This window comes from Oncorhynchus tshawytscha, linkage group LG25 (assembly GCF_018296145.1).
Source record: "Oncorhynchus tshawytscha isolate Ot180627B linkage group LG25, Otsh_v2.0, whole genome shotgun sequence".
In the NCBI taxonomy this organism is placed as follows: Eukaryota; Metazoa; Chordata; class Actinopteri; order Salmoniformes; family Salmonidae; genus Oncorhynchus; species Oncorhynchus tshawytscha.
The window spans coordinates 23,265,979-23,386,277 of record NC_056453.1 but is presented as its reverse complement, the minus strand read 5'-3'; the positions used below and the strand labels follow the sequence as shown (position 1 = coordinate 23,386,277).

Genomic DNA, 120,299 nt, shown 5'->3' with positions numbered 1-120,299 from the left:
TTGGCAGTTGAATCTGAATAAAGGACTACATTGAGTTTAGTTTAGTTTACTTTTATGTTAATTCTTTTTTGCTGATATACAGCCAAAACAGTAGGTGGAGGCATGCACCTATAGCATTTGTTTGCAGACCACATTAATATCAAAGAAGAAGAACCCATACAGTAGGAGGCGGCAATACACCAATAGGTGTAGTATGACATAAAACTTTAAAGAAGAATAGATGTTCTTTGCTTCAGATTCTTTGCTTCAGTTTTGTGTATTTCTTCCAAATGTTACAGTTATGACTGGGGGAAAGGAAGATGATCCTATAGGCTAGATCTTTGGTTAGGGTAACTTCCCTGAGCCCTAGTGGTTATTGTGTCATCTGACCAGGCAGGTGTGGGACCAGAGCACTTTACCCCAGTAAGGGCTCTGGGGAAGGGGGATTTGACAGGCAGGGATCCGATGGAGCTTTCGGTGGTGGGAGAGGGAAGGGGAAAGAGTGTGTGTGTGTGGGTGCATGCGCAAGTGTGTGTGCGTCACGGAGGTATGGGGAGGTTAAGACACGAAAAGCCTGGCCATTGTGCTCCAGTGACCCCTCAAAATCAATGTGACAGACTGGTTGATTGGCTGGAGGGTCCTGGCTGTCCACACCTAATCCCTCAAGGTAGGCCCAAGGCCTCGGTTGGGATACGGCTGGGGTCTGAGGGAGTGTGTGTGTGTGCTTGCGTGCAATGAGGCCGGCAGGAGATGGGTACATGAAGGTATGGAAGGCAGTTGCCTTGCTAAGACTGGCAGGGGCAGGACCAGGTACATGGCCAGCAGTTGTAGTTAGGGGCATTTTTCTGGGGACACATTTCAGGGCAGATTTGGGAGGATAATCCAGTCGGGGTGAAATTAGACACAGGCATCTGGATTTGACCTACTGACCTCTGTAGGTGACCCCAGGTCGCGGTGGGGTCGCGGGACACAAAGCAGAGTGCTGACCCCTGAGAGGTCAAGCATGCGGACTGCTGAATGGAGGCCTTTCTGGGGCCAGGCATGCACACGATTTCCCATGAGCACCGGGGGCTTGAGGTCCTAGGTCTGCCCAGGAAACCAGTGGAGGGAGGGAGGGAGGGAGCGAGGGAGAGGGAGAGGGAGAGAGAGCCCTCTGCTCCAGTAATCACAGTTAATTACAACGCAGCATTAGCCCTGGCCATGAATGGGGTTTTCAACCAGCCTTCTATACAGAGAGAGAGACTGCATGGCCCTGCCTATCCAACTGAACATTGCCTACCTTTGTGCCTCTGGCCCCTCAACATTCTATTAACCCCCTGTCATTTGACCATCAGTAATACACTGGGGGCTAGAGGCTCTAATGACCACTCTGCTAATAGGCTACTAGACTACAGATAGAATGAAGGAATGGACAAAAGATGTCTTCTGGGCTGGATGGTTAGGTCTGGTGTTGTTGTTGTTAAATGGGGAGGCCATGTAGAATCGGAATGAAGCTTTAAAATGCAACTTCAGTTCATTTTAGTTGATTCTATCTTTGAAAAATGTTCTAAGTATTTGGGTCATGAGAAAGCTAGTTATGGGCATTTCCATCTAAAAGGACACATGAGCACCAACATGTGAAATTTATAGGAGCATATCAAATTGGGTGTCAAATAAGAGTCCATCTTTTTTTTCAATTAAGGCATAGAATACATTTTCAACCATTTTTCAGCTTAATAATTAGGTAGTACTGTAAGTGCTTTGATTTTTGGATAAACAGATGTTGGTATGGAAAACACATAGCAGAAAAAGTCTTAAAAGTGATCAGAAATACATCAAAATACAATAATGTTGACGTGAAGACCCCTGCCAACGATACTGAACAAATATATAAACGTGACATGCATCAATTTCAAAGATTTTACAGAGCCACAGGAAATTAGTCAATAGAAATGAATTCCTTAGGCCCTAATCTATAGATTTCACACGACTGGGAATACAGATATGCATCTGTGGTTCACAGATCAGATACCTTTAAAAAAAGGTGTGGGTGTGGATATGAAAACCAGTCAGTGTCTGGTGTGACCACCATTTGCTTCATGCAGCGTGACAGATCTCCTTCATGTAGAGTTGACCAGGTTGTTGATTGTGGCCTGTGGAATGTTGTCCCACTCCTCTTCAATGGCTGTGCGAAGTTGCTGGATATTGGCAGAAACTGGAACACACTGTCATACACGTCGATCCAGAGCATCGCAAACATTCTCAATTGGTGACATGTCTGGTGAGTATGCAGGCCATGGAAGAACTGGGAAATTTTCAGCATCCAGGAAAAGTGTACAGATCCTTGCAACATGAGGCCGTGCATTATGAACATTAAATTATCTGGCAACAGCTCTGGTGGAAGTTCCTGCATTGTCCCCAGCACAAGGTGCACCTGTGTAATGATCATGCTGTTGAATCAGCTTCTTGATATGTCCCACCTGTCAGGTGGATGGATTATCTTGGTAAAGGAGAAATCCTCACTAACAGAGATGTTACACATTTGTGCACAAGATTTGAGAGAAATAATCTTTTTGTGCGTATTGAACATTTCTGGAAACTTTTATTTCAGCTAAATGAAACGTGGGACCAACACTTTACATGTTACTTTTATATTTTTGTTCAGTGTAATATCAACACTTATATTTAGTTTTGGAGAAATGTTTTAGCTTCTGTAAGTTTAAGAAATATTGCCTTGTAATTCCGTTACCAAACCCCACATATCTTGAAGATATTTTCTAATTTTTCTCCCTCAAGAGGAGGGAGGGTAATGAAAGTTCACAGAAGTAACAAGTAATGGTAGGCATACCAATTAGTTATAGTGATTATTTTTTATATTTATTTTGGTTAAGAATTGTTAACTTATTCAGAAGCGTAACTCCATTACCAAATTAACAGAATTACCCCAAAATCAATAATGGAGTTACTGCAACTGAATTGGCTACAATGGGAAATCATAATATTCACAAATCACAGTTTGGCCACCTGCCATTGTCCTCCCTTCTACTGACATACTGTTATGTTCAGCTCATAACTGTTTTCTTTGTCTCTGTTTTCTGGTGGTCAAACCAAGAGTGTGAGTCTGGACAACCCGTCCTACTCTCTCTCCCTCTCTGCCTCTCACTCTCCAGTTAATGTAACCTCTCCCAGCTCTTACTGACACCTACCGATGGGCTCCCTCTTTTCCCATGTACTGTAACCAGAACCAACTGAGCACCTATCGACACCGGACGTCACGGACATTGGAAAGTAGTTGACATTCGGTCAGTCCACCCTGGCCTTGATGTTAACGCCCACAGACTTTCATTTCATTTGATAGGTTTAGATTTGGTCAAATCAAATCAATCATAGATGTATGTTTCATAAGTTTGGATAGTATAGTGAGTAAAGCACAGTAGAGTACAATACAGTACCAGTACATTGAGTAGAGCACAGTAGAGTACAATACAGTACCAGTACATTGAGTAGAGCACAGTAAAGTACAATAGAGTACCAGTACAGTGAGTAGAGCACAGTAGAGTACAATACAGTGAGTAGAGCACAGTAGAGTACAATACAGTACCAGTACAGTGAGTAGAGCACAGTAAAGTACAATACAGTACCAGTACAGTGAGTAGAGCACAGTAGAGTACAGTCCAATACAGCAGTACAGTACAGTAAAGAAAGGTAGTGTACAGTACAGTAGAATAAGATAATTTTACTGTAATTTTTTTTTAGCATTGCACAGTTCTTCCACTAAATTAGTTTTTGTAATTTTTCAATTGAAATTGTTAAAAATAGTCCTTGTGCATAGAGTTATATGGTTTGTTAAACTTTGAAGTCAATGGTTTTTGTTTGGCAATGTATTTTAAAGTGGGAAAAAACTGACTGAAAGCATAATTCCGTTACCGTGGAATCCTTAATCCTTTTCTTAATGTTGGCAGGTTTAATGCATTATGATGCAGTTATTATGTCAAATATATACAGACACTCTTATAATGTCTTAATGAAGTTCCGTTATGGTCCTGTCTAAATAACATCTATTTCCAGTGTGTGGAGCGGGGGCTTGGGACAGTAAAAGTGTCAGTGTAACATTTTTGGTAAGGAGGACAGCTCAATCCTCCCTTTAACACTCTTCTCGTATACGAATGGTGCCTCTTTCTAACCGTCACCTATTTTAGGCCTGGACACACACACACACACACACACACACTTTCTATGAAATACCGCCTAAACTGACCATAAATCCAGTGTGTTTTTAAAAGGCCAGACTCATAAAGAGGAGAGGTGGAAACGCTGCACTGATGGCCCCTCTACACTGTCTACATCAGCTCAAACACACACACACACGCACACAGATACACACACACACAGACACACACAGAAACACACACAGATACACACTTATGGGGACATACATATAGGGATGCACACACGTACAGATACATACACACAGTCACACACACACACGCACAGAAGGTATATTACCCTCCGGGGACAGCATGCAGTGTGAATGGCGGAGACTGTTACCTGTGTGAGTGAATGGAACAGAGCGTCTGTGTGGATTCATGCTGGGTCTCCTCTATTAAACCAGGCTATAAGGTACAGTGTGTGTTTGAGTGCTGACACTCCTGCCCACACCTATGATCTACAGCCCGTGTGTGTCAGTGTGTGTGTGTGGTGATGAGTGTAGTTCAGTGTAGGGGGGAAATTCCTTCACATTTAAATGGAGATATAAGTCTCTTTGGTGGAGTTCGAAATGTAGAAAATCAGGGATCTAGGGATGATCATTTACACAGGCTTTTCACTTTCACACTGACTGGCCGGGGTAAAACTGAAATCAATCAGTGATTGGCGGAAATGAACCCTGCCATATTTCTTCTTAATTGACACCACCCCTACTCCCTCCCTTCATCCCTTCTTCCATCCTTCACTCCATCCTTCCATTTCTCTCTTTCATAACTGGGGCTACCAACACTCTGTGATTAGACTTTACTGCCTTTACTGGGTTGAAGTGGATCTCAACTCTTACTGAGCTAAGAGAAGTCGATGCCATCTTGGTCCTGTTGTTGAACCCTCACCTCCGCTGGTTTCCAGTTAAGCCCATTGACTGTATAGACAATATTCATCAACCATGAGTTACCGGTAGATTAACTGGATCCATTAGTTAGTTTAACTCGCACACCTATCCTCCTTTCTCTCCTTTTTTTCCCTCCTCTGTCTCACTATTCTGCATCATCCCGCAACCCCTCATACTTTCTTTCTTTCTTTCTCTCTCTCTCTCTCCTCTATATGTCTTCCTCCTTGCTCTCTCATTCTCCAAACTCTCCTTCTCTCGCTCTCTCCTTCCTCTTCCCCCTTTCCTCTGTCACTCAACAATGCATGTGGATGGCCCCACAGCAGCTGGTGGCTGAGAAGCAGTTGCTTCTGGGAAGAAAAAAAACATTAAGGTTCTCATAAACAGGAAATATCTCTTTAATACCAGTAAATAGAACACAGACGCAGCCATTCATTATCCCAGGCGAACCCTGACCTCATAACATGGCTGCGTGTCCTACTTCATGACAAAAATGTGAAGCAGCAGTGAACATTATGTACAGCAATGTAAACAGATCATGATGGAGACTGTGGATCTTCATTATAAGGGAATGTGTAATGTATTAGAAATTGTGCAATGGGGTCTAAATCATTAAGGTCTGAATCATAACTTGTGATGTGTACACTTAACACTGAATGTGTGTTCCTGGTTCCCTCCCAGATCCTATTTGTGTTTTGTCTGTGTACTCCGCACTCCATAAATATTTGTCGCCTACAACCCTGACCACACTAAACACTTTACAGTCCAGATGACCCACACACATCACCCCCTCCCCTCTTCTCCCATACTTAGTTCTAGTCTCCTTCCTTTCTTCTTCTCTCATCAAAATTCAGCTGTTTAATTCACTGTCGGTGGACCTGATTGATCTGCTTCCTACATATTTGAAAAACATCAACTTAAAGGGTTATTTTAGATCAGAGAGAGAAATGAGAAAGAGGAGAAAGGGAGCGAGAGGGGGAGAAAAGGAGAGTAGTACCGCTGTGGTTTAAGAAGAAAAGACACGGGTTCCCTTTGTGATTACATGTTCTGCCCCTCTTTTTGAATAGAAGAGAAACAAGGGAGCAGCTAGCTATTGTAGGCCCACATAATGGGGACTTTTATTTACTTTCCTGAATGCAGCCTCTGCCAGGGACTCTTGTCTCCCTGTGTCTCTCTCTCTCTCTGTCTCTATCTCTACGTCCGTCTTTCTCTTCTCAGACTCTTTGTCGGATCCCTCTGTGTTGGAGTATGGAGTCATGCGTACATGCATGCCTCTGATATTCAACCCCCCAATCACCCACCCACAAGGAAAACCCCTATAGGGAAGAGAGATGTGTATCCCCCTGCAACATGTGGGTGCATTTATATATGACCTGTACCTCCTCCATCCCCTTTTGCCCGGGAAACAAACACACACACCTAGATCACCTTTACTCTACACAGAAACGCATACAAGGCTCTCCCTCGCCCTCCCTTTGGCAAATCTGACCAAAGCTCTATCCTCCTCAATCCTGCTTACAAGCAAAAAATTCAAACAGGAAGTACCAGTGATGCACTCAATACGGAAATGGTCCGATGAAGCGGATGCTAAGCTACAGGAGTGCTTCGCTAGCACAGAGTGGAATATGTTCCGGGACTCATCCAATGACATTGAGGAGTTTACCACATCAGTCACCACCTTCATTAATAAAGTGCATTGACAACATCGTCCCCACAGTGACTGTAAATACATATCCCAACCAAAAGCCATGGATTACAGGCAACATCCACACTGAGCTAAAGGCTAGAGCTGCCGCTTCCAAGGAGCGGGACACTAATCTGGACGCTTATAAGAAATCCCGCTACGACCTCCGACGAGACATCAAACAGGAGAAAACAGGAAAAACGGCAATACAGGACTAAGTTCAGATCCTACTATGCTGGTTCTGGCGCTCGTCAGATGTGGCAGGGCTTGCAAACTATCACAGATTACAAAGGGAAAACCAGCTGCGAGCTGCCCAGTGACAGCCTATCAAACAAGCTAAATACCTTCTATGCTTGCTTCAAGGCAAGCAACTCTGAACCATGCATGAGAGAACCAGCTGTTCCGGACAACTGTGTGATCACGCTCTCCGTAGCCGATGTGAGTAAAACCTTTAAACAGGTTAACATTCACAAGGCCGTGGGGACAGACGGATTACCAGGATGCGTACTCTGAGCATGCGCTGACCAGCTGGCGGGTGTCTTCACTGACATTTTCAACCTCTCCCTGACCCAGTCTGTAATGCCTACATGTTTCAAGCAGACCACCATAGTGCCTGTGTCCAAGACCGTGAAGGGAACCTGTCTAATTGACTTTCGCCCCGTAGCACTCACATCTGTAGCCATTAAATGCTTTGAAAGGCTGGTCATGGCTCACTTCAACACCATCATCCCAGACACCCTGGCCCCACTCCAATTTGCATACCACCCCAACAGATCCACATATTACACAATCTCTATTGCACTCCACACTGCCCTTCCACCTGGACAAGAGGAACACCTATATGAGAAAGTGGGTCATTGACTACAGCTCAGTGTTCAACGCCATAATGCCCTCCAAGCTCATCACTAAGCTCAGGACCCTGGAACTGAACACCTCCCTCTGCAACTGGATCCTGGACTTCCAGTAAGCAACAACACATCTGCCACACTGACCCTCAACACGGGGGTCCCTCAGGGGTTCATTCTTAGTCCCCTATTGTATTCTCTGTTTACCCATGACTGCGTGGCCGTGCACGACTCCAACACCATCATTAAGTTTGCTGACGACAGGATGGTGGTAGGCCTGGTCACCAACAATGATGAGACCGCCTATAGAGACTCCTGCCACCCAAGTCACAGACTGTTCTCTCTGCTACCGCACAGCAAGCGGTACTGATGCACCAAGTCTGGATCTAACAGGACCCTGAACAGCTTCTACCGCTAAGCAATAATGCTACTAAATAGTTAACCAAATAGCTACCCGAACTATCTCCATTGACCCTCTTTGCACAAACTCTTTTGACTCATCACGTACTGCTGCTACTGTTTATTATCTAACCTGTTGCCTAGTAACTTTAACCCTACCTATATATACATATCTACCTCAATTACTTCGTGCCCCTGCACATCGACTCAGTACTGGTATTGCGTGTATATATATATTGTTACTTGTGTATTTATTCAGTGTGGTATTATTTGTTTCTATATTTTTCTCTATGTGTTGTTGGGAAGGGCCTGTATTGTAAGCATTTCACGGTTGTTTTTGAAGCATGTGACTAATACAATTTGATTTGATTTGACCCCTCTCCCTAAATCCTTAGCTGCTATCCAGCCGCTGATCAGTGTCTCCTCCTGTCCAGAGGCCACATAGTTAGTAGTTAGGCCATGCAGGGTTTTTGCCAATCCTGCTGTGTGTGTGTGTGTGTGTGTGTGTGTGTGTGTGTGTGTGTGTGTGTGTGTGTGTGTGTGTGTGTGTGTGTGTGTGTGTGTGTGTGTGTGTGTGTGTGTGTGTGTGTGTGTGTGTGTGTGTGTGTGTGTGTGTGCGTGTGCGTGCGTGTGTCTATCCAATACATAATATTATATAGCTATGTGTTATTCTATGCAACTCTCTGTGACGTTATGTAGCCCTATTTAGTTCTGTATGCCTGCCCTTCCCTCTGGTAGTAACATGCTGTATTTGGAGCCCTCTCCCCTGGGCCTCAGAGTTACCTGCATTCAAATACAAGTAAACTACCACATAAAGATCATCCTTCATTTCTCTTGAAGTCACTCACTGACACACACGCACACACACACACACACACCTCTGACCCTGTTTGAGGTCACACAGAGGGGGACCAAAATGAGTTTCAAATGTTGGCATTATTTATTATTGGGTGTCATCTCACTGTACAAATCCCTTACAGATGTTTGCCTCCTGTGCATGCCTGTGTGTGTGTCCCTGTGTCTGTTTGTGTGTGCGCCCATGTATGTGTGTGTGCATGCCACATGTGCTTGCACGTGCGCCTCTTTGCACGCGTGTGTGTGTACGTGCCTCTTTCTGAGTGTGTGCACATGTCTGTGTTATGACCAATCATATGCTGTATATCCTACAGGTGTTACAGTTTACTAATATGAACCTCCCCCATTTCCCTCCTCCACAAACTGAAGAGAAACAGTCCTGTTATTCTACAGCTGGCTGCCAGACATCCCAATGCAGACTCACAGACCTCCATGCAGATTGATCAACAGTTTTGGTAGTAATTGTAGTAGATCTGTATGTTGATCAGCTGGTAGACCAATGATAGTCATTAAATATTTTACAAATATCTGTTTGCCACCATTAGAACATTATATTGTTCACACACTATTCATACTCCTCTGCTGCCTCCTTCCTGCATCAACATGTAGTTTTGTGTATTTACCAGTAGGGGGAGCCCCAAAGCATCCTTTCAGTCTCACATCCAGAGAGTGATATCATTGAAGTATAGAGTGAGGTTGCTCATAGATCCTGTTCTAAGGTCAGTTTTGTGCTTTCACGTTAATTAATGTTTAAGTTTAGGATTGGGGGAGGGGAAGCTGTGGGGGAAACTGACCTAAGATCAGTATCTAGAGGCACCTTCATCTACCTACTCCTCCCTCCATGTCTGTTTCTCATCCCATTCCAGCCTGTTGCATAATCTTCTGTTTGTCATGGCAACGCAGAATTGTTTGAGATTCCAACCAAGTCATTTGTTATGTCACCTGATCTCACCCTGAACTCTCTCTGACACGCAGACACATACACACACTCTTTCAGGCTGATGTCATTGCAAACACAGAGTCAGTTCCTGGAGAGGGCTGTGGCTGCAACAGTGTGATCTTCTGCCATGATGTCATATTGATGTGTGTGTGTGTGTGTGTGTGTGTGTGTGTGTGTGTGTGTGTGTGTGTGTGTGTGTGTGTGTGTGTGTGTGTGTGTGTGTGTGTGTGTGTGTGTGTATTTGAGAGAGAGGGAGAAGTAATGGTTGGGTTGAGGTTGCTGTACATAGGTTCCGTAAACAACTACGTGTGTGACAGTGTTTTATTGTCATTCATTTCATCGGCAGGTAGGGAAGGGGAGGGGAAAGACACACAACCCCCCCCATCTGGTTTGGCAACCGTTCCCTCTACTGATGTACCCCCTCCCCTTTCTCCTAATCCCTTTCTCCTCACCCCTCACAAACACTAACTGTAAAGTTACAAATATTAATACTAAATAGGACTTATTAAGTGTCCGGTTTCATAGAGAAGATCCATCTTAAACCCCCCACGACCGCAAACTGCACACATTGTTGGAGGTAAAAGAACACTGTTAAACGGTTAAAGGCAGCACTGTTTCTATTATAGAATTAGAAGTCTTGCTGTATAGGTTATAATGAAGCCATGAATGATACATAAACTGTTGCATCAGCTATTGAAGCTAGTCATTACAAAAAAACGTTCAAGTATAATGACAACCTTAACCTTTGCACAATAATTTTGGTTGATGTCAAACTAGGGAAAAATACTGGATATAGAGATAATAACCAATGCCCAAATGTCAACACTAAACTTTTCAGTGCTAACGTTTTCAATGCCAAATGCCATGAAATGTTTTCAGCTGTGCCATAAGATTCAAACGGCCTGAATAAAGCTGAGAAAAGTCTGAAGAAAAAAAACGGAAATGTAGAAGGGCAGAGCTTTTAAAAAAGTGACAACAGACAGGAGGGAGGAATTTGTATTTCTTGTCATTGTCTGCGTATTAAAAAAACATCCCATGGTGAAGCACTCAGCATACAGAGACAGAAGGCTAGCAACAAGCAACCTGTTTCCACCCCGACAATGCAGTTGTGCGCCTAGCCGTTAGGCAGGCAAGGGGGGGGGGGGTTCGTTTTGGTAGGGAGGGAGGGATGTGGTCCAAGAGAGCTAGAAACACTGACTGCACCCCTGTACAAAAGAAGACGCAACTCGAACTTGAATGTCTGTGTCTCTGTTCGAGGGGGCCCAGACCATACCCCTCCCCCCTCTACATACACACACACATTAATTCTCCCCGTAGTGTTCTGGTCTCTCCACTCTCGATCATTGGCAAAGTAAACCCCCAGCACGTGAGGGTAATAAATGGACTATCCCACACCGGATACACACGTTAGGAAAGACCCCCTACCATTCCCTCACTCTCTCCTATCTTTTTCTTATTTTCTCTCCCTCTCTCTCTCCCTGTTCTCTTCACCTCTTCTCTCTCCCCTCGTTTATTCTTCCCCAGCCATCTCCCTCCTCTCTTCCTCTGCTGACCCTGCTGACCTCCCCTGTCTCCTTCCTTCCTCTGAAAGCAGAACACCTGCCCCCTTCGTCTGCCCCAGTGGTCCTCTGGCCTGTCAGTCTCAGCCATGGGCCCTGGCTTGCATTGCTGCTGGCTGGGGTCTGGTTATCCCTGCCTGGGGTCTGGTGCCTGGGATAGGTAGGTGTGTGTGGTTCCACTGGACTCCCCCATGACCTTAACATCTGACACTGCCCCCTGGTGGTGTGTGTGTGTGTGTGTGTGTGTGTGTGTGTGTGGTCTTGTTCTTCTATCCTCCTGCGGACCTGAAATCTGCAAAAGTCCCCACAAGGATAGTAAAACAAGGACATGTCTCGCTTGTGGGGACATTTCCCACATCCCCATGAGGACATAGAATATTTTAAGTTCAGGGATTAGGGATAAAATTAGGTTTTGGGTTAGGTTTAGGGTTAGGGTTAAGGTTAGGGAAAATTGTAGGTCCCCACTAGGATAGAACATGTTTGTGTCTGCTTGTCTGTTTGTGTGTGTATGTGTCAGTGCAAAAAAATGTGAGTTCATCTCTTTATTATTGGATATTATGATAACATTGTACATTACATTGTAACACAACAACATAAAATGACATGGGACTTTGGCACATTTCAATGCAAACCATACATTATAATAGATCAGCATAGAATAGTTGATCATTGGATCATTCATTGGAAATACTGAAACTCTGGGAGGTCCACAACTAATTAAATAAGCACCACTGCTCTTCTCCCTACAACCCCACACCCGACTCTCCTACACCCCGGAGAAAGAGAGAGGGAGGGAGGAGGGGAGAGAGACGGGAGAGCAGGATAGAGACAGGGAGCTAAAGGTTCAGCAACAGAGGATTTGCGTGTGCTGATCTTTTAAAAATAATTTTTATTGCTGTCAAAACATTTGTAGTGGGATTTAATACAGGATGGAGGGTGGAGGAGAGGAGCGGTATAAACGCCTCTCATCCATGGCCCATGCGGCTGAGGAGGAGATTGAGAGAAAGAAAGAGGGAATGCAAAGAAAGAGATCGGGAAGAAGAGGCATGTCCATAGGTACAAGTCTTACAAAACATTGGTCATAGCCTAAATAAATTCAATCCCATTTACAGTTTACATGGGAAATCCTGAAATTATTTAGCTACTATATAAATGTCCAGACTATCATTCAATTACTTTCTGTCCCCATCATATTTTAGTAAAAGATTTGATGAATTGTATTATGTGAATTGAAAACATCATAAAATCAAGAATTCATATTTCATATTTATTCATATATTACAGATTTAAAAATCATACAAAAAAAAAAAACATGAAAGGCATTGACACTGACAGGGGAATCAATTTGTACATACCAACATCAACATTGTTAATTTAAGGAGTGTAAATTATAGAAAAGGTGGCAGGCTATTGCTGTGAGTTTAGATTGTTTAATCTAAATTCACTTTTTAAAAAATCTTGAACTATATATCGACATTTTTATCTCCAAATACACGATTAAAACAGACATTTGACCCATTGAAATTGAATCATAAAACAGTCCTACTTTTAAAATAGAAGGTAAAATCACTTGACCAGGCATGGACTTCACGTGCCAAGATCCACGATGGAGATATGCTTCTGAAGCACGTGCGCAATTGTCCTATATTCTAGCTACCTCAATAAATGTACCTTGATAATATTTCTTCACAGTTCCCAACACGCCTCGTCTCGCCCTGTTAACATGAATGTGTCTGCGAAATGAAAGGCTGAAGGAGGGAAACATTGAATCGATGTTGTTGTTTTATCACATTTTTCTACACCGACGAGGTAATTGGGTAAGGCTTGTACGTGAACATATCATGGTACATCTGCAAATGAAAAGCCTTATAGTTGTCTAGTATGTATACGCACATAGAAGAAACGGCTATTGAATGTGCATGGTTGGATCCATGGAAGCCTACTTGCAACAACAGCTTGTGAAATCCATAGTTTACTAGATTGAAAACAGAATGATGAAACCATGTCATTCTGTTCCATTATCGAAGTTATTTCATTAAATAAGTACGAGTTTATATCGTATGTAGGTCTACTTCTAAAATACCTGAGGTCTAGAAGGTAGACCCCGCTTGCTTCTCTTTCAGCCCTATGGGCCTGCAGACCTGGGATTGAAGCCCTGCGTGTCGTCTGTCTGTCAAGCCACGTCCTCCCCCTTCTGTTTGTAATTATTGTTTACACTGTTTACCGCTAAACCATATTTTCCCTGTTCTCATTTCACGGTCGACAGCAACGAAATTATTTTGTTATTCGCAAATGTGTACATTTTTATTTTCCAACGTCTGGTAAAAAAGGATAACTAGCAATCTAGCAATAAAACAATTTGACCTTAAACACTGACGCCTTGAAACAAACCTGGTTATTTAGACTGGAATTTGCAACAAAAGCGAGAGATGGTTTACCAGCGAGACTAAATGTGGTAAAATGTATGCATATTTTACATAACGATTTTGCCTATTATTGCAATTTGAAAGATCCTAGTATGTGAGAAAGACTACCAATTTATAATTCATTGCAGTAAATCGCAGCGGAGACTGCATTTAATTGACGTTGTATTGTATTTCTTAGCTGGGCGCAGTATGCCTAGGGTGAGGATTCGCTCTCTGCCCGTCCCAACTCAGCGGGGTGGCGAGAGAAGCCCCCGTCGCGATGGAGGCCCCTTCCCCCGCTGCAGGCAGGCAGCTACTCTGCCTTGCTGGCCACCAAACAATCAACTGGTAGCGAAGGAAGGCATCTTGTATCTTTGACCACTGGTAGTTCTGGCCTGTCTTGCCTAAGAAAACTGTACAGGCCTATCATCTACGTCGAGAAAAATAAGAAATCAATTCTGATGCAGCCAAGTCCCCAAGGCAAAGTAGGCCTACTGGAAGTATTGTAGACTATCAGAGACAGTAGCCTAATGATTTATCTATGCAAATAAGGCAACTTAATGATCTGAACTGAAATCGGTTGACTACTTCGACGTGGCTGCTGCTATCCTCTACTATGGACCACACTATCTCCACTATTGTTTAAAATCACATAACCTCTAGTCAAAAGTTTGAGCGTGATACAAAACATGGTGCAGTTGTATGAGGCGAGATGGTAGCCAGCTGGTATAACGCCCATATAAGCAGCTCATAGGCCTATTTGTGGAGAAATCCCCAAGCTGTGTAAAATAAGGCTCTCTTGGCCTATCCCCTGATGAACAAATAATGTTTCAGGAGGCTGGTGGGTTTCTTTAATATTTAAGACGCGTTCCGCTTACAAAACATCGTGCGTAAAGGGCCAGAGTACAAAATGGGGGTTTGGAACGCAAGCCATCAAAGGACAGCCTACATCTACGGAGACTGAATAGTCCTTGCTTTCTGATTTGAAGTGTTTTCTTCACACCGGTGCTTCTCGTGAAACAAATGCAGTTGTTTAGAAACATATTCTATTTGCCTTTGTAGTAAATGATTGCAAGTTAAATGCAGGGGCTTATAGGCTATAGCTTCCTGCCCATGTCCAAGTTGTTGATCAGTAGCCCTACCTCATTACATGATTCTGCAGGTCTCAACGCTATAATTGCCCCTTCCCCTCACATATTAGATGTATGTATTTTTTTAAATTCTACAACGAATTCGAGATAATGTTTTATCTTTACGCACAACAACATATGTTCACAGTGTAACATTTTGGAAGTATTTGAAGACTCGAAATACAAATAAGGACATTGTAGGCTACATTTCTCTAAACTGGGTGGTGTTCTTGCAGCCATATCTAAATGTGTGATATACTATATTTACTGTAGGCCTACGTTTTATATAAATATTTACATTTATACTTATTTTTATTTATTATTAATATTACACTGAATGTGGGCCTACTGGAATTTTGATAATATTTTTTTCTTTCAACAAATAAGCCATTGTTACTGACAATCTTATCTAAGGGGACTGAATTGTTTGTTAGGCTAGCTAAACTCTACGGAAAGTTCCCCCATCCAAAAGTAAAACATGCGACATCGAAGCACCCGTATGCTGCACCCAGTTTTCTTCTGTGCATTTATGCTCCTAAAGAGTCATGCAATAACCATCTAACAACAATATATGTTTTAAGATACTCAGGGTTTGTCCTATAGCCTATATTGAAATTCTGAAGACATTGCCTTGTAGTTATCTTTTCTTCAAGTGATTTTTTTATTCATTTACGTAATTTAGCAGACGCTGTTATCCAGGGCGATTTACAGTATTAAGTGCATACACTTTCGTGCTGGTCCCCTGTTGGAATCGAACCCACATCCCTGGCGTTGCAAATTCCATGCTCCACCAACTGAGCCACACGGGACAATGTTAATTCAAAAGAGATCAATGTCGTGAAAATGTTGATATTCTCTTCCTAATATATTTAAGGTTAGGCCCTGTGTTCAGACTGGCGGTGTTATTATTATTGCTATTATCACCGTCATCATGTTCATAGTCAAAAGCTCTCCCTCCCGCCGCAGTCACTTCGAATTAACTTCACTAGAGCTGTGCACAGGTCCCTGCTTGAGCCTCCATAGGCTCCATTCCATTCCTCAAAAACGTTACGTTCAAACGTTCTGACAAAAAAAGAGCTAGAGTTATTTCTAATTTGTCTCAATGCCCACTTGTTGTTGATCAAAAGCACACCACATAATGCAGACTTGTGTGTGTAGGCTATATGTCGTTCATAATCGACAATAAATAAACACGTATTTTATTCTATGTGAATGGTAGTATGCATGGTGGAATTTTGTTTAGGCCAAGATTAAACCAAGCAGTCAAACTGTGTTAAAGGCCTGTATGTGGGAACACGATATGGGAGAAGATAGTGCAGCAAGACGTTCCAAAATAACGTTTTTTTGTTATAGCCTTATTATTATTATAATCATTCTAATAATAATACTTGTATAATAAGGAGTTGTATACATTTTGAGAAGTCTCTTTAAACTCTAACTCATTAAGGTTTCTTTGTTTTTGCTAAATGTGTTCACATTAAGTCATGTTTATAAACACTAACATGGTCATTTAGGATTTTATTTAAAAACAAACTATCATTCAACACTAACCTTTTGTAGCTAACTTTTTATTTTGCAGACTCTACTTTAGGATGGAATTTTCCAGTGGCCTTGACAACAATAACTTATTTTTAAACACATTTAAAAATGAAGGAATAATATTACTAAAATGGATTATTCTTAGATCATATATAGGCTTAATTGTAATGCAAAATAAATTGTGGCATTATCAAATAATGCAGTGTCAACGACTAGATATTAATCAATTAACATACTAATGTGCACACAAAATTGGCAAACTTAGTCATGGTTTTTAATTATACTGTATCACACTCACACATTGAAAATAAATGATCAGAAAGGAGTTTAAAGTGGAATTGAAGTAGTCTTATCTATAAACACATTGTAAAATCAAGTCAAATGAGTTGATTTTGAAATCAAATCTTCTAAACCTATTATCCTCAAAAACAATTCAGGGTCACACTATGCTTAATGTTTAACCAGATATAGTTGATTGTATTGAAGTTTTTAAAAAAAAGTTTATGGTTAACAACAGTCTTTATCTACATAGGCTACACAAAGGATTTCAACATGGCGAAAGAGGCGCGCTCACCCCGCCCGTTTGATCGATTTTAAGGTTTTATTGCTGTGGATTTGATGCCTTCAATGCACCAATGGCTCCTACAGGAGTGAAAGGGCACTTTCACAACAATTCTGGAGATATATATATTATTAGTATATCTGGTTAGTTTTCTACTACGTTTGATATTTAAAATAAATGATAATTAAATGTACATAGTGAAATAAATCGAATTATTTCAAATTGAATAGAAACGCGTCCTAAACAACATACGTTGTTATGTGTATGGTAAATAATTTTATTACTAACATGCACACAATTTACAAATGCTGGATAATAATCTTTCTCAAATTGTCCATATTATAGAAATAGCCTACATTTTCAAACTAACTATAGAAGTTATATTAGCTTTTTCATAATGCTACATTAAATTGTTGCAGATAATTTCATGCATTTTATGTTCCGCAAAGACTATCCAAATGATCGAATACAAAATAAATTAGCTCTACAATCTGCATCACAACTATGAATGAATAATATAATAGAGGGGAAACACATTTAGAACATTGCCCACCTTTTCTTGTTAAAAATAAATCCTTTGCAGCTCCGATTACTATTTTACAAAATATTTTCCATAAAGCGTTGCAATTGATTTGGAACTCCTCTATATATGTTAACGCAAAGTGGATGAAAACGCAATTGTTCGATTTTCCAGGATTTAAACTCATTCAGAGCTGGCAGATTGCATGTAACATGAGAAGTGAGCACGGATGCAGTTTAGCTCAAGAATACAAAATATACCACATTATGCAAAAATTTGAATCTCGCGCCCTGGAGCTGACACCTCCTTGTCATGGGGGGGCGTTCCAAACGGCGTTGTGTCGCGCGCATAGGCTGCGTTCCTATGTTGTTGTAGAATTCGAATATGAAACCAATCCCTGGTATTTGCCGGTAGTCGAGCATGTTCCTTACGAAAACACACCTTTCCAGACTAATTGTTTTGGCATTCTTGCGTTTTTCTAAGTGAAAAGGGATTGATTTGGGGTATAGATGGTGCCGTGTCCAATGTCCCCATCCCCCCTCTCTGAAAAGCGAACAGTTTTTCCGCAAGACGACTTTCCTTTGCCCAAAATTCTCCCATATCGAAGACCCAGATGCCCTCTTCAGATAAATATCCTCCCGCGTTGCCCTGGTCCATCCAGTCCTGGTCCAGTCGTGCGCTTTACCTCTCTCATTGCCGTGTAGCCCTATCCATATCCAAACAACGCCATTACCTCTGTTCAAGTGTTCTTGCAGACTGCACGGCAGCTGGGCTGCCAGGGGAGAGACGCGAAGAAGCGATCTCCCCCTCCCCTTCTCTTCTCTCAGCCGAGCGGGGTGGGGGGGTAGTTGGAGGGAGCCCCGGTGCGCTGAGCTGTGTAGCGTTCTGTAATCGTTGCCTCGAAATCCCGCATGAGGGCACGTGGGTTAAAGGGGGATCTGCATATTCACGCGAGGAGAGGAGATGAAGAGTTGGATTGGCAGCTGGTTTGATGGGGGAAATTCTACTGTGTTGTTGTTATTATCCATCTATAGATTATAGTATAAATATTACATCTAATTGAAAATCCATGAACCATTATGAATTCAGATGTTTTCCTCATGATTCAGCATCTGCCTTTAGGTCAGACAATCCCTCTAGCTATTATTGGGTGAAGTGGATCAGTCAAAAACCATACATTACCATAGCTAATACATACCCATACAAATGTATGGAGTCACAGAATTTACAACATTTATCCTCTGTCAAAGTATAGCTCCCCCCTCTTCACACTCCCATGCTGTCAGAGCATTAGCGGCTGTTCTGTGTTCTGCTGCAGCTTTCAGTTAGACAGAGTTGTTGTGGACGTGAACAGAATCTTTGACATTTATTGTGCAATGCTTTACAACATGACTGGAGCTATAATTGTATCACCAGCTAAGTCTTGCTCTCTTGAAGTAGTGGATATACGCTGGGTGTACAAGACATTAAGAACACCTGCTCTTCCCATGACATACACTGACCAGGTGAATCCAGGTGAAAGCTATGATCCCTTACTTATGTCACCTATTAAATCCACTTCAATAAGTGTAAATAGAGGGGAGGAGGCAGGTTAAATAATATTTTTTAAGCCTTGAGACAATTGAGACATGAATTGTGTGTGTGCCATTCAGGGGGTGAATGGGCAAGACAAAAGATGGAAGTGTCCTTGAACGGGATATGGTAGTAGGTGCCAGGCGCATCGGTTTGAGTGTGTCAAGAACTGTTACGCTGCTGGGTTTTTCACGCTCGACAGTTTCCCGTGTGTATCAAGAATGGTCCACCACCCAAAGGACATCCAACCAACTTGACACAACTGTGGTAAACATTGGAGTCAACATGGGCCAGCATCCCTGTGGAAAGCTTTTGACACTTTGTAGTCCATGCCCGACAAATTGAGACTGTTCTGAGGGCAAAAGGGGTTGCAACTCAGTAGTGGGAAGGTGTTCTTAATGTTTTGTACACTCAGTGTGTAGGTGATTAGTTGACATCTGTGTGTCTCGTCTGTGTGTGCACAGCAAATTCTCCAGTGTTAAATCAACACTGAGTGTTAAATTAACTCTGAAAGTGTGGACTCATGTAGACACTGGAAAGTGTTAAATTAACACACTGCTTGGTGTAAAGCCTTATTTCCCAGAATGCCTTGCCTTTTCAAGTGAATTGTAGAGTTACCACCCATGACTCTTTTTTTTGTGAAAATACATTTGACATTTTCAGTCCTTAGGACATCACCAACTGAGATATTGAGCGAATGTACAAATGTAAATTATTATTAAACACAATACAACACATATTTCATAAGACCTTATTTTGAGGGCCTACACTCTAAACATAACATTTAACTCTGTAAGTGTTGAATTAACACTCATGGGTGTAAAATAACCACAATTTTGTTGTTAATAACCAGAGTTGAACCAAAACAATGGCCATTATTATCTTATTTCCCAGCATGCTCTATTGCATGTTAATTTTAAGAATTGTTTGTTTCAATATCTATGTTTTAGCATTTAGTACATTGATTTATTAATGAATGTTATGCTTCTCAAATATTTCGAAACTACACTGAACAAAACTATAAATGCAACATGTAATGTATTGGTCCCATGTTTCATGAGCTGAAATTTTCCATACGCACAAAAAGCTTATTTCACTCAAATTTGGTGCACACATTTGTTTACATCCCTGTTAGTGAGCATTTCTCCTTTGCCAATATAATCCATCAACCTGACAGGTGTGGCATATCAAGAAGCTGATGAAACGACAGTATCATTACACAGATGCACCTTGTGCTGGGACAATAAAAGGTAAAATGTGCAGTTTTATCACACAATACAATGCCACAGATGTCTCAAGTTTTGTGGGAGTGTGCAATTGGCATGTTGCCTGCAGGAATGTCCACCAGAGCTGTTTCCAAAGAATTTAATGCTAATTTCTCTACCTTAAGTTGGGGGGTGGTGCTGAGGAGTATTTCTGTCTTCCCCCATTTTGTGGGGAAAACTCATTCTGATTGGCTGGGCCTGGCTCCCCAGTGGGTGCACTCCTGCCCAGTCATGTGAAATCAGTAGATTTGGGCCTAATAAATGTATTTAAATTGACTGATTTTCTTATATGAACTGTAACTCAGTAAAAAAAATGAAATTGTTGCATATTGCGTTTATATATTTTTTCAGTATAATCCAACATGTTACTTGGATTTATTGCACCCGTTACTGAAATGGTTGTTCCAGTTTAGATTCTTTAGGTAGTCTCATATTTCAATGCAGGATGCGGGTGATAAGAAATTCACAAAGTTCGATATCCCCACGCTGGCCTGCGTAATGTAACAGGTTGCGTTAGTTGTGTTTCTATAAAAAAAAAATAGTTGAAGACTTCAGTTACCCAAGTCATAGACTGTTCCCTCTGCTACCACACTGCAAGCGGTACCGGAGTACCAAGTGTAGGACCAAAAGGCTGGTGCAAATCCAGGCTGTGATTGGGAGTCCCATAGGATGTCATGAAGGTTTGGGGTAGTCCATCATTGTAAATAAGAATTTGTTCTTAACTGATTTGCCTCGTTAAATAAAGGTAACATTAAAATAATAAGACTGCTGAACAATTATTCAAATGCCCACCCATAGTAGTTGATCTGCTGGGTCATATCTCAATAACCCAGCATCAACAAACCAACCTTGCTCTTTTTAAAACAACCCAACTAAGTGGCCCAATCCAAACAACCCAGTATTTTTTTGGTGTAAACCCTCAAAATAAGTCCTTATGAAATACATATTGTATTGTAAAAATAGTGACAACTTGGTGAAGTCCATGGGACTGAAAATGGATGTATGCAACAAGCATGTCTCTGTCACAAACATTTTTTATTCATGGGTGGAAACTCAAAAGGCAAAGCATTCTGTGAAATATGCAAATAAAGCTTTACACTAAACAGTGTTAATTCAACACTGTTCAGTTTCTATATGGGCCAACACTTTCAGTGCCAATATAGCACTGGGGAATTTGCTGTCTGTGTGTGCTCACTTATATGGAATGTGCCTACCTGGGTGAGAGTTTATACACACATTCTCTCTCTCTCTCTCTGGTCAGGGGATGGTCCTGGAGGCCGGGGGTAGGTGGTCGGGGGACGGGGCTGGAGGCCGGGGGTAGGTGGTCGGGGGACGGGGCTGGAGGTCGAGGGACAGGGCTGGAGGCCGGGGGACGGGGGTAGGTGGTGGTATTTCAGATAAATCACTCTAGGGTTGCTGAACAGTCAGTCCTCACCTATGTAAACGCACCCCTGAGGGCAACAGATTCATCTGCAAGAGGACTATTCAACCTCCCCAGCCCACACACCGTCCCCATACACACTCACACATACAACACATTTCCCCCTCCCCATATCACACTCACACACACATACGCTCACACACACTGTGACACTCCCTCCCCCCACAAACACACACACATCATCCCCATACACACACTCCCCCCTCCCCTTTTTCCCCATGTCCCTTTTGTCTGGATGCAAATGGACTTTAACCCTGAATTAATGGATAACTCTCTAGAAGGAGGTAACAATGTGATGCTAGCCTGCCACTAATCCACTCACATGTATAATATAGAGTAAACTCACTGACAGTCACATCACTGCTGAGGATTTAGATGGCATTTTGGTGTATGTTTACATTTTAGTAATTTAGCAGACACTCTTATCCAGAGCAATTGCTTACAGGAGTAATTGGGGCTAAGTGCCTTGCTCAAGGGCACATCAACAGATATTTAACCTAGTCTGTTCAGGGATTTGATCCAGAGACCTTTCAGTTACTTTCCTAACGCTCTTAACCATGAGGCTACCTGCCACCCTATAAATGTCAGAGGAAGATAGCAGCAGGATTAACGTTTCCATAAACAGTTGTTGCTGTTGTGGAGGCAGATCTATAAATGTGCAATGTTCTATGATACAATGCTTCTCCTTACTCTTAAACCTCAGTGGGTATTGTGGAATGAACCAAGTCTTTCATTTGGGGCACATTCTCACAAAACACACACACACACACACACTGCTGCATATTCAGTCTCTTGTACAATGGAAAGCCAGCAGGAACAGTGAAAGGATGGGGTCAGGGGTACGGAGCACTAGGGGTTAAGGGGGTAAGGGGAACCTGTGGGGAGCGTAGGGGGTAGGTAGCCAGTAGGGGACCATATGGGGGTTCGGTGGGGGTAGTAGTAGTAGGGGGGTTCAGTACCATTACCCTAGGACAAGGCATAACTGCAACACAAAAATTGAACTCAAGTAAGGTTGTTCAGAGGACGTGTGTTCTGACCGTTCCTCTGTGTGTGGGTGTGTGTGTTCTGACCGTTCCTCTGTGTGGGTGTGTGTTCTGACCGTTCCTCTGTGGGTGTGTTCTGGTTCCTCTGTGTGGGTGTGTGTTCTGACCGTTCATCTGTGTGGGTGTGTGTTCTGAACGTTCCTCTGTGTGGGTGTGTGTTCTGACCGTTCCTCTGTGTGTGGGTGTGTGTTCTAAACGTTCCTCTGTGTGGGTGTGTGTTCTGACCGTTCCTCTGTGTGGGTGTGCGTGTTCTGACCGTTCCTCTGTGTGGGTGTGTGTGTTCTGACCGTTCCTCTGTGTGTGGGTGTGTGTTCTGACCGTTCCTCTGTGTGTGGGTGTGTGTTCTAAACGTTCCTCTGTGTGGGTGTGTGTTCTGACCGTTCATCTGTGTATGTGTGTGTGTGTGTGTTTCTGCTTATTCCTCCTACCCCCTCGTCTTCTAGTGCACTTGCTCGCTGTCCCATATAACTCAATGTTCCTGGAGGCCCATAAGCCCAATCTATGAAATATCACCCCTCTGTTTCACGTCAGGAACACACTCCCCTACGATACTACCAATGTAAAAATTAATCTGAGGAAGAGGCCACCTGTTGCCAGGGACGACAGAGGAATAGCAAAGTAGGAGAGGAGGAAGGGAGCAGTGGGATGGAATTATGGAATGAATGTTTTTAATGCAACAGCTCATGTAAAATCAAAATACATGTCATATAAACGTATGTAGGTACAGCTTTATGGAAAGCCTATGCTGATGTTCAGGGTTATAAAAAGGTTAGGAGGCACCTATATGAAGTAGAAACTGGTGGTGGGTAGGTAACCCTTTTAGCGGAGCAGGGGGATAAAAGAGAGAATGATTAGTAGTGTATCAGTTCCTTCTCCCTTCTTCCAAATGCCCTGAATTGTTCCTCTTCAAACTGTTTTATATGACGTTCTAAGAACACTAAATTGCCCGAGTCTCGGGACCATGTTGTGGCAGTGATGCCTGGGTCAGCTGGCGCTATCTTGAGATCTGCCTCGGGCCTAGAGAGACGGAGATGGATCAGACGGGGAAGAAATCAAATAGGAAAGGAACGTTGGCAAAGAAGCAAGAGGGAGAGAGTTGGCTCTTTGTCGGGACGAACCTATTGGATCAGTGTTTGCATTGACCTTTCAACCCACTGCTGGGTCTGAAAAAGGTTTCGGACACAAACTTTATTTTCTTCTCTCGGCGGGCAGCTGCTGTGGGGTGACCATCGCTATCGATCACATTACTTACCTCGGCCACGCCACTCCTTGTGATGCTGTTGAAGATATGAGGAGAGAGGGAAATAAAACTTGTGTTTTTTAATGATGGAACGGAGAGGAAGAGAAAGAGAGAGAGAGAGAGAGAGAGAGAGAGAGAGAGAGAGAGAGAGAGAGAGAGAGTGAGAGCGAGAGGGACAGATGAAGGGTATAGGCAACAACCAACTGCGTCAGCAGAGAGAGGGAGGGTGACAAGGCAGCCCTTGTCTCTGTCCCGGAGGCTGCACCAGCAGCTGCGATAAAAAGACTTTAGACTGAAACCCTGGAGAGGAATGATGGATGGATGGAGGGATGAAGGGAATGGTAAAGAGGGCAGAGAGGGCAGAATGCCTAGCCTGGCGTTTAAGAGACGACTCTGTTCGCAGCCTCGGCATCCTGTACTATAAGACTCTTTTATGGGGTACATGCATAATGTGAGGACGTCAAAGGGGAAAATACCTATATCCTCAATAATGGGAAGATTGCAGCTTGACCATCCTCGACTACTGTGCTGTACTGGAATTGTATGTATCATACAGTACATGCATATTAGCATGTCAAAGACCCATAAAAGGGGGTTCTGTAATTTGGGCCTTTGCTCTGGCCTGCTTCTTAACTATGGCACTATAAGACTCTCCTATGCCCTCTGTCTGTCTGACTACCCACCCAGGCAGCCACACATCATGGGCTCACATGTTCTGATCGCGGGCGGCCCAATGTCCATTCCTTGCTGTGGTTAAACCGTTTCTGCGTGCGTTCTATACCCACCTGACGAATCATGAGGACTCTAAAAACAAGGGGGAGTGAAGTTTGTGGTTAAACTGAACTGAGTGTGAGTGTGTTTGCATATGGCCTTTTCCGGAGCAGGCTCTCTTCAACTCCAGTTCTCACGTGACCATGTATTTATTTTACGAGGCCGATGCCAAGGAACCATCTTAAGTTACCCATAGACACTGATCTGAGGTCCGTTTTTCCATTTCACCCCTAATGTTTAAGGTTAAGATTCAGGCAGGGTTAAGCTGATCCTAGATTTGTGCCTGAGGGTAACTTGTACCCAGAGTGTCCGTGGCACCTTGAAGTGTTTTCTGTTTACCAGAGAGCAGTCTGTTGGCCCAAATTGGAAGCAGAAACAGGTTGAGTGCCTGATTCTTAACCCGCTCCAGCTGTGGTCCTGCCTGCCGCACCGCCCCCGCAACGCTCCACCCACGCTCGCAGTCAGGCTTTCATGGCCCTGTTAGGAACCTGCAACTGAATTATATACCCCATACACACGCACACACACACATGCATGCAATCACACACATATGCGCGCGCATGCACGCACAAACACACACGTTCAGCAATACCCGGAGCATTCACACTTCACCAGCAAATGTGAACCAAGTTTGGTTCTGTCTGTGGACAAACTGCCCACTAAATCAAATCAAATGTTATTTGTCACGTGCGCCGAATACAACAGGTGTATGTATACCTTACCGTACACCTTGTGTTTTCTTACAGCTCTTAACCAACAATGCAGTTTTAAGAAAATAGAATTAAGAAAATATTTACAAAATTAACTAAAGTTTAAAAAAAATACACAATAAAATAACAATAAGGACGCTATATACAGGGGTACCGAGTTAATGTGCGGGGGTACAGGTTAGTCGAGGTAATTTGTACATGTAGGTAGGGGTAAAGTGACTATGGATAGATAATAACCAGCGATAGCAGCAGTGTAAAAACAAAGGTGGGTGTGGTCAATGCAAATAGTTTATTATTGTGAGAACACATTTTTGTTACTTTATTTAGTTTGCATTTGTAATTGTTATTGGATTGCATGCTAATATGGCCTGTGTGGTATAGGACACTATTTATAAGGGGTTTATTTTTATGTTGTATTACAGAACACACAGTGCATCAGGGTTTAGTCGCTAGAGCGGGCTAGAGGTCAACTTCCTGAGTGAGGCCCTGGTCAACCTGACCATCCCACTTCCCTTCCCCATAAATCCTACCAAACATTTGTATTCCAAAAGCATGACAAAACCCTGGTGTGTGTTTCAAGTACAGTGAAATGCCTTTCTTGCAAGTTAAAAACCCAACAATGCAGTAATCAATATCAATGTTACACTAAAATAACAAGGTAGAACAAAAACACCTCAATAAATAAAAATTAGAAATAAGAGCACAAGAAAGTAAGAAGCTATAGACAGGGTCAGTTCCGATACCATATTTACAATGTGGAGGGATACTGGAGAGATAGAGGTAGATATGTGTATGGGTAATGTGACTAGGCATCAGGATATATGATAACACAGAGTAGCAGCAGTGTAACATTGTATGATGTGTAGTGTGTGTGTGTGTGTGTGTGTGTGTGTGTGTGTGTGTGTGTGTGTGTGTGTGTGTGTGTGTGTGTGTGTGTGTGTGTGTGTGTGTGTGTGTTGTGTGCGTGTGTAGAGTCATTATGAATGTGTGTGTAGGTTATGTGTTGAAGTGTCAGTGCTTGTGAGTGTTTGAGTCCTGTGACTGTGCGTAGAGACAGTGCAAAAATGTAAATTAAATACAAGGGTCAACTCAGATAGTCCGTGTAACCATTGTATTAGCTATTTAGCAGTCTTATGGCTTGGGGATAGAAGATTTTCAGGAGCCTGTTGGTGTCAGACTTGATGCACCGGTACCGATTGCTGTAAGGAAGCAGAAAGAACAGTCTATGGCTTGGGTGGCTGGAATCCTTAACGATTTTCCAGGCCTTCCTTGGTGTGTGTGTGCATGTGTGTTTTTAGATTTTCCGGGCTTTCCTTTGTGTGTGTGTATTTGTGTGTGTGTTTAGATGTCATTGATTACCTGAAATTATTTAAGCCTATTGTATGTATGTTTTGAGATTTATTTCATATGAGCTTCAGTTTATTGCCAGGCACCACATTAGAGATATAGAGATATTATCTTTATCTCTCTCTCTCACACACACACACACACATGGTCCCGAGACAGAGCAAGCTCTTTCCCTCCAACCGGTAGTGTAGAGGTTAACCTCGTGACGTCATGATTCCTGGGGCGGTGACCTATGTAGGGGGCAGTTTAGGCTGGAGGAAGGACAGGGAAAGAAAGTCTGACTATCAAGTCTCACGTCCTACTTTAGACTACACGTTTCTCATTTATTTTCGAGACGCACATTTTGAAAGTTTTTTGTATATTTTATTTTCTATTTAGTACTGAATTGCTTTTTTTATGCAAAAGTAAACTTATTAGTAAACGGCTCAGGACTGTGTGTTTGTGTCCTCTTTGCTTTTACATTTATTTGCGTGGTGAATCCAGATGGGTAATATGTGGGTTGTATTCTCTCCATGGCGAACAGTTGATAATCAGTATTTTTTACTTTAGCGCGCCAAATCGCACCTTTTATGCACAAGCTCGTCGAAACCGTTTAAACCTGATCAAAGGTCTTCGACGGGCGCAAGTAAACGCCATGGACATTTACGCGTGTGCTAAATAGTTAGAGGTTCCTTATAACTCAGACCGTGTGTTTGTGTCCGTTCGTCATCTTTGAAATGGCACAACAGTGTGCTTCTGAAAGTCTGAGAACCGTGAAATTCTTGTGGTAGGACGCGAGCTGGGAGAGAGGGGGTGTGCCGAAACTTGTTTTTCTGCTGCCAGTAGCCTAGTTTGATAGATGTAGGGTCTTTTTTTAGAGGAAAGAAAATGTGAAAATTCTGACTGGAGGCTCCGATGGGACTCGATGTTAACCAGCTAACGTTATATCTCTCCAAGATGGGGACGTCTTCGCTCTCAATCTCTCTGTCTCAGACTCCTCCATAGATCCGGTCCACGACTACAATCAGCAATGCAAACAAAACAGTAATGGCACGGGGAAGGTGTGTGTTTGTGTTTTCGGTAGGCTATGTGTGGGAGGGAGGGAGGGGGGCATACATGTTATCGGTCGGTGTGTGCATGTGCCCCCACCCCTAATTAAAAACGGCAAGAAAGCTTTGTCCTGGACAAGGAGAGGGAGAGATGGGGATTGCGTTACGTTCGTCTTTCCATCAATTTTCTGTTTAATGTCAACGCTCGAGCTCCATTGTGGGAAGAGAGACGCGTCATCCAGCCATAAATGTGCGATTATACAGTCTCAGGGAGACTGTTCGGACGGATTCCGTCTCGCGCGCTCACAGGCACAGGATCCGGTGTTTCTAAAACACTATGTGCAGAGTTCGAGCGAACGGAACCCCCCCAAAAGATGATTACTGAAGTTATTTCTTTGGAATAAACAGTACCAGGAAAGGAAGTGGAGAGGCATTCGAACGTTATGTATATTAATGCGGATAACCTTAAATAAATCACTGATTTGATTAGATAGACTAGTTAGATTACACTTGCAGGGATTAAGACTGTTTGAAGATTTACATTTTAAAGAGGGTAAGGTTTTACACCTTATCTATATTTTTGTTTTATTCTCCCTTCTGCGTAAATCAATAGCGATACCGTGTGTTATAAATGGGCTACAGTTTTGTGCGGGACCAACTGTCGTTTTTATAGGTAGGTGTTTTCTACTTTCCACATTTTTATTTATCATTTGTCACTGTGAATTACAGAATACAAACAAACTGCTGTATTTTGCACGGATGACGTTTTTAAACGTTGATAAACTCTCACATAACGGCTTGAATAGACTGGCGTGTTATAAACTGGTTTAGATGTTTTTATTTTGTCATAGGCTTTGCGTTTCTAGTTGCGTCTTGTTTAGATGGATTGCAAACGCTGCAAGGACACACGCATGAATTTAAATCACAACGCATTTCTTTATTTATTTAGTCAATACGGAAATATTTTGTATGTTTTCCATTTATCAAATAAATTACTGCTCTTTGTATCCGATTTAAATATGCACTTTTGGCGATTATAACACTGCAATAATGATTGTAGCATGCATTTATTTTCCCACAGTCTCTAGCAGCTGAAATATAACATTCGTAGTAATAACCTTGTGTCAATTGTTCTAGAGTTGCTATTTTTTTCACCTCTTATAGCACAACCTTTATGGTTAATTTTGACTGCGTAGCACTGCCCTTTTCCGAGACAACACCATTTTTCCTGTAGCCTATTTGCACATTGAAACATTTGACATTCTGACCACCTTTGTTGTACACTACCTAAATTACTCAGGGTGACTTTAGAGTAGACTATAAGTAGGACTACATACACCGATCATGTTGCCTGTGTTCATCTGTAGACAACTTTTAGGTTTGGATATGACTGTGAGTGAGCCTCTTACGTCGGCCACATTTAAAAAGTAGAATAATGACAATCTTTACTGATTCGGCATGGTTTTGTCGGGTAGCACATCGCTTTAATGTAATATATGGTTATAAACAAGGGACTTTTTTAAAATCCATAAAACATTTCATATGGATTGATTATTATTAAGGTATTGGTGACACACACACGCACACACTCCCACACTCCTATTCGAGGAAGGACAGGATGAGGCCTGTAGAGATTTTGATGCCTGACCATCGAACTATGTGAAGACAGTTTGTCGCTTTCTTCGTGCAATTGGGTAGGCTACTTAAAATAGTGTTATATGGTAATGCGATAAGTTGATGCGTATCTGATTGTTAACAGTGCTTCATGTGCGAAAAGAACACTTCGTTGATTCCTGAATCACCACCACACACGCACGAGCCGAAACGTACACACGTACACACACACTTGAGGGAACAACACACACACTTGAGGGAACAAACGTCACATGATTATTTAAAATATCAATGGTTGAAGAAATGTTCAGTTGTTATTGTTGTTTATTTCCTGATGTTTGGAGAGATTTAACCCAGAGATGGTAAACAACAACATGTCGACATTTTGTGACCATTTTGTGACTCTCTTGTCTTAGCACATTGAGGTTTCGTGCAGTCACTGTTTTATTTATGTTCTCTGTCAGAGGATTTGGAGTAGGCTACGTAATTTGACAATTATTGATTAGTTAATACAACAAGCAATACATTTGTGGCATAAGGCCTTATGTTTTATAGTAGCCTATGTTTTGTAGTTTCACTTCCAGAACAACTAAAACGTATTTTAAATTTTAAAGTATGATTTCAATATAAAATTATCCATAATCAATAACTTCTTCGATTAGGGCCTACATTAATTACGCCAATTATTACCAATGAATGAATTATGACATTTAATAATGATTGCATTTTGAAATAAACCCACAGCAAGCTTCAACGATTAACATGTTTCATTATCTAAATTATGTAATTTTATAATGAACCACACATGATCCAGTAGGCTCCACTGGTTTATACCTTCACCTTAAATCGATTAAATAATAGTTTGCGCCAAACCAAAACTTTTAGCATGTTCAGGTTGCTATAGTAGTTTTTTATTTTGCGTAGTTTAACGTTTAGCCTCTTCTATAAAACAGGTCGTAATGAAGGAGGCATGTGCCATTTATAGGAGCTGGGCATATACTTCCACTAATGAGGTGCAGGTTTGCTTCTATCGATAACCCGGGACCAGGGACTCAGACCCGGTTTTAAAATTACAAATGATGGTCTTGGCAGCTTGGCGGCTTCCTGCTCAACGATGTTTATCTGATAGGCCTAACCAATGTTGATGCTCTGGTCTATGTAACATGTAGACGTATGCTTAGTAATACTAACTTACAATCTAATAACTCGTACTTCCTATCCAGTCATGCACTTCTTGTATTCTTTTGCACTATTTCAATTGCACATAGAACGTTTAGATGGGAAATATTCAGTGTATTCCTGAATTGCAATCGAGAACCTAGAGACAGCGAAAAACCTCAATGTTATAAGGCCTTGACTATTGACTTCACGTTCAACATAGGCCTACACTTTAGTCACCTGTCCACACAAGAACGAGCCTCTTCTTTAGCCGCTTCTTCCTCCTCCTCCTGCAACCGAAAATCAGGGCATATCATATCTCACATCTCTGAACGCAGGCCTAAGCAAATCGTGTCCAATCATGTTGTGTGTGTTGAGAGTGTGTAGGTGTGAAGCCAGGGGTGTCATACTTTTCACTCGGTCATATTTTATATGAAGCAAGTTTTCATAGACCCCATGGCCATTCCCCGGCTTGTTCTCTGTTGAGAAGGGAACGCCAATTTGCTTCCCCTGGTCGAATGATGCCAGTAAAACTGCTCGAACCCTAATTAGCGAAAATGGTAGCTTTGCTGCGAGTCTCCGAGGTGTACAGATGAATGCACGTTAACTTGGACGTATAGGTCTTCATTCCAGGTTGGAACTCTCGTCACTAGTCAGCCACACGCATGTCTCCTGTATATTTAATCCCATTCTGTGTCCATATCTACTGACGGTGCTACAGTTTTGTTCAGGCCTAAACTGCGTTTCCACTATCTGTGTTGCGATCCAAAGGCTTAAGGTAGAGTCAGGCCTAAGCTGGCAACTCTTTTGGGGGACTTGATGGAACGTCCAGGTAATAGGCTCTATATTGAGGCTTTAGAAGGCTGCTTTATGTATGTTCAAATGCTGATAATGAGAACATGTTAGCCTACATGATGGCGACCTCGGTAATGGATGGCATACTGTCCCAGTGTATTGCCCAAGCCCATTGTAACATTCTTGTTTTTTGGCAAGCTGTTCAAAAGCTGAAACATGCTGGCATTCTGCAGGTTTGTGAGGAAAATTAGGCTGTTGTCCTTGACATTACCAATTTATTTATACTCCTTTGTGGTTAATTTCACTTTGTCGATTTGTAATATAATTCACTCACTGTTATAAATGTAGACTTTGGCTATTTTGTAGACTTTGGCTATTTTGCGTGGTCACCAAAATATGTTGATGTGAGAGAAGCATTCAGCCATTCTGAAATTATAGACCTAAAATGAAGTTGAAGAAAAATATCTTGTATCTTTAAAAAAAAACGATGTTTATACAAATATGTGCTCAATGCTGCTAACATTGGAGATATTTGGTTTACAGCCATACCTGCTGTAGCTTGTAGTGTTTTATAACATATCGGCGATGGCCTGTTGTGAAGTAGCTATCTATCATGATGACCAGAAATAGCAGCTTCTCATGCACACACTGAGCTTAAAAGGTCACGTTGCTTTTAGGCTGAAGTTCTAGTCCATCATGTCGTGTTTTGGGGACGATGTCCTCACCAGGGTCTTAGGACCTGCACATTCTGTCTGGGTGCATGTGGTTATACCAAAGTTGAATTTATTGATATAGATGTATAGGCCTAAAAACACACAAACTGAAGAGTTGCTGAGTTGCAGTCTCCACACACCCTTGTTGACCAATCAGCCATCAAAATATAGGGCTTACCGTTTATATGTTACTCCTAGAGCCCCAGACATAGACTACACCTACATTTAAGAACGTGTTTTCAGTAAATGTTATTTTAGTAATAACCGCAGAGATATTTCAATAAACCTATTTTATTTTGCCATATTTCAGTCGGTCAGTAATTTCATCAATGTCTCGGGGGATCAGCCTATACCTTCGACTTATTAAGGCGTTTCCCTGGTGAAAAGCCCTGTTTGGAATTCGTCATCATTAGTGGACATCAGAAATATTTTCGTAAGAATAGAATTGTTGCCTGCTGTAGAGGCCCTCCCGTAGAGATCTTCAGTTGGCCCTCATTTACCTCGCCCTGTCTGTCAGTGTTTCCCATTGACTGCGAATTGCACTGGGAATATGTAGCTATACCCTTCCTAAGTTAATTCAGCTTTACCTTAGGACCATTGCATCTATACGTGACACCCCTTATTTATTTAGAATACCGAGTCGTTTTACGCACACACTTGCGCACACGCTAGAAGCAGCAGGCTCCCTTTGCCTACAGACATTGCCTCGAGCGCGGAGGCGAGTGAACTGTGCTGTGCGGACGTCCTTTGGATCTAGAATGGTCACGGTGAAAACACAGGTCAAACAGAAAGACGCTCGTCTCTCCAGCGGAAATGAAAACTCCAGCCTGGCTTTTTGGAAGTGGGCCTTTGCTGGCAAAAAACGCCCCGCTCTAGTAGTTTGGGTGTCAGAGGGGACGGGAAGGGAAGGGGGGAAAGTGTCAGTCAAGAACGCTTTATTGCTCGATGACAATCCCTCGCGCAGGACCGGTCTGTTTCAAGAGTAATCAGTCAATCCGCATTAATTATCCGTGCGTCCCCTCCTTATAGTGTAGCTCGCGCTGGCACACAGACGAGAGAGAAGAGAAACGTGTGTGTGTGTTATGCTTTCTACACACACCGAGCAGACGAGCACCCACCCAACCCCCCACCTTTTAAGTGAAAAAGAACCAATAAAAATCAGGCAGTAAAGGGCTTTTTCTTGTCACTAAATAAATTAAATGCAGATTTCTGTTTTAAGTGCGGGACCCCTTTTGTGCAGGCGAGGAACATACTTCTTTATTGTCCCGATGTCATTAGTTTTAAAGACAACGGTGCTGGAGAATGGAATGGGAGAGAGAGGTTGGAAGGTGATTTCTTCTATATAAAAAAATCACAACGAAATGAATGAAAATGATATATGTTTTATCTAGAGGGAGGCGATTCTGTTTATCACTGAGTATGCATGCACCACCTAACTCGATGTAAGCATGTGAAATGTAGGTTGAATAGAAAACTGCCTGTCTTACATTAGAGTGATTTTACTAATGTAGTATTTCACACTTAGGCTATAGGTCTGTGTGTATCAGCCTAATGGGCACTAATGCATACATTACAATACTGAAATGTATATTTGGAACATTTGGGGCTGGACAGTGAATCCTCAATTTTGAGGAATGGAGTAAGTCGGTGCTCACAATATCGATGATCAGATTGTGTGTGTGTGGACAAGTGGAGGCTCCAACCCATCGACAGGCCAATGGGGTCAGGACCCATGGAATGCGTGGTGCATATGTAGATTGCTATGCGATTAGATTATTGAATTAAAACGTACAAGTCTAGGCTCCTCGTTTTACATTATTTGATTTTAATTATATTTATTAGTTCACGTCATTGCCATTGTCCACGGGGGATGATGTTGGATCATGTTTGATGCCGCTGGTCAGATGTTGGGATTTTGGTGTTTGTTGTAGTTCTACCAAAAGGAGATTGATTGAATAATGCCGATATATAGAGTGCATATCTAATGTTTCCTCTGATGTTTGACTGCTCATTAGATCTACCCCAGAGATGCAGAGTGATCATTTTTGTAGTCTGGGATTTTTTTTGGCCTAAATTATGGTTTTGCAGTCAATTAGAAATTCTAACATTTGTAAAAAATGTATGAAAACTAAAACACTAACATCTTGATTAGATAAGTATTCAACCCCCTGAGTCAATAAGTAAGAATCACCTTTGGCAACAATTACAGCTGTCTTTCCGGAAAAGTCTCTGAGAGCTTTCCACACCCAGATTGTGCAATATTTGCCCATTAGGCCTATTCTTTTCAAAATGATTCAAGCTCTGTCAAATTGATCCTTGATCATTGGTAGACAACCATTTTTAGATCTTGCTATTGATTTTCAAGTAGATTTTAAGTCAAAACTGCAACTCGGCCACTCAGGAACATTCACTATCTTCTTGGTAAGCGACTCCAGTTTAGAATTGGCCTTGTGTTTTAGGTTATTGTCATGCTGAAAGGTGAATTCATCTCTTCTAGGATATTGTCTGTGCATAGTTCCATTCCATTTATTTTTCATTCTGAAAAAGTCCCCAGTCCTTAACGATTACAAGAAAACCCATAACATGATACAGCCACCACTATGCTTGAAAATATAGAGAGTGGTACTCAGTAATGTGTTGGATTTTTCCCAAATACTTTATATTCAGGACAAAATGTTAATTGGTTTGCCACACTTTTTGCGGTATTACTTTATTTCCTTGCAAACATGTTTTGGAATATTTGTATTTGGTACGGACTTCCTTCTTTTCACTCTGTCAATTGGGTTCGTATTGTGTAGTAACTACAATGTTGTTGATCCATCCTCAGTTTTCTCCTATCACAGCCATTAAACTCCGTAACTGTTTAAAAGTCATAATTGGCCTCATGGTGAAATCCCTGAGTGGTTTCCTTCTTCTCAGGCAACTGAGTTAGGAAGGCCTCCTGTATCTTTGTAGTGACTGGGTGTATTGATACACCATCCAAGGTGATATTAATAACTTCACCATGCTCAGAGGGATATTCAACGTCTGCTTTTTTTTATTATTGATTTTTTTACCCATCTGCCAATAGGTGCCCTTCTTTGGAGGCATTGGAAACCTCCCTGGTCTCTGTGTTTGAAACTCACTTCTAGACTGAGGGACCTTACAGTGGGGTACAGAGATTATGTAGTTATTGAAAAATCATGTTAAACATTTCATTTGTTCATTTATTATTAATTTGTGCAAATTTCGAAAAACATAACTCCACTTTGACATGATGTGGTATTGTGTGTAGGCCAGTGACAACCAAATCTCAATTTCATCCATTTTAAATGCAGGCTGTAACACAACATCATTTGGAAAAAGTCAAGGGATGTGAATACTTTCTGAAGGCGCTGTATGTCAGCATTGTTGTAGCATTGCGTCATAAACTAATATCTTATATTCATTTTCATTATTATTACCATTAGGCTATTATTATTAGCTCTGTTCAGTTAGTGAATTAATTATGAAATCCTCCACCATTAAAGCAATGGGACCATGCTGGTCCATTCTGAATCATGCGAGATTGGATTTAGCCTATTCTTTAGAGATGGAACATTTAAAACAAATTATTCTCTCCTTATTTTCAGCCCTTCTTGAGATATTGTTGTTTTCTTGTAGCAAGCAATGTATGTAGCTAAGCCCAATTCATGGTAACAAGTAAAACAACACCCATGTGAGGTATCCTTGAACAGTTATGGTAATACTCCAATTTGCGATTGTAACGTATCCTACTTACTGCGTAAAGTCGGAAATATCCACTTACTTAAGCATGGTTATTGAATAGCTGGCAATAAAAACGTACGCTAACGTTTTAGAAACACCGATGAAATGACACGAGTCCAAGGTTTTCTACCACCGAATCCGAATCGACCTCGCTCTCGCTCTTTATCTCTTTTGCAAACTAATCGTTTTTGTGGTTCGTATCTTGGAAAAACAGCATTCCCATTTCAAATAAGAGCTAAATAGTTGTTTCCTGTCATTGTAGCCGTTTTACCTTCCATTTTCTTTATGCAACGTTGTTATTCCATCGCATTAATCCGCAAATCTAGCCTCTACATTTAATACAACATGTAATTTCCCCCTTTTTAACGTATTCCCTTTGATTTAGTCACTCTTGACTCTCCTTTTGCGCTGGGGCCAACGGGGTTCGCCGTGGGGGCGCCTTGAAACAGCCTCTCCTTATCTCCTTTCATCGTTCAACCCGGGGCCGCCTTGAAACCGCAGGGCCAGTAATTGCTTTTTTCAGGCAGCCCAGTGCGGACTGGCCAGCAGCCAATCAGAACCTTGTTTACACTCTGTGATTGACAGCACCCTGGCAACATGCCAACCAATCAGACACTTTACACAGACCGAACGCTCGAGTTTTAACCCTTTACTTCCATTAAAAACAAACTGGGAATGGACTGGGAATATTAGCCTATAGCTCATAGATTTTTAACATGGAAACACACAAGGCCATATCCTTCCTTTTTTAATTGACTAAATTAGGGAACCGTGAGCAAAACTAACCCCGAGGACAGTAAATGCTATCAAATTACATTGTGATTCGATTTCCCAAACCCTGTGTGTGTGTGTGTGTGTGTGTATGTGTGTGTGTGTGTGTGTGTGTGTGTGTGTGTGCGCGCGCTCGCGTGTGTGTGTCATGACAGTAAACATAAACAGACCCCAAAGTTTTTACATCCCGAGTTATTTAGTCTATTATTTGAATTGCTCCTGCATTTCTGTTGTTCTTTAATGACCTTTTAATCTACGTATTTTCTATTATATTTACCAAATGTTACAAACATATATTTGTAGGCATAATTTATAAATATGATACTCAGGTTTAAGACCTTTTAATACATGTGTTATTAAGCAAGTTATAAATAAATTAAACTGATCATCAAAACCTTTTTGCCTATTTCTGGTGACACAAGTAAGGCATAAGTGTGAAGCTATAAAAAATGTTATTGTAAAATAATACAAATAAAAACTGCCAATGTTATCCAAACATTTTTTATTGTTTTAACCTAGTTTGGTGATTGACGTGTAGGCCTCGTTAATGTGATCACAAAATATTCTGTTGACTTCCTAGTGATCAAAAAGTGTATATTTTCTGCTTTTCACTCACAGTGCTGCCTGTCTCCTTGCGTTTGCGTGCAGGGCATGCTGTTCTCTGGAAAGGGCTCGAATCAAACGCCCGCCGTTTTGTTTTGCGAATCCAGCAACTTCGCCATTGGTTTACGGCACCATCCAATCGGAGACTCTGTTTATCACGGGGCGCGTCTCACGGGCACGCTTCTCATTGTGTTTACCAAACCAATGGGCGAGCGCGTTCCCCTACTGTCCCTCCTTCGCGCGTATTTGTGGCACTAGCGGATACAGTGGGAGAGTTTCTGTGTGGATGTGCGATCTTCGATTCACTAGAAGCCTGTACTTCTACGATGCATCTCTATACCTCAACTGCACAATACAATCTGCAGACTAGGATGTAACTATTTCCACGTTTTTCTTTGTTGTACGCCGCTTTTTTTCATTTGTATGTTTTCATACTATTTTTTAAATCATTAATTGTTATGCAAGGAATAACTTACCAGTAAGTAATTTCTTTATTGTATCCATTTTGAATGTGTGTGATAATAAACATGTATACTTTCAAAGTGCTGCTTTTAAGAGTCTTTGTAGTAGAACATGTGTGTTATTTTAGACTGAGAGGGTCTGGAGCAATTATATGTAAAGAATATGCATGAATTTAATTCACACTGCACATAGATTTTATTGTTTTGTAGTAGTCCAGTAAGCCTATAGTATTAATAATGAGAGTAATAACAGTAATAATATTGCTAACAAAATAATTATAATTATAAATAGTATAATAACAAATACAATAGTGAGCATAGTGTGATATTATACAACAACAATTCATGACAATGTAGCGATTTTAATAATTGTACTTGAGCCAAGTTGCTCATGCTGTTGACAACCTAAACGTTGGTTGTTGTATAGACAATTATTATTGTACCGTTAAACAATAATCTCCAATTACTCTCTCATGATGAGATGAGATGCCACGTTTGCAATTTATTGTATTTTAATATAGTTTACAGTTATTTGGTTGTATCCGTTCTATTCTTTTTCGCGGTTCAGATACCACCATTTGGTGCTAAATAATGGATTAATTTATTTTTGTTTTGTTGTTTTAATATCAGTAGTTGATTACATAGGCTTAGCCTACTACAGTTTTTCACAGTTGTTATCGAGAGGGCTTTGCCAGTAGAGAGATCTTGACGAGTCCCACCCGGCAGTTTTCGCTGTGCTTGGAGTGTCTCTCTCGCTTAACTGGCATTTGAATATCTTGATTTAGTATGCCAGTTATGACTTGTGACTTTGCTTTACAGCAAAATAGTGAATTGCACTGAGTACGCTCTTGGGCCCAACGTAAAGCCGTGTAGAGAACACATGACAATGATAGCAGTTATGTCCTTACGAGAGTCTATTATTTTTCAGAAGATGTTTGGGCTTTCTATGCCCAAAATGCCGTACTTGTATTCCAATCTCATGCGGGGGACTGGGAAGAGAGTAGAAATTAGTGCTTGTTCCACCTCAGTGCTTATGCAGGCTTTTCATGTAGCCTATTGCCATTCGACTGGTAGTTTTTGAAGGGGGATTTTTTTTTGTCTCCTGATAGTTTGACCCTTTGGGGCAGCGATTGGGGGGGTGAAAGAGAGAGTGTCTGTCACACAGGAGTGGAAGGAAAGGAAGTCTCAGCGTCTCCTAACCTAGAGTAGCCTACTCCCACGTTGATCCCAGATTTAAATAGGCCCAGGCTACCTTGTTTTTTAATCAGATTTTAATAAGTGATTTTTAATGTGATGGGCTCTCGTCAGCTCTGTGACGCTTTTGGAGGACGGTAGGCCTTGGCTCCTACATTGAATGTAAATGTTGTTTGGGTCGAATTGCATAGTTTGAGTGGCTTCGTGTTAACGTAGAATGTAAACATTTTAGACGTTTGTTGACGACGAATAATGTAAAAATGTATCAGTGTCAAATGAGAAGAAGTCATGTACCTTTGATTGTTGCAACATTAAATAACATAATTGTTTTCCATATAGTCCCATTAGCCTACTTATTTGTAAAGAAAATAAAAAACGTTAATTGCGTCACCACCACCAATGTTTATCATTTTTTTATGTGACTATTTGAATTGAAATGGCATTTTTTAATTGCATTTAGTAATTATAGCTCTATGTAATTGAATGAAACATAATATTTTGGATCACAGTGTGAGGCGTCTAGGCCCTTCATAACCAAGACCATTTTTAAACGATTGTCAACATTTTGAATGCAAATACTCTCTCTACCATACACATTGTCATGCTCAAGGATTTGGATACGTGCAAATCTCTCACTGAGCACCGTGTACACACACACACACACACACACACACACACACACACGCACACACACACACACACACACACACACACGTCAGCCTATGCTGCGTGAACCTATAGGCCTCTGTTTTGTCGTTTTGAGAGAACCTTGTTTTGCTCAGGATAGAATTCCTGAAAGTTTGACTAGAAGACCTACTGTTCTAGTAGAATGTTCGCTGTATACTTTTCTCCTTGAAACAGCAAGGGGACCAGTTGGTTTAGCTCGCCATTTGATATTTTCTTTGTTCTCTTATCTTAGATTTTATTGATATCATTGAGGTTCACCAATCACCGTATCAGCCTCTATGTGCGCTGAATGGACGTGCTATGGAAGGGGCCTAATACATTGCCCAATGAGGTGTGTTTTGTGAACATAGACCCACCTATCCATATTTGAGCGCCATGGGGTGTTCCATTGAACTGAATGACTAGGGCTATAAGACACACATGGGCTTGTTGATTCCCATTCCTATATTTATTATTACGTCTCTCTCCCTGGCGGTAAACGTCATTTAGTTAGTAGTCTTATTATTCCTATATTTATTATTACGTCTCCCTGGCGGTTAACGTCATTTAGTTAGTAGTCTTATTATTCCTTTATTTATTCTTACGTCTCCCTGGCGGTAAACGTCATTTAGTTAGTAGTCTTATTATTCCTTTATTTATTCTTACGTCTCTCCCTTGGCGGTAAACGTCATTTAGTTAGTAGTCTTATTATACTTGGTTGCACCCACCCATGCCTACATGCATAATAAGTGATTGCCATTGTAAAAGGGTGAGATGCAATGCTGACTTAACTATTCAGTTACATTTGCTTTAAACAAGCGATTTCAATGCTTCTTCTCAAGCACATTCACTGGCATGTCAGTAAAGAAAAACAAATGTACAGACAGTCAATTTATGAGCCAGTCAAACTTCATTGACATGTCAGAATTGTCCCAAGTCTAACGAAATACTGTAGCTGATCCATTTCATATATCTACGTCGACATTTAAGTCTTCATAGTATTTTGTTTACCTCGACATATGTATAATGTATGCTCTTTTTAATGATGTGCAGTAGGCTATGGTCGAGGAAACAATTTTGATGCTTGAAGTTTGAGAAGGGGAACATTTGGTCTTTAATGGGCTGACTGAAAGATCAAACATTTGCTTCAGGTTTTATCTGGTTCCTTCTATCAGAGAGGGTGAGATATAGCGTCACCCCCCCCCCACCCCCACCACCACACACACAGACTGACTCACATCTAGGTTTCAGAATACGCTGATGCAGTATAGCTTTATGGTCCCCAACAATAAAACAACCCGTAGTTTAGGATGACCACTTCTTTTGTTGTTCAGTTTGTAGCCTACCCGTCTCTTGTCTGCAATGGAGACCAAAGTAGGCGGTTTGGGTCTCGGCAAACGACCAGACTTGTAGCTTATACTTTACTGTAGGCTATTTGTTTTGGTTTAATTTAGTCAAACCTATATAATTATTTTTAATTGTTTTATTTAACCTTTATTTAACTAGCCAAGTCTGATATTTTACTGATATCTAAAAACACTTAAAAGGTTTACTTTTGTTATGCAAGGTAGTAGTTTTGTTGGCAACATTACACAGCATGCGTGTGAGAATTACATGCCTAAATAATTATTTCAGAGTTTTTGTCCCATTGTTTTCAGTGCATTGACGTGGTCTTGTGTTTTCTCATTGTAGAACATGACCGGGACATACCTTTTGGTCGGCAAGGCAAAAACTCGACTGAATGCAAGACGACCTATCCGAAGTTCATAAAAGGGATTATTGCATCTGGGAAGCGTTCGATGCTTCTGGCTTTTCCTCTGGATTGGGGGATTTATTTCTTCTCGACAGAATGGAAAGCCGGGATTTCGCTCCTCCACACCACCTCTTGACAGAGCGGGGCGCGTTGGTTCACCATGCCGCCTCTCGGATAACTCCTGGCGGCCACAGCACCGTGCAGCACCCCGCTCATTTCCAGCCCGGAAAATACTATCCCTCTCACATCTCCATGGCCCCACATTCAGGTTGGTGTGAATACGAATTTGTTATGCAAAATAAGATGAATTATACAATTGTATTAAAACCTCTATGGTGTTTTTTGGCTGTTGGAAAGTGCTAATCTACAGACAGTTTATATTGTCTTATTTACCGCCCCACCCACCCCTCACTCCCTTAAAAACTTAACTCTTGACGTTTTTCAGTGAAGAACGATAATTTATTGGAAAAGGAAATGAGTTAGTCGATGTGGTCATTCAGGAAATTAGCACTTGCTGTGGACTCTTTAGATATTTAATGTTTCAGTTTTAGGCAAAATGACGTTTTATTGAACTGTTTAGTGTTGTTTTTTACTTACCTGGTCAGAACCGATCTACTGGGTAAACGTTGTTTACACGTCATTTCAATTCAATTACTTTGAACCAATGTGGAATAGACGATGATTTGATGTCTGTGCCCAGTGGGAGTGTACTTTAATATGAAAAAGAATCGTGCATCTTGTCAAACTAAGCACAAAATAAGATTATTTAGTTGAATTGCAAATTTAGTGAGATTAGGTTTATTCTAGACAAGACGATTTCTATTAAGAACAATATATACAACGTTAGGCCTATTTTTAGATTACAGCCTATTATAACCTAGAGTATTGCATAATTCAGAAATATGATGGGATTATTCAGAAATCTATGGGATTATTATTATTATAATTAATTTGCATTCAAGTGACATGGAATCTTATTTTATATGGTTTGATAGTTTCACTCAAAAATGTCAGTTTAATGAAATTGATTAATCATACTGTTATAATTGGGTTTTAATCCATTTGTAACTTTATATTGCCTTATTTACCATCAATCATTTGTTATTTGCTAAGATTATTGGTGTATGTGCGCAGGCAGGCTCTGTACTGCAGGGTGAGTGTGGTGGTGTGGAGGTGGAAGGGGTTAAACGCGAGCTGGTGCGTTCCATTCGGTTATCGGTGAGGCCCCGGGACTGTCCTGTGTCTGGGACCGGAGATCAGTCCGGTGGGAGCGGAGCTCGCGCTAATAGAGGTGCACGTAATACCAGAAAATCCAGTTTCTGTTATTCAGCACGGACGTGACGGGGCGAGAATGGTTTGACAGTGCATGCATTAGATTTTAAAAGTAGCTTTGGTATCCTGCCCCAAAGGAGGAGGAGAAGCGGGAGGGAACTGGTAAGGTGTGTGTCTCTGGGTTGGGGGAGGGGTGTCTGCTGCACCTAATCATGTATTGAATCATATAACCGAGCGGATTTGTGTAGAAATCTAAAATAAATGTGTCTTGAGTGAAATCACATTAATTACTTATGTTGAGATGAAGAACCTGTGTTGTCCTAATATTTCTGAAAATGACTTTTCCAGACGTAGATGTTGGTGTAAATAATATTACGCCTACCAATTAAATTATGCATTTGAATCGTTTTGTCTCTCCTGTAATAGGAGAGATTCACAGTGAACGACATCGTAGACTGCATATATATGCTTTAAATCTACAAGACTAATGGCATACTAGAAGGAACATCCAAGGAAGTCATACAGGCATATGCGTTTATTTTTTTTCTTCGCTTTCATTCAAATAAGAAATGCCAGGCCGTCTTTGTAAATAAAAATGTAGTGACTATACCTTTTGAATGAAGATTGAATTAAGTAAAAAATAACAAAATAAAAGAAAATGAGAATTATGGTTAAATTGACAAATTATATAGAGACTGTATTTATTCCCACCACTCATGTTTATCATAACAATTTGCGTTACAGTTATTTGCAGGTGTCTTATTCAATAGGTTAATTGGGGCTTTCAAAAAAAATCTTTAGAAGTTTTAGGACTTTCGCCATTTGGCACAGAAGAATTCAGTAGTTATGTCAAGTGAATTTAATGTAGAATAATTCTATAACGTTATTTAATAATTTATTTGTGAATATTTTATAATTATTGCTTTTTTGAGGTCTAAGGGACATTTTATTATATTGTTTGTATATAATTTAATCACTCAATAGAGAAAATACTAAGATTGAGGTAAATGAGTGGTGTATACGCCTGCCTGGGTTATCATGGGCCCTATCTTACCCTAAAATACTGAAGTTTAAAGGTTGATTGGTGATCAAACCATAGTTCTAAAGTTCGAGGTTACTGAGGCCATATCTAGATGACACTGGTCACATACAATAACCTGCTCATGCGCACATCTGTCCCTCTCTTCTAAACCAACACTGTTGCCTTTATGATCATCTTACAGCATATATAGCTGTGTATTTGGAGAGTGTTCGGAATTGGCTGCTCTCTTTACTTGTACAGTCACTTTGGTGGTGAGGCTATTATCTTACCACAGAATATTATTGAAATAATAATAACTATATTAAATGCTATTATATAGTACTTTAGCATATATATAGTCTGTTAACATTTATATAGTTTTCAAAGAGCTTTACATTGTATATTATTATATTTAGAATACCAGAGCTTCGGTATTCCTTCATTATTCCTGATGGCCGACTGACATTCTGATGGGGATTGTTTTTTGGATGGGCTTCTGGTGTAATGGGGCTGGGGAGGGGGGAACTTTGTGTTGCCCCCCCCCCCCCTTGAGATTCAGATAGCTGTCTGCCTGGCCTAGCCCTCTGGGCAGGGGGTTGATGTGATGTGAGGTGCAGGCAGGGCAGGGCAGGGGGAGGCAGGGGGAGGAGGAAAGGGTTTCAGGGTTTGGGGTTAGTTAGATCTCCTCTCCCCGGGACTACTCCCCTGCCAAAACTACACCCCACACACACACACACACACACACACACACACACACACACACACACACACACACACACACACACACACACACACACACACACACACACACACACACACACACACACACACACACAGATTCACCAATGTTTTGCTTCTGCAGCAGGGTAATTCCAGAATCTCATTTTTAGATATGGAGAGGAAAAATGTCAATTTCCTTCTTTTGTCGTTGTTGTTTGTTCTAAATCTGTAACATGATCCATCTATAACGTCCACGTCCTTATAAGGATCAGCATGGTGTCTGTTGACGAGGTGACTGAGTTATAACTGTTATATAGCGTAACTATAAACCTCAGCCCCTCCGATGAACACCAGTGATATAGCGTTGGCAGTGAGGGGTTGATATCTGCACTAGGACTCTTTGTCTTTCTATTCCTCATATCTATTTTCTCGTGTATGCATTTCTTTCTTTCGTTCTTTCTTTCTTTCTTTCGTTCTTTCTTTCTTTCAATCTTTCTTTCCCTCTCCCCCCTCTCTGTGATGTTAGCCTCTAGGCAGTAGTTGTTTCAGTGCAGGTGTGTGTGTCTGTGTGTGTGTCTAGACTCTAGACAGACTGTTGTCTTGTCTGGAGGTGTATAGTTGTACAGGTGTGCTGTATCACAGAGGGTGTGGCTGAGCCTATCCTTGCACAGGTGTGCCACTTCTCAGAAGGTGTGGATTGGCGGGTGTGTGTGTGTGCACATTTTTGAGAGGGAAAGAGGCCAACTCTGATGTAGTCATTGTGCCCTTGAAGCTGCACTACATGCACACACACCACACACACACACACACACACACACACACACACACACACACACACACACACACACACACACACACACACACACACACACACACATACACATACACACACACAGCAGCTCAGGCTTAATAATCATGTTTCAGAGAGACCTGCAGACCTGGCTGTCAGACCCTCGTTGGCTCTCTCTTTCTTTAATCTATCTCTTTTCCTCTTGCTCTATTCTTCCCCCTTTTCTCTCCCTCTCGTCTCTCTTCCTTTCTCCTCAAGTGCTGTGTCTGGTTATGTCAGCGCTGGCTCCTACACTGTGCCGTCTGTGTGTGCTGTGTGTCGTGTGTTTGTGTGTGATGTGTGTCGTGTGTTTGTGTGCGCTGTGTGTGTGTGTGTGCGTGTATCAGACGCTGTCTCACACTCCGCAGCCCTGTCCAGTCATCCTGATGCTCTTGTAACAGCTCTCGTTGCGACTCAGAGCCAGCGAGCAAGCTGATTGGCTAAGGTGTTTCAGGTGCTCTAGCCTTAGGGTGCCATGACTTTGATCGCCACGGTTACAGAAACGAGACACCCTGTTCTCTCTCCCTCCCCTATACCCCCCCAATCTAATGGCAGACTAGTTAGTGCCTTCTGTCTGTGTGTCTGTCTGTGTGCCTGTCTGTGTGTCTGTCTGTGTGTCTTTAGAAAGTGGAGGAGAACAGTGGAGTGGGCCTCTGATCATAGTTGAAAGGATAGCCGGGAATCTTTTCTAGAACAGTTTTAAAAGCCTCTACGGGAGTAGGGAGAATGTGTCTCTTTATAGCCCGACACACCAGCCCTTATCACCCACCACAGGTCTCACTATTGGTGATTTCTGCTCACATTGTTGTAATACTTGGAGGAGGAGAAGGAGGAGGAGGGAAGGAGGATAAGAGGAATGAGCATATGAAGAAAGGATAAAGGGATGAGTGAGAAGGGAAGAGTAAGAGAGGAGGAGGAAATAAGGAAGAGAGGAGTTAACTGGACGAAGAGAGAGAGAGGGAGGGAGAGAAAGGAGGAGAGGAGAGGGGGAATAAAACAGCAGGAGGGTGACGATGGAGGGAGAGTGGAGCGGGGAGGCTAGGAGGAGTAAGGTAAAGGAGGAGTGGAGAGGGGGAAGAGAGAGAGAGAGGGAGGGAGAGTGGAGCGGGGAGGCTAGGAGGAGAAAGGGAAAGGAGGAGTGGAGAGGGGGAAGAGAGAGAGAGGGAGGGAGAGTGGAGCGGGGAGGCTAGGAGGAGAAAGGGAAAGGAGGAGTGGAGAGCGGGAAGAGAGAGAGAGAGCGAGAGTGGCTGAGCGTTTCCACCTGGTTGATAATCCAGTCAGATTACCGCCGCCTGACAGCACGGACCGTCGTCCCCGGCAACTCATCCGAGCGTCTCCGCGGGAACACGCTGGCTCTTAAGTGGTGTGTGTGTGTGTGTCAGTGATGAGTCAGCAGATCTGCTCAGCCATAGGCAGAGACAGAGACAGGCCCCAGCCCCCTTCACCATCCTCCCCAGGGAACAAGACTTCATATGGGGCATGGCAGCTGAGGCAACCCCCTCTACGGAGCTGGAGATGGTGGTGGTAGCGTTAGCGGGTGGTTGGGTTGGTGGTGGGGATCATGTGGTTTAGCCTACGCTTGGAGACGGTGTACAAGACCTCTTCTCCTCTTCTACTACCACACACACACACACACACACACACACACACACACACACACACACACACACACACACACACACACACACACACACACACAGGTATGTTGTTGTATGGGGTGACTAATTCTACTCTGCATCTGTTCTGTAGGGTGTTTGTCAGTGGCACTGCTGTAGCATGTATTAATGTAACCAGTCCGTTTTTGGTTGTAAAATTCTGGGATGTGTACTGATGGACGATGACTGAAGATCTATATGAATGAAAAGACCAGCAGGAATTCCCTCTACTTCTCATCCCCTCTCTCTCTTGTCTGTACTTCTCTCTTTCACTCAATCTCTTTCTAGATCGCTCCCCCCCGATGTTGTTAATAGCCCATCCCGGTCTCTCTCGGCTCGTAGCCAGCTCACTAAATCAGAAACGATTGGAGGATTTGGCAGAGGGAGTAAGAGCTCAGCGCAGCGCCTTTGAAGTCAGAGAATGAGAGAAAAATTGCATTTTAAACAGCCCGCAAAACACAACGCTAAAAGTGCTTCTTGTTCTTTAGGATGAAGGGGAGGTGTGTGTGTACCGCTATGTGTGGTGTGTGTGTGTGTGTGTACCGCTATGTGTGGTGTGTGTGTGTGTGAGAAAGGGGGACAGAAGTAGTTGTGCAATAGTGGACACGGCTTTTAAGTGTGTGTGTGTGTGTGTGTGTGTGTGTGTGTGTGTGTGTCCGTGCGTGTGTGTGTGTGCATTCGTCTGTGTGCAGGCGTACAGTGTCTGGTGTTTATGGTATTATTGTGGATTGCTACCTCTTGCCTTGAGGCCAAGGCATCCACTGTTTACATGAGCCAGAGCGATGACATCATTTCACAGGGACAGACATGATGTCATCCACGACGGGATTCCTCCTTGGGCGGCTGGTCTGACACCTGAAAAACACAGTAGTGTCCAGAGATGCAGCCACGGCAACCCTCCCTACAGCAATCATCAATACCTGGAGAAAGCCACCTGAAATGGCCCTGAAATGTACAGCTGAAATGTGTGTGCTTCTTATTAAGTTAATGTCAGCTCTGTTTACTGCATCTCAGCTCTATTTGATTCATTTGGCTCATTCATATTATAATGCTGTCCATTGAGCAGTGTTTGTGTGTTAATGTCAGGGTCTTAGATGGATGGAGAGGTCCTGAGTTCACAAAGATGTGAGGGAATATAGAGGGACAGTGAGGGTAAAGGGCATGGAGGATAGAGGGACAGTGAGGGTAAAGGGCATGGAGGATAGAGGGACAGTGAAGATAAAGAGCATGGAGGATAGAGGGACAGTGAGGATAGAGGGACAGTGAGGATAAAGGGCATGGAGGATAGAGGGACAGTGAGGATAGAGGGACAGTGAGGATAAAGGGCATGGAGGATAGAGGGACAGTGAGGGTAAATTGCATGGAGGATAGAGGGACAGTGAGGGTAAAGGGCATGGAGGATAGAGGGACAGTGAGGGTAAAGGGCATGGAGGATAGAGGGACAGTGAGGGTAAGGGGTATGGAGGATAGAGGGACAGTGAGGATAAAGGGTATGGAGGATAGAGGGACAGTGAGGGTAAAGGGCATGGAGGATAGAGGGACAGTGAGGGTAAAGGGCATGGAGGATAGAGGGACAGTGAGGATAAAGGGCATGGATGATAGAGGGACAGTGAGGATAAAGGATATGGAGGATAGAGGGACAGTGAGGATAAAGGGACAGTGAGGATAAAGGGTATGGAGGATAGAGGGACAGTGAGGGTAAAGGGCATGGAGGATAGAGGGACAGTGAGGATAGAGGGACAGTGAGGATAAAGGGTATGGAGGATAGAGGGACAGTGAGGGTAAAGGGCATGGAGGATAGAGGGACAGTGAGGGTAAAGGGCAAGGAGGATAGAGGGACAGTGAGGGTAAAGGGCATGGAGGATAGAGGGACAATGAGGGTAAAGAGCATGGAGGATAGAGGGACAGTGAGGGTAAAGGGCATGGAGGATAGAGGGACAGTGAGGGTAAAGGGCATGGAGGATAGAGGGACAGTGAGGGTAAAGGGCATGGATGATAGAGGGACAGTGAGGGTAAAGGGCATGGAGGATAGAGGGACAGTGAGGGTAAAGGGCATGGAGGATCTGCCTGAAGTTGAGGGAGCATGATCCTTTCATTTGATTCTATTCTGTTGTTTTCTATTCTCTCCTTTCTTTCCCTCCTGTTCTCCATGACAAACTCTTTATCAAATGTACTCTGTCTCTCAAGCCCTTTGTCCTGTATGGACTGGAAACTGTTCAGTCTGACAAACTCTATATTGGAAAATATTTTTTGGCCATGAGGGTTACCTAAATCCAGAAAGGTTGAGTATAAACGGTTGTTTATCTGGTCCAGCAATGGCCAGTGTGTGTGTGTGTGTAGATGAGCGAGTGTGTATTTTTTGTGTGCATACAAGGAAGTGACTGTGTGGAACAGTGTGGAACGGTACACCGTAACACATGAAAGCGTTAAGTATATTCAGGATCCTCTGTTGAATATACATGCAGATCTGTGAGTGTGTTCCTGTCTCCTGAAAGCTCTCACCCGAGTGCAGAGAGAGAGAGGAAGAGGGTGAGGAAACAAGAAAAGAGAGAGACAGAGAGAGACAGAGAGAGACAGAGAGAGAAAAAAAGAGAAAAAAAAAACAACAAAGATCTGTCATCAGTCATTCATGGATAATCAGTCTCGTGGGACACACACACACACACACACACACACACACACACACACACACACACACACACACACACACACACACACACATACACACACACCCTGCCGCCAGGGTCCTAATCCTTTAGGGACTCATTGTGCCTGTGTGTATGCCTATCAACATTTTGGCTGTTTGCTGATTAAAACCAAACTCTCATTTTTTTGCTTCATTCTCTCTATCTTTGATTGCAAGTGTAGTATTTCTCCTCCTTTTTGTCTTTACTTTCATGTCACTTTGATCATTATCTGTTGTCCTTTTCGATCATTTTCATAAGAATATGTGTTTTATGTTGGAAGCCTGCACGCATGCATTACGTGTGTGCTTTTGTGCTTACTTATGCATGCTTGAGTCGAATGTGTGCCTATCAGTCAGTGTTTTTCTGTGCATATGTGTGCACGTCTAGGTGTGTCTGTCTGCTAGTCCCCCCTCCACCCCCCCCGTCTCTCACTCTCTTCAATAATGCCTTTATTGGCAGGAAATTCCCTTGTAAATATTGCCAAAGTCAGGGAATATGAAATGGGACTAGATTGAATAGCTTACATATAGATGTGGTTAGGTTAGGTTAGGTTAGGTTAGGTTAGGTTAGGTTAGGTTGGGTTAGGTTAGGTTAGGTTAGGTTAGGTTAGGTTAGGTTGGGTTGGGTTAGGGTTAGGTTAGGTTGGGTTGGGTTAGGTTAGGTTAGGTTAGGTTGGGTTAGGTTAGGTTAGGTTAGGTTGGGTTGGGTTAGGTTAGGTTAGGTTAGGTTGGGTTGGGTTAGGTTAGGGGTTAGGTTGGGTTGGGTTGGGTTGGGTTGGGTTAGGTTAGGTTAGGTTGGGTTGGGTTGGGTTGGGTTGGGTTGGGTTGGGTTGGGTTAGGGTTGGGTTGGGTTGGGTTGGGTTGGGTTGGTTGGGTTAGGTTAGGTTGGGTTGGGTTGGGTTGGGTTGGGTTGGGTTGGGTTGGGTTAGGTTAGGTTGGGTTGGGTTGGGTTGGGTTGGGTTGGGTTGGGTTAGGTTAGGTTAGGTTAGGTTAGGTTGGGTTAGGTTAGGTTGGGTTGGGTTAGGGTTAGGTTAGGTTAGGTTAGGTTAGGTTAGGTTAGGTTGGGCTCGCTCTCCTCCTTTCTCTCATTCCCTCTCTCTCCCTCATCTCTATTGCTCTCTCGCTCTCACTCAACTCTCTCACTCACTGTCTCTCACTTATATGCTCTCCCTCTCCTATTTGCTCTATCTCTCATGATCGTAGCCTAGTAACCTCTGTTCCCCTCTCGTATGCTGCTTGCATGGGCACATGACTGAAGACACACACGCGCTAATGCTTGGTGTAGATATTGTGCACGCACACTGACACCTGTGCCGAGCGCCGTTAATATTCTATTTAGGTAAAGCAAAGTGCTGCATGCATAAACCACAACCCACACACACAAACAAACATGCGCGCGTGCGCACACACACACACACACACACACACACACACACACACACACACACACACACACACACACACACACACACACACACACACACACACACACACACACAACACAAACACAAACAAACATGCATGCGCGCGCGCGCACGCACGCACACACACACACACACACACACACACACACACACACACACACACACACACACACACACACACACACACACACACACACACACACACACACACACACACACACACACACACACACACACACACACACACACACACACAGACACACACACACACACACATACAAACAGTGATGCTTGTTGTAGATGTAGTACTCTGAGGGTGCTTGTGTTGAGTAGGTGGGTACAGGGTTTGTTCTACATTTAGATAAGCATGCACAACTCCTACCTCCACCCAGAACAGAGCATGGGCAATACTGTCTCTCTCCTCTCTCTCTCTCTGTCTCTCTTTCGCTCTCTCTGTCTGTCTCTCTCTCTCACTCGCTCTCTCTCCTGTCTGTCTCTCTCCTCTCTCTCTCTCTATCTGTCTCCTCTCTTTGCATGGTTCATGTGTGTTTTGAATCAGCCAGGGCTGAATGGACAAGAGGTGTGGCAGAGACAAATCTGGGCCAAAGAGTGAAGACTAGACACACACTCTTGCACTATTGACTCCCATCAGTCTTCTGCAGTAAAGGCAGATCACCACAGGCTCTCCAGAAATATCATCCACCCATGTGCTTTTCATTAGTGTGGACTTGGATGGCCCATATCCCCACATCCTGTTACTATGGTGAACATGGAAAGTTCACTCATCCCTTTACTTCCTGAAAGCCCATATATGGTTGTTCCTTCCACTGTGGGCTGGGTGAGGTCTAGCCAGAAGAACTCGGCTGTTATGATACTGGAGCCATTTCTTCCTCTCCTAATGGGTTAATCAGGGCCTGATTCGTTAACTTGAAAACGGACTAAAGTGATGTCAGCAGAGGGATGCCGGCCCATGGACCAGGGGATGGGAAAAGGGGCTTCCAATGTCTCAGGGCAGATGGTGTTCTGCACTCCACTGTTTAACACTTGAGTCATTCGCACAACATCCGTTCTTCTTTCAAATCAGCATCTGACTCAGGTCTTGGAAACAGCTGTTTGCCGTCTGTAAGCAATCAAATGCAGAGAACCAGCAGACTCTCATCTTGGGGTAACAGGGTAGGGGTATACTAGGGGTAATGGGGTAGTGGGGACCTGAATGTGTGAGGGCTATTATAAGGTTCCCCCTTCTTTAACCCTTCAGTACAGAGAGAAATAGAGGGTAAGAGAAAGAGAGAAAAATAAAGAAAGGTTCCCCCTCTCTTCCCTTCCTGTACATATTCTGCTGATTTATGCGCCTCAGAGGGAAATCTCTCATTTGTAGCTTTTCATCTATTTTTTTCATTTCTTTCTTTTTTTCCTTTCTCTCTCTCCAGCTCCTGTAATGTAATTCAGTACTGCTGGTTGTCCCAGGCGACATGCTCTCTCTCTCTCTCTCTAGCACTCTCTCCTACACACACACACACACACACACACACACACACACACACACACACACACACACACACACACACACACACACACACACATTCTCTCACCATTTCTCTCTCTCTCTCTCTCTCTCTCTCTCTCTCTCTCTCTCTCTCTCTCTCTGCCTCTCTCTCTTTGATGAAGTAACATGAATGAGTCAGGAAAAGAACTGTAGAGGGACAAAAGAGGCAGAACTGAAGGGAAAAGCAATCTAGATCTTGTTTAACAAAAAGCCTCTCTTTTTCTGGCTGTGTGTGAGTTTTTTTGTAAACACTGCTTGGCGCCTGCTCACATTTGTAGTGTGTGTGTCCGTGTACCACTGCCACCTTATTTGAGTACCCCTGTCACCTTTACAATTCCTTCCCATCAAAACATATGAGAAGGACCTGCCACACACTCGCTGAGGGCGGTGTGCCAGGACTGTGGGTGGTTGGAGCCTGTTGAAAGGGTCGGACGGAGGGGAAGGTGCCAACTGTGCAGCAGTGAGCGGAACAGCTCAGCTAACAAGAGTCAGAACCTCTGGTACACGCAGGGAGACACACACACACACACTTTTTTTCTCTCTTTTTCCACTCCTATTCTGTCAATTTTTAAAATTGTATTCATTATTTTGCAGTATATTTGTGTCAAGTGGAGGTAGTGTGTGTTGTGTTCAGTGGTCAGTGTGTCGGCATGTGGATAGAGGCACTGTTAATTGGCTAAAGTGACAATAGACCACAAGGGGATATTGATCTCCGATTGGCTGCTGATCGATTGAATCTACCAACTTCCCGTCTCCCAGGAGTGTGTGTGTGTGCACGTGTGTGTGTGTCCATTGACCAGGGACAGTCCATTCAAGCAAGAATAGGCTACTAGGAGGAAGGTTATTCACAGTGAGCTAAACTGAAGGAAACTTCTCTTCATCTCGCCCTTCGCTCTCTATGTTTGAAAGTTCCTCATAACATCCCTCACTCTTTCTTTTTTTTCATAATAGTAGTGTGTGTGTGTGTGTGTGAGACAGAGATAGAGACAGAGACAGAGAGAGACCTTGAGTTGTCTGGTCAGTTATGTTTTCACTCTGCTTCTCCGAGCCAAATACCACTCTGCTGCTGTGGACAAGAAACCGACCAAAGGGAGTGTGTGTGTGTGTTTGTGTACTTGTGGCTTTTAATAGAACTGGGCTCACATTTGCAGAAGACAACCAGATCTGGGAATATTGGAATATGGAAGTATTGTTGATGCTCGTCAGTAATGGGGTCTCCAGAACCATCTCTGGTGTCTCCCAGGTGATGTCTTCAGTGTTAAAGGTCATAGATGCAAGGTCATGGAAGGAGGCCTGGGAAGACAGCATCTGCTAGGCCAATCAGATATATTGTGCTTGGTGTCCTTGACATTCTCTATGAGCCACTTCCCTATACCAAGACCCTCCTTTTCTCCTACCTCTTAGCCTGTATGCCCATCTGTCTGTCTATCTACTATAACTTGTGGATGTTAACATGTGGTTGTCTTACCAAACATGGCTACAATGTTGAATGCAGAAACAAACAGTTAGGTACCGGAGCTCTGGTTTAGATCTGAGATAGGGGTTATTTCTGGTTGTGATATACAGCACATCTGGAATGTGGCGTCTCAACAATCTCTCCCAGTTTCACTGAAGAATTACACGTTCATCCACGTTCTCCAAACGTGAAGGGTTACGTTTAGGCACTTATTCCCGAATGGTTAAGGTTTGGGATAGGGGTTGGAATAACAATCCAATGTCTCCACGACTGGGACCAAACACGCAACCTTCTGATCCAGAGTTATGCCCATCCACCACCCCTGTCCACAACACTCTAGCAAAACCCAAGCCTACTTGATGGGAATATAGTGCTCACCGTTGCCCCTAGTGGCCGGTTGTGAAGGCATTACCCGACGTCCTCAGGAGATGGATAAATGTCACATTTTGATGACAATCTGGAACGATCCCCCTGGGGGCCCAGCTGTGTGTTTTTACAAGGCTTGGGAGACATTTTACAATTGAGAAAAAGAGGAGAGAGCGACAGAGCAACAGAGAGGAGCAGGAGTAGAAGACAGAGATGCGGATAGAGAGAGAGAGAGAGAGAGAGAGAGAGAGAGAGAGAGAGAGAGAGAGAGAGAGAGAGAGAGAGAGAGAGACAGAGAGAGAGAGACGGAGAGACAGAGAGAGAGAGGGATAGAGGGAGAGATAGAAGGATGAAAGCAACAAAGGGAAGTGGAGAGAGAGGAAAAGGAGGAGAGAAATATGGTGGCAGTTGGCTTCTGAGAGGATTTTCCATATCAGCGGCCCACAGGGAGAACAAATATGATTTTCTCCTCAACACACAGACGGAAAACAGAGCAGAACGAGAGGAGTGGAGTGAAAGACAGAGGAACATGAGAGATGGAAATCGTGTGATAGATTCTCTATCTGGCGTGAATTTACCCTGTTTTGTTTGAGAACTGATTTCCAGGACATCGATGTGTTGTGTGTGTGTGTGTGTGTGTGTGTGTGTGTGTGTGTGTGTGTGTGTGTGTGTGTGTGTGTGTGTGTGTGTGTGTGTGTGTGTGTTGTGTGTGTGTGTGTGTGTTTGTGTGTGCGTGTGTGTGTGTGTCCGTCCTCTATCTGAACCCCTGTGATGCAGCGTGGGAACCTAACCTCACACACGTCTGGAGTGTTTTCTAGGATGGCCACTAGTTCACAGTTAGTACAACCGTCAAGGCAGACAGACAATTGTCTTCCGGGGGAGAGAGAGTTGAGAGAGAGACAGAGAAAACAACAGTCTGGTATGGGAAGTCATGTCTGGGTTTCTTTAAACAGCTTTCAGGTTTTACCCAGAAATCAGGTTTATTATGACTACACTGAGCCGAGAGAAACTATAGACGGTAAATAATATGGCTTCTCCTTTTAGATTGAGAGGGTGTGTGTGTGTGTGTGTGTGTGTGTGTGTGCCTGTGTGTGTTTGCCCCAGCTGTAATAACAGAACGCCCCCTGTCCCGCCTCCTTGTCCACAGACCATCGCCCCTTTCCTGTCCCCTTCAGTCTCTTACCCCCTCCTCACATCCCATCCTATCACATGATTATTGACCCTATTCTGTTCAAACACTGTGGGTGTGTGTGTATGTGTGTGTGTGTGTGTGTGTGTGTGTGTGTGTGTGTGTGTGTGTAGAGACAGCAGCTCAGATTAAAAGCAGTAGTTGAGAGTTCTTGTGGTTGTTTGGGTGTTTTGTAGTGGTCTGACTGTCAAGGGCGTGACTGTGTGTGTCTGTGTGTGTATGTGTGCCAGGCATTGTGTGCCACAGACTGTTGTGGCTATTTTGTCTGCCAAAGGTTTTGAGCAAGGTTAAACGGTGTTTCTCTATCTATCTCTCTCAACGCAAGAAGCTTTACAAGTGAAATAACTTACATTTCTCTCTCTCTCTCTCTCTCTCTCTCTCTCTCTCTCTCTCTCCCCCCCTCTCTCTCTCTCTCCGTCTTTCTCTCAGGTGCGTCGTTCATGGGCTCATTCCTGGCCAGCAGTTTGGGCTCTCCCCAGTCTCACCCATCCGGCCCCCCTGCCTCCCCTTCCTCGCCCTCCTACAGGGGAGTACCTCACTCCAGTGCATCTCCCATCTGGTTCTCCCACTCACATGAAGGTAAGACACACACACACACACCAGGCTGTGTAAGCCTTGGAGTGTTGCTGTGTAAACAGAAACGTGACTGGTCCCTGTTTCAGCTCAGAGCTTCTTTAAGGCACATAATGACTCTGTCTCTATCTATCAGACCTGGGATTACACTCTCTGGGAACAGGGAATGGGAGGGTGTGTGTGTGGATGTGTGTGTGGTGTGCATGCTTGCTCACTCTCTCTGTTGCCCCTTTTCTCCTTTCTCTCTCCCCCTCTCTCATAGTCTTTCCCCTCCCCTCTCATCTCTTCTCTCAGCCAGCACCGTCTCTCCTCACTTACCCCCCGCCCTCCTTGTGGGTATCAGGAGTGTAGCTTCAGGTTTCGGGAGCCCCTATACCCCATCACCCCCCTCTCTCAGACCGCAGCCCCGCCCTCAGGGCCCCTCTGGGCTAACCGACCTCCAACGGCCCCTTCCTGCTACACACACATACACGTGTTTTGTGTCTTCTGGAAGGGTGCACCATGTCTTCTTTTGGCTGTTAACCGTTTGCGGTCAGAAAGAGTGGTTGTCTCAGTTATCTACCCCAGTCAGGTGTGTGTGTGTGTCTGTGTGTGTGTGTGTGTGTGCGTGTGTGTGAGTGTGTGTGTGTGTGTGTGTGTGTGTGTGTGTGTGTGTGTGTGTGTGTGTGTGTGTGTGTGTGTGTGCAGTTTCAAGGGGAGATGAGCTAAAACAGATAACACAAAACAGAATGCTGTTTTCAGCGTTTCTCAACTAATCAACGACGGTTTGGAATACTCACTGCATGCGTGTGTATATGTGTGAAATGGTATGTTTGTGTATCTGTTTATGCATGTTAGTGTAGGCAGGTGCAGATATATACTGTGAAAGCAGCATACTAGTCAGAGAGAGGGAGAGTTGATCATGTTTTCTTGTTGTTCATGTAAGACTGCCTGGAGCTTATTTGGATTGAATTGAATTCATAGAAAGAGTAAAAGAGAGCGAAGTGTTGAATTGTGAGAGCAAGGCAGTGAGAGCAGGAGAAATACAGGGAGAGGGAGTGGGGAGAAAAAGAGAGGGGGCAAGAGAGTGAGGGGAGAGTGGAGAAAAACAGAGGGGGAGAGCGAGCGGTGAGAGAGAGAGGAGAAAAAGAGAGAGGAGATAAAGAGAGGGGGAGAGAACGAGGGAGGGAGAGAGGGGAAAAGAGAGAGGGGGAGAGAGCAAGAGGGCGAGAGAGAGGAGAAAAAGAGAGGGGGAGAGAGCAAGGGGGCGAGAGAGAGGAGTAAAAGAGAGAGGGCGAGAGAGAGAGGGGGAGAGAGAGGAGGAAAAGAGAGGGGGAGAGAGCAAGGGGGTGAGAGAGAGGAGAAAAAGAGAGAGGGAGAGAGCGAGGGGGAGAGAGAGGAGAAAAAGAGAGGGGGAAGAGAGGGGGAGAAAGAGAGGGGGAGAGAGAGAGGGGGAAAGAGGAGAAAAAGAGAGGGGGTGAGAGAGAGGAGAAAAGAGAGAGGGAGAGAGCAAGGGGGAGAGAGAGGAGAAAAAGAGAGGGGGGAAAGAGAGGGGGAGAGAGAGGAGAAAAAGAGAGGGGGAGAGAGCAAGGGGGCAAGAGAGAGGAGAAAAAGATAGGGGGAGAGAGAGGAGAAAAAGAGAGGGGGAGAGAGAGGGAGAAAAAGAGAGGGGGAGAGAGCAAGGGGGCGAGAGAGAGGAGAAAAGAGAGGGGGAGAGAGAGAGAGAAAAAGAGAGGGGGAGAGAGCAAGGGGGCGAGAGAGAGGAGAAAAAGAGAGCGAGCCGTAAACGTTTGTGAGTATCAGACGTATTCCTCTCTGTGTGGCTCACCTTTGATGTGTGTGTGTGTATGAACACGCACGCTCACACGCACGCATGCACACACACACACACACACACACACACACACACACTACAAATGATTGTTTTGAAGAATCCAAGCCAGGGAGCACCAGTAGGCAGCCTGCCAGCTGGCCCCAGTCCAGAGAGTGAAGCACAGCCAGTACAGAGAGGAGAGCCTGGACACACACACACACACAAACACACACACACACACACACACACACACACACACTCTCTGTGAAGCACCTGTTCTTGTCTTCCCTGTTTCCCATGTGTTCTTGCTTTTCCTTCCTTCCTTTCTTCTTTTCTTATCTTAAAGCTCTCCACTCCCGTTCATTTTGTCCTTCATCTTCCATCCTCTCTACATCCCTCTTCCCTCTCTCCTTATTCTCTCACTCCTCTACTCCAACTCCCTACCCTACAGATGAGAGTTTTTATTGACAGAGTTCTCAAACTGTTTTGGTGTGTGAATGTTCTCACTCCGTATCCCCCCATTCTTGTCCCCTGTCTCCTTCTCCTCCATCTCTCTCTGATCCCCTTCTCTCCTCCCCTTCCTTTCCCCTCCCTCTCCTCCCCCTCCCTCTGTGAGGTGTATCCCTCACCATTAGCCTATGACTGCCTCTAGATGGCCGATGGAGCCTTTTGGTTAATTGTTGCCATTTAGATGAACTGGTTGTTAAAAAACACACATATGCACACACGCACACACACACACACACACGTACAAAGCATGTCAGGGGTGTTGGTGGTTTTGTGCGTCTGAGGAATGTGGAGGATGAGTTTTATGGACTGCTGTTTACTTTGGCCACCACCGTTAAACTGTTAACTGCTGTCAATTAACCGGCCGGCAAGGACACTGTGGGGCTTGAAACCAGCTGGGAAACCAGTTTGGGAAAGGGCACAAACAGACACACACACACACACACACACACACACATCAAGCCTTTTGGTAACTCTCACTGTGTGTAGTAGGCCCTGTGTGTGCAACTTGTGTTTGTGTGTGTGCAGGACTACATGTTTGAATGTGTTTGATGTGTGTGTGTGTCTGGTTTGTGTGTTTTGTCTGCTTCATGGTGACAGAAATATTTAGTTTTCACATAAATATCCTCTCACCCCCCGTTGAGGCCTCCGCTATCCCAGGATGCAGTTCAATGTTCTTTGAGGCAAGGAGTTGAGCAGAACGACTATTTACCTCCCGCTGACCCCCTGGGAAGAACTGTGTGTGTGTGTGTGTGTGTGTGTGTGTGTGTGTGTGTGTGTGCGTGTGTGCGTGTGTGTGCTTGCGTGTGTGTGTAAAGGCGGGTTGAAATGGGTTAAGGGCACCACTATTTGTCTTGGATGAGCGTCCTGAAGAGAAAAACACAGGCTTGTTTTGTATAAGCAAAGTTCATCCTGAAAAATACTCTCGTTCTTGTCAGTTACACTCTGTTATGGTTGTTGTCACCTCTGTGTCCACTGTAAATGATGGGGATAATCATGTTAGGGCCATTTAATAGAGGCCTTGTGGTCAAAATGACATTGAATTTTATTGAACTTCTCTCTCCCCTCTCCATCCTGTCTCTCTTCCATCCGGTCTCTCTCTCCTCTCCTCTTTCTCTCTCTTTCTCTCTCAGGGTATCCCCGTTATTCAGGAGGTCTGACCTCCCCCTTTCTTCCCATGAGCCACTTGGATCACCATAGCAACAGCAGCGTTCTCTACGGACAGCACCGATTCTATGACACTCAGAAAGGTGTGTGTGTGTGTGTTTGTGTGTTTTTTTTTTGTAGCTACAGAACCACTTTCTGTATTTTGCAATTTTGTAATTTTGTAGTGAAATGACATCAGCCAAATTCAAACCATTTTTATTTTCCTATTTTTATTTTTTAAATTTTCCTTATACATGTTTTTTATTAGTTTTTTTCTCTTTTCAGATCATTTCTATCTGAGAAGTCTGCCGTCCCAGCCCCCTCTTCTCTCAACCAATCACAGCCTTCCGCCACTGTCTAGGACCGCCCCTGGACATCCTCTGGGGTCCTGCAGCAGGGAAACAGACTCTGGGGAAGGAGGAGGAGGGGGAGGGGGATCCCAAAAGAGCTCCAAAGAACCGGGGATGGTGGAAAAGAGTGTGTCGAGAGAGAGATCCAGCAGCAAAGAGAGGCCCCAGGAGAGCAAAGAGCGACATCATCATCACCACCATCAACATCAGCCTCATGCGCTTTCTCACCCCCACTTCCTCCCCACTCACATTGGTGAGGAGGACCACAGACACAAAACCCCCAACCTGCCCACGGAATACAGGGACGACTCCACAAAGCATGGAAACGACCCCTTAAACCAGGGTGCCAAACACATGACCAACTGTGCACAACTAAGTAAACTATCCAATGGAGACTCTGGGTCTGGGTCCAAGGCCGCATCCCTGAACAGCTGTGGGGGTGGAGGTGAAGGGGGTAACAGACCCCAGGGGAGTGGTAGTGGGGGGGCGAGACGATGCTCCAAGGAAGGGGGCGTGAGCGGGGAAATGAGGATAAGTGAAACCGTCCCCTCCTCCTCGTCAGACTGTCTGCGTCGAGCAGCCATGATGGGACCCCACAACCCCCATGCCATGGCTTCCTACTCCATGCCCCCTCCCCCTCCTCCACCACTACATATGGGGCCTGCTGTGGGAGGGGGCTGGCTGCACCATCCTCACCATCCCCATCACCCCCACCCGGAGTTCTACTGCCCCCTCCCCCCTGCCCCCTTACTCTCACCCCCCCTAAAGACAGAGGATCAGGGAGGGAGGCGAAAGGCTCTGGCCCTACGTACGTTCCCTCGGTCGGGCCTTTTGGGGACATGGGGTCCCCTGAGTGCCGTGGTGCTGGAGGAGGAGTGGGTGGAAGCGGAGCTAAGGATATAAAAGGGGCAGAGAAGAGCGGAGGGGGAGGAAGAGGTGGAGGGTCTAGTGAAAGTCTTCATTCTCTTCTTAATCCTCATCATCCTCAGTCTAGTAACTGCCAGAGGAAGCCATCGTCCCAGACGCAGCAGCCCCAGCCCCATCAACAGCAGCTGGGCTACGGCAAGGCAGACAAGCCTTCAGACTGGAACCAGAACCACAAATACAACCAACACCACCACAGCCAGAACAACCAGCCCAAATCCCAGCCTCAGCCCCATACCTCTAACCCCCAGTCCCACCACCCCAAGCCCGGGCCTCGCTCCTGCAGCCTAGAGGCCTCTTCTTCTAGGGGAGACTTGGAGGTCCTAGAGGTCTACCGGCCCTCCCTGCCTCTTGAAGCCCAGAGCGCTTACCCTGGGGTTGGGCACCATGCCACCAAGACTGGGCCCTACGCCAGCACCCCGCCCTTCCGGGACTGTTCACACTCAGCTCCTCCTGAGGGAAAGGGGGGGTCAGGGGGGAGAGCCCAAAGAGTGGGGCAGAAGGTTGCTAGGATAAAGCACCAGCAGCACAGTAGTCATGGCAGCGGGTCGGGTTCTGATGGATCAGGGACTGAAAGGGGGAGAGAGGGGGGTAGGCAGAGTCAGAATCAGAATGGTGAGGGTGGTGTTGTCATGGGGTACGGGGTTCAAACGCCCCCCACACTGCACCCTTGGGGGGTACTGAGAGGTCCTCAAGAGGACGAGAGGAGGATGTCCCCCCACACAGACTCCTACCCCGATAACAGGACTCAAAACCCCCATGACCAACAGCAGTCTATGACATCGCCTCACCCCTCTCACCCCCACTCCTCCCCCAACCCAGAGGGAGAGAGCAGCGCCATGAAGAACCTAATGAACTACAGTTCGCAGCAGCCTTTGCTGCTCTCCCAGAGGAGTCCCTTCGGGGGGCTGGGCTGCCTGAAGCAAGGCGGCGAGAAGGGAGTGAAGGGGGGTAGACCCAGCGCCCCTCAGGATCCCCCCAAACAGCCCCTACCCCCTAGGAGAGGGTCCACCAGCGAGGGGGAAAGGATGGACGGAGGGGGAAGAGGGGGGAGGGAGGCGGGGGAGACACACGGGGAGGGGGAGGTGCGACAGCCCCCTGTGGGTATAGCTGTGGCAGTTGCCAGGCAGAGAGAGCCCCCCCAACGCCCGTCTGATACCCCCCCAGGACACAGCCGACAGGGCAGGGTGCTGCCCAGCATCAAAGGTGAGAGCTGGATCTATGTATCTGTATGTCTCTGTATTTATGCACGCATGTTAGTCTTAGCTTCAGTATTGGAATGTTTTTTTAATGTTTTTTCAACTCTTTCAACAGCTGCGTTGTGTTTAGAAATCTGGCATGACTTATTAAGAATTATGGCATTGCTAGGCTAGCTTTGTTTAAGGGTTACCAGATCTGCTTTCTAAACCCTCCCTCTCCCGCTGTGTGTGTTGCCAGGTATGTCTCGCTCTGTGTACCCGCTGGGCCGGGAGGCAGAAGAGAGGAAGAGGATGACAGAAGAGCAGCTGAGCCTTCATCACCTCGACCGAGACAGAGAACTCCTCATCAGGGAAAACAAGGAGAGAGGGGAGTTTGCCAGGATCCACCCATCCAGCAGTTGCCATGGTGACCTGACCTCTCACCTTCTGGTGCCCGGCGGGGCCAGCCAATTAGGTGGAGACCCTTCTGCTCATGCCCACCACCATTGGATGCAGCGGACTGGAAGTCCCTCCCTCTGGATGGGCCATTCATATGGTGAGCTGAGCATTCTTGTTTTCCTCAATACAGTTTCCCCACAGACCATGACAAACACTCGTATTGTTGTGCAACTGTCTTTACACATGGATCAAGAAGTGTGGAAAAAACATGTTGAAACAAACTCAAAGTTTATGTTCTAATTTTGTGTTTTCTCTCTCTCAGGTCTGAGCCATGCTGCTCTGCACCAGAGTATGGGCCCAGGGTTCGGCCCTGGCCTGCCCAGCCCCCTGCAGCCTGTCCTGCCTCTGTCCCAGGACCCCTCTGGCTCCCTGGTGGTCCTGCCCTCTGAGCCTGGAGCACACCACCACCTGGGTAAGACACACAAACACACATGCAGGCCACACACACACACACACACGCAAACATGCACACACACACACACACACACACACACACACACACACACACACACACACACACACACACACACACACACACACACACACACACACACACACACACACCAGCCAGTTAGCCGGCACTGAAGATGAACCTCCATTAGAATGGCTTGCATAATGCTTTACACTCAGAGAGGAGACATTAGAATATCTGCTCCCATTAACAGAGCCATAAAACATAGAGTCTCTGACAGAGGGACTTAGCCAACCATTTTACTATGATTAGCTAATGATACTAAAATTCAGGGAGAGAGATGGCACCGCTTCTCATGGTTCAGCCACAGAGAGAGAGATGCAGTGTGTGGGATGAGTGTGTGTTGGTGTGTTCCTATGTGGTGGAGTTTGGTGGTGTGTGTGTGTGGTGTGGTGGAGTCAGATGTTTGTGGTGTGTGTGTGGTGCATGTGTGTGTGTGTGTGTGTGTGTGTGTTACTGCTCTTTTGCAAACAGGCTGTGAAATGTAATTATCTGCCTGCTCCCTTGCCTCGCTCCTTAGGAGTTCCTACAGAGAGGGGAAGTGCATCCACTGAACCCTTCCCCAGGGAAACATAAGCCCACTCAGGCTAATCTCACAGAACAAAGGTTCCCAGCGACGGCAGTGGCAGCCACGAAGGGGTGGGGCTTATGGGAATGTATGTCTTGCCATGCACATAAAGACACCACCATGAGAAATTGAGAGATAAAGAGAAAGAGAGAGGGAGAGAGTGATGTCTGAGGCCACACTGATAGAAATAACACAGCTGCTTCCACACACCCTTACTCTCTCTCTTGCTCTCACTCACACACACACACAGTCTCTTACTTGCGCTCTCTTTCTCTCACACACTCAGTCCCTTTTTGAAAGTAAAATTCAATCACACTTTATCGATTTGAACAGAACAGACCGAAAATACCACTATAAATACCACTATCTCTCTCTCTTTAGATGTGATGGACCAGTCAGCTCTGTGGCCCTCGGTCTACGGAGCCCGAGGTCCCTCCCCCCACATGCAGCATCACGCTGTTTACTCCCGTTCGCCGTTCCTACGGCAACAGGAGCTCTACGCCCTGCAGCATCAGCACCACCAGCAACAACACAGGGCCATGGAGCACCTGCATCGGCAACACACACTCTCACAGGTAAACACACCCGCGATTCACAGGTAACACACACACTCTCAGCACTCGTGTGTAACTTTTCATGGAGAGAATACTCTTTAACACAGTGACTTTTGCTCCCATTTACGTTAGCCAAGTTGGCTTTTTACACTGTAGTTTCCCCCTTGACCATGATCAACACTTGTATTGTTTAACAGTATGCACACATATATTAGGAAACAACATGTTGAAACAAACCCACAGTTCATGCTTTCACCATTTTCAGCATGTTCAGTTGTAGACTGTTGATTCTCAACCACAAGAGCCAGAGATGTTTCAACACAGAGAAAGGGGAAACCAGGCCCTTTTTAAAGAGAAAGCATTTTGTCAAGAGACAAAGGATCCTAGCAGACTGCCAGTGACCTTTGGCTGGCTGAAAATGTCTGTACTAGCTTGTGGCATTCACCCAATAAACCCCATTGTGTTCCTAACATGATGGTCTGTAGTGATGCACGGGCTGACTCATAACCCGCAATCCACGTGGGTCATGGGATATTGTGTGGATGAAGGTCGGGTGGGTGGTGGGCGGGTTGAATAAAGAGGGGAAAAAACATGAAACATGCATAAATACAGTGCCAGTCTCATTCCAGGGTTTTTCTTCATTTTTACTCATTTCTACATTGTAGAATAAAAGGGAAAACATCAAAACTATGAAATAACACATATGGAATCATGTAGTAACCAAAAAAGTGTTAAACAAATCAAAATATATTTTATATTTAAGATTCTTCAATGTAGCCACCCTTTGCCCTGATGACAGCTTTGTAAACTCTTGGCATTCTCTCAACCAGATTCATGAGGTAGTCACCTGGAATGCATTTCAATTAACAGCTGTGCCTTGTTAAAAGGTAATTTGTGTAAATTATTTCCTTCTTAATGCATTTGAGCCAATCAGTTGTATTGTGACAAGGTATGGGTGGTGTACAGAAGATATCCCTATTTGGTAAACAACCAAGTCCATGTTATGGCAAGAACAGCTCAAATAAGCAAAGAGAAACGACAGTCCGTCATTACTTTAAGACATGAAGGTCAGACAATGCAGAAAGTTTCAAGAATTTCAAGTGCAATCGCAAAAACATCAAGCACTATAATGAAACTGTCTCTCATGAGGACCGCCACAGGAAAGGAAGACCCTGAATTACCTCTGCTGCAGAGGATAAGTTCATTAGAGTTACCAGCCTCAGAAATCACAGCTCAAATAAATTCTTCACAGTGTTCAAGTAACAGACACATCTCAACATTAACTGTTCAGAGGAGACTGAGTGAATCAGGCCTTCATGGTCGAATTGCTTCAAAGAAACCACTACTAAAGGACACCAATAAGAAGAACAGACTTGCTTGGGCCAAGAAACACGAGCAATGGACATTAGACCGGTGTAAATCTGTCTTTTGGACTGATGTGTCCAAATTTTTGGTTCCAACCACTGTGTCTTTGTGAGATGCAGAGTAGGTGAATGATCTCTGCATGTGTGGTTCCAACCGTGAAGCATGGAGGAGGAGATGTGATGGTGTGGGGGTGTCTTGCTGGTGACACTGTCAGTGATTTATTTAAAATTCAAGGCACACTTAATTAGCATGGCTACCACAGCATTCTGCAGCAATATGCTATCACATCTGTTTTTCAATGACCCAACACACCTCCAGGCTATGTAAGGACTATTTGACCAAGAAGGTTAGTGATGAAGTGCTGCATCAGATGACTTGGCCTCCGCAATCACCTGACCTCAACCCAATTGAGATGGTTTGGGATGAGTTGAACTGCAGAGTGAAGGAAAAGCAGCCAACAAGTGCTCAGCATATGTGGGAACTCCTTCAAGACTGTTGGTAAACTATTCCAGGTGAAGCTGGTTGAGAGAATGCCAAGAGTGTGCAAAGCAGTCAACAAGGCAAAGGGAGGCTACTTTGAAGAATCTAAAATCAAAAATATATTTAATTTTGTTTAAAAAAATGTTGGTTACTACATGATTCCATATGTGTTATTTCATAGTTGTGATGTATTCACAATTATTACACAGTATAGGAAATAGCAAAAATAAAGAAAAATCCTTGAATGAGTAGGTGTGTCCAAACTTTTGACTGGTATTGTATATAATTCTTGTTCATTGAGGTTCTTCTTTGATTATTTGTATCTTGTGTTGGTACGTAGCCCAAGCCTAAACTATAGAGCCTAGCTGTAGTGCTCCAAATACAAGCCAATTGCCAAAAAGCTTTTGGGAACGTGGGCAGAAAAAGTTAACGTTGATCCACTGAGGCAAAAGGTACAATGTCAGAGTTTAATTCAATAAGAGGAAAGCTGCGAAATGGAGAGTTGAAAATAAATAGAAGGAGGGCCAGAACAGTATTCTAATGTTTGGGAAATATTTGGTGAAGTGGCAAAAGAGGATGATAGCAATGCCGGCTATGTCATGCGTGATGATTGTGAGGCACTATGCAAATTCAAAGTCACAAGACCGGACTGTAGGGAACTGTAGGCTACTGTTCAGATGGGTTAAATGGATGGAATAATAGCCTAACTGAAATCTGGACACTGACTGTAGGTCTATAACCTTTCACGTAACCTAATATAATATTAACTCTTGCAGAATAATTTTACAACAAATGTCAATTTTTACTCTGGAACAGGAGTTTTTTGAAGGGTTATTGCATTTTCTCCCCGGCCCCTAAACGTCTTTGCTGCACGAGGGAAGCAGAGATGAAAGAGGAAAGACAAAACATACTTTACCGATGTCAACTAGATTGAATCATTCATTCAATCGATTTATTACATTATTCTGGTACGCAAGTTTTTTTTTGTCTTTTAGGGCAGTGTTTCCCAAACTGGGTCCCGGGGTTTCCCCTGGGTACATTTTTTGTCTTTTAGGGCAGTGTTTCCCAAACTGGGTCCTGGGGTTTCCCCTGGGTACATGGTTTTTGCCCTAGCACTACACAGCTGATACATATAATCAAAACTTGATGATGAGTTGATTATTTGAATCAGCTGAAGGAATACAGTATGTGGCTATTCTTTAAGGCTCTCCTTTCCCCCCACCTCCCTACAGAGGAAGGCAGAGGACACCACTATCACCATTGACGACCCTCCTCTCCACGACACTTCGAGAACCTCCCGTGCTGCTAAGCCCTTCTCCCATACCCCTCCCTCCAAGACCGCCCCTCCCTCCCAGGGGGTGTGTCCCAGCAGTCGCCAAGCACCCTGCTGCAACTCCCCTTCCAGGAGAACACACCCCCAGAACCGTTTAAATCCTGCCCCCAGCCCTGCGGCTGCAGCCCCTAGATCCCCAGCTCTAAGCCCCGCCCCCTCACACCTGTTGAAAGGAGCGGAAAGAGGGGAAAGAGGAGAGGGGCAGCCGCCTCAGGATTATCCACAATCCTTAGAGCCAGGTGAGTTTGGATTGATGTCTGAGCTGTATGTTTCCTGGTGCACTCTGACCCTGTCACACGCAAGTAACCTACGAACTTTATACCCACTCTCCCCCATTCTTCATTCTACTCACAAATATGCACCACACTGTGACAAACACTTGAGCTTTAGTCTCTGGCACATTCTCTTGCACTGTGTCTTTATTTCTGATATAGTATTCATCAACACCAACTAATAAACCGAGAGACACATAGCAGTCTTATCCCTGATTCCCTCTGCTCTGTGGAGGAGAGAGGAGAAACACTAGAACATTTCATCAGTTCCCAAGGTTAGAGTCTGTACCAGCCTCCATTTACTACTGAGATTGAGGAGGAGGAGGGAGGGAGAGGGAAATAGGAGGAGATAGAGCGAGAATGTGTGTGAGAGAGAACGCGAGAGGAGTAAAGGGAGAAATAAACATTTATATAGAATTGGTGAAAGAAGGATATGGAAAAAAGAAGGAGAACAGATAGTAGCAGAGACGTTGAGAGATGAAGATGCTGCAGGAAAGATAAGAATCCTTGGTCTGTGAAGCCTGTTATTCTTTGATTCTGCGAAGAACGTTTGAAGCAAGGATGGACCCTAGTCTGTGTCTTTGAGTGCGTGTGTGTGCGTGTTTGTGCATGTGTGTGTTGAATGTGTGTGTGTACTCTATATGAGCGAGGTCAGAAACATTTCTGATAGCCCCTCCTTATCCTTCAGAGGTCCTTGAAAGACAGCAGGCGGAAGGATATGCATTCATCTGGCAGCGTTGTCAGGGGGCGGAGGGATACCATCAATAACAGAGTTGTGGGGTGACAGTGTCGGCACTGCAATCCCAGCCAGGCAGGAGGGTGTCATCAATATCCCCTACACATACACATGGACATATAGCCTAGATGCACAAACTGCTGCTGCTGGGATGCCCTATTTCTTACTGCCTATAGACTACACTTGCTGTATCAATGCTTCCTCAACTAAATCTCTGTTGCCTTATTGATTGAATGATTGATTGATTATTAGTCACTCTTTACTAAAGGAGTTTCTTTTTTTTCTGTCTCCTAGATCTTCCACCGGGTTACACCTATCCAGAAATCACCATGGGTTACAAGGCTGGTCCTTCCCCAGAGGAGGCCCGATTGGCTGAACATGCTGATCTGGAGGTGGAGCCAGCTGAGCCCTGCCCTAAGCCCTGTCCACACACCGTGAGGATTGTGGAGGATGAGGAGGCAAAACCAGAGAATAAGGAGAACGGGTGTAAAGTTGTAGAATCTAGTGGAGTTGTAGAAAGGGAACGAGAAGGAGCAGAGGTGGAGGGCCAATCAGTATCTGAGCCTCCACTATTTGGCAGTGGAGTGAAGACTCTTGAAATGGCGCCGTTTCCTGCCCAAGTTTCAACCTCAGCCACATCCCCAGCCATACTTCCAGCTCCATCTCTAGCCCCAGTCTCTGCTTCTGAGGATGCCCAGAAAGGAGAGGTCTCTGTGGGCGGCCTGGTCCAGCCAGCTGGCTTGAAGGACCCACAACCAGCACAAGTGAAGAAAGATGAGAAGGGGGAAAGTTCAGCAGAATTGAAAAATAACCACCTACCAGATTGTACTGTTTCCCTGCCCCTTGAGCTAACTGGACATGGGGAGAAGGAGAAGGAGGAGAGAGAGAAGGGTGATGATGTGGAGGAGAAGGAGAAGGAAAAGGAGAAGGAGGAAGTTAGGATGAGTACGAGTGAAGCCTCTGTAGAGATACTAAGCAGCCCACGGCCCTCTCCAGCCCCAACCTCAGCCTCCACCCTCAGTGATGATCCCTGCATCTGGAGTCTGGAGCTTCTTATTGCTGCAGCGTTGTGTGCCACCCGGGATGCCTGCTACCCCCCTGTGCCCCCCTCCAATACACTCCTGCCCGCCCCGTGCCCACTCCCACACCGAGGCATGGAGATCCTGGGAGAGTTGGCTGAGCTGGGGATACTGCAGAGGAACAGGGAGAAGGAGAGAGAGACAGGAAGTGAGTGGATAGAGAATGTGTGAGAGCACACACAAACACATACACACACACACAGACAGACAGACAGACAGACAGACAGACAGACAGACAAGACAGACGAGCAAAGAGAGAAACAGAGATGGGAGAACAGACAGACAGACAGACAAGAACCCAGATGTGCAGAGATGGGAGACACTGACACACACACACACACACACACACACACACACACACACACACACACACACACACACACACACACACACACACACACACACACACACACACACACACACACACACACACACATACAACGTCCCCACTGACTGTCCAGCTTCCTTCCTCTGTTCTCTTAGAGCCTCTGTTCAAGTCCAAAGATCAAATGTTTCTCTGGGGGACGAGATGTGGTGGTGAGGGAGAGGGGTTTGGAGTGGTAGGGAGCAAAAGGAGGGAGGAAGAGAGGGGAAAGGGATAGATAGGAGAAAGAAAGAAACACAATGCAAAAGTGTAAGTGTCTCATCCCTCCCTCCCTCCCTCCCTCCCTCCCTCCCTCCCTCCCTCCCTCCCTCCCTCCCTCCCTCCCTCCCTCCCTCCCTCCCTCCCTCCCTCCCTCCCTCCCTCCCTCCCTCCCTCCCTCCCTCAGGCTCTGGAGTGTGGCTTGGCTAATTAGAAGCTCTTGTTTAAAACACTTCTTCTTTAAACCGTTCCTCTTTTCCCTCTGAGAGAACGTGTTTTTATTTACGCGTGCGTGTTTGTGTGTGTGTGTGTGTAAGCTGTTAAGTAATCCCAGATGAATCCCTGTTACACTCCATCAGCATCTGTGTTTCTCTTCACCACACTGGCTGCGCTTTTCTCCATTTGCCGTCCCCCCCTTTTTTCATTTATAAAAAGCGATGTAATCTTCTGTGTAAATCCTTCCTTAGCAAGCCCTGATGACAGAATTAATAAGTGCAAAAAATTATACCGCGCAGCACAGCTGTGTGTGTATGTGTGATTTCATGTGCGTATCTGTGTGTGTTTACACCTGCTTGTGTGTGAGTGGCCTGCGGGCGGAAGGCACTGCATCTCAGTACTAGAGGCGCCACTACAGACCCTGGTTCGATCCCAGGCTATATCACAACCGGCCGTGATTGGGAGTCCCACAGGGCGGCGCACAATTGGCCGAGTGTTATCCGGATTAGGGTTTAGCCGGGTTAGGCCATCATTGTAAATAATAATTTGTTCTTAACTGATTTGCCTAGTTAAATAAAATAAAATAATACAAATCGACCTAAGTGCAAAAAATGACAAGGCACAGTCTGTGTACGTGTGTGCCGTGTGTGTTTACACCTGCCTGTGTGTGTGTGTGTGTGGCGGGCAGGCGGAAGGCATCTATCTGTGGCTGCCGCCCTTGGGGAGGCTAAACTAGGCCTGTTGATGTCAGCGGTGATGTCATCCAGTCATGGGTAACCAGAGCCTCTCATTGGCCCAGAGGTCTGACAGACGAGACTCCACTCCAGGACAGGAGAGATACATCCCTCTACTCCTCCCTCCTATCCCTCACTCGCTTTCATTCTCTGCCTCTTACACCCTTCCTCTCAAGCTCTCTATCTCTCTCTCTCTCTCTCTCTCTCTCTCTCTCTCTCTCTCTCTCTCTCTCTCTCTCTGAGGGGAATGGTTCATTCATTTATATATTTATTAATTTGCTCATTCTTTCATTCACACTCTTTCTCTCCATCCATCCATCCATCCATCCCTTCCTTTCTATTATTTCTCCCTGCCTTCCTCACTTTTAATATATTCTGTGTACCCTGCCTGTTCTATGGTTTAAGCTCAGGTACACACACAGGTTTTTAATATTGTCAGTGAATAGCCGTTCAGCTCCAGTGGTCCAGCTCTGAGTGGGTCTGTAGTAAAACCAGACACTGCTTCCTTTTGGCCTAGCAGACCGATCCCTTTCTCTCTCTTTCTCCTCTATCGCAATCTCTCTTCGTCGTCTAGCCTCTCACTCGCCTTCCCTCCCTCTACTCCTTCTTTCTCTTGCAATGCCACCCTCTCTTCCCCTCTTACTCTCTCTCTCGATCTCTCGCTCCCTCTCCATCTTCCCCTTCTCTCTCGTTCTCCTTCTCAGAAGACTTCAGTCCCCTTTCTTGCCCTCCTCCTCTCTCCTCCTGTAGGGTAAATTGGATTGTGTCCATGTCAGTAATGAGGAGATGTAGGAGAATAAATAGATATCTCAATAAACACCTTGCCTCTTATTGCTTCTCCTCTGCCTCGTCCTCCCTTCATCCCCTCCTTACCTCCCTCCCTTTGTCTTTATCATCCTCTCTCTCCATCTCTCTCTTCTTTTCTCTTGCACACAGTAATATGACTGTGTCTGTGCAGCTCAGCCTGTGTGTGTGTGTGTGTGTCTGGGGTGGCTCGTCCTTCATGAATATTCTAGTTGATCTGCAGGCGGTGACAATGACAGAGTTAATGACAGTGATAGATGGAGAGACAGCACTCCTTTAGCGCTCTCCCTCCTTCTTTCTCTCCGTCCGTCTACCTCGGCCGATGAGTGAGTGTGTGGTCCTGTGTGCGTGGGTGTGGGTGTGGGTGTGAAGGCTATAAGTTAGCTTGTAAATCACTTGTTTAGGGGGCGGCAATAGGACAAATCAAGTCATATTATTTTCACACCACTTTAAAAAATATATATTTTCACACCAGAAAGAAGTAATGTTTTTCCTCTCTCTTTTTTTAAGGTGAGGATGTTTTGACCTTTGACCTGCGTAGCCTGGCGACCCTGGCTGCGGCCCGCAGTCTGGAGCTGGGGGGAGGAGCTACAGGGACGGGGGAGGGGCAGCAGTGTACCGTCAGAAGGACCCTCAACCTGCGACGGAAATGCAGCTGGATGCCTCGCCACGAGCCGGTATGTGTGTATGCCAAAACATACATAGAACTGTATACACTCACATAGAACTGAACACACACACTTATACATATAATGCACATGTACAGTATGTATATACAGTGGGGCAAAAAAAGTATTTAGTCAGCCACCAATTGTGCAAGTTCCTCCACTTAAAAAGATGAGAGAGGCCTGTAATTTTCATCATAGGTACACTTCAACTATGACAGACAAAATGAGGAAAAAAATCCAGAAAATGTCATTGTAGGATTTTTAATGAATTTATTTGCAAATTATGGTGGAAAATAAGTATTTGTTCACCTACAAACAAGCAAGATTTCTGGCTCTCACAGACCTGTAACTTCTTCTTTAAAAGGCTCCTCTGTCCTCCACTCGTTACCTGTATTAATGGCACCTGTTTGAACTTGTTATCAGTATAAAAGACACCTGTCCACAACCTCAAACAGTCACACTCCAAACTCCACTATGGCCAAGACCAAAGAGCTGTCAAAGGACACCAGAAACAAAATTGTAGACCTGCACCAGGCTGGGAAGACTGAATCTGCAATAGGTAAGCAGCTTGGTTTGAAGAAATCAACTGTGGGAGCAATTATTAGGAAATTGAAGACATACAAGACCACTGATAATAAAGTTTGCTAGAGAGCATTTGGATGATCCAGAAGAAGATTGGGAGAATGTCATATGGTCAGATGAAACCAAAATATAACTTTTTGGTAAAAACTCAACTCGTCGTGTTTGGAGTTGCATCCAAAGAACACCATACCCACTGTGCAGCATGGGGGTGGAAACATCATGCTTTGGGGCTGTTTTTCTGCAAAGCGACCAGGACGACTGATCCATGTAAAGGAAAGAATGAATGGGGCCATGTATCGTGAGATTTTGAGTGAAAACCTCCTTCCACCAGCAAGGGCATTGAAGATGAAACGTGGCTGGGTCTTTCAGCATGACAATGATCCCAAACACACCGCCCGGACAACGAAGGAGTGGCTTCGTAAGAAGCATTTCAAGGTCCTGGAGTGGCCTAGCCAGTCTCCAGATCTCAACCCCATAGAAAATCTTTGGAGGGAGTTGAAAGTCCGTGTTGCCCAGCAACAGCCCCAAAACGTCACTGCTCTAGAGGAGATCTGCATGAAGGAATGGGCCAAAATACCAGCAACAGTGTGTGAAAACCTTGTGAAGACTTACAGAAAACGTTTGACCTCTGTCATTGCCAACAAAGGGTATATAACAAAGTATTGAGATAAACTTTTGTTATTGACCAAATACTTATTTTCCATCATAATTTGCAAATAAATTCATTAAAAATCCTACAATGTGATTTTCTGGATTTTTTTCCCTCATTTTGTCTGTCATAGTTGAAGTGTACCTATGATGAAAATTACAGGCCTCTCTCATCTTTTTAAGTGAGAGAACTTGCACAATTGGTGGCTGACTAAATACTTTTTTGCCCCACTGTACATACACACAAGCTACATTTTATGCGTTACAATACCAACAAGCTCGCACAGTTTCACTGCAGAATGAGACGTTTTTCCACATTTCTCCAAACGTCAAATTTCGAAGTTGCAAACGTGAGTGCTTATCACTGGGATTGAACACGCAACCGCCGGAGCTCGCAGATTACACCCATCCGCCACCCCTGTCCACAAACCCCAGCAAAACCCATGCCTACTTGATTGTAATAGCATTCATCATTGCCCCTAGTGGCGACGTCCTGTATTTAGGCACATGAGCTATATTTCTGCCCTTAGTGGATTGTTTTGACGGCGTCTCCCGACGTCCTGGGGACCTGCAAAAACATCATATTTCAACTTGAATCTGGAGTGATCTCTCTGAACGACACACAGTACAGTCCATTTACAGTCTACTATATATTTAATGTCTGTTTGTATTGCAGGTGTGTCCAGTGAAGGCTGCCATGGAGACGATGGATGAGGCGGAGCTAGCGATGCGAGTGCAGCTAGCGGAGATACAGAGACGTTACAAAGAGAAACAGAGAGAATTAGCCAAGCTGCAGAGAAAACATGACCACCAGAAAGCAGAGACCTCTCACAGCCCTGTTCGCAGACGACCTGGTCGCCCCCGGAAACGCAAGTCTACCCCGGGTCCCAGCGCCTCAGATGGCCCCAAGAGACTCAGGTGAGTGTCTCCGCAGGGGTTCTTCTATTCAGATATGCTACATGACCAAAAGTATGTGGACACCTCATCTTCTGAAATCATGGGCATTAATATTCAGTTGGTCTCCCTTTTGCTGCTATAACAGCCTCCACTTTTCTGGGAAGGCTTTCCACTAGACATTAGAATATTGCTGCAGGAACATGCTTCCATTCAGCCACGAGCATTAGTGAGGTCGGGCACTGATGTTGGGTGATTAGGCCGGGCTCGCAGTCGGCGTTCCAATTCATCCCAAAGGTGTTCTATGGGGTTGAAGTCAGGGCTCTGTGCAGGCCAGTCAAGTTCATCCACACCTTTCTCGACAAACCATTTCTGTATGGACCTCGCTTTGTGCACTGGAGCATTGTCATGCTGAAACAGGAAAGGGCCTTCCCCAAACTGTTGCCACAAAGTTGCAAGCACAGAATCGTCTAGAATGTCATTGTATGCTGTAGTGTTAAGCTTTCCCTTCACTGGAACTAAGATAAACAGCCCCAGACCATTACTCCTCCTCCACCAAACGTTTAAGTTGGCACTATGCATTCGAGAAGGTAGCGTTCTCCTGGCATCCGCCAAACCCAGATTCATCCATCAGACTGCCAGATGGTGAAGTTTGATTCATCACTCCAGATAACGTGTTTCCTCTGCTCCAGAGTCCAATGGCGGTGAGCTTTACACCGCTCCAGCCGACCCTTGGCATTGCGCATGGTTATCTTAGGCTTGTGTGTGGCTGGTCGGTCATGAAAACCCATTTCATGAAGCTCCAGACGAGCAGTTATTGTGCTGACATTGCTTCAAGAGGCAGTTTGAAACTCAGTAGTGAGTGTTGCAACCGAGGACAGATGATTTTTGTGTGCTACACGCTTCAGCATTCGGCCGTCCCGTTCTGTGAGTTTGTGTGGCCTACCACTTCGCAGCTGAGCCGTTGTTGCTCCTGGACTTTTCCACTTCACAATAGCAGCACGTACAGTTGGCAGAGGCAGCTCTAGCAGGACAGAAATTTGATGAACTGACTTGGAAAGGTGTCATCCTATGATGGTGCCACGTTGAAAGTCACTGAGCTCTTCAGTAAGACCATTATACTGCCAATGTTTGTCTCTGGAGATTGCATGGCAGTGTGCTCGATTTTATATGCCTGTCAGCAACGGGTGTGGCTGGAATAGCCGAATCCACTAATTTGAAGGGGTGACCACAAACCTTTGCATATATAGTGTATATTTACTGTACTTATATGGCTTTCAATAAAGTATTGTACCCTGAGATGAACCTTGTTGAGAATCTTTATGAGAGGAACTGCTACTGCTGAGTGGAGGAACTGCTATCTCTCTCGCTCGCACACACAAATACACACACACACACGCATGCATGCACGCACGCACACACACACACACACACGTACTGAGCATGTGTGTGTGTGTGTGTGTGTGTGTGTGAGTGTGTGTGAACCTGGTAGTAAACCCGGTGTGGTTTCTAAATGAGAGGGGTTAATAGATTAATCAGCTCAGAGGAGAGACTCATTAATCATCATTAATCACATTTAATCATATTTATCACCACCATTGATTATGTCCTGACTCCCTCTCACCCTCAACACATATTAATATGGCTGGACAAAGTCCCCATGTAAACTTATCACAGTGATGAATGACTCACCAACCTCTTCTTCTAACACATACACTTGAGCGCGCAGGCAGGCATTCACAAAGGCATGCACACACACACACAGGATTACAAAGCAAACCCCCTAATGCCCTACACATGCTCTCTCTCTCTATCTCTCTCACACACACACACACACACACACACACACACACACACACACACACACACACACACACACACACACACACACACACACACACACACACACACACACACACACACACACAGTGTTAAATTCCAGTGTTAAGTCATCATATTGATGAATGTGTTTTCTGGCTGTGCTCCACCTCTGATAGTGCGTGTTCCCCTCGCTCTGATAAACTGATTAAACAAACTCAAGGTTTATCACGGTTACCACACTGATTACAACGAACTAATGAAAAATGACAAAACACACACACACACACACACACACAAAAACACATACACACATTGCATGATTTTACATACTGCACAGATAAATGCATAGACGACACACACACATATTTGTTTAATTACTGGAGCTGGCTGGTATGTGACAGGATGTATTTTTTGTCTTAATTAATGAGCGTGGTATCAATAGTTTATTCCTTCATCTCAGAGGGGGGTGAGAGCTGCAAGAGGTAGAAATGTCTGGACTGGTCTGTTGGTGGCAGTACTTGTTGACAGAGGTGTTGGAGAGAGGAAAGGGGGGAAGGGTGTTGTTATTGTAATTTAATACTCTGTTAGGACTGGGACCTCACGTTATGATATTATCTCGATACTTTGGTGCTATTACGATATGCATTGTGATTCTATGCGTGATTTTATTGTGATTTGATGTTCCAAACATATTGCTCACTATATGTCTGCTGCAGAGGGATGAGAGACAGTCATGAGAAAACTAGTTTTGGTCAGTCATGGAAATAAAAGTGATGAAAACAAATTGTCTCCCTATAGAGAGCAATAGTAATGGCGTCTTTTTGTAGGCACTAACTCCGCCATGGTTCGTTGGACATAGCCTATGGGAAGATGAATGGAGTTTTTGTAGGGTTTTTGGATAAACGCCGAAAATAAGGTCTGTGGTAAACACAGGCTTAGCAGATCTTATATGTTTTATTCTATGAGATAATCTTCATCAGCTACGTCACTTTTTGAAGAATTTACGTGATCAAAACAAGCACATAAAGACTTCCTAATTCATAAAGGTCAAGTTAACTGACTGATAATGTCTCATAGAACGAAACGTATCAGATCTCATAAGCCTGTGTTAACCTCAGACCGTATTTTCGGTGTTTATCCCAAAACTCTATTATTTTCTCATTCATTTTCCCATAGGAAAAGCTGAACAAACAAGATGTAACTCATTTTTGATTTTATAACTACAAGCTGGCAAGCTCTATTTAAAAAGAAGATGGAGAACAAGCTATGAAGGAAAAATACTGGAGTTTTGGTGCAGGTACAGCAAACTAGGGCAAAAATAATATTGCAATATTGTCAAAACGATACGATGCGATATATCGTCACAAAGAATATCCCGATATGTAACTGTACCATTTTTTTTCTCCAATCACTATTCTCTGTGGATTTACGTGACTCTACGTCAACTGACTGCCGTTGCACACTGACAGAGGGCTAACGCTGGGGCTTGGGGCTGACTGGAGGTCAAAAGGTCAAAGGTTGAAAGGAGTGGTAAGGGGTGATGGTGACAGACAGGTTAAGGCTGGGCCATGGATGGTTGATGTGGGGGATGGGTATGGGGGACGTGGGAGTTTGTTAGGGGCAGTTTAGGAGTTTTCAGGAAGCTGCCCACTGGGAACGCACTGGTTGAATCAACATTGTTTCCAAGTAATTATAATGAAATTACGTTGAACTAACTTGGAATAGGCGTTAAATCGACGCCTGTGCCCAGTGGATGGCTTCTCTGTAGATCTTAACTTCAGCAGAAAAGTTTGTATTTGTCTGAAATGACCAACTAGACCACCTCGTATTTCTCTCAGGTTTCACATTACAAATCCTATCTTCCCCTCCTCTTTTTCCTGCTCATCCTTTCCTCCACTCATTCCCTACTTTATCCTCTAAAATCTCCCTCTCTTTTCCTCTCCTCTCCCTCCCTTCTCCCTTTACTCTGCTCCTTCCCCAAATCTACCTCCCTCCTCCCTCCCTCTCTTTTTCTTGATGGGAGATGCTGAGCACTCTGTGGGAATATAGGATTCACCTGCCTCAGACACCAGCTGCTCACAGCAGTGTGTGTGTGTGTGTGTGTGTGTGTGTGTGTGTGTGTGTGTGTGTGTGTGTGCACTTTGAGAGATAAAGAGAGAGAAACGGAGACAGAAAGAGAAAGAGAAAGAGAGAGACTGGGGAGAAAGAGAGAGAGGAGATGAAGAGAGAAAGAGAGAGAGGAGATGAAGAGAGAGAGAAAGAGAAAGAGAGAGAGGAGATGAAGAGAGAGAGAAACGGGGACAGAAAGAGAAAGAGAGAGAGGAGATGGAGAGAGAGAGAAACGGGGACAGAAAGAGAAAGAGAGAGACTGGGGAGAAAGAGAGAGAGGAGATGAAGAGAGAGAGAGAGAGAGAGGAGATGAAGAGAGAGAGAAACGGGGACAGAAAGAGAAAGAGAGAGACTGGGGAGAAAGAGAGAGAGGAGATGAAGAGAGAGAGAAAAGGGGTAGAGAGAAGAGTGGTGTTCAATAGAGGTTAGTGTTTATCGATCCAGCCCTGGAGCGCAGGTCAATGGACAGACTCCCTTGAGACTGCCTCGCCTCTCCCTCTCTCTCTCTCTCTCTCTCTCTCTGTCTCGCTTTCTCATGCTCTCGCTCTGTGTGCTCTCTTTTGTTAGCTCTCTCTCTTTTGCTCCCTCCAACTCTCCCCATCCCCCTCTCTCTCTCTCGCTCTGTTTTTCTTCAGTAGCTGTCTCGCCAGCTATATCTCCCACTTTCTTGGTGTGATTCAGCAGGGTCTCATATTCACACTCCTCTTGGATATTTCAGAGTTTACCGACAGAATGCTTTCTCTTCCAAACAGCCTCCGAACGGGAAAATAACCCCCCCCATCTCTGTACTCATCAAAGGCCAGAGAGAAGGGAAAAAAGGGAGAGAGAGAGAGAAAGAGAGACAGGGAGAGAGAGAGAGAGAGAGAGAGAGAGAGAGAGACAGATAGAGAGAGAGATAGAGAGAGATAGAGGGAGAGAGAGAGAGAGAGGGAGAGAGATCGAGAGGGAGAGAGATCGAGAGGGAGAGAGAGAGAGAGAGAGAGAGAGAGAGAGAGAGAGAGAGAGAGAGAGAGGAGAGGGAGAGAGAGAGAGAGCAGAAAGACATGACCTGTTACCTTTTCTTTGATCTTCTTTAGCCTTTCTGTATTCACCTCCCCATCTTTCCCCCTTTTATAAAATCCTTCTCTCTCTCTCCTTCATTTGTTTTAGGGCGGAGGATGAGGAAGCAGAAGGGGATGGAGAGAAGCGGAGGAAGAGGATGACCAATCATGGCTTCCTCAAGAGGAGGAGAGGTCGTCCCAGCCTGAGCTCCAGATTAGCACGGAGGGTGACCCAGCTGAAGCAGAAGGCTGTGGCCCAGAGAGGTGCCCCATCAGGGGGCATGCACCGCCACAGAGTGGACCCCAGACCTGGAGCCCACGCAAACTGCAGAGAGAGTGACAAAGGTAAAACACACACATGCACTCCACACATGCACACATGTATGTACACATACACACAGGCACACATACACATGTAGACCTTGTACCTCATACACTCCCTGACACTAACACACCCATGTCTCCATGTCCACCCAGCAGCCAATACATCCAGTGCCCAGCAGGACTGGGCGCCCAATCAGGGGGTGAGGAGGAGGAGGAGAGGTCGGCCAAAGGTCAAACAGGGCGGACCATCGACCAGAGTCCTCCGCAGAGCGGGCGAGGACTCTGTGAACCAGGAAGTGAACGAAGGGAAAAGCAATAGCGAGACCTCCGGCCAGGGTGAGTTACTTCTCAATGAGATGTCTCCCAGCTGTGTGTGTGAGTGTGTGTGAATGTGTGAGTGTGTGTGAGAGTGTGTGTCAGTGAGTGAGATGTCTCCCATCACGGTGGCCTTCTCTCACTTCCCGGCTCGTCTGTCACACCATTAAAACCGTTAACGGCTGCCTACTGGCATGCGGCCCCCAAACCCGCGCTGTAACGTGAACCTCGCTATCGCCTCTTTTAGAATGTCACACCCCTGCCCCCCCCCCTGCACCCCCTCAATCCAACCAGTAGAGACACAATGTCCCCTTTCCTCAATAATCTCAAATGAACATTTCATAGAAATAAAGTGAAGTGTCCCAATGTCTGTCAGTTGATTAGGTCCTGTGTGTGTGTGTTTTTGCCACTATCTGCCTGTCCCCTCGCAGGCAGCGAAGTGTTTGCGATGTGTGTTTGTGTGAGAGAGTGTTGACGAGAACACTGAGTAAGTGACAAGTGTGTCAGCAACGTGTCGACACCCGACACGACCCCCAGTCAGCCACCCACAGCTGCCAATAAAGATCTGATCTGTGTGTGTGTATGTGCATGTGTGATTGCGTGCTTGCATGGGTGCGTGCGTGATTATTTGTGTGTACAGTAAGTGTGTGTCTGCTTATGCTTGTCTGAGCATGACAAAGAGAGAAAGCCATTGGGTTTCCTTGACCGCAAAAATGACTGTTTAAATAAGTAGTTCAAATACGTGTCGATATATTATATGGTAAAAAAATTGGGAAGTTATATTATTTTATACTAATATAACTGCTCAGAGAAAGAGACTTTGTATAACAAGTGATACTTTTTGTTTGTTTATTGGCACCACTGCTTTCAATACCTTTCAATCTTTCAATACCTAGGGGTTCTTTTCTTCTCATGCTTTCTCACCTGGACACCAAACCCACACTGGTGTGCGTGGCCAAAGAGATCTATTTTCATATCATCTGACCAAAGCACTAGTTCCAATCCAAGTGCCAATGCTGTTTAGCAAACTCCAGGTGTTTACATTTGTTGGGTGACATGAAAATAGAGGTATTTGGCCACGGACACCAGTGGTGGATTTGGGTGTCCAGGTGAGAAAGCATGAGAAGAAAATAACCCCATACATACAGTAAAATATGGTGGTGGAGCTTTGATATTATGGGGCTATTTTGCTTCAACTGGTCCTGTGGCACTTGTAAAGGTCACCGGCATCATGAACTTTACAGTACCAGGATATTTTAGTCATGAACCTGTTTGCCGCCAGGAGGCTGAAACTTGGCCTCAAGTGGATCTTCCTGCAAGACAATAACCCCGAGCACACAACAACATCCACAAAGAAATGTTGCATTGACCACAAAATCAACATTTTGCAATGGCCATCTGTCTTCGGACTTGAAACCCATTGAAAACCTGCGGTTTGAATTGAAGAGGACTAAGGACATCGAGGTTCTTAAAGGATTCTGTATGGAGGACTGGTCAAAGATCCCTCCCAGTGTGTTCTCCAACTCATAAAACCTTCTAGAAAAAGGCTCAGTGCCGTTATCCTTGGAAGGTGAGGTCAATCATTTTTACCCCTTCCTTTTTGAGAGAAACATTTATTACTTGTTGAACAAAATCTCTTTCTCTGAGCAATTGTATTAGTATAAAAGACAATAATTTACCCCCCAAAAATGGAACATTCAACAAATCTCAATATTTGTTTTATTTATTTTATACAGTCATTTTTGCTCATCTTTATCAAGGGTGTCAATAATTTTGGACCCCACTGTAGCTTCTCTACACTGTCTTTCACTAGAGCCTGAGCTTGAGATGGTTGTGTCACAACTGATCTCCAGTCAGTTTCTAATCGATTTTATTGATCCCTTACTTCCACAGAGGAGGAAGATGAGGGGAGGTATGACAGCGACAAAGGAACCAATGACGTCAAGACGACGCCACCATCCTCCAAAGACACACCAATGAACACTGCTGCGATTGGCCCAGCCGCTAAGCTTCAAGCCAATCAGAAAGCCAGGAGCAAGAAGGAGAGGCAAGGTGATGATGCAAGCATGCCCAGTGCGGAGCTGAGAATGAGAGGAGCCCCCTGCACGCCACGTCCTGCTACTGCAGACCGGAGACGCCCAGAGCTCCAGGAGCCACAGGGGGCAAGGAGAGGACCTGTACCTAACTGGAGGGCCTCATCAGTGGGCAACAGCCTCGAGGACAGCAGGGGGGTCCAGGGACCTCTGGCGGAGGCCGAGATGAAGAGCTCAGAACCCCAAAGCATTCTGGGACAGGTGAGGAGGGGGAATGAGAGGACCTGGGGGGAGGGACTGTGGGTCTCTAGGTTAATCAAAAACTGCTTCCTCTGTTAAAATCTCCCTCAACTACTTGAGACTGTTAAAATGCACGTGTTACGGTTTCTCTCTAGCTACATGGTGATTATGATCATTGTCTATAATGCTAACCTGTCCTGACCTGTTTGGTTGTTCCAGAGGAGAGGCTGCTGGCTGGAGACTGAGACCCAGAGAGAGGACACCACCAGGGGCAGGAAGAGCAGGAAGAAACAGGTGGGGATGGGGGTCAACATGGGTGGAGGGGGAGGGGGGTCATGAGAGAAGGAGGGATAGGGGCAAACAAAAAGAGGCAGTGTGAAACAGGAAATGGCAGTTGGAGTCCTGAGCAGGAACAACAGGTAGAGTAGAAGAGAGAGGATGAGTGGGCATGGAGGAATGGGGAAAATGTACATAATGTAACTGAAAAGGTGATATAAATGTGCTTTGGCGAATTTAAGTCAGAAGCTACCGCATGACTTATCTTATTATTACCAAACTGCATGAGCTGATCAGTTTTAAACAACCGTGAATCTGTCAGCTGGTGAGATATATGACTGCTGAATAAGTGTGATGTCGTTTGTGTGTGTTTTGGTGAGAACAGCCCTGAGGTGGTTGCCTCTGACTGATCTTATCATAGTCATATGGAGGGAATGTGACAAACACATGACTCTAAGCAAACAGCACAGAACAAAAACCCCAATCTACACACACATACTTACTAAACTCACACACATGCGCGCACGCGTACTAAATACTTATACCCATTCATGTGCGCATACACACAATTTCCACACACACCAACCCAGAGAGGTGAGTAATATTCCATACCCTCTGGTGATGAAACCTCTGTCACTGTAATATATTGTCCCTTCATGTGGAAAACACCCACACACAACACACACACACACACACACACACACACACACCCTTACACACACATCTTTCAAGCAGTAATATATGGTCCTTTCTTTGGAAAGCCCAGATACAGGCAGAAACCTGTTGAACAGGCTGATTTTACAGCTCCATCATCAGTCATCATTAGGAAACCAGCTTAAACCGGAATAGTACAGGGGCTGGTGTGTGTGTGTGTGTGTGTGTGTGTGTGTGTGTGTGTGTGTGTGTGTTTTGGGCGGGCATGTGTCGGTGAAGAGGTGTTTGTGTGTGTTTGGTGGACAGGGGTAGTTCTGACAGCAGTAAATGGCAGAGGTTACAGGGTGTGCATGCTTTTGTTCTAGGCCTGCACTAAAATACCAAATTAAACGATGAGCAATGAATTTACGATAATCGATCATTTTAATAATCATTTTAACTTGCCCAAGCCCCCCCCCACCCCCCGCTTCTTCTTCACCAAAATCCAGACAGCTGATGTTCTGAAAGAGCTACAAAATATTGATCCCTACAATTCAGCTGGGCTAGACAATCTGGACCCTCTCTTTCTAAAATTATCTGCCGAAATTGTTGCAACCCCTATTACTAGCCTGTTCAACCTCTCTTTCGTATGGTCTGAGATCCCCGAAGATTGGAAAGCTGCCGCGGTCATCCCCCTCCTCAAAGGGGGAGACACTCTAGACCCAAACTGTTATAGACCTATATCCATCCTTCCCTGCCTTTCTAAAATCTTCGAAAGCCAAGTCAACAAACAGATCACCGACCATTTCGAATCCAACCGTACCTTCCCCACTATGCAATCTGGTTTCCGAGCTGGTCATGGGTGCACCTCAGACACGCTCAAGGTCCTAAACGTTATCATAACCACCATCGATAAAAGACAATACTGTGCAGCCGTCTTCATCGACCTGGCCAAGGCTTTCGACTGTGCCAATCACCGCATTCTTATCGGCAGACTCAATAGCATTAGTTTTTCGAATGACTGCCTCGCCTGGTTCACCAACTACTTCTCTGATAGAGTTCAGTGTGTCAAATCGGAGGGCCTGTCGTCCGGACCTCAGGCAGTCTCTATGGGGGTGCCACAGGGTTCAATTCTCGGGCCGACTCTTTTCTCTGTATATATCAATGATGTCGCTCTTGCTGCTGGTGATTCTCTGATCCACCTCTACACAGACAACACCATTATGTCTATATCTGGCCCTTCGTTGGACACTGTGTTAACAAACCTCCAAACGAGCTTCAACGCCATACAACACTCCTTCCGTGGCCTCCATCTTCTTTTAAATGCAAGTAAAACTAAATGCATGCTCTTCAACCGATTGTTGCCCGCACCTGCCCGACCAACTAGCATCACTACTCTGGACGGTTCTGACTTAGAATATGTGGACAACTACAAATACCTAGGTGTCTGGTTAGGCTGTAAACTCTCCTTCCAGACTCACATTAAGCATCTCCAATCCAAAATTAAATCTAGAATCGGATTCCTATTTTGCAACAAAGCCTCCTTCACTCATGCTGCCAAACATACCCTCGTAAAACTGACTATCCTACCGATCCTTGACTTCTGGCGATGTCATTTTCAAAATAGCCTCCAACACTCTATTCAGCAAACTGGATGTTGTCTGTCACAGAGCCATCCGTTTTGTCACCAAAGCCCCATATACTGCCCACCACTACGACCTGTATGCTCTCGTTGGCTGACCCTCACTACATATTCGTCGCCAAACCCACTGGCTCCAGGTCATCTATAAGTCTTTGCTAGGTAAAGCCCCGCCTTATCTCAGGTCGCTGTTCACCATAGCAACACCCACCCGTAGCACACGCTCCAGCAGGTATATCTCACTGGTCATTCCCAAAGCCAACACCTCTTTGGCTGCTTTTCCTTCCAGTTCTCTGCTGCCAATGACTGGAACGAATTGCAAAATCACTGAAGCTGGAGACTTATATCTCCCTCTCTAACTTTAAGCATCAGCTGTCAGAGCAGCTTACAGATCACTGTACCTGTACACATCCAATCTGTAAATAGCACACCCAACTACTTCATCCCCATATTGTTATTTTTCCTCTTGCTCTTTTGCCCCAATATCTCTACTTGCACATCATCATCATCTATCACTCCTGTGTTAATTGCTAAAATTGTAATTACTCTATGGCCTATTTATTGCCTTACCTCCCTAACCTTACTACATTTGCACACACTGTACATAGATTATTCTATTGTGTTATTGACTGTACGTTTGTTTATGTGTAACTCTGTGTTGTTGTTTTTGTCGCACTGCTTTGCTTTATATTGGCCAGGTCGCAGTTGTAAATGAGAAGTTGTTCTCAACTGGCCTACCAGGTTAAATAAAGGTGAAATAGTGCTGCGATGGAACAAACGCCTGCACACTCTGTAGCTATCCAGGAACATGGGAGGGCGACCACTGGTTTAGGAGTTTAAAGATGTATATAGTCTAATGATGTAATTTCCTGTCGCAGGCTAAAGGCCGTGCAGTGAGCCGGCTGCTGGAGAGCTTTGCGGCTGATGAAGGATTCCGATTGGACGAGGAGAGTAGCTTCTCCGAGGGGGAGGAGGAAGACATGGAGCATATATCTCACACACGCAGAGCACCAGGTGAGAACACACACACACGCTCACACACACGCACACACGCACACACACACACACACACACACACACACACACACACACACACACACACACACACACACACACACACACACACACACACACACACACACACACACACACACACACACACACCACAGGGTCACAAACCAGTCTAAATGTTCATATTTTTGTCTCTCTCGTTCTTTCTCGCTCTCTTTTCTGCCTCCCTCTCTCTCTGCAGCAGTGCTTAACTGTGTGCTGAGCAGGGAGATGCTGGTGGATGGTCTGAAGGTGTTGATATCTAAGGAGGATGAGCTGCTGTATGCTGCTCGACTACACACTCTGGACCTGCCTGACATGTAAGGCACTGACACCTACTGATACCTACTGATATGGCCTGCTTAATCACCGATAGACATGTTGATGTAAAGGACTGGCTGACTGGCTTGTAATACATTTAATACAATCTCTGTCTCTCTGTCTCTCTCTCTTTCTCTCTCTCCGTCTCGCTCTCTCTCTCTCCTAGATTCCGTGTAGTGATTGAGGGGGAGAGGGGGAACAGACCAAGGATCTACTCTCTAGAACAGCTATTAGAGGAAGGGGTGTTGGATGTGCGGCCGCAGACGGAAGCCATCTTGACTGCCGGGATGCGTGTTTGTGCCTACTGGAGCGAACGCTCCCGCTGCCTCTACCCTGGATACGTCCACAGAGGGGTTCTGGGAGAGGAGGAGAAGGAGGGCAGTGTGATGGTGGAGTTTGATGACGGAGACAGAGGAAGAATCTCTCTGCCCAACATACGCCTGCTACCCCCAGGTTATCAGATACACTGTGAGTACACCTCTCTCTCTCTCTCTCTCTCTCTCTCTCTCTGTCTCTCTCTCTCTCTCTCTCTCTCTCTCTCTCTCTCTCTCTCTCTCTCTCTCATATATTCATATATATACACATTCCTGGAGTGTAAATACAGTGCCTTGCGAAAGTATTCGGCCCCCTTGAACTTTGCGACCTTTTGCCACATTTCAGGCTTCAAACATAAAGATATAAAACTGTATTTTTTTGTGAAGAATCAACAAGTGGGACACAATCATGAAGTGGGACGACATTTATTGGATATTTCAAACTTTTTTAACAAATCAAAAACTGAAAAATTGGGCGTGCAAAATTATTCAGCCCCTTTACTTTCAGTGCAGGAAACTCTCTCCAGAAGTTCAGTGAGGATCTCTGAATGATCCAATGTTGACCTAAATGACTAATGATGAGAAATACAATCCACCTGTGTGTTATCAAGTCTCCGTATAAATGCACCTGCACTGTGATAGTCTCAGAGGTCCGTTAAAAGCGCAGAGAGCATCATGAAGAACAAGGAACACACCAGGCAGGTCCGAGATACTGTTGTGAAGAACTTTAAAGCCGGATTTGGATACAAAAGATTTCCCAAGCTTTAAACATCCCAAGGAGCACTGTGCAAGCGATAATATTGAAATGGAAGGAGTATCAGACCACTGCAAATCTACCAAGCCCTGGCCGTCCCTCTAAACTTTCAGCTCATACAAGGAGAAGACTGATCAGAGATGCAGCCAAGAGGCCCATGATCACTCTGGATGAACTGCAGAGATCTACAGCTGAGGTGGGAGACTCTGTCCATAGGACAACAATCAGTCGTATATTGCACAAATCTGGCCTTTATGGAAGAGTGGCAAGAAGAAAGCCATTTCTTAAAGATATCCATAAAAAGTGTTGTTTAAAGTTTGCCACAAGCCACCTGGGAGACACACCAAACATGTGGAAGAAGGTGCTCTGGTCAGATGAAACCAAAATTGAACTTTTTTGGCAACAATGCAAAACGTTATGTTTGGCGTAAAAGCAACACAGCTCATCACCCTGAGCACACCATCCCCACTGTCAAACATGGTGGTGGCAGCATCATGGTTTGGGCCTGATTTTCTTCAGCAGGGACAGGGAAGATGGTTAAAATTGATGGGAAGATGGATGGAGCCAAATACAGGACCATTCTGGAAGAAAACCTGATGGAGTCTGCAAAAGACCTGAGACTGGGACGGAGATTTGTCTTCCAACAAGACAATGATCCAAAACATAAAGCAAAATCTACAATGGAATGGTTGAAAAATAAACATATCCAGGTGTTAGAATGGCCAAGTCAAAGTCCAGACCTGAATCCAATCGAGAATCTGTGGAAAGAACTGAAAACTGCTGTTCACAAATGCTCTCCATCCAACCTCACTGAGCTCGAGCTGTTTTGCAAGGAGGAATGGGAAAAGATTTCAGTCTCTCGATGTGCAAAACTGATAGAGACATACCCCAAGCAACTTACAGCTGTAATCGCAGCAAAAGGTGGCGCTACAAAGTATTAACTTAAGGGGGCTGAATAATTTTGCACTCCCAATTTTTCAGTTTTTGATTTGTTAAAAAAGTTTGAAATATCCAATAAATGTCGTTCCACTTCATGATTGCGTCCCACTTGTTGTTGATTCTTCACAAAAAAATACAGTTTTATATCTTTATGTTTGAAGCCTGAAATGTGGCAAAAGGTCGCATAGTTCAAGGGGGCCGAATACTTTCGCAAGGCACTGTACATGGTCTGGAGAAAACTGGAGTCTGTCAACATTCAATCAAGCTTCACTCCTTAAGTATTTTTTGTCCTACCTCCCTCCCGTCTAACAAAGATTGCTTTATTGGCATGAAGTACAATTTGTAAATATTGCCAAAGCAGTATAGTGGTACAGCATTTCAGTAAATACAGTACAATGCAAGGATAATGAAATACAGTTAATTTCAGTAGTAAAAGTAATAGTACATATAACCATGTATTCAGGTACAACACTACTGCTGTTGTAATTGTGTAATCTTCGGTTGATACATTTAATTAAATCATAAGAAAATTAGGGAAAAAAAGAAAGAATGGCTAACAAATAAACTCTCTCTCTCTCTCTCTCTCTCTCTCTCTCTCTCTCTCTCTCAGGTGCGGAGCCATCTCCAGCCCTGCTCTCACCTGGTCGTCGTGGTCGCAGAAGCTCCACCCAGGACAGTACAGACAAGCCCACAGAGAGACCAACCAATGGGGAGACAGGAGGGAGGAGCCAGGAGCGAAGACCAGGTAATGGCTCAGAGCATAATTCCATGGTATTACACTGAACAAAAACAGAAACGCCACATGTAGTGTTGGTCCCATGTTTCATGAGCTGAAATAAAACATCCCAGAAATTTTCCATATGCACAAAAAGCTTATTCCTCTCAAATTTTGTTCACAAATGTATCTACATCCCTGCTAGTGAGCATTTCTCCTTTGCCAAGATAATCCATCCACTTGACAGGTGTGGCATATCAAGAAGCTGATTCAACAGCATGATCATTACACAGGTGCACCTTGTGCTGGGGACAATAACAGGCAACTCTAAAATGTGCAGTTTTGTCGTACAACACTATGCAACAGATGTCTCAAGTTTTAAGGGAGCGTGCAATTGGCATGCTGGATGCAGGAATGTCCACCAGAGCTGTTGCCAGATAATTGAATGTTCATTTCTCTATCATAAGCTGCTTCTAAAGTCGTTGTTAGAGAGTTTGGCAATATGTTCAAAGGGCCTTACAATCGCAGACCACGTGTAACCACGCCAGCCCAGGACCTCCACATCCGGCTTCTTCACCTGTGGGATCGTCTGAGACCAGCCACCTGGACAGCACAACAAATTCATTTCTACACAGACTGTCAGAAACCGTCTCAGAGAAGCTCATCTGTGTCCTCACCAGGGTCTTGACCTGACTGCAGTTTGGCATCATAACCAACTTCAGTGGACAAATGCTCACCTTTGATGGCCACTAGGCATGCTAGAGAGGTGTGCTCTTCACCAATGAATCACGGTTTCAACTGTACCGAGCAGATGACAGACAGCATGCATGTATGGCGTTGTGTGGGCGAGCAGTTTACTAATGTCAACGTTGTGAGCAGAGTGCCCCATGGTGTTGGTGGGGTTACGGTATGTATGGGCAGGCATAAGCTACGGACTGGAAGCTGAAAATGTCCCAGTTCTTCCATGGCCTGCATACTCACTAGACATGTCACCCATTGAGCATGTTTGGGATGCTCTGGATTGACTTCTACGACAGCGTATTCCAGTTTCCACAAATATCCAGCAACTTCGCACAGCAATTGAAGAGGAGTGGGACAACATTCCACAGACCACAATCAACAGCCTGATCAACTCTATGCGAAGGAGATGTGTCACACTGCATGAGGCAGATGGTGGTAACACCAGCTACTGACTGGTTTTCTAATCCACGCCATTAAGTTTTTCCTTAAGTATCTGTGACCAGCAGATCTGTATTTCCAATCATGTGAAATCCAAAGATTAGGGCCTAATTAATTTATTTCAAATGACTAATTTTCTTATATGAACTGTAACTCAGTAAAATCTTTTCAGTTGTTGTGTGTTGCGTTTATATTTTTCTTCCGTGTAGATGGTGCCAGTTCCTCCCATTTGTTTAAAATTGTGGCTTACAGCACCAGTGAGATAGATAGCATAGACAACCAGTCATCAGTCATCTCATCACTCACCATCCCAGCCCCAATCAGTCACTGTAGCCCCAAGACAAACTGCTTCATAGGCCCGCCTGGCCAACTTACTATTCAGACCAGCTTTACTCATGTATAATACACATATATAATATGATTTTATCTCAACACTTCTTCCTTCTCAATGGAACCCCCCTCATGTCTAACGTCATCACTGTTCCAACTGTCACTGGTCTGAATGCCCTCCAGTCAAACAGCATTCTCATAACTCAACACAGACTAAATGTGACAAGTTGCCTCCAGCTCTACAGTAAGGGCTGTTATTTATGGCTACGAAGAATTTGTTCTCATTGACTTACCTGCTTTAAAGGAAGGTTAGGTTGATCAATCTTGTTTATAAGTCTCTCTCTTGCTGTCTACCTTTCTTTCTCACTCTCACCCTTTCTCTTTATTCTGTTTCTTCTTCCAGTAGGACGACCCAAAAAGGTCAAGCCAGGGGCCAATAGTTCCTCAACAACATCAGAGAGTGTAACCAGTGGTAACACTTCCTCGTTAAGCTGGCCAGCAAAGAGACTTCCAGTGGACTTCTTCCTGTTCAACGGGACGTCTCGTAAAACCCACCGAGGGGGTCACCAGCGAGACTTGGGGGTGTTCCACCGCCCCACCACACACCCCTTTGCCCCTCCTGCTCCCCTCAAGGGCATCTTCCGTTCCCCATTCGAGATCGACTCCTTCAGTAGCATCGCCAACGGTTACGCTGGAGCCTTCGGTACCGGAACCCAACGGCCTGTAACCACGGTTATGCCTCTGGGGCTGAGGGACTCTGTCACCATGACAACAGCACCCTCCAACAGGAAGTCGAGTGACAGAGACAGAAAACAGTTCCTGGTGAAGCTGGATCACGAGGGTGTGACGTCGCCCAAAACCAAGAATGGGAAAGCTCTGCTGCGTCTGGGGGGTGGCAGGGGGCACAAGGGTCCCTCTGCAGGGGTGGCGGGTGCACCCCTGAGGTACATCCACCCTGCTCTGGTAGTGAAGGACAGGAAGAAAGGAGGAGGAGAGAGTGGAGTGTCCAGGTCTGAGCTGCTCCTGAAGGGGGCTCCAGCCCTCAGAAAAGGGCTCCCCTCATCTGGTTTAGGGGGTCTGGGGGGAGAGTTTGGAGCTCTGGACTGCCCCAGCGACTGCCCCAGCTCTTACTCTGAGCTGGATGAGGATGATGATGATGATGATGATGGAGATGAAGACGTAGCTCGGAGGAGAGCAGCAGCAGCAGGTGCGGGACGTTTCCTCTCCCGTCTCTCCGTCTGCTCCTCGTCCTCCTCCTCTTCCTCCTCCTCCGGCTCCCTCTCTTCCTCCTCCCTCTGTTCTTCCGACAATGACTCCTCCTACTCCTCAGATGAAGAAGGGTCTTCATCCCTCCTTCTCCACAGAGCGCTGCTCCAGCAGCAGAAACACAAACACAGGCAGAGCTTGACCTCTAACCGCTTAACCCCTGACCCCTCCACTAACCCCAAACCTAACGCTGCCTCCTCAGCCTCTGCCCAACCACACGCCTATGTTGCCAAGGCAGCCATGACCATCACCGGAGGTTCAAAGGTGAGAGGAAGTGACAGAGGAGAGGACAGGAAAGAGTACACATCAAAGGGAAGGACTAATAGTAGCAGTAGCGCAGCCAAAAACCAAACCAAGAGGAGAGATGGTTCCGGCTCCAATACACACATTGCGATTCCCAACACACACACTTCGACCCCCAACACCCCAGCCTCCCAGCCCAAACCTCCCAAGGACCACCCAGCAGCCAAGAGGCAGAGGATGTTGTCACCGGACCCCCATCCCAATATGTCCGCCCTCCTGCCGGGTCGCCAGCTGTGGAAGTGGTCTGGAAACCCCACGCAGGTGAGACACAGAGTTAAAGTAGAGGCCATTATAATCTGTCCTGTAACCTGGTATGTGGGAGGCTTGATGGTTAACACAGTCTGAAATAGATTTATTGAGCAAGGTCTTATTAAATTTACCTTTTTGAGTAAGATCACTACATTTGTGACCGACTGCCTCGATTCGGTATTACATGGCAACATTTTACATTTTACTTTTTAAAATGTAACCTTTATTTAGCTGTACTGCAGCGCCAGCTGTGCCACCAGAGACTCTGGGTTCACGCCCAGGCTCTGTCGTAACCGGTTGTGACCGGGATGTCCGTGGGGCGATGCACAATTGGCCTAGCGTCGTCTGGGTTGGGGAGGGTTTGGCCGGTAGGGTAATCCTTGTCTCATCGCACACCAGCGACTCCTGTGGCGGGCTGGGTGCAGTGCGTGCTAACCAAGATTGCCAGGTGCACAGTGTTTCCTCTGACACATTGGCTTCCGGGTTGGATGGCGGTGTGTTAAGAAGCAGTGCGGCTTGGTTGGGTTGTGTATCGAAGGACACATGACTTTCAACCTTCGTTTCTCCTGAGCCCGTACGGGAGTTGTAGCAATGAGACAAGATAGTAGCTACTAAACAATTGGATACCATAAAATTGGGTAAAAAAAAGAACAAATTCTTATTTACAATCACGGCCTACCGTCATTAAATTGTTCAATTGTGTTTTTTATGTTGGGGTCTACTGGAGAGCTCTTCTTTGTCTACACCTATTCAGCATCGTTCACACCATCGCCTTAGCCCCAAGTAGTGATGTGCGACATACGCCTAGCTTCTTGAAACGGGTCACATTATAGATACAAGCTACAGAAAAACCAGGGCCCTCTAAATACTCTGAAGCAGTGCTATTCAAAGTCGGGGTCGGGAGGAATTGCAGTGGTGTCGCCAAATTTAAAAATATTTACATTTTGAGGGGGAACTCAAAATTAAGAGTACAGATTTATATAATTTTATGCGACAAACGTTATTGAAAATTGTATCGTATTTTTTGTTTTTTTATTTTGTATTTTTAGGTTTTCTTAATTTTGATAGGAGAGCTGAAAATGTAATGAATTGAAGGTTATTTGTTGATGTGAAAATCAAAGTTGACCAATTTTAAGGTTTGTCATTAGATTTGGGGTGGGGTGGAGTCCCAGAAGTTCTGGCAAAAAAAACATGATTCTTGATGAAAAGGTTTTAGTACCACTGCTTTGAAGGCTCTGGCCATAACCCCATAACCATTTTGCCATCATAGAAGTTTGGTTCCATGTTCTTACCTGGACTTCCTCCTAACATCCCCCCTCTTTCTCTCCCTACAGAGGCGTGGTCTGAAGGGTAAGGCCCGTAAGTTGTTCTACAAGGCGATCGTGCGTGGTGGTGAGACGGTGCATGTGGGGGACTGTGCTGTATTCCTGTCCCCCGGTCGGCCCCAGCTGCCCTATGTGGGGCGAGTGGAGAGCCTCTGGGAGTCCTGGTCCTCCAGCATGGTGGTCAGGGTCAAGTGGTTCTACCATCCCGAGGAAACACGCCTGGGGAAGAGGCACCACGACGGAAAGGTACGATGGATAATCATTCAACAACTTGATCAACTTTTTGATCAAATGATCAACAAATAATCAAATTAAATCTATTTCACCATGGGATTAAGGAAGTTCCTCTTTATTTATCTTTTGATTTTCAATTTATCCCCCCTCTACCCAGCATGCTTTGTACCAATCAAGCCACGAGGATGAGAATGACGTCCAGACCATCTCACACCGCTGTCAGGTGGTCAACCGTGCCGAGTACGAGCACCTGATTCGCAGACGCAAGTCAGGGGGCGGAGCTCAGGACCTGTTCTACCTGGCCGGAACCTACGAACCAACCACAGGCCAGCTAGTCAGCGCCGAAGGCGTGGCCATCGTCCCCTAGCAACAACTATGGAGTGTAAACAAAACAAAGCCTTCAAGATGGCTACCTCATCTCATAGGGCTGGACCGAGCTACTGGCGCTGGTGTCAGTGAAGCATGGTTCTGTCCAGAACTAGAGAGTCCAGAAAGGAGGATCTTCCTTATTCTGGTTCTAGTTCTTGCTGGTTCTGGATCTTGGTTCTTGGTCTTATTTGGGTGTGGACGATCCCAAACCCCAACAGGGATAACAGCACTTTGGACCGCAGTGGATTCTATTATCAGCACGGGAGTCATCTGACCTGAAGAGGGACTTCAGTACTCTACTGACCTAAAACAAAGACAAACAGTGCCCACTCTACACTCTGTCTCCAATAGTTGTTTTACAGTCTGTCATAGAGTCAAAGACTGTCATAGACTGACTCTTAGGCAGTCTGACAAAGAGAGACTCTCACCAGGTTGTTGCTCTAAGTGAGAATGTTGTTTTCACTTCTCAGCCTATAGATCTGGTTATATAGAATACACGAAAGAGACTGGGAGAGAGAGAGAGAGAGAGAGAACGTAAGGAGAGGAGAGGAGAGGAGAGCAGAGACTGTTCTCTCCCCCTTCAGGGTTTAATGGTCTTTCTGGTGCCCACACTGGTCTGATGATAAATGAACAACGGCAGGATTGAGAAATCCCAACAGGACCAAAAACACTGTAGTTCTGAAGTGTGTGTGTGTGAGAGTGAGAGTATGAGTGCGTTTGTGTGCTGAGTGGTTGTAATGGATGCATTTGGTACTTGAAGAGCTCAGAGTAAATAGTGCTTTAGCGTGTGTGTTTGCTTGTCTGTGCGTGCGTGCATTGGTCTCTAGTCTAGACCTCACCATGGAAAACCCTCAATGTCTTTAACACTCAGAAAGTAAACCTACTAAACGTAAATCTACAAATATTAATTAATATATAGATCGATTTACTAACAGCTTCTTCTCTAGACAAAAAAAAGACAAAAAGGATGATTATTTCTCCAGTCAAGCCATACACTTCAATACCTCTCATATCCTCCTATTCAGGTGCATAGATGTACAGCTTAATTATTTGTCTATCTCTGTGTGTTGTACAGCATTATGTATAAAGACGTTATGATTAAACTGTACATAGTATACATATATAATATACATGAAGAGAGAAATATATCCCTCTTTGTTTCTCTTTAGGTTGTGTTATTTTTCTAATATTTTCTTTGAGTTGTTCTTTTGGCTTAGGGAGGAGAAAGTTTTAGTCCTCTCTTCCTGCACTGAGTATGTGGTGGGGATGGGTGGGATGGGGTCCATGAGGGGTAAAGCTGTAAATATGCTACAAGGGAAGGGTTCAAGTCCCATTTTTGGGATTAGGGTGGATTTGGTGACTTGGGATGGAAGGGGATGTTTTTATAAGAAAAGTGGAAAAGGCTTTTTGTGTCGACATCATCATTGGTCTGTTTTGTATATTTTTCATATATGTTTTTATTGTGTCTATTGTTATGTGCTTATTCTCCTGAGGGGGTTTAACAGAAATAGAAATACTGGACAGAAACCGAGTTTCTTCTATTTGCTGATCCTTAAAGATCTAGACCGGAGAGTTCTAGATGTTCTATATCTATATTATATTCCTAGAGGAGATCTATGTAGGTATTTATCTGGCCTCAAAAAAACAAAACCAAAGCGCATCTATGTTTACGCTTGATCACATTAGAATACAATATGAAGAAATATACAAATATGAAAATATTCAATCTAATCAAAATTCCGGGATCCTGCAATCATATTGAAGTAAAATACCTGTGTTCCCTCATACCTGTTGGCATAGAACATCGCTTCACCACCATGTTGCCATGGGAGCAACGTTTTCTTTCTGCACATTGCCCGGCTGTTGCACTTGAAGGCTCCATGACAACCGTATATGACATCACATGAAAGTAAAGGACAATCAGAGCCAATCAAAAGAGGGTAATATATATTTAGAAAAAATATAAAATCAAAATTGTGCTTAATCTTGTTCCTGCATTGCCAAAAATGTCTCTTTCTGTTTTTAATATTTTTATTTTGCCATTGTCTTTTTCCTGACTGTTATGCAAGCCTGGGATGACTGTGTTTTCAGTGTTGAGGTTTTTACAAGGACAACATGAATGCCTTTTCGTTTGCAACGTACATGGACTTAAACATTGTTGCTGTTACACTGCGAAGCAAAAGCTTTAAAAGAAATCTAATGTGAACATCCATATTATGTTACTTTTTGTAGGTCTTGAAACGATTTTTTAAAAGCTGTATTTTCTTAAAGAAACACTGGATTCAGTTCTAAACATCACATTGGGTAAAGTGTCATCATCCTTGTGCAACCTGTTTTGGAGGCCCACTGGAAACAATTGACTTTGTAGGGTTGATATATACTTTGTAACATTTGTCTCAGTCATTGTTGGAAACATGACTCAAATATTTCCCCTGTGTAAAAAAACAAACAAAAAAGAAAAGTTATTTATCTTAATTTTATTGCCTTTGTGTTGCGTTTCATTAAAAAAAAACACTAAAAATGATATCAGCAAAGTTTTTAAATGTATTTTTATAGTACATATACAAGTACCTGGATTTAGTTTAGAAGTTAAAATTCCTTCACAATCCACTGTTAGGTGCAGAAAGAAGGAAACAGAAAGAAAAATAAGCTTTATACCATGTTTGAGTGAAAGAGTGAGAGTGATAGAGCTATGTTGTGTGTGTGTGTGCGTGCGTGCGTGTGTGTGTGTGCGCGCAGTACAGTGTGGTTTACTGGTAGACTTTTCAGGCAGCACAGGTGGGTCAGGTATTTAGAATAATACAAACGGAACAGAACCATTAAGACTACAATGCAGCCATATCAGATTACCCATGCAAGAACACCCTTATTTAAAACCTGTGTGTGATGTTGTGTGCGCGTTGTTGTGTGTGCAGCACGCAGTGTGTGTGAGTGTAATGCCTATACAATCCCCTGAAGTGTATAGAATTTCTAGGACAAAGTGTATATCTTTGAGAATTATATTATTTGATACTTCCCATGATACATTCATACCGTTTATTACATCTTGAAAGTATCCTTTGTCACATGGATTACTGCCATACCCTGCCTAAAGCCTCATGTTACTATAGTCAGTTCATGGCAATTTACAGACGACGAGTAGTGGATCTCAACACTGATCTAAGGTCACTTTTTTTTTCCTCTGTAATGTTTTAGGTCAGAATTTGGGGAATGTAAGTTGATCTGCTCTTAAATTCAAAATGGCTTCTGTGCTGCCCCCTATGGTGTGTTTTTGACTGGTTAAAACTGGAAAAGTTGAATCATTCCTTTCCTGAGTGACTGTCCTAATGATCCTTATCAGTACCAGTGGTGGTCGGTGCCATTTAAGATGAGGGAGGACGATTTTGTTTTTTAGTCAACATAGCTAATAGCTAACACATTAGTAAACCCGCTACAATCATGCATTAACGTTACAGTGTACCGTCAGTAAGCAGTTTAGCAGTTACACTGGCGAGCCCCGGTGGCAATAAATTAGTTAAACCAAAAGCTTACCTTGACTTGGAAGAGTGACAGTATTGTGTTGGATAGTCGTAGCCAGCTAGTTAACATAGCCTTTCTCTGTTTGAGCAGGGTGTTTCAGTAGGCTAAACTAGTTAGCTGCATTTTCTAGCTAAGTAAGTGAAACTGAAAGTGAAAAAAATGACAATCTCTCTATCTCACTCTTGCTTCTCCTTCATTTTGGAAGAAATTAATTTGTTCAAAACTGTTCAACTGTCTCTTTGAGTCAACTACTCGCCACATTTTATACACTGCAGTGCTAGCTAGCTATAGCTTTCAGTACTAAAGCTATAGCTTTCAGTACTAGATTAATTCTCTGATCCTTTGATCCTTTGGTGCAAGAGCTCTGATAGGTTGGAGGACATCCTCCGGAAGTTGTCATAATTACTGTGTAAGTCTACGGAAGGGGGTGAGAACCATGAGTCTCCTAGTTTTTTTCAATGTACCCAGAGGAGGACGGATGCTAGCTGTCCCCTTTTTTCCACATTTTGTTACGTTACAGCCTTATTCTAAAATTAATTATATATATATTTTTTAAATCCTCATCAATCTACACACAATACAGTGCATATTATAGCAAAAACTATGCCATAAGGTCAAAGGAATTGTCTGTAGAGCTCCGAGACAGCATTGTGTCGAGGCACAGATCTGGGTAGGGGACCATAACATTTCTGCGGCGTTGAAGGTCAATATGTTATTTCATAGTTTTGATGTCTTCACTATTATTCTATAATGTAGAAAATAGTACAAATAAAGAAAAAACCCTTGAATGAGTAGGTGTGTCCAAACATTTGACTGGTACTGTATGTAAACATGATATTTCAGTTTTTCATTATGGGGTATTGTGTGTGATGAGGGAAAAAAACTATTAAATACATTTTAGAATAAGGCTGTAACGTAACACAATGTGTAAAAAGTCAAGGGGTCTGAATACTTTCCAAGTACACTGTATTTAGTATAGTTGAATCTGAAAAGGATAATTTTTTTAATGTTTTAAAAGTTTGACATGAATGAAATTCACTGAGGAGGATCAGATTAATGAACATTCGAGCTTAGGAGTCTCCACTGGCCAGTATGTTTAGTTCCACTTCTGTGTGTTTGACACCCATACATTATCCTGTGGTATGTGTGTGTTTATCCTCTTTTGTTGTCAGAGCTGGATGTGTGGGTGGTTTACCTCTTTATGGCGGAAACACAGAGATATGAAGCTGTGTGCCTGCCAGTCTGAACATACACATACGCACCCACTCACACAAACACACACACTCACACAGGTACACACAGAGAACACACACACTGCTTACTTTTAATATCTCCTACTACATCCCCCCACTCGCCCTCTCATCCAACCAACGCCTTGAAAAAACACAGACATTAAGAGCAGTCTTTGACTGCTTATCTGCACGTTTGCATTGGGCTTATCTTGTTGACATTGTTAAACTACTTTACCCAGCATGCCGAGGGAGATAGAGGTACAATAGGAGACCAGGGGCGGAGCTAGGGATGACCTTGGGGTTAATGGGACAAGGGCTTTCAGATACAAAGACAGGACACAGTATTCTAAACCTGTGCGTGTGTCTGTGTGTGCGTGTGTGTGTGCTTACGTGTATGTGGTTGGGGTATTTTGGGAACATGGGCTAGGAGAGAGTAGAAGGAGATCACCACTACTCCAACTCGCCTCATCCATCGTCCACTTGATATCCTGTGTGATCTGTCTGCTTATGGATAAGTGTGTGTGTATGTGTGCGTTCATGTGTGTAGGTGCATACCTGTGTCTGTGAATATAGCTGGCAGTAGGAACAGGTGGAGCTGAGTTGCAGTCTTCATTTTCCTATCCTGAAAGCGGGCTAAGCTTAACCCTAACCCTAGTTTCATGTTCACACCCTGGCAAATTCTTAACCATATCCCTAACCCTAACTTCATGTTAACATCCCCGGCTCAACCCTGACCCTTCTTGTCTCCTCTCCTGAATACCCATTCAGGCCTGAGTGATTGATTGGTGGATCCTGCTAACCTCTTCCTGGATACTGGCCAATGGCTGTTCAGTGAGAGCTGTGAACTCTGCACAGGGTCACAAGCGTGAGTTCCGGAGGAGTGGAAGGGGGGAGTAACAAATACTGTGGTACAACCAATTCGTTTTTGAAGATTATGCTAGAGAAGTCCAAGTAATCTTCCTACTTCTTTTGAATCCAGTTATGGGATAGCACACAGCACTCAAAATAAGTTAATCGTGTGCCCCAGTTGTACCAACTGTACCCACGATTGACCAATGTTAATGTTGAAAGGGATATCATGCACAGAGCCCGGGTAATACTCCCAGTTAGTGCTGATTCACACGGCTGAAATCTGGCGTAGCACTACATACTGAGATGGAACTGGATCCTCTGAGGAGAAGATTTAAGGCCTTGGATACTGGTGGTGGTTGACTGTTCCAACTCTGGGGACGTTTCCAACTGGCATTGGAGTTTTAATGGATCGTGTAGGTCAAACATCGTGTACATTTTTACTGGATGCAGCTGATATGAGGGATACGATCTGAGGTTGTTTGGGAATGTGTGTGATATTTGGGATATGATCTGGATGTGGTTGAAGTGTGTGTGTGCGTCAGTGCGGAATGCTTGCGTGTGTGTGTGTGCACGCGCGCGCGTGTGTGTGTGTGTGTGTGTGTGTGTGCGTGCGTGTGCCTGTGTGTGTATGCGTGTGTGTGTGTGCATATGTGTGTGTGTGTGTGTGTGTGTGTGTGCGCGCGTGTGTGTGTGTGTGCGCGCGTGTGTGTGTGCGCGTGCGTGTGCCTGTGTGTGTACGCGTGTGTGTGTGTGCGCGTGTGTGTGTGCGTGCGCGTGTGTGTGTGTGTGTACAGTAACCGCGTAAGGCGGCAGACAGTGCCAAGCTGTTCTAGTCTGCCCTGGAGACAGTATGTGACAGGACATATATTTATATAAGACCCAACCAGGCATTGCAACTTTGTTACAGGACAAGCTAACACCCCCACAGCACACACACACACTGTTTTCATTTGTGAGACCCTCGTTCCTTCTCACCTGTATGGGCTGCAGTTAGCCTAGCGGTTAGGAATGTTGGGCCAGTCACTGAAAGGTCGCTGAGATGAATCCCCAAGCGACTAGGTGAAAAACCTGTTGATGTGCCCTTGAGCAAGGCACTTAACCCTAATTGCTCCTGTAAATCGTTCTGGATAAGAGTGCTAAATTACTGAAATGTTAATGTACTGTAAATGTATGGTATCCATCAGAAACTGGAGACCCCCATTCCTCCCCTGACCTCTCCTCATCCTGCCCCATCCCCCATTCCTCTCCACGCTCAGTGTGTTCTTTCCTAAGATCGTGTCTGCAGCCACATTGCAGAGATAAAATATTATCCATCATATATCTAAAGTTAAGAAATCCCCTTCCCTGTCTGGTGGTGTCCATTTCTGTCTCTAGCCCCTACATGGCCCCCTCTCCCCTAACTGCTCTCCTTGCCACGGACCATCTCAGGGCAATGCGCCTCTCATCGTAATCAATGCCCCCACAGTGTCTATGTCACATTCTGCTCTCGGTCTATGTCAAACTAACATGGCTGGTCTATGTGCGGCATTGTCATCAAGGTCGCTCAAGATCCACTTCTAAATCCGACGTCCGTCCAGGTACCCAGGACATCGAGAGATGCCTTCAAGACCAGCCACCACGGGCAACGTTAAGCACTATTACCATCAAGTAGGCTTGGGTTTTGCTAGGGCGTTGTTAATAGGGGGGGCGGATGGGAGTAAGACGTGACCTCTCTGAGGGTCGCTTATTCAATCCCAATGAAAACATTCATTTTTTAGTTTGTTGTTTTAACCCTATCTCAAACCTAAACCCTTAACTTAACCATTCGGAATGAATGCCTGAACTTAACAAGCCGTGAGGCACTGGCGACAGCAGCGGTGCAACCAGGGGTGTCCAAAACACCTAGAAATGTGACTTTTGGTGCAACTTCAACATTTTATGTTTTGAGAAATGTAAACAAAAGTTGGAATCTGAAGTGAAATTGGTCAAACTGTGAGTTCTTATTGGGCATTTTGACCTGCCTACCAGTCCCTTGCCAGACCACACAGTTATGCAGGGATACCCAAATCCACTCTGTAGGGAGTCTGGGAGAACTTGGGCAGTGAGATGAGGAATGTGTGTGTGTGTGTTTGCCCTCTGGCCAGTGACAAACTTCCTCTTTCCAGTGCTGACAAGACAACGGAACAACTAATGAGGATGAGACCCAGTTCCCTCATGGCTTATCAATATTTCATAAACACACACACACACACACACACACACACACACACACACACACACACACACACACACACACACACACACACACACACACACACACACACACACTGTGTGAATGTCACACAAACTTCTTCGATCCACCTAAGGGATTGTCAGATTTCTTAAAATGCCAACACACGGTTACCCACGTACCCTGGCATAGGATCTAAAAATACACGGACAGTTAACCTTGTATGGAAACCTAAAAGTAACAGCCAAAATAAAGGAAACATCAACATAAAGTGTATTAATAGGGTGTTGGACCACCACAAACCAAAACGCTTCAATACACCTCAGCATAGTTTCTACCAGGGTCTGTAACTCTATTGGAGGGATGCGACACCATTCTTCCACGAGAACTTCATCCTTTTGTGCTTTGACGATGGTGGTGGAAAACGCTGTCTCGGGCACCACCTCAGAATCTCCCATAAGTGTTCAATTGGGTTGAGATCTGGTGACTGAGACGGCCATAGCACATGGTTTACATTTTTTTCATGCTCATCAAACCATTCAGTGACCACTAACATGACACTAGCATGATGGGATATTAATTGCTTAATTAACTCAGGAATCACTCCTGTGTGGAAGCACCTACTTTCAATGTACTTTGTATCCCCTATTTACTCAGTGTTTCCAAGTATTTGGCAGTTACCTGTATCTGTGCATGTCACTTTCAAGTCAATATGAAATATTTTCAGATTTCAATACATTTTGTTGTTGGGATCCAGTGGCGGATTGGTGCCATTTGAGATAAAGGGGGGAAATGTTTAACTTTTCATGAGCATAGCTTATTTCTATTACAGCATATTGGTTGACTGTCATTCATATTCCATTCACCCAGTTCAATGTAACAGCGATTGGTTTAGGCTACTAAATGATACTCAAACGTTCCCTATACCCATCATGAGGTTTCTACAACCTAGCCTATGAATGAAAGTTTACAACATATGTGCACACAGGTCGCAAGGAAAATTTGAGGTGACAGACAGTGACACATTCAATACCGCCTTGCACACTCTTGCCTGCATCTAGCTGATCTGGGGTGTAACCATTAATCCACTCTTGCCTGCATCTAGCTGATCTAGGGTGTAATCATTAGTCCACTCTTGCCTGCATCTAGCTGATCTAGGGTGTAATCATTAGTCCACAATCTTGCCTGCACCTAGCTGATCTAGGGTGTAATCATTAGTCCACTCTTGCCTGCATCTAGCTGATCTAGGGTGTAACCATTAATCCACTCTTGCCTGCACCTAGCTGATCTAGGGTGTAATCATTAGTCCACTCTTGCCTGCATCTAGCTGATCTAGGGTGTAATCATTAGTCCACTCTTGCCTGCATCTAGCTGATCTAGGGTGTAATCATTAGTCCACTCTTGCCTGCATCTAGCTGATCTAGGGTGTAATCATTAGTCCACAATCTTGCCTGCATCTAGCTGATCTAGGGTGTAATCATTAGTCCACTCTTGCCTGCATCTAGCTGATCTAGGGTGTAATCATTAGTCCACTCTTGCCTGCATCTAGCTGATCTAGGGTGTAATCATTAGTCCACTCTTGCCTGCATCTAGCTGATCTAGGGTGTAATCATTAGTCCACTCTTGCCTGCATCTAGCTGATCTAGGGTGTAATCATTAGTCCACTCTTGCCTGCATCTAGCTGATCTAGGGTGTAATCATTAGTCCACAATCTTGCCTGCATCTAGCTGATCTAGGGTGTAATCATTAGTCCACTCTTGCCTGCATCTAGCTGATCTAGGGTGTAAGCATTAGTCCACTCTTGCCTGCATCTAGCTGATCTAGGGTGTAACCATTAGTCCAACATTTGCAAATCTGAGTTTCCATTGGACAAATTCACATCTGTTTATCTCTGTTTTGTTCCATTTGTTTCCGTTTAAGAAACTTTTTTTCTACAGAATCGGCGGAATGAATACACCCGTGATCACGTGTAAACCTGGTTCACATCCATAGCAGCCACATTGTATTCCCTTTCACAACAATGAGCTCCCCTCCTTGCTAACTAAGTGAAACTGAAAGTGGAAAAAAATGATATTCTCTCTTATCTTTCTTGCTTCTCCTTCATTTTGTAAGAAATGAATTTGTTCAAAACTGTTTCAACTGTTGTCTTTCTCTTTGAGTCATCTAGTCACCACACCACGTTACACAGCTGTAACGTATGCTTTCGGTATTAGATTCATTCTCTGATCCTTTGATCAGAGACACAGTGTGTTTTCAATGATTTGGTAATGTGAATATATTTAGCATAGTTTTATCGAAAAGGATAACTTCTTTTTGTTTTACAATTTAAATGTTTATGAAATTCACTGAGGAGGATGGTCCACCCCTTCCTCCTCTGAGGAGCCTCCACTATTGCAATCATATCAGATCAAACCCACTATTTCTTAGTATGAGTCAGCACTTTCTAATATTCTGTGTGTGTATGTGTGGGACTGAGAGAAAAAGAGGGGGGAAAGAAAGTGAACGAGCAGAAAAAGATTGAGCGAGAGAAAGAAAGATGTTGCCAGGGAGTGACTATGTAACAAATATTTGTGTGTTTATTTTTGCCATGTCAAAGTGGATGTACCTGTGATCAAGTGTGCTCACTTGTGTGTGTGTGTGCAATATGCATATGCGTGTGTGTGTGTGTGTGTGAGTGTGTGTCTGGCAGCAGTATGCCCTACTCAGAGTTGTTTTGGCATGGAGGTGAGTGCTGTAACTGCTCCCACATGTTGGCACAGCCTGGCACCGGGACACACTCCTCAGGTGCCAAGGGTGTGTGTGTGTATGTATGTGTGTGTGTGTGTGTGTGTGTGTGTGTGTGTGTGTGTGTGTGTGTGTGTGTGTGTGTGTGTGTGTGTGTGTGTGTGTGTGTGTGTGTGTGTGTGTGTGTGTGTGTGTGTGTGTGTGTGTGCGTGTGTATGCACGTGTGTGTGTGCATGCGTGTGTGCGTGCGTGTGTGTGTGTGTGTGCGTGCGCCAGGGGGCTGGGTGGGCCTGTTCAACAAGGCGAGGGGGCGGAGGGGAAATGCATTCTGAAATAGTCTCCCGACGGCAGAAAAATATCTCTCTCTCTCCCTCTCCCTCTCCCTCTCCCTCTCTCTCTCTCTCTCCCTCTCTCTCTCTCTCTCTCTCTCTCTCTCTCTCTCTCTCTCTCTCTCTCTCTCTCCCTCTCCCTCTCCCTCTCCCTCTCTCCCTCTCTCAGAATGAATGCCTCTCTCCCCTCAGAATGAATGCCTCTCTCCCCTCAGAATGAATGCCTCTCTCCCCTCAGAATGAATGCCTAAACTTAACTCTATACCAAACCTTAACCCGTAACTTAAACATTCAGAATTAATGCCTAAACGTAACTTTATAAATTTGACATTTATGGACAAATGTATAATTATGCATGAGACCGTGAGATCTTGTTTGGTCACCCAGCTTGTATGTCATGTCTGCTTTTAACTCCTCCTCCTGTGTGTGTGTGTGTGTGTGTGTGTGTGTGTGTGGCGTGTCTGTGTATGTTTGTGGTATTATAGTCTAAACTGTGTTATTCTCTTCACGTCTCTGTCGCCTCAACTTTTCACCTGTAATCATCTCTTCATCTTTCACGCTTGGGACTGTGTATGTGTGACTGTGCTCGTACGTTCGACGTTCGTGCATGTGCATGTGCACGTTTGTGTGTGTGTGTTTGCATTTGCGTCCCGATAGCTCTCGTCTTTCATCCCGTCAAGCGTCCCATCACTCCATCCCTCATCAATCATTCTGTTCTGTTGATCCATCATCAACAGAGGGGCCTGTATTTAAACGATAGGATCTCTCCACCCCTAGAAAACACACAAGTGCATACACCCCCACGCGCACACACACGCGCACACATACACAGACACACACGCACAGTGTAATCATTGCGGTATAGTGTATAGTGGAGGTATTCTGACACGGTAGAGGGTATATACGTATACCCTACCCACCACAGTCACATTACTCCCCCCTCCATCACACTTGAAATCAGTGGACATATACACACACACACAGTTTCCATGGCGACAAATAGGCAGCCATGCTGGATGAGGAGAGATTCCCTTGCGGCATCTCCTTTGTCCATCTCTCCATCTCTCTCCTTTAGTGATGACAAGAGAGGGAGGAACACGCACATATGCACACACACACACACACACACACACACACACACACACACACACACACACACACACACAGACATACCTCCAACTCCACCATACCTCCAACTCCACCATACCCCTAATACACAAGCAGTCAAGACTATCAGCCCTAGGCTTTTTTAACTGACTTGGAGACATGCTGTAAATCCTTGAAAAACGTGCTTAACTTGAATGTCAATGGGAGTTTGCATTAAGATTCAGCCCTTGATCAACAGTGTTACATTGTTTGGCATTCTGTATGAAAATGACACATTCATCAGTTTGGGTTGACTTGTCAGGCTGGTTCTGGTTGAATGGTGCCTCTCCTTCATGACTGTAGCCTTACGGGAAACATGGATGGTGTGACAGATGGAGGGAGGGAAGGATGGGGAAGAAGGGGTGTATTTTTGTGATTGTGAAAAGAGGAGTTGTCACGTTCTGTTTGTTTTTCATCCAGAGATTGAGCCAGATTGCTCAAGATTGACTTCAAAAAAATGTTTTAACCCTATCCAAAATCTTGAACCCTTAACTTAACCATTTTGAATGACGCGAAACAGGAGGAGCAATCCAGGGTGTCATTTAAAAAAAATAATTACGTTTGGAGCAAATGAGACTATCCTGTACACGGGACCTGAAAAACTGTACATTTCTATGTTTCTCAGAGTCGTGGTTGAAAACAAAGGAGATGATCGTGGACTTCGGGAAACAGCAGAGGGAGCACCCCCTTATCCACATCGAAGGGACAGCAGTGGAGAAGGTGGAAAGTTTTACGTTGGTGGGCGTACACATCACAGACAAACTGAAATGGTCCACCCACACAGACAGTGGGGTGAAGAAGGCACAGCAGCCGTGGTGGTGTCTGGTGACAGTGTGGTGACGAAGGCACAGCAGCCGTGGTGGTGTGCCGTGGTGGTGTTTATAAGTAATCCCGCTATGACCACCGACGAGCCATCAACCATGCAAAGTGTCAATAGAGGACTAAAATGGAATTCTACTCCTCCAGCTCTGACGCGCGATGGATGTGCCAGGGCTTGCAAACTATCACGGATTACAAAGGGAAACCAAGCCGGGAGCTGCCCAGCAACGCAAGCCCACCAGACGAGCAAATTCCTTCTATTCTTGCTTTGAGTCAAGCAACACTGAACTATGCATGAGAGCACCAGCTGTTCCCGACGACTGAGTCTCGCTCTCCGTAGCCGGTGTGAGTAAGAACTTTTAAACAGGTTAGCAAGTGTCCAGCTGGCAAGTGTCCTCACTGTCATTTTCAACCTATCCCTGACCCGGTCTGTAATACCAACTTGTTTTAAGCTAGCCTCTGCCGATTGCCCAAAGACCAGATGTTCCAGTTTTCAAGTGAAATGGAAAGTGAGCCTGTGACGTAACTTCCGCTTTTGGATGTTTATGAGATGACACTCCAGCTTAACTCCTCCATATTTACTTGAGTGGTTGAACAGTGCAGAAGAGAACCTCCCCAAACAGATTTTTCTTCAAGACCAGTATGGAGGGGATCTAGTTTCAGGCATTTCTCTTATGCCTGCTACATTAGGTTAGTTTCAAACAGACCACCATAGCCCCAGTGCCAGAGAACGCCAAGCTAACCTGCATAAATGTCTAACGTCCCTTAGCACTCACATGTATCGCTATGAAATGCTTTGAAAAGCTGGTCATGGCTCAAATCAACAATTTAATCCCAGACACCATGAACCCATTCCAATTCGCATACCACCCCAACAGATCCACAAATAACGCAATCTCTTGCAATCCACACTGCCCTCGCCCACCTGGACAAAAGGAATACCTATGTAAGAATGCTGTTCATTGACTACAGCTCAGCATTTAACACCATAGTCCCCTCCAAGCTCAGGACCCTGAGACTGAACACCTCCCTCTGCAAGTGGATCCTGGACTTCCAGACGGGCCGTCCCCAGGCGGTGAGGGTTGGCAACAACACATCCGCCACACTGACCATCAACACGAGGGCCCCTTAGGGGTGTGTGCTTAGTCCCTTCCTGTATTACTGTTCACCCACAACTGCATGGCCGAGCATCCCCCAAATCCACATCGATGGGGCTGTGGTGGAGCGGATCAAGAGCTTCAAGTTCCTCAGTTTCCACATCACTAAGGAATTAACATTGTCCACACACACCCACACAGTTGTGAAGATGGAAAGACAGCACCTTTTTGCACTAATAGTGCAAGTGTTGGGAAGGGCCCATTGTTGGGAAGGGCCCGTAAGCATTTCACTGTTAGTCTACACTTGCATTCACTAATATACACTAAATCTTTGTCTTTCTATATCCCTCTCTCCCTCACACAGAAAGAAGATGGCGGAACGAAGAGAGGGCGGTGCAGCAGGTGCTGTTTCTCCTCCAGATGCTGTTATTTTATCTAAAGATTAGGTGTATGCCAACCCCAGCTAACTAACTCTTGCAAAGATTTAAAGCGCAATTATGTGTTTTATCTCCAGTACATTGCCACGATTGTCAGCTATGTAGCTGCTCTACTGATAGTCTCAGCGCTTCCTTGCTGGGATGACACAATCAATCTACTGTCGGGAAATGCAAACTCCCCAGACAAACACCTGGGTTCACCATTCCACACGAGCGGACAGTACACATCATACCATAATGTTCTGAATAATGGCCAACTCTACCTCGCTCCCTATTCGACTGAATCACTTGGGAGTAACAAACACAAGTCCAACACCTACCAGAATCTGCTAAGCTACCTATTCACTACCCTCCTGCTCTCTGGGGAGATGCACCTCAACCCTGGGCCTAACACCACCGAACCAGAAATACTCACCAGAGTGGAAAGCAGTGGAGGGCTGTGTCGTCAAATCATCGCCGCCACTGAGGTGGGTGAGTGTTATGGTCCCATGATTTCTCTTGAGTCACCTGACTCCAAGATGAAATTTGACTCTACAAACATATCCAAGTCGCTATACTCGATCCCCGACTCTGCTTCTGGCACGCAAGCTGTTTTAATTTGTTCCCCGCATCCAATGCAAGCGCAAGGGATAGTTAATTGCACTAACAAACTGCTCCTATTCAAAACTAAACAAAACGGTCTAAACCCAGCAGTCAGATAACACCAGTGTCTCACTCACGCTGGAGTCATCTGGGACCCACAAGCTAAGCTCAAGGGGTACTAGAGGGGAACTTGAACATTCACAGTGTCACTTCAAAATGTGTTCACACAGATTCCAACCTCGACTTCCTCAACCTTTCAGAGACACAGCTCCATAAAAACTCTCCATCTGCTGCTTTGATTGTGATTGGCTACAATGTCTTCAGGAGAGACAGGATTGAAGGAAGAGGAGGGGGTGTGATGATTTACATTAAAGAACACATCGATGTAAACAAATTGAGTGGTCATGTGATAATGAACTAGAATGTATTGGCCTAAACGTTACACTGTCTCCCCAAATGTCTTTTTACCCTCATTGAAATGTATAGACCACCTTCCACCAAAAGTTTTTTTTAAACCAGTTTAATAACATACTTAGGAAATTGGGAAAGAGTGGGAGATCTTTTTTGGGAAAGAGTGGGAGATCTTAACATTAATTATGAAGACAAGTCTTGTAGGAAAACCCTCAAACGTATCACTAATGCCTTTGACCTTACACAGCCAACCAGGGTGACTTGTTCTTCTAAAACACATATCGATTTGGTGTTCAGTAATAAACCAGAGAGATGGTTCAATATTCAATATGGCTACTGAGCTGTCTGACCATAATCTGACACTCATAGCCAGAAAGCTTTCTAAGAACAGGTTTAACCTCTCTACTGTTAAAAAGCATCATAAACTCAGAATACCTAAGGCTGAATTTAAATGATTTTGAAAACGCAATTAAGGGAATTAACTGGAATGATCTTCTGTCCTATACAAATGTGGAAGCTGACAGTCATGTTTTTCTATCCACAATCCTGACTACAGTAAATGGCTTCCTAAAGAAAACTAAATCCAAACCTGGCCAAAATAGCACTCTTCCTTGTCTAAATGGAGAAATCTGGAAACTGATGAAAGAACGAGATCGTGCTCTAAAAAGTCCCTAATTGGAGCATGACAGATGTAGGTTTACCATGTTGAGAAATAAGGTGAAGCCAAGGAAAATTCTAAAATGATCTGGGAGAATCGAAAAAAGTTAACAGGGAAAGACCATAGCAACACTGCAAAAAGACTAGAACTCAATGTGAATTACAGTCTAACACAGGATGCAGTCGAAACAACAGCCTTCAATTTCTACTTTGTTGACTCTGTCAATGTACTGACACAGAACACCTCCACTGGTTTCTTTGGCTCACTAAAGAACTCTAAAGCCAAAGATGTGTTTGGGCTGGACTCTACCTTTCTTAAAAACTACAAAGAGTCACTCACTGGCCCCATTACTAAGGGCACCAACACATCTATTTGCCAGGGGGTGTTTCCAGGGATCTGGAAGTCGGCCATAATAACGCCCATCTTTAAATCAGGTGACCTTGCTGACGTGAGTAACTACAGACCCATTGGTTTACTACCTGTGGTGTCGAAGGTTGCTGAAAAGTGTATAGCAGAGAATGATTGCCCACCTCAACAACAGCCCCTTCACATTACACTCCATGCAGTTTGGCTTCAGCGCAAAACGCTCCACAGAAACGGCCAACTGCTTTCTTCTGGAAAATGTGAAGTCCAAAATGGACAAAGAGGGCGTTGTTGGGGCTGTGTTCTAGACCTAAGGAAAGCCTTTGATACTGTTAACCATGAGATTCTCATTACAAAACTGTCCAAGTTCAACTTTTCCCCCGATGCCTTGAGATGGATGAAATCATACCTTGAAGGCAGAACCCTGTGTGTCAGAGTGAGCAATGAGATGTCTCCCACTCTTAGCTAAGATGTGGGCATGCCCCAAGGGTCAATACTGGGGACCCTCCTGTTCAGTCTGTACATTAATGATTTGCCCTCTGTCTCTGTCTGTACTGGGTCATGAAGTTCAAATGTCTGCAGATGATACAGTGATATATGTGCATGCAAAGAGCAAACAAGCTGCACAAGGACTCTACTGCATTGGTCCATATTACAAAGTGGCTCAGTGACTCATGTTTGCGTCTCAATGTGTTTGTTATTCACTGTGCATTTATTCCCCGTGTCACTATTTCAATTGTATTTTTATGTTTTAATCTTTATCTTTAACTCTGCATTGTTGGAAAGGACCCGTAAGTAAGCATTTCACTGTTAGCCTACCATCTGTTGTTTACGAAGTGTGTGACAAATACAATTTGATTTGATTTGACTTCCTGTGACTCACTTCCCCTCTGCATGTTGGGCTCTGCTGAGATTAACACACACACACAATGGGGAAAAACCCAACCCACACCTGGTATGAAGAGAAATCTTTATGACAGGAAATCTAATTTAATAACTGACTATTGCAAAATTAAAGCGAAGGCCACTGTGACATTTCCACACACTGTTCGACATATGCTGTGTAACCAGAAAGTATTCAATGCAATTTGGTCAAAGGTTAGGAATGTAGTAACATTTCATATTAGGACTGCCAAAATCTCGAGTGTTCCACCCCTAATAAATACTGTCCTCCCGATACTCCCCCACACACTGTTGACCCCCTCCCACGTATGGCATGTAGAACATGTTGTTCTTCAGTTTTATAAGGACAGGTTTTAATAAGATGTCCTTCAGATGCCACACACACACACAATCATCTATCCCGCAGCGACCACAGAAACCAAGGCTACTGTCTTTGCCAAGGCTATTCAACATGTTGAAATCAAGCTCTCCTGTCTTTACGACCTATATTTTATATGACCCTTCTTTCTCTCTAAATATCTCCTCTGCTTAGATACAGGCCTATGACATCCAACCATATGAACTGCGGTATGTGACCACCTCCCATAACGTCCGTCCACCTGCTGGGAAGTTAACTCTAACTAACATATACACACTAAAAACAAATGGTTATATATAGTGCCAAATTAGGGTTATTCGGCTTGTAACCATAGCGGAACCGTTTTTGGTGTTTTATGGAACCTTTTTTGAAGGTTCTATAAAGAATCATGCTCATAAGGTTCTAAATGGAACCTGTGTGGTACTATAAAGAACCCTTAGAAAAAGGTTCAATATGGCACCAAAAAAGGGTTACGCTATCGTTACAACGCATTTTGGGGCTATATAGAACCCTTTTTTATGGTTCTTTATAGAACCTTAATGGAAAGTGGTTCTATAAAGAACCTTTCTCAATCTCAAAGGTTATTTGTAGAAGGGAAAGGGGGATACCTAGTGTCGTGACGTTTTATTAGTTAATGTGACGACTGTTGTTCCTCGAATGATTAAAGTTTCTAATTGTGTGATTAACTGAATCAAGCAATTATTAACTCATTAACCTGGGGCACCATGGGAAAACTAGTTTTTATTGAGTTTCTATTTCCCAAATTTACTCAAAGAATATCAGAATATCGATTTTACAAAAGCCGCTAATTAACCAGTTGCCTCTAACAATCTTGTTCTGAACGTCGTATAGCCCGTGAATCTGCACGGACCCGGGTCTCACCAATGAGTTCGTACCACACCAATCTTAGTTGAATATTTATTTACTAAAAAGCTAAAATGTTGATAAAAGATACACATAGACAAAACACATTATAGACTATTGATTAGAACGTAGTATAACGGGCCAACACACTATGGCGCGTGTTGTAAGTACACAAGAGAAATATACATTTGGGTGAATTTGTCAGCTATGCTATTCTAACCATAGCCTTGCCCCAAACTGGCGCTCTTATGGGTCAGAATACAATGATGTAATTATGTGGGGATGATCTCCGAGGATTCTCTGCATAGGCCTTCAGCTGTTCGATGACGCACTACTCCGGCGCACCTCTCTGAGCGTCCTCCCGATGTCAGTGTCCTCTTTGGCTTAGGAGTCTGTTCCCTCACCCTTTGCTCTGGAAGGGGTCTTTTGAGGACAGACAGCTCTGTAGCTCACAGCTCACAACATAGGAATGAAATCCTTTAGATACCACGATTCGATGGGAGATGGAGGCTAGGTGGTTCGACTTGAATTCACCCGCTTAGACACAGCTACTCATTCGTACCTTGGGTAGAAAAGGATTTCTTTGTCTTCAAACTTGCGTTGCATTTGTTTTTTTTGTGACTTTTTAGACCTTGCTGCAGCTTGGGTCACGTAGTCTTCCTGTAAATTCTACACTCACAGGTTTTATACCCTTGGGTCAGAAGTGGGCGTAACCGCCTTTAGAGCAATTCTCTGGGCGTACCAAGTTAATGAGGCAAGGTCTAGATTTCACTAAAATCCAATTTTAGACAACTAACTTAACATTTCATCTTCCCCAAAACATTCCCTTTGATATAAACATCAAACATATACTAGGAAAACTCTTTATGTTACAATGTTTTCGTAATAACGTCATCTATTAACCTTAACATAACAAAACAAAAATGACATACATTTTCATATTCCATCTATCGTCACGACCACCATTGTGGCTGACGGAAACCATTGTTCCAAAGTTCCTTTATTTCATGTTTAATGTTCTGAGGCTGGTTCTCCATAGTAACAGGACAAAGGAATTTGTCTGTGGCCTGAGATTTACCAGGGGCGTGAGGGGTCATAAAACCCCCCACATCTTCAGACCCCTAGATCTCTCCTCCTCTGTTGGGGTTAAGAGATAATCTGTAGGGTTGTGGTCTCCTGTAACCTGACCTGGTCAGGACAGTCATGACACTAGTCAGTTGAACGCATTCAACTGAAATGCATCTTCCACATTTAACCCAATCCCTCTGAATCAGAGAGGTGCGAGGGGCTGCCTTAATCGACATTCTACATCTTCGGCGCCCAGGGAACTGCCTTGCTCAAGGGCAGAATTTACGATTTTTACCTTGTCAGCTCAGGGTTTCGATCCAGCAACCTTTCGGTTACTGGTCCAATGCTTTAACCACTAGGCTAGAAGCATAGTTTATTTTATCCTGGTTTATAGCCATATTATATTGTTAAAATTCCATAGGTTTTATTATTGTATTTATTAACAGGTTGAATTAGCTCTGGAACAGCTGGGGATCCCTGAGGAGAGACTTGAAAACTACAGACTTAGTCAACTTTTCTCAATTGATGAAAGGCAATATGTGAGTCTTTCTCAAGACACCATCTTGACCACAGTCATATATAACATGCAATATGACAACACAACAGATTAGACCAACTGGAATGACACTCTCACTCATGGTTTCACAAAAAGAGCTGTGCACAAACCACGCCCCAAAATATTCTCATGAACTGCCGTCACTGTATTTGAATTATCACTAAAAGGGGAAATAACCCTTTTTTGGACTGCAAAGAACCATTGAAGAGCTCAAAGGGTTCTTTGGGTCAGTATGGTTCCACATAGAACCATCACCCTTGCCAATGAACCCTTGAGGAACCCAACTGTTTTAGCGTATGTATTTTAGAACGTATCTCATGTTAACTGCCTGTGGTCTGAGCAAGAGGCTAAGTCATATACCCTATAGTCAGGTGTGTGTGCGTGTGGTGAGTGTGTGTGTGTGCGTGCATGTGTGCGTGTTTTGTATGTTTGTATCTGGGGAGGTGGAGCCCTGAACACTTAAAGAACTATAAAAGGAGAGACAAAGGGGAGCATTGAAAGGCAGAGAGGTAACACGGGGGGCAGAGATGGAGAGAAAAGGATAAATACAGTGGGACATTTATATAGAAGGAAAGAGAGAGAGAGAGAGAGAGAGAGAGAGAGGGAGGGAGTGAAAAGAGTCATGAACAACAACAGAGTCATGTGGGAGAAGGAGAAAGGGAGCAGAGGGGGGGCGATCAGAGAATTGAGGGAGAGAGACGGAGGGGGATGGTAAAAGAGAATGAGAAGAGGTAAGGAAGACGAGAAGAGATGAGAGAGAAAAATTGTTAGAAGAGGGGATGAGTGAGAGAGTAAAGAATAGAGGAAGGGAATGGAAAGATGGAGAGTGGGTGGGAGTAACAAGTGGACATTACTGATGCCTTCCAATCTTAGAAATAACCTGGACAGACCCTGCTTGGCTTCAGATGAGATCGGGTGGACAAACTGTCGCCTAACCTCAAACACTGACCTTCATAATTTTAATCTATTGAATGTCCCTACTGGGACAATAAAGATTGAGTTTAATTGATTTGAGTCACATGTAGCTCACATCGGAAAGTTAGCTATAACAGCGGTATTATAATTGTGTTACATTAGAAAAACTGTCCATTGGCCCCCTTCTCTCCGGACGACACGATAGGACGGCTGCCAGTCAGCACAAAGTCATTATCCAATCACAGCATGGAGTCTGGAGAGGGAGGAATAATCATAACAATAATCCAGCAGACACGTTTATTTCATTATAAAAGACAAATTAAAGTGTTTAAATGCAGAGCAGGCCACAGAGGAGTGCTGGTGGGAGGTATGTGTGTGTGTGTTTGTGTGTGTGTGACATGTGACTGAAGCACCGTTCTGGATCTTTCCCTCTGCTGTTTCTTCATTAACGGAGAAGTCAGGGAGGACACAGGCAGGCAATTAATGCAACATCACAGCACTGACGTTTAACCCAAGAACATGCGAACGAACACACACACACACACACACACGAACACACACAAACACATACACACAACCACATGCACGCACACACACACATTAAGGAGTGCACACATTTCCAGGTACACAACAGACCACTGCTCATTGCGTCTGTTATGTTCTGCTATGTCTGCTATGTTCTGATCTGGGTGCTGCTCATATTAAACACATCAATGGATCCTATTTTGATAATCCTGCTTTGTGGTCTGGTTTGTGGTCTGGTTTCTCTCTCTCTCTGTCTGTCTCTTTCTATAGAGTCGATATACAAAGCCCAACCCAACAGTGTGGATATATCACATACCAGTGGTGTCCTTGTAGCCTACCTCAGAGGCAAACCCGCACGAACACACTTTCTCTCTTTCCTCTTGTTCTTCCTTTCCATTTAGCTGTAATTGTCAGTTACTGACCTTTGACATGGATACTGTTTGTTAAAGACACACACACACATACATACACATAGATACACATACACACAATTGAGGAGTTTCAGCAGTTGCGATAGATGGTAAAATAAGTGCTGAATTGTCTAATCTCCAGAATGTGCTAATTGCTTTAGTCTTCAGTTAAACCGATACTCAAACAGCCATGCCAACAAACATGTTATGAATATGCAAATTGCTTTAGTCTTCAGTTAAACAGATACTCAAACAGCCATGCCAACAAACATGTTATGAATATGCAAATTGCTTTAGTCTTCAGTTAAACAGATACTCAAACAGCCATGCCAACAAACATGTTATGAATATGCAAATTGCTTTAGTCTTCAGTTAAACAGATACTCAAACAGCCATGCCAACAAACATGTTATGAATATGCAAATTGCTTTAGTCTTCAGTTAAACAGATACTCAAACAGCCATGCCAACAAACATGTTATGAATATGCAAATTGCTTTAGTCTTCAGTTAAACAGATACTCAAACAGCCATGACAACAAACATGTTCTGGAACTTCCATGGCAGTTGGAAAGAGAGTAAATATCCACTCAGTGTTTGCTGCTTCCAAATATGACACCAGTGATAGTTCCTATCAAATATGGACCTGTGATATATTGCTTCAGTAACCGATCATATTTGTTCGAAAACAGTGATCTCTTTTTTTGTGTGTCCACCTGTTGTGTGTCCATGGTAATTGGAACAGTTAGTAAAATAGTTTACCGACACTGAATAAAAATATAAACGCAACATGCAAAAATGTCTTTTACTGAGTTACAGTTCATATATGGAAATCATATATGGCTCGCGAGTGGCGCAGTGGGGCGGTGCTCGGCGGTCGACGTCACCGGTCTTCTAGCCATCATTGATCCATTTTTCATTTTCCATTGGTTTTGTCTTGTCTTCCTACACACCTGGTTTCAATCCCATTCATTACCTGTTGTGTATTTAACCCTCTGTTTCTGTTTCCCCTCATGTCTTTGTCAGAGATGGTTCGTTATTCAGTGTTGTGCTGTTTTTGTATTGGTGCGCGACAGGTCTTCGTACCCACTTTGTTTATTGTTACATTTAGTGTTTGGAGTATGTTTTGTTTATCGTTATTAAATAACTCCATTACACTCAGTTTGATTCTCCTGCGCCTGACTTCCCTGCCACCTATACACATGACTCTGACAGAATCTCTGACCAAATAATGAAGTCAGCAGGAGAAGGTACCTGGCCATGGAGGTGGAGGAGCGCGTCATGGGACACACAGAGATGATTGACAATCTGAGCGCCGACATGGATCGCGTTGTCCAGAATATGGACCACTGGGAGAGACAGGGAGTTTTTCCAGCACCTCCACCAACACAACCGGGGTTTCCCCTGAGCCCTTTCCCCACCTGAACCCAGCAGGATCCATTTATCCCTGACTAAGGGGTACGACGGAGATACTGCCGGCTGCCAGGGTTTTCTCCTCAAACTAAGCTTGTATCTGGCCACGGTCCACCCAGCTCCATCGGACCGTGAGAAGAGTTACGCCCTCGTCTCGTGCCTCACCGGGAAAGAGGATGCAGCGTTGGACCATTTTGAGGAGTTCACCCGTGATTTCAGGACAGTATTCGACCACCCACCCAAAGGCAGAGCGGTGGGTGAGCGCCTCTACCATCTGAGGCAGGAGACGAGGAGCGCACAGGAGTTTGCTCTGGAGTTTAGCACCCTGGCTGCCGGCGCTGGATGGAGTGACAGGGCCCTGATCAACCACGACCGCTGTAGTCTACACGAGGACGTCCGTCGGGAGCTGGCCTGCAGAGACACCACCCTCACCTTCGACCAGCTGGTGGACATGTCCATCAGGCTGGACAACATGCTGGCTACTCGTGGACGTCTAGATTGGGGTCTGGTTGTTCCATCCTCCTGCACTCTCTCCTGTACCCATGGAGCTGGGAAGGGCGGTGCACAGGGAGACCGGAGGGGGTTCCTGCTCGAGCACCATATGTGGTCGCAGAGGTCACACTGCTGGTCGGTGCCGGGTTGGTTCCTCTGGGAATCAAGGCAGCAGGCAGAGAACTCTGGCGTCACCCCAGGTGAGTAGGCATACATTTTCATCCAGAGTTTGTCTCACTTTTCCTGATTTTTTCCCCCCGCGTTCCCAGTATAAGGCGCTAGTAGATTGAGGCGCAGCTGGGAATTTCATTAATAAAAGTTTAGCTCATAGTTTAGGAATCCCCATTGTTCCGGTGGATATGCCTTTCCCCGTTCATGCCTTAGATAGTCGACCATTAGGGTCAGGGTTTATCAGGGAGGCCACCGCTCTTTTGTGTAAGGTAACGCAGGGGGGTCACAAGGAAAAGATGAGTCTTTTCCTTATTGATTCTCCTGAGTATTCCGTGGTGCTAGGCCTACCCTGGTTAGCTTGTCATAACCCCACTGTTTCTTGGCCACAGAGGGCTCTCACGGGGTGGTCGCGAGAGTGCTCAGGTAGGTGTTTAGGGGTTTCCATTGGTGCTACTACGGTGGAAAGTCCAGACCAGGTCTCCACCATGCGCATTCTCCCAGAATATGCCAATTTGACTCAATTACCACCCCATCGACGGGGGGATTGTGCGATAGATCTCCTGGTAGACGCTGCATTTCCCAGGAGTCATGTGTATCCCCTGTCGCAAGCAGAGACGGTGGCTATGGAGACATATGTCTCCGAATCCCTGCGTCAGGGGTACATTCAGCCCTCCATTTCACCCTTCTCCTCAAGTTTATTTTTTGTGAAGAAGAAGGATGGAGGTTTACACCCGTGCATTGATTATCGAGGTCTCAATAAAATCACGGTGAGATATAGTTACCCGCTACCTCTTATCACTACAGCGATTGAGTCAATGCACGGGGCACGCTTCTTCACTAAACTGGATCTCAGGAGTGCGTACAATCTGGTGCATATTCGAAAGGGAGACAGGTGGAAGATGGCATTTAGCACCACCTCAGGTCATTATGAGTACCTCGTCATGCCATATGGGTTGATGAATGCTCCATCAGTCTTCCAATCATTTGTAGACAAGATTTTCAGAGACCTGCACGCACAGGGTGTAGTGGTGTATATTGATGATATCCTGATATACTCGGCTACACGCGCCAAGCATGTGTCCTTGGTGCGCAAAGTGCTTGGTCACCTGTTGGAGCATGATCTATATGTCAAGGCTGAGAAATGCTTGTTCTTCCAACAATCCGTTTCCTTCCCAGGGCATCGGATTTCCACGTCAGGTGTGGAGATGGAGAGCGACCACATTGCAGCCGTGCGTAATGGGCCGACTCCCACCACGGTAAAGGAGGTGTAGCGATTCTTAGGGTTTGCCAACTACTACCAGAGGTAGTTTTGGTCAGGTTGCTGCTCCCATTACCTCACTGCTAAAGGGGTCCCAGTGCACTTGCAGTGGTCGGCTGAGGTGAACAGGGCTTTTAGGCACCTGAAGGCTCTGTTTTCCTCGGTTCCTGTGTTGGCTCATCCGGTTCCCTCTCTGCCATACATAGTGGAGGTGGACGCATCCGAAGCTGGGATGGGAGCAGTGCTCTCTCAGCGCTCGGGTACGCCACTGAAGCCTTGTGCCTTCTTTTCGAGGAAGCTCAGCCCGGCAGAGTGAAACTATGATGTGGGGGACCGGGAGCTGTTGGCTGTCGTAAAAACCTTGGCTTTAGGGGGCTAAACACCCTTTTCTCATCTGGACTGACCATCGCAATCTGGAGTACATCCAGGAGGCGAGGAGACTGAATCCTCGCCTGGCAAGTTGGGCCATGTATTTCACTCGTTTTGTGTTTACCCTCTCTTACAGACCAGGCTCCCAGAACGTTAAGGCAGACGCATTGTCCCGGCTGTATGACACAGAGGAGCGGTCCATGGATCCCACTCCCATACTCCCAGCCTCTTGTTTGGTGGTGCCGGTAGTGTGGGAGCTGGACGCGGACATTGAGCGGGCGTCACGTGCAGAGCCCTCTCCCCCTCAGTGTCCAGCTGGGCGTCTGTACGTTCCATCTGCTGTCCGTGACCGACTGATCTATTGGGCCCACACGTCACC

The 120,299-nt window shown here is 44.5% G+C and overlaps 1 protein-coding gene across 1 annotated transcript; it reads left to right on the top strand.

Moving 5' to 3' along the window:
• Positions 1-27,976: 27,976 nt before the first annotated feature.
• bahcc1b (BAH domain and coiled-coil containing 1b) lies at positions 27,977-96,766 on the top strand. The gene is given in 24 exon segments (XM_042306141.1): positions 27,977-28,581; positions 41,323-41,651; positions 55,977-56,126; positions 59,553-59,669; positions 59,851-60,647; positions 60,650-62,045; positions 62,277-62,573; positions 62,739-62,888; positions 63,898-64,091; positions 67,148-67,487; positions 68,551-69,483; positions 72,183-72,349; positions 74,247-74,488; positions 79,544-79,779; positions 79,912-80,094; positions 81,967-82,367; positions 82,566-82,640; positions 85,773-85,908; positions 86,147-86,264; positions 86,432-86,733; positions 88,883-89,017; positions 90,900-92,326; positions 93,649-93,885; positions 94,031-96,766. Coding segments are annotated over 23 exon segments (8,523 nt in total). The 5' UTR covers positions 27,977-28,581; positions 41,323-41,371; the 3' UTR covers positions 94,241-96,766.
• Positions 96,767-120,299: the final 23,533 nt, after the last annotated feature.